The sequence below is a fragment of the Varanus komodoensis genome, unplaced genomic scaffold (genome assembly GCF_004798865.1).
Source record: "Varanus komodoensis strain SLA01 unplaced genomic scaffold, ASM479886v1 scaffold4, whole genome shotgun sequence".
NCBI classification, from domain to species: Eukaryota; Metazoa; Chordata; class Lepidosauria; order Squamata; family Varanidae; genus Varanus; species Varanus komodoensis.
The window spans coordinates 37,555,838-37,700,016 of NW_025335941.1; the positions used below are offsets into that span (position 1 = coordinate 37,555,838).

At 40.7% G+C, this 144,179-nt stretch overlaps 4 protein-coding genes across 15 annotated transcripts; 2 read left to right on the top strand and 2 right to left on the bottom strand.

Moving 5' to 3' along the window:
* Window positions 1–44,089: 44,089 nt before the first annotated feature.
* On the bottom strand, window positions 44,090–60,702 carry CD200R1 (CD200 receptor 1). Of its 2 annotated transcripts, XM_044442689.1 has the most exons (7): window positions 60,408–60,702; window positions 56,917–57,003; window positions 54,605–54,907; window positions 53,131–53,379; window positions 51,843–51,960; window positions 51,366–51,423; window positions 44,090–47,007 (listed from the first exon to the last, which is right to left on the bottom strand). In XM_044442689.1, exons 1-7 carry the CDS (start codon window positions 60,493–60,495, stop codon window positions 46,888–46,890), a joined length of 1,023 nt encoding a protein of 340 aa, XP_044298624.1. In that variant the 5' UTR covers window positions 60,496–60,702; the 3' UTR covers window positions 44,090–46,887. The 2 variants fall into 2 exon arrangements, with proteins under 2 accessions (XP_044298624.1, XP_044298625.1); XM_044442690.1 differs by lacking the exon at window positions 51,843–51,960 and having other exon boundaries at window positions 46,931–47,007.
* Window positions 60,703–71,020: 10,318 nt separating this feature from the next.
* GTPBP8 (GTP binding protein 8 (putative)) lies at window positions 71,021–76,887 on the top strand. 3 transcript variants are annotated; one of them, XM_044442124.1, is made up of 7 exons: window positions 71,021–71,038; window positions 71,640–72,088; window positions 73,159–73,257; window positions 74,754–74,884; window positions 75,316–75,415; window positions 76,391–76,509; window positions 76,640–76,887. In XM_044442124.1, the coding sequence occupies exons 2-7, from the start codon at window positions 71,693–71,695 to the stop codon at window positions 76,719–76,721; spliced, it is 927 nt and encodes a 308-aa protein (XP_044298059.1). In that variant the 5' UTR covers window positions 71,021–71,038; window positions 71,640–71,692; the 3' UTR covers window positions 76,722–76,887. The 3 variants fall into 3 exon arrangements, with proteins under 3 accessions (XP_044298059.1, XP_044298060.1, XP_044298058.1); XM_044442125.1 differs by lacking the exon at window positions 71,021–71,038 and adding an exon at window positions 71,085–71,102; XM_044442123.1 differs by lacking the exon at window positions 71,021–71,038 and having other exon boundaries at window positions 71,129–72,088.
* Window positions 76,888–78,841: 1,954 nt separating this feature from the next.
* On the top strand, window positions 78,842–92,955 carry TAF13 (TATA-box binding protein associated factor 13). Of its 4 annotated transcripts, none has more exons than XM_044441986.1 (5): window positions 78,842–79,069; window positions 81,326–81,404; window positions 83,365–83,462; window positions 83,713–83,900; window positions 92,508–92,955. In XM_044441986.1, the coding sequence occupies exons 1-4, from the start codon at window positions 79,043–79,045 to the stop codon at window positions 83,881–83,883; spliced, it is 375 nt and encodes a 124-aa protein (XP_044297921.1). In that variant the 5' UTR covers window positions 78,842–79,042; the 3' UTR covers window positions 83,884–83,900; window positions 92,508–92,955. The 4 variants fall into 4 exon arrangements, with proteins under 4 accessions (XP_044297921.1, XP_044297920.1, XP_044297917.1 ...); XM_044441985.1 differs by lacking the exon at window positions 92,508–92,955 and adding an exon at window positions 84,828–85,064 and having other exon boundaries at window positions 78,844–79,069; XM_044441982.1 differs by lacking the exon at window positions 92,508–92,955 and adding an exon at window positions 84,501–85,064 and having other exon boundaries at window positions 78,845–79,069.
* NEPRO (nucleolus and neural progenitor protein) lies at window positions 87,120–116,233 on the bottom strand. 6 transcript variants are annotated; one of them, XM_044441977.1, is made up of 11 exons: window positions 116,043–116,233; window positions 108,675–108,717; window positions 107,057–107,208; window positions 94,587–94,741; window positions 93,242–93,318; window positions 92,156–92,287; window positions 91,684–91,761; window positions 91,116–91,462; window positions 90,647–90,708; window positions 89,666–89,922; window positions 87,120–87,720 (listed from the first exon to the last, which is right to left on the bottom strand). In XM_044441977.1, exons 3-11 carry the CDS (start codon window positions 107,061–107,063, stop codon window positions 87,309–87,311), a joined length of 1,527 nt encoding a protein of 508 aa, XP_044297912.1. In that variant the 5' UTR covers window positions 107,064–107,208; window positions 108,675–108,717; window positions 116,043–116,233; the 3' UTR covers window positions 87,120–87,308. The 6 variants fall into 6 exon arrangements, with proteins under 6 accessions (XP_044297912.1, XP_044297913.1, XP_044297915.1 ...); XM_044441978.1 differs by lacking the exon at window positions 108,675–108,717; XM_044441980.1 differs by lacking the exons at window positions 107,057–107,208; window positions 108,675–108,717.
* Between the last annotated feature and the right edge of the window lie 27,946 nt (window positions 116,234–144,179).

The window sequence follows — 144,179 nt, forward strand, 5'->3', positions numbered from 1 at the left end:
GAAGGGTTCTTTTGCTATACCAACATCATTAGCACAGCAGTTTGGTTCTCAGTCATTTCCTGATATAATGTCAGCTGTACACATGACTGCAGAAACAGGTAAGGAAAATAACTCTATTTTTCATTGGGAAATATAATTAATGATCTGTACAGCATGTTTCTACAAAGTGCATTTCAGCCACATGACTTTTTGTTTTAATCTTGGTACAACTATCCTTTCTGACTTTTGCTATTTGGTAAATATGGGAGGCAGAAGGTAAGGGAATTGCAGAATTTCAAGGTATCAAAATGCTATCAAGTCCAGCTCCCTACCGTGCAGGCATCTGGGAGTTAAACGGCTGCCCATTTTATCATGTAGGTCTGTTGAGCCTTGACTACTAAGTCAGGCTGCATTACTAGTTTATTAACAAGAGTTACATACAGTTCCCTGGCAGGGTTCCTCAAACATCGGCCTGCAGGGGCTTTCCACTTCTCCAGGGGAAGAGGAGAGTGAAGGCTGATTTGTATCTAAAGGAACAGATGGTGCACAACTAATTCACTGTGCCTGAATACAATGCATCTGGGGCTGTAAATCTAGGAGGAACTAGTGCAATCATTTGGACCAGGACACAGACAAAGTGTCTATCTCACAACATTCATCCTGGAGAAACAATATGCCGTAATTGCAACAATAGCTTCCTATGTCCTCTTTTTTCTCTGATATATTAAGCAAAAACAAACCATTATACCAGAGAGAGAGAGAGAGAGAGAGAGAGAGAGAGAGAGAGAGAGAGAGAGAGAGAGAGAGGAGCATGTCATTGCTATAAACTGAGGCTGTCCTGAGAAAAGAGGGCCCTAGCCTTTCACAGAGACATCCCGTGTGATAAGTTGGCTGTGCAGTGTCCCCTTGAGAATCCAGATAGCTATTATTTGGATATCCCAATAGCCTGTTAGATGAGATCCCATGTAGGCCTGAGCCATCTCACCACCTGTTTCAAAGAAGCTCTGTCACTACACCTGAATCCTCCAGTTCCTTGTGCTTGGTTAGGAATGCAGGAAGCTGCTTCATACTGAGTCAGACCTTTGGTCCATCTTGCCCAGCCTGTCATACTGGACTGGTAGTGGCTTCTTAAGAGTTTTAGGCAGGGTGTTTTACAGCCACATGTAGAGCTGCCAGGAATTATACCTGAAATCTGCATGCAAAACACATGCTCTACTGTGAAACTATGGCCCCTCCACACCTGCTGCCATGCTGCTTGGCAACTATTACTCTGGCCATGGCAGGAAAGTGACTTCAGGATATGCCAGGTCCATTTGCTGGTCTTTAGAGGTGGTCACAACCTTGCCATCACTTAAGGTTGGAACCCAAGAATACAGCCAAGAATTTGCCCAGCCTTCAGCCCATCAGGAAGAAGAGGATCTTCTGCATCAGGGATTTAGGCAAGAGAGAATTACATCTACCCCTTTTAAAACAAACTCGTTTGCTTCTGTTTAACCATCTTTTTCCAACTACAGTGGCTTGTTTCTTCTCTGTTTTTCAAAGCAAACTGGGTTGGAATACACAGACTATTTTAAGATTTCCATGGTCTACTTTTCAAACACCTAGAAGAGGAAGTGTCAGATGGACACATCCATTTAATGCCATGGCTAGAGGGAACATAGTGCTGTTCCCGTCTTAAATAACTTGTTTTAAAGGCTCGTTTCATTTTCATCTTGTTGCTATTGGCAAGCAGCAAAGTGCAACACTAAAGAAGAATTTGTTCCCGATTGACTTCAAAACCAAAACGGGTCTTGTTTGTTTTTACAAGGTTCTTTATATGGGAATTTTGGTTGCTGCTGTTGTTGTTTTTTGAGAACTAGAATTCAGAGACATACAGTTTGTTTTCTGTCTAGCCACAGCAGTTTTCTGTAGTTACAAAAGCACCCTTCAGCATGTGACCTGATGCTCAGGGCAAGCTCTGTGACCTGTATCTTCGGTTTCCTTGTGTGAAGGCGTCTTTTTCATGTGTTTCTGATATTATGCTGTAATAAGCTCCATGTTTACTTTCTACAAGCATGTATCATTTAGTGGCAAGCTAGTTAGAAACTGAAGAATTATTTAGGTTTTAAAATGTAGAGTGATTTTGCATGTGCTCTGTTTGGGATCCATCCCCATTTTGCAAGCAGCCTTCATTGTTGTAAAACTGCCTAGAGAGCAGTGGTTATTAGGCAGGATAGAAGGTAAATATACAAATAAAATAACCTGTACAGAAATGCTAGCGCACCTTAGACTTTGGGATGAACAGAATTTTATCCCTGGTGCAAAAACTTCAGTGATTGGATATCTTAAACACACACTCATTCATTTGTGAATGTGGGTAATTGCAAGAGCCATTCTATTAAAGGCTTGAAACTTTCTTGTTCATTTTTCCCCCTTATGTGAATCCCACCTCTCCTAAATCCAGATGTAAGAGACATACAGTGCAATATATATTTACTCAGAAATAAAGCCCAATATATTCAGTGGGACTTTGGTAGGTTAGGACTGTTTAAGAATATATTTCAGTTTATTTATCATTTTTTCTACCCTCACCTTTCCAGTAAAAATATTCAATGCAGCTTGCAACAATAATTAAAATATGAAATTATTATTTTTATAATGCATTTTAGTGTATTTTACTAATTGTTGTATAACACCCAGAGAACTTTAGCTTTTGGCAGCATAGAAATGATGATGATGATAATGATGATACTTTATGAATAAAGACAGTATAAAGCAACAGTTAAAAACAAACTATATAATTCAACAGAGAGGATTAAAAAACAACTTTAGCCTGATGCATTTTCTCTTTTTGGTGATTTGCTAGTAGCCACTCTAGTTTGAGTATTGGTTATAATCATATGTGGGGTAAGCAAGGGAGTCAGACTGGGGCTGTCACTGGCCCTGTTCTGAGCTTTTGTGGAAGTATCCAACAGGATGCTTAAACCCTTGCTGAGTCTCCTAAAACATGTCAAATTCACTGAGCAAACTGTCTCTACCATTAGCACAACAGCGATTTAGAGCAACCGAAAACAGGCAGGACTCTGCTTTTACAGAAGAAGGCATTTGGTGGAGTTTGCATAAGGGAGCTCTGGCAAGCAGCCTCAACCTAGAAGCAAGTGAGTCTGTTTATTGCAGGGGTGGGGGGACTGTCTCTAGGAAGTGCTAAATCTCACTTATATAAGCAGTTGGTCTTGCTTGCAGCAAAACTGGCAGGACCCATCACTTGCAGAAAGGAATCAATTGGGGCATATGTGCCCCATGGGATTCTGTCCATTGTACTGGTCTTCCTTAGGCACAGAGCATACAAGTTATACATGCACAAGCTCTGTACTTATGGAATGGACAATACACAGAAGTTGAAGAAGCAGGGTCTGCTGCCAGGCTGGCTTAAAACATTGTGCTGCCTGAAGAGAAGGATGAGTTTGAGTTCCCATTGCACTGAAGAGCCTTCTGAACTGGCTGCCAATTTAATTTCATGTCAACCCTGGTGACTGGCCAGTGTCCTGCACTGCACCTGAGAGCAGCAGGCCAGCTTAGGGGGCACATGGTACACACCAGTCTATGCTCCAGCCCCTCATTGCTACTCCCCACTCCCAGCGTCTTGTTCCTGAGCTAGGGCCAGCCCGGCATCCCTGATCTACTTCAGTGTGGTATACCTGCTTTTAGATATGAAATAATTGCATATGATCAAAATGAGTGCTATATGTCCACTGAGCAATGTAGCCATGAAAATTCACTCACGGCAAAGCTTTTGGGATCGTTTATGTTGATAGTGGAGGGCCATGTAACTAAGAACAAAGAAAGTATATATGAATTCTCAGTGATAAATTTGTTGTTGACCAGAAAATATCTTAAATTGGAGGTACTGATACAAATTCTCAAAGTTTAACAAGCTCACATTACAGACCTTTGAAGGGCTAGTGAAAGGAAAAGATGCTAGCAGAAAACATTAATGAGACCATGTCTCTAATATAGTTCCTGTGCCTTAAAAATGTATCTATACTAAATTAAGGAGACCTTCTTGCCATGGTACTTCAAAATATCCCAGCAAAATCAAAGCTATGCTTCAAACCATTTTCCACTGTTTATTTTTTCAGGAAGTGCTTGCTTTGCAATTGATTGAAGGGCAAACCTTCTCCCTCTTTCATTCTCTCTGGCAACCTATCAGTTAGAAGTGAAGATTCGTAGTACTCAACAGCCAAGAGAGCCAAGCCACAGTATGAAGACTGCCAAGCTAAAAGAAGGATTCATCCCACTGCACTGAATAGGTCATATTAACCAACAATGAACCAGTGGAATTGAAGATTGCCATGGGCTGCAACCTATTATACTCTGGAAAAACTCTTCTTGCCATGATTGAGACAGAACAGCATGCCATTCCATAGGCACTTTTTCTCATGCCATTTTTATTTCCCTTTTTACACCTGAAGTGCTATCATTTCTCTTGGGGAACTGATCTATGAGAAGCAAAGTTCAAATAATTGAGGAGCCATAAGCCATGTGCTTTGATATACTGCCACAGAGCTCTTTCTATAAGACAACTCATGCAGATGGTAGAGGAGCAATATTAAATACATATTGCATGGAATGAAGAATATAAATTGCTGGTGAAGGGAAGATAGTTTGGTGAAGGAAATGAACACTGGATGAATCAAGGACAGTAACTCAGTGCAGGAATAGAAGATAAGGGATTTTGTGTTCTGTTCTATCACTTTAAGAAGCAAGCTATGAGGTCTAGCATGGTCTGGAATAGTTCCACCTTTGCACCAGAATCCTATCTGAGTAGTGTGTCTGCACATTAAATTTCATCAAGTCTCAAACAATATTGGGCCTAGATGGACCAGTAAGCCAAGACTAATTCTCAGTTAAGTTGTACTTTCTTTTTCTTCCAACCAAAGGTTTTTTTGTTTTTGTTTTTTATCCTGTTCTAGTTTTTCTCAGTGAATTTCTAGGTTTGAACTCTGGAAACTGTATTCAATGCAAAGGTTTAGCCCAGAAATGAAAAAAGCAGTAATGGCTATTCAGTCTTTCAAAGGAATGCATGAGGGCAAAGTGTATACTGAGGTGGCGAGGAAACTTACTAGCTCTGCCCATGTCTCCTAGAGGTACCAGTCAGAAAGCACTGTGCAGCAATTCCATCTCTTTAATAGTTTTTCTGAGATAAGAAAAAAGATGAAGAAGCGGCAGGAAAACATAGAATCATAGAAGGACCAACTGTGGAGAACAGTCAGTGTTTGCAATAGCTTTTAAAGGCAACATCTGAAAATAAAATAGAGATTTTCAGAGAAATACCATTCAGCTGGCTATACTGACTCCATGGAAATGGTTTAGCAGTGTAGTCTGAGCAATGCAGAGCACGTGTTGATAAATGCACGTGGAATAAGACTTCACCAGTGTGGCAGGAATACTTTACTCGCCTCAAATAAGCATTTACAGAAAAACCTCTTTTGCCAGCTTGTCGGGTTCCTATTTTACAACTCTGGTTATTTCTACCCACTAATTCTGAGTCAACTGTAGTAGTAGGAATGAAAAGAAGAATCCTGAGGCACTGGTATGGAAAAGAAGTAAAGCTTCTTTATAGATAGAAATTTCTGATTCTGCCTTTTTTAACTTTAGTTTTGGGAAATACCTAAATTAACAGCATTTATATAGTGTAAATTTATAAATTTATTTTGCATTATTGCATTGGGGGAAGTGGTATTAAATCTTTATTCATCCTTTCAAAGTAAGTTATTAGATTATATGCATATAGAAGATATTGCTTGTCATAGTTTTCATATGATATGTATCCTACTCCATAACAGAAATGCACAGTGGTATCACTAATATCCTGAAATTTTACTCAAAGGTCAACGTGCATGCTAGGTCCAGAAAAAGGTGCAGGGGATGTCATCTCCTCTGCCTCTGTGCCTTGTGCCCTGATTTTTATCTAGGCTGCCACTTTGCCAATCTAAATAAAGCAGGGGGTGAGGTGGGGAAGGAGGCTGGAATCGGTGTAATTCTTTGGTCCCAGCCTCCTCCTCTGTCTGCCCCCTTGCATGCCCCTTTCTTCTAAGGTCTATTTATGACAGTGGCACAGTGTTTTCCATGCTGGAAATGAGCAGCAGAGAGGGGCTTGGGATCCTACAGGATCTTAGAGCTAGGACTTCCAGTAATCTTATGCCTGCTAGAAAACAACAGTAGGCCATAGCTTTGCAGCCTTAACATGAAATGCTATGCATGATCACACAGAAAAAAAAGAGTTCTAAAATGCCTATCATTCTAGCATGGCTAGCAGGAGCATTCTGGGTATTGTAGGACTTTCTGTTTTTTAAAGGTGCATAGGACTGCACCCTAAAGAAAGCAGAAGGGGAAGTGCATGAACAGGACAGAACTTTGAGGAAGGAACTTAATCAACACGGTCCAGAAACTCTACTCATTACTGTTTAATTGTTGTGGGGGAAATCTGAAATCTGAACATTGTTCAGAAATTAATTTGTGTAATTGAACTGCACTTACATTTCAGTTTAAATTCCAAAATAAACTTGAAACATCCCTTTGATATTTCATATCTCTGCAGTTCAACCAGACTATAGATAAAACATTGATCTCCAGCATATTTTATTCTTGAAATTTTAACTTGGCCACTTCATTTGGCAAACGAAGAAAGTAAATATACGAGTCAATTAAATTTACACAAATTAAATTCTTCTCTGCTTCTCACACCATAGATGAATTCATATTGGGCCAGCAAACCTGCTTAAGTCGTTTTTTTCTCAATACCTCTAGCAGTTTTTCAATTTTAACCTGGCTCTTCTCCTACTTTAGCTACCATCTATTGATCATCTCTTTCTTTACTTGATTGTCAAAGTTTCTCTTTGTGACAAATTCCAGAGAGGTACCAAAAGTAATTTCTTCCAGCAAAAGCCCTTCACTTAAGGGCCTATGCAAATATGTCTACCAAAACTCAAAAACTCTCTCTCTCGCTCTCTCTTTTTTTAAAGGAGAATGCCACTATGGGAGGAGCCAATGGGAAGTGGAGAAATAGAAAGGAAGATATTTAGCTGCCAGCTGATTCTCTAATTCCAATCTTCTCTTCCAAGCCACAATGTTTTACTATCTCATATATGTTTGGTACACATGGGAAGAGGCGACATAGTGGAAATCTGAAGCAAAGGCCTGGTATGGAAGGAGTTAAACATTCCTCCTTCCACTGCTTCTTCTCTATCTTAAGTCATTCCATCCCCAAATACTTTTCCTTAAAACCAAAGTAATTTGAGCTTTATTATGTTCACTTGTTCATAACATTTAGGTTAGGCTTTCAAGCTATTTGCCAATATGCATTGTTTATGTAAATTTAACACGTGGACATAATTTCCTGAGAAGATCTAATGATTGTATAGCAGATCCATGCTTTTTTCTTTCCATCTTCCTTTCTTGGTTCCTTCTTTTCCATATTATGAATCTTTATCCATCCATTGAGCAGAATGGAAAATGACCAGTCCTGAGCTTGAGAAGTGGAATGGACATTTATTCCCATGTCACCTCTCACCAAACCACATTTGGCACACAAGGCACTGTTAATCCCTGGAAAGAGCCCTTTCAGTCTAAAAAGAAAATGGCCACCAACAGAGTATGGTCCAATAAAAAGCACTACCATATGTAAACTGAGTCTTACACACATATATACACCCAGAGAGAAATATTTATAGAGGGCGTTATGTTACACTCCCTGAATTCCACCTAAAAATACTGAAAAGTCAAATATGTATGTATGAACCATATGAAGAAATACCTCCTTTTATCCGTTCCTGAGTCTCCCAACATTCATGGAATGATCCTAGGTTTCATTAGGAGAAAAATGTCTCCCTAACATTTCACACCATAAATGCTTTTGTACGTCTCGATCACATTTAAGCAAAGCAGTCCCATTTTGTAGCCTTCATAAGGGCAGGGGTCTTAAACTCGCAGCCCGCGGGCCAATTGCCGGGACGAGCGGGGCATGGGGGAGGGGCCCTGCGGCCTTCAAAGCGCCGGCGGCGCCTGGGCCGGCCGCGGGATGAGCGGCCCACCCCCACCGCGGTGGTGGAATACTTGATGTGGCCCAGTCTCACCCAGACTCTACTTCCAGCGGCCCCCAGGTAAGTTGAGTCTGAGACCCCTGATAAGGGATTTGCTACAGCCCCTTGATCATTTCAGTTGCCCCTTTCCTCACCTTTTCCACGGACTTTGACACATCCAAAGGGCTTGTTCAGAGTGGTTTACAACTTGGTACAAAACTGGTGTTCTGATCCAGGAGTACAGAAGCAAACAATGAAGGGAACTGAAATTTATGGAATTTAATGGAAAACAAAACTGTGACTAGCTAAGAATCCTGAGATAGGCTGGGCTGCTTGTAATCTGGATTTATAGCCTATCTTTGCCAACCCACATAGTTGGAGGAGCTTTTAAAAAATAATAATAATTTTACACGAATGGTGGAATGGGAGGAACTCAGCAGAGAAAATGGGGAACAGATATCCTGCACAAGAAGGCAGGCATGCTTTCCACGTTGCCGTGCAGAGTTTTGATTCATGTGTCATGTACTTGTTAATGTTGTTGTGAAATGATTTCACTCTTACCCAGAAGAGTTTCTTTTAAACTCTTATTGAGGGAGGCGGTAATAGATTTGTATTAGAAAAGTCTGTTTCATACACAAAATCTTCGTAACAATTTCTTAATCCCAAACATACAGCAGTTTTAGTCTACCATACATTCCAGTGATGTGAAATATCTTGACAGGGGGAGGGAGGAAAACAAACATGATTTGCAGCCATACCAGAATGTGCCTGAACACCCCCTCATTTAACTTATTTATTTCTGTTTGTATAGCGTGCAATATTTCAAACAGTTCTGTGATTAATTCTATAAGAAATCCAGTTCCTCTGCTAGCTGCTGATTTAGTAACTGAATGAAGTTTGTGCAGCTATACTTTTTTACAGTTCTTAAAAACAAATTTTTAAACAGAAGGACACTGCATAGTTATGCACCCTTCTATTAAATCTTTCTTCACTGTCCCAGATCGCTACTCTGGGAGAAAATGGGAGGGTTGGAGGGTTGAATGTGTGGACAGACTCAGTCTACCATGTTGTCCGGCTGAGCCCGGGGCCATGTGCAGTCATAGTTAAGAATGGGGCCAATACATGTGCAAAATTCTTTTCATTCAACAGTAACTGCTGCCTGCCCCTGTACATTTAGGATTAGAGAACAAGGCAGATTATAAAGCTGATATAATCTTCCTTTTGGGGTTGGGTGTCACTGCTTTCACACTACCTTATGTGTGCAGCTTTGTAATAAATTGGGTTGCATTCTATATTCAAAATTATACCTCATGAAAAAAGATCTTAGACACATTCAAAATTATACCATCCAATCCTTCATTCCAGCCTTTGGTTTCATATCCCCTGGCATGCTGTAAGCCAAGGTTTTGGGAAGCTTGATTGCAGGTCTTTTAATCCAAATCTACATTTGATTTTTAAAATTGAGAAACTTGAGCTGCTTCCCAGGTTGGAATACAAAATGGTAGATCCCTCACTGTATAAGGTACATGTTCTCATCATCTGGCTCCAGATTACTAACACAAATAATACTGTATTATTCTCCTCTTCTCTTTAAGAAGCTGGCCTAATGTTATGAACACACTGAGCTGGAACAAATACTTTTCCTCTTAAAGGTAACTTTGCTCAGCTCTGCCAGTTGGCAGTGAATGAATACTGCTTTCCTGGTGTATTCCTTAGAGGGAGATGAGTGCCTACCACATGCCAACACCAAGATGCGAAAAGTCCCCTCGGCCTTTTGCAAGCACTATGTGGCCGTTGACGGCCAAGAGGAAGGAGATTTGAAGCCATCACCCTTTCCCAGCTCCACTTCTATATATGCAGTGCATGGCAATCTTCTTCATCCAGTCGGGCCCTTTTGTTCAGCGCAGCTTTGCAGTTGCTGCTGCCGTGGTTACAAGCTGACTTCACTGGCTGGGAATTATACCACCGTATGGCCTCTTCTCTCCTGAATCTTACAGGCATTCAAGGGCAATTGCTCTCGAAGTATGAGCTACTGCATTGATTTGGGGCTGGGGGGGGGGGTGAGCTCTAGAATCCTATTGGGGGGGGGTGTTTTTATGAGAAGTGCAACTTCCTTGAAATACATAAGAGGGTACCACAGTCTATAGCTAGCAATTTGAAGTATGGAAAAGCAAAGAGAATCTTTGCAAAGCAGCCAGCACATAAAGCGGGACAATGCAATACTCTAAGTGACTGAACTGAATTGCCTAGTCAGAAAATCTAACTGACTTCAAGTGTGATCAATTTTATTTATTAGGCAGTGACTGAACAGAATACTGCCTGAGCAGTTTTTCTTGTATCTCAGATCTAAAGGGATCTAAGGATGAATGCTTTTGTAAAAATGAAAACAGAAAATTCAGAGAGGGGGTAGACACCCACTGTGGCTCCAGCAAACATCATCATCATCATCATCATCATCATCATCATCATCATCATCATGTGACTAGCCATTCACATATAGATTGAGTGATTATTACTGATCTGCTGCAGTCTGGATTGTCATCCTTTCCTACTCTAGAGTAAAATGAAAAAAGGTATAAACTACTCAACACCTATTGAAAGTAATTTCAGCCCACAAATATGGGGTGTAGGTGAGGAGAAAAATGACAAAGTCATATTGTGCTATCGCTTTACTTTGAACATCTGATGGATCAATTCATATTCCTTTTACTACAGCTTCAGTAAAATCACATGTTGAAATGTGATTCCTGAACTGTACTAATTTGGACGGTTGATGGGGTGGAGGTAGGGAAGTTTTTTCTAGTTGTTGAATATTTTAAAGAAACATCCCTGCATACAGAAACTAACACAGTGATCAGTAAACTAGTCTGATATTTCCATGTAAAGGGATTTAAAAAAAATCAGCATCCATTACTGAAGTGGTACAGTCCAGGTTGGCTCCTACCATGTGAATTTGCCAAATGTGGAGTTCGGCTCTAAAGTGGAGTAGTTTATTCAGGAGAAAACTGTATGTGAATATGTGTAACTGAGATAGTAAAAGTTTTCACTACTTTATTTCATTATATAGTTGTTTTATACAAGGTACAGTAACAATAATTTTCTAACATCTCTCATTGATCTTTCACTTCTGTGTACTTATCTCTTTTCCAACTAGTGATATACCTCCCAGATTTACACATGTTTATTCAAAAAGTAAGTTCCACTAATTTCAATGAGACTTATATAAACAAGCAACTTCAAGCTCTACTTTTGAGCATTTCAAGGTTTGTTCAAATGGTACCCTTCTGACCATCAAATAGGTCATGGCAAATGTAAGACAACTAATGCTGTGCTTAACATTACATTTGGATATGAATGCCAGCCACAGGATTACTGATTTGTCTTTTAATTTCATGTGATTAGAAGAGTCAAGCAGCCTGTCTAATTAGTTGACTGTGATTAATCATGAGATCTTTTCAGTGTCATTTGATTCAATGCACACCCCCCACCTGAGATTAACCTTTATAGGCTAAACACAAAACTGTACAGCACTGCCTTCTGGCTTGACTAGTAATGGACTACAACAGCCGTCTGCAGAATTCTGTCCAATTTAGTTACATCATGCCACAGAAATTTAACTAAGGTTGATTTCAAAACTCAGTGAGTTTCAGCTCTCTTCCCTAGAGGACAGTATATCTTAATTGTATCAGACGCAAGTCATACATTCTAGCAGCTTAGAGCTGGCTGTGTGTCCTATGGCAAGAAACAGTTCATCTTAAACAAGTTGGCCAGTATGCGCTTTAAAAGGAAGGAGCAAATGCAAGAAGCAATTGAGATTGCTCAGAGGGATGAGATATAATACTATATGTAACAACTTGGAAAGGACTATAGTAACTAGGCTACTAAGTAAAGAAGCCCCCAAATGATTTCAATGGAAGCACATTTGTGTTGGATTCAGGCAAAATTAGTACTTCCCACTGATTTGGACTAAAAACCCTTTAAGTTGGTTGGATTGTTAATATGTGCTGCATTGCAGAATTTTGAGAATTACAGTATTTGGAAACCAGTTCTGTATAATATGCACACACTCCATTTATCCCAATTTTATGACCTGATCCTAAAGGTAGGTTTCCTTTCCCCCACCCACCAAAAAGGGAAAAAAAGATTAAGTAAAACAAGAGCAAAAGGGTGAAGGAGAAAAAATCTTACCATATACCTCCTCCATTCAAAATGTTCTTCACTGGACAAGAAAATATTTTGGATATGCTGGGAATGCCTCACCTCAATACCTAATCGGGTCATACTTGTGAGGGATTCCAAAAGAAACATGTTTTGACCATCTTTCATGTGTGATAGAACAATCCCTCTTTTAAAACATGCATGCAAAGAAGTTATCTCGTGGGGCAAGCAACTGGGGGTTGCCATAATCTTTTCTTTGGATTATACTCCCAACCTTCTTCAGGGCTTCCGCATGCTCCTATAACTAGAGAACATTTACAAATTGCTTAACAGTCTGCAACAATTTAAGGAGGTATTAGGATTTGGAAGTGCTACTTTAGACAGCAATAACAGTGTAAGGTTTCTTAGGGTTAGAACAAGATTTAGGGTGCTTCCAGATAAGTCTTTCATGGTGCTATCATCCTCCCCATTCAGACAATGCAGGAAACAAATTATCAAGGAAAAAAAAAACCTGAACAGATGGATACCTTCTGATCATTCTTGCTAGGAGCTTTCTACCTAGTAGCACCTTAATACTTGGCTCTTGAAATAAACAATTGTAGCTAATTTAGCTAACTCATTGTCCTCAGTTATAAAAACACTTATCTTTTGAAGGTCTAATAGTTAAATATTCATTTTCAAGCCAGGATCCAACTTGGACAAACAAGGAAGCAAATCCTCTGTGGTCCTTGTTGTCCAAAGCAGATGTCTTCTATTAAAGAACAAAAAACAAGGAAGCAAGTAGCATTATCTCTCTGGCCACACTTGCTAAGCCAGCCAAGACTCTCCCTCATGAGTAATTATTTCGTATTTGCCTTTAATAAGAAAGAAGCATCAGGGTTTGAGGAGGCATAACCCCTCACCCCTTTTTGATGTGGGCCAGTTTAAGCCTTTCAAGTCATATTGTTTATGAATATATTTATTTTCATCCCACTGTTCAGGCAAAAACTCCCAAAGCAGTTCCTAGAAATTAAAATTCAAACATACTGCTGGTGACAGACCCGGGATATAAAAGAAAATAAATCACCAGTTCTTTCTCTTATTCTTATAATTTTAGACAAAACTGAGTGGCAGAAAAATTGAGATTAATAAGGCCTGACCTTCCCTTACTGATGTTTTTGCTGCAGTAGAGATGATCCAACTCCTTAGCAGCCTTTCAATGTTTGATTGATGACAGTCGCCATTAGAGTATTACTCTCCACTTACTACTGCAGTCCCAGGGCAACAAGCAGTTGAAACTGAGTTCTTGCTGACAAGGGAAGGAAAGCGAGTTCCTTACCGCTGCTTGTTCTCTTGGTGGGACTTGAGGCCAAGCTGGTCTTCCTCTGGGTGTTATTCTTGGGAAGGAGGGAAAACTGAGAGGTTTAGACAATGCAACAACCCATGGTCAAGGGGTTGAGCATGGGTTATCAATGAATCATGCATTGTTGTTGAAAAATGAGACCTGTTCTCCCCTGCAGAAGGAAGGTTCAATTAAGATGCCATGAAGTACTTCCTGACAGTTAGGACCCCTAGGGTATGGAATGGACTTCCATGGGATGTGGTTGAAGCCCCATCAGTGAGGGTGTTCAAGGATAGGCTAGACATGCACATGGTAGGCATGTCATGAGCTGGCTGGAGCTGGGGGGAGGGGTCAGAGTAGATGGCCCAGGAGACCACTTCTGACTCACTCAGTTTCTGTGTTTCTCTGGGTATGTATGAATACAACTCAGATAAAAACAATGGTGAACATAGACAGTTTACAACCTAACAATAAACCATGGTTTTTCTTTGAGGGTTGTTTGTGGTTAACTCTTAGTGGGGTTATCATGTTGTCTGAATCTGGTAAATGAGCAGGCAACAATGATCAGTTGGTATATATACAGAATGTGGCTTTTGAGAAGTCCATTTCCAGTTCTACATAATCTAAAACTGATTCTTCCTAAATCAGAAATAATAGGCAGACATTAATTACCCAGTAAGCTGAAATGACATAAAATGAATAGCTATCCTTTTGCTACTGTACTAGGTTTTAACGTGTGACTGCATCTATCTGGAAAGGTGACTGGAAGGAGGCAGTATTTCTTGTGGTTTCAATTTTCATGCTAAAACAGGTACTTCCTCAGTTAAACAGCCTGCTGCTTCTGTCATAGACAGATGTAGAATTACTTGGTTCTTTTCTGTCCTTCGTTTCCTCCCTCTTAAAAGTCTAAGTGATTCCAATGTAATCAACAGCCATTTTGCCTCTGATGTGGCAAGAACACTCCACCCTATCTGTTGTAACTTTAATGATAGCTAATCTCAATTCCATTTGCACATTTGAATAGTTTCTCTCAAACTACTATGCCAGATGGCGAGAATTCCTGGATCTTAAGCAAATCTATTGTCTGTTTCTTCACAAATTTAAACGAAATGCTGTCATCTCTCCTTGTCCCCATCAGAATTTTAGTGGTTGGGCTCTTTATGTCCATAAAAAGATCAAAAGAATTTCAAATCCCAGGTCTTTTGGCAAGCAAGTGAAGAAGTGTAAAATCCAGTCATCCACCCACATGAACACTGAAAATCACCAACTATAGACTTGCAAAATCTCAAAGTAGTTGTTATTTTGAGAAGTTTTCCAGGAGATATTCGAGCTAAAGCAAGTACTCAGTAAATTATTTGTAATTGATATATTTATTTAGTACAACCATCACAAAATGAGAATTTTTTTGAAGTTGCTATTTAAGCTGCAGATATGCCTTTTACAACAGTGGTTTCCTTTAGAAGTTTTCTTAGGGAGAGTTAAGCTCATTCTGAAACTCAGGCCTAGGGTATGGGGGCGTATATGGCCCTCCCAGGGTCCAAATGTGACTCCTTGGATTTTTCAGAAGGCCACAACACCTTCCTCTGGCCACATCCTTTCCTGCAACCTCCAGTAATTAAATAGTTTCCTGCTCCCCCCGCCCCCAGCTTTTCCCCATTTAGGTCTCAATGACTCTTCTATAGCTTAGTTACTGGTGTCAGAATCCCAGAATCTCAATTTGAGAAGAGGGAATAAAACTCAGGTTCGTGGGAAAGATCAAGCGTCCAGACCATCTAGGCTTTATTGTATTTCCCCAAGGTTCCCGCGGTACTCAGAATAATGCATGCATTACCGGGCAGGCAGAGGTGAACTCTGCTGCCAAGCTTCAACACCATTGCAGGGTATTTTATAGGTACACAGGTACAGGGCAATTGATGACAGAATGCAGAGATTACAATAAGATTCTGAGGTCATCACATACAGAACAGATAAAGGAATGTCAGTCAAGCATACAGTAACAATGAGATTACAATATTTCTAATTGCCTGTATTGACACTTTAGTTCAGTAGCTTGAACCCATCTCCAGGTCTGCTTAGACATGTAAATTCAAGCTACTGAGAAACTATGCATGAGCTCAAGGCTCTTATCTAGACTCTAGACATTCTGAATTGGCCAGGGCACATGGAGCCTCTGGGCTAGGAAGATACTTCCTTGAATTCGAACAATGATTATTTAATCATTGTGAAGGTATACAGTGTAAATTTGGACTAAATGGCCTGTGTACTGTAGCTTACAGCTAAAGGTGAGAGAAAGGAGCGGGGGATGAAGGCCATTTGAAACAGTGACTTAGCCTGGTTGTACAGGATTTGATCCCACAATGCAAAAAGCACACAGAAGTAATGCTTTTCAGACAGGATTTATCCAAATTTCCCCAACACTGGCAGGAAAAGCTTTAAGCTAAAATTCAATGGTATGTGGGGGGATTGATCCTACTTCAACCTTTGGCTCTACCAAGCACTGGAATGTGGCCTCCAAGATTCTTCACCCCTAAACCTTACCAAAGCTAATTTTGTATCTATTGTCATATGAATGCTGAGGAATTGAACTGCTCAATTACTGTAGAAGTATGGGGTATATTGAATAGAAACTATTATATGCAATGCATTAACAAAACTGACAAATTAATGTCCTTTCAATTTGTAATGTAGTGTAGTATTTGTCAGGAGCTGAGATTCTTCCTTCAGACACCAGCTACAATCTGTTTTCCTTGCAAAATGTTATTTATTGCTTCCAAGCAAGAATATATCTCTGAGCATGCACAGAGTGCTTTGTTGAACCCAATCTAGTGATTCCCTCCAAGAACTCTCCTTATGAACAGGCCTGAGTCCCAACCTTCCAGGAAGGATTATCTGAAGGCGAAATTGCCCTCCCTCCATGTGCTACTTGTTCCATTGGGCTTCTCCTCTCTGCTGACACCTTGCCACGGTCAAGCGCGGTGGGAGGGGGGCTGGTCTGTGTCCGGGAATTCCTCTTCACCAGCCCCTCCCACTGGCTGTACATCTTGGCCATTCCCAGGACTTGCCTGGCTAAGGAAGCACTTACTCTTGAGATAATCATCCCCTCCCCCTGTTGCATCCCAGAGCCTTGAGATAACCCATGTACCCCAATCCTACTGACGCATTCCTCATCTTCTGATAATGAACCAGTGCTGGAATGCAGGCAGTAGTTCATGAGAATGCTTGCCCAAACACACCATCCTTCTTCCTCTAAACAGTTTTGGTATGAAAAATGCACTTTATGTTTGACGTGGGTATCCTAAACCGATATTGTGCGATATTGTGATATCATCAGGTATTGTGTAGCTGGGAAAGTAGTCAGTTATTCAAAACATCTGCTAACTTTTTCCAGTAACAACCAGAAGATTAGTGGTGTATTTGTAAAGTTTGCTGATGGTTGCATGCATGGCAAAAACAGGCCTTGTTTTGGTCTGATTAAAGCCATGTGGAAAAAGACAAGTACTGAGTTTAATAAATGAGACACCAGCTAAATAGTTTGAGAACTGTAGCCAATGTATGGGAAAAGAAATAGAAACACAATTTGTAATTTCTAAGAATGTTTGAAAAGGAATCTCATGCATCTCTCATAGCACAGACACATTTCTTTATTCATTTTGCATCCAGCCCTATCCTGTAGACTCAGGAAGACTTATAATATTTTAATATCTCTTTCCCTTTGCCTTAACCCACTTTTATTTTACATTACCTGTACTCCACACTCCTATTTAATTAAAACATGTTATTGTTGATTGTAGTTCTTGTATCCATTTATTTTTAAAATAGCATATTTTTCTTTTAAAAGCCAGACAAAACAAAGAACAAATTCTCAACCAAATTCTCAAGTATACCACTTCTTTTTTTCAAACAAATAACTTTCCATGGGACTCTTTCTTTTTTACTGCTAAGTTAATATGTAGGCCCCCAGTCTGGATTGGGACCACACTGTTCGTAGGTTGGGGAAGTTTAACATTTCCCCTGCCTCTTCCCCAGTAAATTCACCACCCCCTTTATGTGGGGGCTGTTTTTTTCCTTTAGCCTCTCTTTTCCCCATGTGTGTAAGTATACTTGAATTTATAGGGGAAAGTGACTGGGTGGAAAGGCTAAACCCTCCCATATTCACATATAGTGGCTCCAGATTGGGCTGCTGTGCACTTGGAGGTAAAAAATAAAGTGAGACACACTGGAATGCCACATATTTAATGTAATGCAGTTTAGCGTTCAAAGCTTCACTTTCTGGCTTTCCAAGTTCCCATCCTTTGCCATGTTGGTGCGTCATCAGTTCATACCCACTGACTCCTGCCAGATTAGTTTGCCACCACCTAAAATATAGTTCCAAGCAGGCCTAGGAGCATAGCTCAGTGGCACAGTGCATACTTTGTCTGCTGAACAGGTGGAAGGGACAGTCCCCAATAAGTTGGGGAAACCCAAGAGAACCACTGCCAGTCAGTGTTGGCACTGTTGGACCGGATGAGCACGTGGACTGACTTGGTATAAGGTGACTTCCTTTTGTTACTATGTTCTGTTGCCAGCATGCTGTATGTGAATTTTGGAACAAACACAGCAGAATAGCACATCAAAAGCCAGTGATTTTCCTAAATCTTTGGAATTCATGAATTACCTGGATCCTAACATGACCATTAGTTTTTGAAAGCTGAAATGTTTCTAGAAGGATAAGGGACCGAATTGTGTGCTGAAGGAGGTAAAAATGGCATGTAAAGAATGAATAAGCCACACTATAATCTCCTTGCTATTTGGTATCATTTTAGCACATTCCAGACAAGCCAGTAGGCCTTTTATACTTTTGAACTCAATGAAACCCTCTCCTTCTACTAAGCCTCAAGGAGAATATAAACGCAAATTTATTTGGGTAGAAAACACTTATGAAAAAAATAGCTCAGCTGTGACTCACCCAGCTTTCATAACTACAGTTATCACCCTTTCCATGCTGCACTGTTCCCTCACTCCTTATGATTCATGGGTTAGACATTCAGCCACAGGCATTTTTTGCTGAAGTACCAAGACTTTAAAAATATGACCACATACAATTCAAGTTCAGACCACTGATGATTATGAGCTAGAGAGTCTAATCAGTTTTCACTATGGCTTGTACATGTGAAATTGCTCTGAGTTGACAACAGACACCAGCTAAACGGCTTTATTTGGCTGTCTGAAATCCCAATAATTCACCAAGAATGTGAGGAGAAACAGGGAAAAATGTGGATATACAAGTGTGATCAAACGAAGCAAAGTGGTGGGAAAGAGCCCTGTGGCAATAGGAAACCATTGTCTATGAAACTATCAGTACACCAGGAGCAGAGAACCTCTTTCAACCCAAAGGTTGAATTCAATTTCAGAAAAGTTTTTGGAGGTACATTCCAACAGAAGATGGATCCAGAGGCAAAGGGCCGGAATACAAAATCTGTCAACATATTGTAGCTTAAAGCACTTGTTGCTATTGTTGGGAAAATTAAGATAAATCCTGGCAGAAAAGGGTTGCTTATGTGTCTTTGTGTTATAAAATGCCTGCACCCCTTTCTCAGGAAGCCCCCAAAAATTCCAAGCCAGGTTACTGTTTGGCATTTGCCATTACTACTTGGAGAACTGATGGCTTCCTCAGGAAGCTGCCAGGGTTATTGTTTTGCTGATCAGTAAGAACTGATAAGGCTGCCAGGTAACCAGCTTTGCAATCACCCTTATTTGCATGCCAAGACCCACAATAATCCATGTACCTTAGTGATCATTATGTTAATATCCTGCAATCAAATGCCATTCTATTGCGCCCCCTCTGCAGACCTCTCACCTTTTTCTGACCTTATTTCATTATCAACTGCCCAACTGCTGGGCCCATGTGACTCAGAATCTATAAAACACTCTATATGTTCTAAAAGCTTGTAGATGGCGTTGTAAAAGTGCCGGTGATTCAATCTTTCCTGCGAGTCCTGGTAATTCATTCTCACCATTAGTAAAGAGACTCTGACACTATTAACTAAGCAGAGGAAGTTCAAACTTTTTGGAATGGAAAAAATGGCAAAAGCTAGGAAATCACCAATCAGTGGCTGGGAGAATTGGGTGAAACTGTGGGAGGGGCTTGTGGCCATCTGGGACCACCACCCCCCTAACTAAATTGGGGCTCTGAGAGATGGAGCTGGCCTGTGGGCTTGATGTTTTCCTGCTGTAGACTAATGGTGATGTATGACCCTTTCCCTGGGATTATTGGAAAAAGCAGCAGTTTGAGGAAGCATCCATGAAAAGACTTATTTTTTCTATCTTCTCCATATAGCTCAGTTATTCTACCCAAAGGAACCATGGCATGTAGGTTAGCAATCAGCAAAATGGACTATGATATGTACAGTCTCATCTCATTTTATGTTACCAGCATGCTGTATATGAATTTTGGAACAAACACAGCAGAATAGCACATCAAAGGCCAGTGATTTTCCTAAATCTTTGGAATTCATGAATTACCTGGATCCTAACATGACCATTAGTTTTTAGTTTAGTATTCCCATTGCTTTGATTGTTTGGTTATTTTCATTTTTTAAAATCTTCCCCCACCTTTCTATCCCAGAAGTGGAGCCTTCAGAGGAGTCACCTGTGTACAATAAACATTAACAATGCATTAATATATAAAATAAAAAGAGCAGTAGGCAAGAACAAGTGACAAAGAAACAAAGCGCTTAATACAATGTGGGTGTCTTTAGCAATGGTATCAAAGAAAAGCCAAAGGTGATGATATAACATAGGGGCCCAGAGTAGAACAGCACCTCGTTGGCAACCTATATTTTGAAATGCTGTTTTTACTTTTTTCCAGGAGATCAAGAGAAGTCACTGTGTTCCCAAGTCTGGTAGGAAGGCCTTCTTGTGAAGACCCACCCACCTACCTATATTGGAGTAGATCAGAGTGTCAGGACAAAATGAACAGCATGACATGGCTTCTAAAAGCCTGACGCTGTAAGAACCATTTTAGACTTCAGATGTTACAAGTCTTGCCTCCCCTCCCATGTATGCCTTAGAAAAGCTAATGGACCTGTCCTTTGGGGCACACCTTACTGTTTGCGTGTCCTGAAGGTTATCTTTGTATTGTGTTCAACCCTATTGTTTTACCCTAATGTAGCATAGTGTGTATGTGATCTCCCACCTGATCTCCCACCCCACCTTCCCCCAAACTGTGTATGTAACTGATAGGTTGTAAAAGCATCTTGTACAGACACCATCTTTGTGGTTGCTTTGGCAGCTGCCTACATACAGCATGTGTTTCCTGTATGTCTGAATAAAGTGTAAATACTCTTTTATTGCATGCCCCCAGCGGACTCTCAGAGGGGTTGTTTTCCACTCTTGTCAATACATTCCTCCCAGACAATAAAATCATGCAGGCTTGTATAGAAGGCAGTCCTGAATAGGTAGATCCAGGCAGCTGGAGAGAATCATCTCAGCAGCTTTATCAGTTTCACAATTACTTACCAGTGCAAACTTGTATCAATGCTAGAAGCTTTTCCTGAAGCCCTTAGGATGTGTTGGTAGAAGCCATAGGGCCACCAAACCTTTTTGGTTAACTGGTTATTGCCCAATGATTTTGTGTGGGAATGGGGGCTGCTACCCAATGTTTTGAGCATTTTTTCAAAAAAGCAGCAAGGCTATATAGTGCTGGTTCTCCTACTGCCGTCACTCTAATAAGGCCTTGCATTTGATTTTATTTAATTTCCAGAAACTACTGCAACAGGCATTTGGCTACAGGTTCACTGTCCATTTGTCTTTATTCAGGGCACCTGTAGTTAGGTCTCTAGTCATCGTCTTTCCTCCATTGGAAGAGTATCACCCTCTACCCCCTAAAAGGAGTTTGGTGGAAAGACAGCTTTATACAGAGCTACCCTGAGAAGACCAAAGGAACCAGGCAGCCAATATGTTTTCCATCTGCTTCCTCTTTTGGACTGGCCAATGAGGGCCTGGGGTGTGTGTGCATGCCTGTCTGTCTGTCTGTCTGTCTGTCTTGAGCAGGGTTACATGATCCAAAAGCATCTTCTTTACCTGGTTTTTCATTCACTTGACCTTTCTTGCTAAGTTTGGTATGTTATGGACCAATGCTTTCAGGCTAAGTATGATTTTCCCTCCTTGACTGGTATTGGACTGGTATTTAATGTTTTTGTGTACTTGGCAAAGCATGGAGTCTATTGTTAATATTTGTTGTATAAGATTGGCCTCTTGGGGTCATTCAGCTTGGGGGATGGGGGAGTGCAGAACATGAATCCCCTTGGAGCATGCCTGCCTTCTCCACTGAGGTCCAATCCTTATTTCTGAATTAGACCAATCCTGGATAGATACTTAAGGCATCATGAAAATTACAGCATCCCTAAATGTAAAACCCACTTTCAGACATTTATATCTGTTGGGTTCAATTTCCCATTTTCCATGACAAGGTTCGTTAGTTTTACTCTAAGCTTTCAAGTAAATCATGACTAAGCCATCAAAGAGTTTCGAGACATTTAAGGAGTTTGTTTTGCATGCTTTCCACAAAGAGGCTTCCACATATGGTAAGCTGTTTTTGTTCCACAGTCCATTTAGAAATCGCATCAAATTAGATTTTCAGCTACAAGGAAAGGAAAAAAACCGGATGCTTTGCGCAAACTTTTATTTTACACAATAAAAATATATATTTCATAAGGTATCATTGATGACTCATTACTGACATCTTGACTTTTGTGGTGTGTTGCAGCACCAATGAGCAAATTCACAGAAATATGGATAAATCAGTATGCCCAAAATGACAGAAACTAAAAAGAAAAAATTTTTTCTTACAGAACCAAAATATTTACACAGGTGATCAAGTATGTCAATACTTGATCCAAATATTTTCATAACTATGCCCAACTTATGGTAACTTCTATTAGCACATCTTCATTTTCTATCATTTTCATCTTCATGCATTTTTATAATGCTGGAACCTGGTATGAATAGGAGTGGATAGAATACTGGAAGGGGGAACTGGCTGGCACAGAAATAAATTAGAGGAGTGGGATCCAAAATCCAGGAATAAAATCTGAAATCCACAGTTAGACAAAGTCTGCATGAATAGCAACTAAAATACTGCAAAATACTGTGCAGGTTTTTGAGTTCTCCAGAATTCTTCATTAAGATGGTAGTGTAAGAAGGATAAGAATGGACCAGTGGAAGATACAGATAGGTCTTGTTTTATTTTTTAATTTAAATGGGCAGACCTTCTATGATAAGGTTTGCAACATTATAGACTCAGATGTTTCCAGATAAGGTTTTTTCCCCTGTGTGCATCCTGCCTCATTTAGAATTTTACTGGGTGGTGGAGAATAAGCAGCAGCATCTTCAAGTTGTAACCATCCTACATTAACCCACAGGTTGCATCATCTTTTCCCTTACAGCAGAAAAACAACTAAGGGGAAAGATGGAATTGCTCCACAACACCTTATGATTAGTAGCACATATCAATGTTTTCAGGCCACCCCCTTCACCTACACTTTCAGGATTGTGACTGCACTCTGGATGAGTCTCTAGGACAAGTTGTAGTTATCAGTTATTTACCAAAGGTTGATCATCCTGGGACAAATACAACTGACAGTTATTAAGGAAAACATAAAGGTTGCCTGCAGTTCAGTTACATCTCTTGTCCTGATTGAGACAAACAGGAAAAAAAGCAAGCAAGCAAAAGCTTACACATTTTTCCTACAACATTTTTGGTTGTACCAAATAAAGGTTTTGTGTAACCATGGTTTTTCAATTTAATTTTTGGAGGTGGGTTTTTTTTAAGTCAGGATAACTATCTTAGCTTTTTTGAGGGGAAAACTGATATGCAAAAACACCATATTTTGCAAGGATCTTTGTCCCTTTTTCTTTAGCCTCTTATGCATTACATGTTATGTCAACTTGTGTTTTGTTTTATCCTGGAGTTCTGGTCAAGTAGTACTTTCTAAAGAGAAATCTTAAATTGATAACACTATAGGGCAGGTGCATTCTTTCCCCTATTCCACTTGAGCTCATCCCTTACCATGTGGAAAAAATAACTAGTGAAGTGTATTGTACCTTATTTGAACCTGGGATCTTCTTGACTTCATGGTTTGTTCTGGACTGCTCTTTAGAAGGCCAGATCCTGAAGATGAAACTCAAATACTTTGGCCACCTAATGAGAAGGAAGGACTCCCTGGAGAAGAGCCTAATGCTGGGAACAATTGACGGCAAAAGAAGAAGGGGATGGCAGAGAATGAGGTGGCTAGATGGAGTCACTGAAGCAGTCGGCGTGAGCTTAAGTGGACTCTGGGGGATGGTGGAGGACAGGAAGGCCTGGAGGAATGTTGTCCATGGGGTCACGATGGGTTGGACACGACTTTGCGACTAACAACAACAACAACAACAAAAAAGTATGTGCTTGGCAGAGGCACTTCAGGGACAAGGCAACAGCATTTCTTAATTCAACCAGCCACTTTCTTTGCATGGTAAGTGCTGGGCAGCTGGTGAGGGACTGGCTTGTACTCATATTAGGCTGACTTTCTTTTCTTCATAGGAAACAATCGCCACAGAGGGCTTTAGTTGGGCATTGTTGGGGTTTTCTTCCCTGCTATTAAAGTGTCCCACAGTTTACCACACTAGTTTGTCCTAGCTGCTGTGCTTGCCTAATTTTACCTACTTGCCAGTTCTGATTTAATTGTCACTATTAGCAAGAAGCTAAAGTTTAGGAGGCAGCACATCTAATACTTCCACCAGCCCAGGGCATATTTGCATGGACATGCCTGATATCATCTGGGTTACTAATGTCTTACAGCTTTTCCACACAAGGCATTAATTGTGGACTTGCCATTCCCTACTCATGGTTGTTGAGAAATAAAATGTATTTCGAATTTTAAACAGCACTTTCACTTAAGTTTTTAAAAGAGGAAAAATTCAGTATTATTCAGGAAAGCAGAACAAAATGCTTTTTTGAATTATGTACTTATGCTATCCTGCAGCATCACAGTGTCACCTAGAGGTAATATATTAGAAAAGCAGTATAGGAAACACTCCTCATACTGGCTCTCAATTCAGAAACAAAATAAAAGTAGATACAGCAGATTAACAACCTCCTGTAATAAAAGCCTTACTCAATCCTCTTAGAAGGCACTTAGATGTGTCATATTTTAAATTAGGAATTGAGGGACTATATTGTTTGGGTTTAATGAATACTTGGAAGATGGGTGTGAAGAAGGATCTCTCCTACCCAACTGTATTTCATTAAGAAAAGTGTTGTGTGCAGGACACATAATTTGATTTTAAAAGCTGCTCTACTGCATTCTATTTAGGACTCTTTTAGAGTCTGACATCCAGTCAAACACAGGATTCCAAGAAGACCAACAAATATAAAACATTTCGAATATGTGAGATATGAAGCAAAATCTAAAGAGACTGGGCATATTCATCCTGGAAGAATAATGTTCTAGAAATGATGAGGTAATGAGCATTCCTTGCCATACTTTGGATGAGTCAACATTTTCTGCACTGGATTGACCTATGATATTTCTCCAAATGGCACAAGTGCTCTGCAGGTCATTTTGCTTTTCCAAGGACACGTACCTTTTCCTTCTCACTTGGCAAGCATCCTCAATGATTGTGTGGGTAAATGTGGGATCATCAGGAGGTACAGGGCCACACAAGGGAGTGGTGCTATTTGACACAGATGGATTTTCCCCAAGCGGCATGATTCTGGTTTAGACTTTAGCCTGGGAGTGCTGTCAAGTTGTACTAAAGGCTAGACAAATTAGCAGGTTTTCCCTGCACCTCCCAAACCTGCATTAAATATTGGGAGTGCCTCATTGTAGGATATTTTTGCTTTTGTTTTTCCTTTTCAGTTATTTCAGATCTTAGTGATCCATGAAACTGACAGAATGGAATTTTCCTTTCATTCCCATTTTATGGTTTTGATGAATGAATTTCTACTAAATGTCCACCCGCTCATTCAAATTTCAGAAGGTTACCATCATTAGTGTCAGTAAGTAATTATTTAAAAGCTCTGGTTGTGCTTGCCCATCTGTTTTTCTCATAAAGCACAGCAGTCATACTCAGATGCAGGTTTTGCCCACAAGAACGGAGATGCTTCGGACTCTGGCACCAAAAGTTCAAAATATGAGCATACAGATGGTTTGGCTGTTGGGCGTGCATATTTTGACCACAGAATGAAGTCAACTTGGCATAAGTGGATTAAAATATGAAAATACAGATGGCTTTCTGTAAAAACTTAAAATACTGTGAGATGGAGATGTTCTGGCATGAAAATACTGCAGGAATGTAGATGTGGCAAAACTGCATGCTGCTTGTTCATGTAAGTGTGACTTAGAAACTCATTTGTCAAAAGCCTTCTGGATTTCAGAATGATTACCAGATTTTTAAGATCATGTTTCAGAAGTTATAGAACCATTTACATTCTAACAAATTTGGGTTTGGATTGGAACAGTACTAGCCAGTGAGCATCTACCAAACATGTGTCTTCCAAATTCCAACTCATCAATTTGGGATAATTTTTCTTTCTTTCTTTTTTTGTTCTATCTTTTTGATTTGTTTTTGATTGTATAACTTGAAATCAAAGCCAAAACAAAAAAAGGGAAAATAAAATAAAATGTTGCAATTTTCTTATATTGTAACTTAATGAAATATTACTCTTTTAGTTGTCAGAAGAGCACAGAGTATCAATTTATGTTGTCCTTGTGTGCTATTCCAGGCGATGGATAGATAGTTAGGAAAAATGTGCATATTTGTAAATATTACGGTACTTTCCATCAGAAAATTTATCAAAATTTTTGCCTCTTCCCAAATGAAAACAGCCATTGGCCACTGCCAAAATATATCAAGTGTTAGCTGAGTTGCACCTCCAGCAATTAGCTGATTTACTTAAGTCCTTACTGAAAACTGTCACTCTTGCCAAACTGCCACTCTTGCAAAGAAGCTCTTGTTCTGGCTTTCTACCATCATGGGTTGTGCTGTCTGTGTTCAAATGACATAATGAGCAATTGTGGTAAGGAGAAACCCTAGAACAGACCATTGTGTCTTATCATGGTTGACAAAGATCTTCAGCTGTTGGACAGCATATATATATATATATATATATATGCTGACTTAGAACTATGGTTTTATATATATATATATAAAACCATAGTTCTAAGTCACAATAGTCAGCCACTATGACTGGGTACAGACAAAACAGCAGGTAAACCTGTATCATTATCATCATCATCCATTATTGCTGGTTGTTTCTCATGCTGTGCAAACCCAGGCTATGTCTCTTACAGCTTCATACACTATATGACATTCACAGCGGTTCCTTCATGTCAATCACTGGGGCTTTCCATGCATCTGCTTCTGCTAGTGAGAATGTATATATGTATTATGCTCCACCGAGATTTTCCCTAGGCAAAAAAGGCAGATCTAATAAAACATACCACTTTTTGTTGATGGAAACAGAGGCCCTCAGTTTCCAAGGTTGGTAGGCCAGACCTCAGTTCATGAAAGAAAAAACGAACCCCTGATTTCCCTTTCAAGAAAAGTTCATCTTGTTCATATCAGTGAAAAACAGGTTTATGGGAACTCACAGTTTCTCAGCATGTCGCTCTTACAAAAACATAATAAATACTTCAGTCTACATTACACTTATGGTTACCAACACTTAATATAGAAGTGCCATTAATCCCCAGCCACTGGGGCAGGAGTGCTTCTCTGGCAAATGTCTGCTCTCATTACTGGAAGGCCCTCTGAAATTCAGCATGCAGCATGCTAGTCATAAAACAGGAGTCCTCTGGTTTCCCTTTTAAGCACAAGAAAATTATTAGCACCAATTCTTTCCTGGCTAGTGCTGTGAAAACCTCCTTCACATCTGTTTTCCTGCCACCTTTCTTCATATTGAATTTGAATAAGTCCTCTCTAGTTTATTAGGTCACAGCCACATGGGACTGGGCCTCACTGTGAAATGTCTATTGCCTGAAGCACTGCTGAATGGAGCCTGGACGTGTTTTGTTAGCCATTTGCTTAGCAGTATAATCTGATCACAGAGATAACCAGAGAAGCGGGAATGGTTTTATCCTGCAGAGAACAAGAAAGTGACAGTCTGATCAACACATAAATATACCTCTGTGTATCTGTTGTGACAATGCATTTACCTATGAACTCGCAAATAGATGTCCACCATGTAAAAGAGAAGGCAAACTGGCACATGTATGTAAAAGAGCCTTCCAACATGGTGCCTGCCACATGTGCTGGGCTATTTGTTGCTTTTCTATTTCTTTGTCTTTTTTCCCTCCACAGAATATCTATTAAGGACAGAAATACGTAATAGCTGTGCAATGTCTTTTGTGCTAGGAATCATCCATTTGAAAAACGTTTTTCACCAGGAAGTCCCTTCTCTACAGATAGGCTAAGTTATAGCAGGATAAGTTGTGCCATATTTTTAGGAATATAGGCTCAGTTATTACCAATGTTCTAGAAGTCTTAGAAACTCATGCAGGTCTTTTCTGAGCCACTTTGAGTTGTAGATTTTTAATGACTTTTTCTTTAGTTTACAAAATTATGTATTTCTGAATACCCAGAAGTTCCCTAAATATGTAGAAACCGTACCATGTTTTGAGGATACGCGATTTCCATTCCAAATTGACAAACACTGAGACATTCAAGTTTGCTATGGTTTATTTTCCTTAATGTAAACAAGAACTGATTTGCAAGCTGGTTGTAATGCAGGGTATGAAGTTAGCATGAGGTTTCAGATAGGTTGAAAGGAGAATTAGTCTAGGAAAGATATGGATGGAGTAGGCAAGAACTGAGTGTAGGCAAACCTGTAATAGAAACATTTGAAAATGTTTTCCTTTCAGAAATGATACTAGATTAACATATATCCCAAATCTGCCCAAACTACAGATTTGCATTTCAAATTGCAGTCATCTGCTAATTTGCAAGTAAGTGTGAATTCTCCTTAAATTAACTTTATAGTTTTGTAATGTCACACTGGCTAGCAATTAATTATAAAAGTCTAAGAAATACACAGTCATAGGAAACATGGTATTATATTCATTATATATAGTAACCATGTTTTCTGCAATAATAAAAAGAGACTGCATGTTTGTGTGTCAATACCAAAACAATGAAACTCCTGAAACTTGGCATATATATTAATCGGCCATCATTTCTGAGTAGAAAACATTTGCAAATGTTTCTGCAGGTTTGCTCATGTCAAATTCTATATTTCCTAGACTAAAAGGGAAACAGGATCATGAGTAGCTCCCCACATATATTTTTCAATTTTATTTTGCTCTTCTCTACTTTATCTGAAAAGACTCTGAAGACTTGGGGAGAAGATAACCTCACAAAATTTGTTAATTGTATCATATCACTTCACTTTATCATGGCAAGTTACTGCAGCACACAGAAGCCAATAATACAAGAGACAATAAACACATTTCTGAATATTTTGGATATCCTTCCCCACCCCATGTAGAAATTAAAACATACTATATTGATATAAGTACTATCAACAGTTTGTGCCTAATAGTTATCAGTACTTGCCCTTATATTTTCAACTGTAGTTTGATCGGTCCTGGATTTTCCTTCTGATGGGAGGAAACTATAGATCCACAGCAATTCAATCAGTTACAGTAAAGTTAAACATTATATTATTAAATTTGTTTTCAAAAATAAGCAGCTGGCAAAAATTAGGTCAAGAAACCACTCTTTCCCTGCTTACCCAATCTAATGCAAGAAACTATTGCTAAATAAACTTCTGGCCCCATACTAGTAAAAATAAAATACTTGTTACTTATCACCCATACAATACTTGCTGAAAAAGCAAAATCAATTGACACAATTCACTTTTTTAAATTGTGAAGTGTCTTTAATAAAAATGCATACGTGTCAGACACTAGAGTGCCAACAAATCATCTCTACTTGTTTCCGATTTTACAACATGAGCTTATATTAATCCCATAGCACTCCTGTTGATTAAACATAGTGGAGTTCAGCTGTAGTTTATGAGCTTAACATGCTGACAAACCTAAAATCTGGTATGTTTAACAGACACCTAAGATACAAATGCTCTTAAAAGAAAAAAGTGGTGGGGAGCAAATTCCAGCTCTCTTGATTTCAGCGTAAGAGCTGAAGAAGCCATCAGTTCTTACTAAAGGCTGATTCTCACATTAGTTTTGGGTTGTTTTTTGTTTCTTCCTGGCATGATTAACATTCATGTCAGGGAAATCACATATTGCGTGCCATAAGTGATTCCATATGGTGGTCATAGTATGCATGTTGAGAAATGGACACCACAGTTTTTCCACACATCTGGGAGTGGGGAAGGACTAAATATTACAATGGGCTTTGTTTTGGGTTTGTTCCACACATTTTCCCTCAAGGTAGTGCTACTGTTCAGGGGAGAGTGCATTCTTCAAACCAGTTATAAGAAATTTCTGCTCCTTTACCAAACACCATTTATTGTTTCCTCCTGATTCCTCAGAATGTGCCTCATAGAATGTCATCATGCTTTTGCAGCTTTGTTTTTAAAGAATGAGGATAATTAGGTATGGGACTTCTCTACACGAAACTTAACTTCTGTGCTTTATTGAGGCTTCTTCCATTTTCTGATGATGCCATTCTGTACACAAAATCCATATCCTGGTGGCACCTCATCCTCCTTGCCTCTTTCCCCACAAAACAGTTGTTATTAGTGGATATGGATCACCTAGCTGCTTTTCAAAACAGGGGGCACAAACTTCACTTCCATGCTTTTCCTTCCCCGCATAAAATGCCTGCAATCCTTTGAGTTTGTAGGCTATACATATCCTCCCTGGATTGTGTCCTTTGCTTGTATTTATAAACGAGGGACTGTCCTAGTTTATAAATGCCACTGGCTGTCCATCTCACTGAAAGTCATTCCTGAATTCCCCCAGTATCCTTCCAAGGAAGAATTCAGACTAAGGTCTATTCCTTATTCCAAGCAGGCGCCCCAATCCATGTTACTACATGCCATGACTCTAGGCTAAACTCCCCCAACACATGTCATTTGTTAGACATGTGTAGATGAGAACACATGATAGAGATCTTAGAAAGCTTGCTCTCTAGCAAATAATTAATAGTTCAAAATGTAGGAAATGTTAAAAAGAGTTCACCTCACACGATCTCTGCTATCTCAAAAGCAGCGGTGTGAATTGAGTCAGAGTCAGAGAGAGAAATGCAAAGGTTACCCACATTAACTCCCTTTTCTGCTGAAACACACTTTCTCAGTCTTGCATTTTAACATAATACCAATTGACAGTACAAGTAGATGTAGGCCTCCTGTGCTTAAAGCAGTTTAGGCAGAAGACAGAATTTTAGCAAGTGTCTCTTTTCCAGCTGTAGTGATACTGGGGTATAGAATGCTACCCCTACTAAACCTCTGCTTTCTCACCACTGGCTAAAAGCATAGGACCCTGGCCTCTTCTTTAATCAGGTCATCCTAGGCCAGTCAATGCCATCTAGTGGTTCTGTCCTGCAAATCCAACACTTCCTGCTGGACCCAAAGGTTCAGCTCTTAGCAAGGCTGAGACCTCACCCTTTAGTAGTCCAGAGATACTGGAAAGGTTGGTTTGGGAGAATGGGACTTAGTGTGAGATTTAGCTGTGATATGCCATGAAAGGGCAGCTGCCTATCAGAGCAGGCATCTTTCTAAAAGTAGTTCTGTTCTAGACTCAGTTTAGCTGACTCCCAGCAGTCGAGCTCATACTCCAAATGCCAAGCTCCAAACCAACTTTCATTTAAAAATGGGGCTGCTGGGGGCATTATTAGCTGTGTAAGGAGCTAGTATTATGAAAACCGTATTAGGCAAAGCCTCAAAGCTAAGAGTCCTGATTATAACCAACATATTCACAGTCATCTGACTGTAAACTAACCGATATTGCCACTGGCAGGACATTTTGTTTTTGCCAATGTTCCTCAGAAATGAAAGAAAAAGTTAAGTTTTTATATAATATGCATACTTTTTAACCTAGCAAACCTCAGACTAACAAACATTTCTTTCCAAAAGGACTCTGTCAGATTCCATGAACAGACCTTATCAAAGTTTAACTAGCAAGACACTCACCAAATCTAGTGGGTGGTCCAGCTCCCAACCCCACAGCTCCATATCCTTCTATCTCCACCTCAGGGTTTGTCTGGCAGATGATTTAACAAATCAGTTTGTTTTTTCAATCTCCAGGTTGTGACTTTACATTTATACATAACAACAATCCATTGTTTAAACAACCTAGAGGTCTGAACAAACCATGGTTTCTGCGTACTTCATGGTTAACTTCATGGTTTGTCAATGGTTTGGCTAGGTTTGCATATCATGTCTACTCAGACGTCAATAACCTATGATTTATTTAGCCCACAAGTAGTCATTAGGTAACCAGGTCAATATATAGGTTTATATTAACAAAGAGGCAGTGAAGCTACTTTGTAGGTAATTCACCTGTTCCTCTAGAACAACAATGCATGTTTCCACTGGTGAGCCAAAGTGGGGATCATTTATGTGCATTCTCTGCTAGTGAAAGATACAAGGAGAGACAACATAGCAGCAGATAGAAATGGGCTTATATTACATGTTCAGCTCATTTGGGATAATCCCCACAAAGTCTGCCAGGATTCTCTAGTGGGTGCCTCCAAGAATACACTCAATGAATCTGCCATCTGTCCAAGTAAGGCATTTCTCATTTTCTGAGGCCTAAACTTACAGATGTTCTCCCTTCTGATGAAGCAAACCATAGCTGGAATTTCACTTTGTCATTCTTACAGGTGTATTTCTGACTGAATTGGCTCTTTAAAGGAAAATAAATATTCTTCTTCTGAAACTGTAAATTCCTTTCTTGGTCCTCTCCATGCTGGGAATAGCTGTGCCTATTGAATTTGGCTCTGGACATGGTGCAGATGTGGGAAAGTCACTGTTCCCACCAGTTCTCTATATTTGGAAAAGTACATGAAAAATTCACAAAATTACCTACCTTACATGCAACATGCTGTTTCCCACAGTTGCCAACAGATGCCTAAGAGAAACCTACAAGCAGGATAATGTGCCAAACATTGCTCTGATTTAAACAATGATCAGGAAATGATTTTCTTACAACAAAATGTTGTTGTTGTTGTTAGTTGCAAAGTTGTGTCCGACTCATCGTGACCCCATGGACAACATTCCTCCAGGCCTTCCTGTCCTCCACCATCTCCCAGAGTCCACTTAAGCTCACACCAACTGCTTCAGTGACTCCATCTAGCCACCTCATTCTCTGCCATCCCCTTCTTCTTTTGCCATCTATTGTTCCCAGGCTCTTCTCCAGGGAGTCCTGAAAGTATTTGAGTTTCATCTTCAGCATCTGACCTTGTAAAGAGCAGTCAGGGTTGATCTCCTCTAAGACTGACTGGTCTGATCACCTTGCAGTCCAAGGGACTCGCAGGAGTCTCCTCCAGCACCACAGTTCAAAGGCCTCAATCCTTTGGCGCTCAGCCTTCCTTATGGTCCAGCTTTCACAGCCATACATTGCAACTGGGAAAACCATAGCCTTGACTATATCACTTTTGTCGGCAAGGTGATGTCTCTGCTTTTTAGTATGCTGTCTAGATTTGCCATAGCTTTCCTTCCCAGAAGCAAGCGTCTTTTAATTTCTTGTCTGTAGTCCCCGTCTATTACAGCAAAATAGTATGTGATAAACATAAGCATGACATAGGAGTGAACTGAAATCCCACATACGGAGTTTGTGAATTGCTGTGGATCTAAGCTAGACACCCACCACCAGCTTCAAGTTCTCCTGGTTAAAAACACTGATTGATTTTCTTTTTCTTTCTCCAAATTATCATCCCTTCATACTTGTTAAGTATCAATACCTTGGTCATTTCCATAATGGGAGTAAAGTTAATGCTAAAACTGCAAAATGTTCTTATGCAAATTTACAAGATTTTGGTGAATCTCAGGGACTGTCCAGCTTAAATCCATTCTTCCCCAATACCAAGCAAAAGTATATACTCACAATTTCTTCTTAAATATAATTTAACAAAGGATATGCAATGATCCATATTGGGGCTTTTCTACACAAGGCATTTATTGTGCATTCATCATTCCCATGGTTGTATATATGCTCTTTAGCTGATATCATGACTCTCTATTTTCACTTTTGTGTCTAACCAGTATTTTCAGTTAGGGTTGTTTTTGTTTTTTTTAACAGGGAAAATGCATTATTTAATTATAAAAGTGAAAGAAAGTGCAACTTCCTCTTGCATATTTTCACTATTCCACTATACTATATTTCCACCTAGAGGTTAAGTAGTGGAAAAGCAAGAAAGAAAATTTCCATTTTGTAGTGTCCATATCTAAAATCTGTGATGAAGTCAAAAGTTGATACAGCAGATTAACAACCAGTTGACAGCTACATGTAGACAAGCTCTAGGACACATATGGAAATTATTCCTAACATTACTCTATGTTAAGCCCTTGGAACTCATGTTAAAAGGTTTGTGTGACTGATAGAAGAAAGGAAGAAAAACAAAGAACTCATTGATTATAGATGAAGATATTGAAAACTTATGGTCAAAAAGTATGGAAAGAAACCTATCTTATAAGTGTTATTAAATTACCTAGTATTTTACAAATCTGGTTTATTTTAATTTTAAATGTGATTGTACATTAGGAATTAGCTGAATGCCTTGAATTAAAAGCGACAGAAGATTCTGTCCTTGGGGGTGCTGGAAGATCTACTTGTCATCATGATTTAGGAAGTGTCCAGAGAGCTGTTTGGTTTGATTTGGTTTGGTTTGGTTTTTGCCCACTTCTTTTATTTTCACATGGAGGACGTACTGCTTGTGACATATCCATGATCCATTGTTGATTTCTTCATTCCTGGATTTTATTCTGAGTTTAAAACCATCAATAATTCGCTTTGATTGAAAACATACTATATTTTCTCTTCCTAGTCATCTCTATCCCTATGAAAACCCTTTCCTTCCTTCCTTCTGTCCATCCTTCCTTCCTTTTTCTCTTTCTCCTCCCCTTTAAAAGGGTTTCCAGCTACTTTACATTTCAAAGACCCACATCTCATCCCTCTATTTTATTGTAGCGTGAATATGGATCAATTGTGCAATTGCAAAATTGTGCAAATGCTGTTTTTGTTAAGAAACCAAAGGTGAGTTTGTAATTATTGCGGGGTACGGGGAGCTATACAGTATGTCTTGGGAAAACATACATAGATTATTTTGGGGATGGAACAACAGTTATTTGCCATGCAGGATAGCCATGTGTCCTCATTTTGAATGACTCCTCTATTTCTATGTTATTCAAACTGTGTTCCCCAGAATCCCAGGGTTCTATGAGAATTATTCAGGGGGTTACTCTTATTATTATAGTGCAACTGTAAGATCTTCATCCTTTGTTTCATTTAAAACAGTGAAGTCTATGACAAGGTAAGGTCTTCATTTTACTTAAAGCTTTTACACACTTAACCTTAAAGCAGAATTTTTTTTTTAAGCCAAAGTAATTTCATTCAAGTGGATTCAGGTTGCAAGGAACAGCAAACACATGGGTTTAATGCAGGAATAAAATGGATGCAGAACCAGAAATGTGCTTGCAACTGTGATCAGTAACACCGAATTTTGACTTTATGTGTGGCAAAAAAGCACATTCAGGTCATTAAAATTAAGTATAATTTTTCATATTATTTATTAGTGATGGTATGTTAAAATTCAATATGTATTCAGTAAGTTTATTTGTTTAAACCTCTGTGCTGCTGGGCTGGTTGATCGAAAGGTCGCTGGTTCGAATCTGCACAACGGGGTGAGTTCCCATTGCTCCATCTCAGCTCCTGCCAACCTTGCAGTTCGAAAGCATGCAAATGCAAGTAGATAAAAAGGTACCACTTCGGTGGGCAGGTAACAGCGTTCCGTGCACTTCAGTGTTTAGTCATGCCAGCCACATGACCACAGAGACTGTCTGCGGACAAACGCTGGCTCCCTCTGCTAGGAAAGGGAGATGAGCACCGCCCCCTAGTCAGGCATGACTGGACTTAATGTCAAGGGGAAACCTTTACCTTTACCTTTTACCTTTATAATGCCTATTAACCAAGACAGTTACTTACAGTTACTATTACTTAGTAACTAAGTAATAAATAGGTTCTTTAATGTACTTTTCAAAAGTTTCTGTTTACATTATATGAAAAGCAGTATTGCAACATTAATTGTAACTTTTTTTCCAATAAAAGGTATTACATGAACTTTATTTATTAATGGGTTCCACTGATTTTTCACATTAAGAAGAGTTCCTCAGATATCTCAAGTTTAAAGACCACTGCTCTGTTTGAAGACTATTTGAATATCTGCCTTGTCAAATTCTAGTTTAACCAGGAATAATTGTAAGAGTTACTTACATATCAACATTTAGCACCTGAATAGGAGGACAAAAGATAGCTTGGTCAAAATCTTGATGGTGATATGTGCTGTGTTTCTATTTAAATTTTAGAAATTATTAATAAATTTGCATCTGAACATACATGCTAGCATATGGAAATTTTAGACAAATTGCTGTCCTCTTTTGTTACCACTCTATAGTGTGACAACAGTGTGACTACTGACACATACTAAGGACTTCCTTACATAAGACTTTTAACCAGCTACTTTAGTGAGATTTCTGCTTACCAACTCTTAGCAGGACTAAGATTGCTTGGTTATGCACCTCCCCCCTTGGAGGGGCGGTTTTCTGCCTTTCTATATGTTTCATTACACATGCACAAGGTGACTCTACTACATAGCAAATTTATGAAGACACCCAAGCTTCACATTCTGGTTCATTCCACCATTTTCAGATAACACTTCATTTTCTTCTCACTGAAAAAGGCACAAAAATGCTTAGAAAGCTCAAGAGAGGACCTGTAGAAGGATGTTTTGTAAGGCACCCACCAACTACTGTAAGTAGTTATACTCGCACAATAAATGCCTTGTGTAGAGATGCCCTTAGGACTGTTTACCTAAGTCTTGGATTCACAGCATTACAGACAAATTGATCAGATTCAGCCTCCTGAATAGAAGCTCCAGTTTTCTGGTCAAGAGTGGACAACTCAGAGAAGTTCAAAATAGTTTTAGATGTCTGAAAATTAAAACTGGGGAGCTGAAACTAAATGTATTTAGTGATGAAAAGACAAAAAGCAAATTATAATTTCAAAAATGTATTCTCAATTCTATAAACAGTGTTGATAATTCTACTTTTTGCCCACAGAGATGGAGTATTAAGGCAACCAAATAAACCCAAGATCAGATGGTCTAAAATTCAGTCATTTCAAGTACAGATATTTTTAAGTCAGTTAAAACTGTTGTCCCAACCTTAGTATGTTCATTTTGTTTGAATTAAGTTTCACTTTATTTGTTCTTGTCCGGTTCCTTAGTTATCCCATGAACTGGTCCGGGAACGAAATTTTAAAGGAAATGAAAGGAATTTGATAGAAACAAAAAATAAAGTGGGTTCACTTATCCATACTCTTACACTCCAACTCCCCAGAAAGCTTCTCCTAGCAGTTTCACTGGGACCATGAGCTACCTGGTCTCCCCTGTGGCCTACCAGTGCACTAATGCCTCTTCTGGTCTCTTCCCACCAGCAAAATGTTCATCTCCCTCCCTAGGCAAAGAAGGCTTTCTTCTGTTATCTCAAGATAACAGGGGTTGCTTTAACTCATCACGCTTTTGTGGTTGCTCTTAGATGCCTTCCCTCCCACACAACTACCTGGCAGTGGTGACTGCAGCTGCTCTGATGGCAGTGAATGGGTGAAATGAAACTAGGGAAATACCTCCCCCTCCAGCATCTGGAACACAGAAGAAGAAAGAGCTCTCTTCTGCTTCTTGCTACTGGAGTAAGCAGCAAAGTAAATGGACAGTAGGGATGCTCAGGAGGTGTTTAAGGCTTGTGTTGAGTGCACGGGTGGGAGGGACACAGGATAAGACTGTCAATGACTATTGTTCATTTGGCTATATACTTTCTCCAAGGTCAAAGGAAGCGTGTTTCTGACCACTCACTAAGGAAAAGGAATAGGATTCCCTTCTGCCCTGTTTGTGAGCTTCCCAGGAGATCTGGTTGGCCAGGGTGCTGGACTAGATAGACTTTGGTCAACTCTAACAGGGCTTTTCATACGTTCTTGCAGGGAGTCAGAGAGGTGGGGGCAAACACCTCCCATATCACATTTGCTTTTTCTGAGCTTTTTCAGGGAGGAAAAAGCTTAGATGAAAACTTTTTTTTTAATTATTATTCTCTGGAAAAAAAAACTCTCAGGAAAATAAAGTGCTTAATGGGACATGCTAAAGAAATGTCTCCCATTGGAAATCACACCTTCTGTACTGTTGCTGTAGCTATTATCTCCTACTTACAAACTAGCTCCATCAATAAACCAGGAAGATGATCCAGCTCTTAGGGATAAAAAGGACTGAACACCTAGGAGCAATTGTGTCAAGTGCACAGAACATTGGAGCCACTACAGAAGAAGATTGCTATATTATATTACTAATCCTTGTGCCATGTGTACAGACTGGTGAAACTAGAGGTGCTTCCAGAAAGAAGGTTCCCAGTGCGACAAATTAGAAGGCATTGTGCAGCTAATCTGCCTTTTCCTCCTTTACAGATGTTTTTCAGTTTAAAAAAATGATGGAAGCAGTAGGAAAACACTGGAGGGTTATGAGTGGAAGGCAATGATATTGTATACCCCATAAAATTCCATGAATTAGGCAGGGTGATGGTGAGATAAAAGCCACATCTGAAAGCACTCCAAATTGCTTTAAACCTGATAATCTCACATCCCCAGAACTGGTCTTCCACATTCATGCCAGGAAAACAGCATATTCAGCCTCAAGAATCTCAGCGACAAAACCTTGTCTTCATGTCCAAGCACTTTTCATTCAAACAACTGCAATTTCCAAATGCTCAGTCTACAGTCTTACAGAAGGACTTAGAAAACAAGCCTGCCATGATTTCACAGTCTTTGGACAGACTGTCTAAGTGATCATGTTTGGAATGGAAACCTGAAGCAGGGCAAGGGAAAGCATTTGACGCTGCCTGGATTACATTTCTTTTCATCCCTCGCCAGAACACAATGAATTCAGACTGCTACCATTAGAAATGATTCAACAAGCACATGACACACTCTAGTCTAGGTGACTTGATGTTTGCAACCTTAATGAAGTAAGGGTGCAATCCTTTGCAAATTTAGGAAGAAATAAGGTCTACAATATCTAACATGCCCCAACCAACTATGTGGACCTTTTTTCTCTCTAAACTTATTATTTATTTATTTATTTATTTATTTAGGGGACTTCTATGCCGCCCCATTTGCCGAAGCCTCGGGGTGGCTCACAAACCATAAATAAATAGAATTCAATAAAACAGTATAAATTAACAATATAAATTAAGTCGCCCTGGCCAAAGAATAAAATGAATAAATAATATTAACAATTAAAATAACATTTGAATAAAAAGGTCTATAATTAGTGGCCATCTCTGGATCCAGTGACGCTTTCTTCAGGACTGGTTGGACTACCACCTCCTTTAAAGGGGCAGGTACCCGACCTTTCCTCAGAGAAGCATTAACCACTTCCAAGATCCAGATCCCAATCCCGTGCTTGGTGTTGTTTATTAACCAAGATGGGCAAGGGTCCAATAGGCAAGTGGTGGGACATACTCATCCAAACACCTTGTCCACATCATCAGGCCGCAATAACTGAAATTCATCCATTAATTTTGGACCAGACGGCGACATTGGTATCTCCCCAGAAGCCTCTGAATCACTAGTAGAGTCTAGCTCGTGACAAATCTGAGCAATTTTCTCCCTGAAATGCTTGGCAAAGTTGTCACAGCGGGCCTTCGAGGGTGGAACCAGATCTTTCTTAGGGCCAGGATGGACCAGCCCTTGTACCACCCGAAAAAGCTCCGCCGGATGGCATTTTGAGGAGGCAATGGAAACGGAGAAGAATTTCTTTTTCACCACCCTCACCGCCACAGCATAGGCCCGATAATGGGCTCTTAAGTGTGTTCGGTCATATTCATCCCATGATCTCCTCCACCTACACTCTAGCTGTCTCCCGGCCTGCTACATCACCCGCAATTCAGATGTATACCAAGGGGAAGAGTGGGCTCTGCCTGGCGGGAGAGGACGCTTAGGAGTGATCGTGTCAACAACCCTAGTCATCTCCCCATTCCATAGTTTGACCAGAGCCTCGACAGGAGCACCAGTCTTGTCAGCTGGAAACTCCCCCAGGGCCTTCAGGAATCCGTCCGGATCCATCTGGCTCCGGGGGTGGACCCACACAATTGGGTCTGCACCCTTACAGAGGGAGAGGCTGCTCTCGAGTACAAACCTCACGAGGAAGTGATCTGACCATGACAGGGGTGTCAGACATAAATTACTCATCCTCAGACCACCCTCTTCCTGCCCCGTCAAGAAAACCAGGTCCAGGGTGTGTCCATGTTCATGGGTCGGGCCTGTGACATGTTGAGACAGCCCCATGGCTGTCATGGAGGCCATGAAGTCCTGAGCCGCCCCGGTCAGACCAGTCTCGGCATGGAAATTGACCAACATCCTGGGGGTCCTCAACACCAGGTCCGAAACGATCTCCGTCAGCTCAGGCAGGGAGACTGTTGGGCAGAAGGGTGCACAGTACACCAACAGAATCCCCAATCTGTCTCGATCACCCAACACCAAGTAGAGGCACTCCAGCCCTGGTCTCAAAGGGACTGGAAGTCCCGTGAGGGAGATGGAGGCTCGGTAAACCAAAGCGACCCCCCTCCCCTCCCCTCCAGGGGTGGACGGTGCTGAACCAGATACCCGGGCGGGCACATTTGAGAGAGGGCAACATCCGTCCCCTCTCCCGCCCAGGGCTCTGTTATGCAAGCCAGGTCGGCCCCCTCATCCACAATCAAGTCATGGATGAGGGAAGATTTATTGTGGACCGAACTGGCATTAAGCAGCAGCACTGTCAGGCCTGAGGGGCGGTTGACAAGACTACCTGGAACCCTCTGGCTGGGGGTAAAACCAGAAGGAGGGACAGGTGTCAGCCATCTATCCCTCCTTCTTCTATGCGGACATGTTAAGCCCCCACCACTGTAACGTCCATTGCCCCTGACCACCCCAGTGGCGGAGCCCACGCACTCCCCAGGAAACTCAAACGTCGACATGGCCAGGGACAACTCCATAAAAACAAAATTAAAATACAATAAAACTTTAAAACAGTAAAAACTCCCCGTCTACCCCCCCCGATACAAAATTCCACCCACCGACCTAGCTCCCCACCAGTCCAGCCCCGCACAGCCACAAACGGGCACAAATGGTGGCGACCGCCCTTTGGCCGCCGGCCACAGGCCGCATTTGGCAGGTTAACTTGCACAGGATTACACCTTCAGTGGGGTTAAAGGCATCTGCATTCAAGCTGAAAGGTGGAATGGAATAAGCAGACACACACATGTAACTGGTTCACATGCAACCGCCCAGTTTCAGGAGCAAGCATGCTGCCTGTGGCACCGTAGTTGCTTCCACTTTCACTCAACGACATAACATTTCCCCTCAAACTGGACCTTCTAGAATGTTTAGGGGTTAAACATGTCAGAGTTAACCCAACAAGAAACCACCTATTAAGTCTGGGTTTGGGCATCATGATAACCCATGTCTAGGGTGATTGTAGGTTGTTAATTGAAAGTGGAAGCAACAACCATAATGGAATCAGTGCACTTGCTTACTCCCATTCAGCCTGAGTGAGCAAGGGTTGTCAGCGAAGTGTGAACTGGCTGAGTGTTTGCTCATCCCTACAGCTCTCAAAGGCCCAGAATTTCACTGTAATGCTAATTAACGTGCCTTAATGAGCAGGACTGGGGGTGTAATTACACACTACATTTATAGCCATCTAATTGCTTCTGCACTGAATATTGACGGGGTGATTTAGGGCAGATAAGCTGCATGGGTATGTGCATAAATGTTTCTCCACCCTTTCCTCTTCCACTGCTTTCTACTCTAAATTACCTCTACCATTTGTTTACCCTTAGCTCCCTGTGAACAAAACACATTCTTGAAAACCTTGTGGGGGTGGTGGAAGTTGCACCTGGTTCAATTTATAGGAAAAAACAACAACAATCAAAATACAAATTTTGACAGACAAGGTGGAAAGACTAAGAGGGCTAAAAGAGTCCATGTATTTTTTATGCATTTATTGTTGCATTGATACTCCTCTTCCAAGGAGACCAAGGTAATATACATTATCTTCTTTCTCTCCATTTTATCCCCACAGCAACCCTTTGAGGTAGGCTAGGGTTAGGGCTAAGGTTCTTATGTATGCATCATTCTCAAATTAGTTATCCCCCCATAGCAAAACTCAGATTTTAGCTAAGCCTATGTGCTAAAAATATCCAAAACCTGAATCATAAACAGCTTTTTAAATATTCCCACATGTGGCTTTCCCTGAGTCAGCTGAGTAATGTGGCCTTAGTCAGGCCAAATATGATGACAATGCTGAGGAAAATACAGCTTCGTTCTTTTGGTCCATCAAAAATACATTTGTGAGGATGTAATCTCTAACTCACTGACTAAATGCAATCTGCATATAGGACATTTTGCCCACCTAAACTCCCTGCTGTTACTTCAGTCTGAAATTACTGTTCTTCATTTCCTGTTCTAAAATAGTTGAGGTGCTTACCAGTTTAAACAACAGCTGTGTCCAGCCACAAATATGGCTACTTTTCAGAGGTGAATGAAGTCATGTAGCAGTGCTAGAACAGCAGGAGGGCTCTTGTGGAATGGAATACACTGAATATATGTGAGGCAGAATTATTCTAGAATTCTCATATTTCTATTAAGTTCAATTTATTCAGGAAAATTCGTCATTGGAGATCTGTGAAGTGCTATTTTTCTGCTTGTTTTTGTTAAAATGTGGGGAAAGTTTTAAACAAAGTATTGCTGTCTGCCACAATGGGAACATCTGAAGATAGATGCATTGCAATAAGTGATAGTAGAATGTGCTCCCCAGAGAGGTTCGCTTGGCACCGAATTTATATTCTTTACCTTTTTATTCACCCAACATTTTAAGGTTCAAATAATTTTAATCTGGTTTTATTATATTTTCAATCGCATTTTATTATTGTATTTTTATTGTTTGTGCATTTATTGTTAATTTATATTGTAAGCCTTCCTGGGACAATTGGATTGTGTAGGATGGGATAAAAATATTCAATAAATAAATAAATAAATAAATTGCCATATACATATTCAGGCTAGTAGGAGGAAAGGGAGGCGTGACTTCCCCTCCTCCTTGGGCTGTTTTGTTTTTTTGCAGGGGGTGGTGGTACAAATTCCCCACTGTTGGTTTCTGTGGTTTGAAACTAATGCCACTAACTGAGAATGCTGATCATCTACTCTTCTGGAGCCCCCTTTCCTGACCTCTCCAATGGCAACTGTTCCAACAAAGAATCGACTGCAGCAATTTCATGGCAGAAATGTCTTCCTACCCTCAGAGGGCAAGATCTGGAATATCGTATGGCTCACTGGATGCTCTTTCAGGGATCAAAGGACCAGATTTAAGGGTCACTTCAGACATAGATATTACAATCAGAACTTCTGTTATGTGTCCATGCGTATATTATTTGCCCTAAGAACAAACACTGGGCTTCCATTGTTTCATGTCCAAGCTGACCTATGATTTTCTTCTTTACTTTCTGTGTATTCCCTTAATGTTTACCTTCAATTAGGGATCTGCTACTGTCACCCCCTATACCAGACTGGACATTCAGTGGGGCAGTCCGGTCTCTAAAATGTCAAGCCCATTCCTCTGCTTTGCTGTATACATACTTATTTTTCATTATACCAGAGTTTTATGATATTGTGCTGTGGACCCAGCCCTTCTCTAAGATCTGTCTCCGATAATGCCTCCAAATGGGGACAGGAAGAGACTCAGGTTATCACACTATTAGAATACTGCCTTGATGAGGACTTGGAACTGTAACAGTGTGGAGGCTCACTCTGCCAGATAATTATCCATCATCTACTTCCATTGCCACCATGAAATACAAAATCTTATTTACCTATTGCCATTATGTATGGGTGTCAGACAAAAAATCATTCATAAGATAGATACCAATATCTATCTGTTCTCTTTTTTTCTCTTAAGCAAAGAAATGTTTCCATGCATATCTATAGAGTTCCATGAGTATGCGAAAAAGAGCCAAGTCAAGTTGTCCAGGGATGGTGTGATTTCACAACATTGGGCCACTTCATTTGCTGTTGGATGAAATAATAAGCCCCATAAAAGTACAGCTAATAATTTCTCAAGTTTTCTTCACCAGACCACGTCTGAATCATTTCTACCAGAGGCATCCTGTGTGAGTTTTAAAAAACAAAAATATTCTGCATTTCTCTACTTCATTTCCCCTAATGTGTATAAATCCTTGTGTCCCTGTTCAGCTAAGGTCACACACCACAGTTGGCAAAATGCATTTATTTATTTATTTATTTATTTACTTACTTATTTATTTACTGGTTGAGTATTTGATTTCTAACCCACCCCATTAGCCACACAGCTCCTGGGCAGGTCACAACATTAAAACAATGTATAGTGATTTTGCAACAGCAAGGGTTTATAAACAAGTTCCAAAGCTGGGTTTTTAAGTAGTCTTATACACTCCTGCTTCCAAGAACTAGATGGAAACTTTAACTTATTAAAGTAGCAACACCAATTATTGTCCATCACAGGACCCACATATCCAGAGAATATGAGTATTCCTAAGAGTCAAAATACACTCTATGCTAATCATATGTAACATGGCTGAGGCATGTTTCCCACAAGGGTCAGTAAGTTTGGCCTCAATTTGTATGCGATCACCATGTTTTGACAGAGGTGAGTTAAGACTCCCCCTTATCCACCACTGGGGAGTGGTTTTTTGGGGGTTGGTGCCAACTGAGATCTTTAAAGACCCTCTTTTGGGTACAAAGGAGCAAATTGTGTGCTTGTGGGAAGAACATGGTTGTTCCAATCTGAATTGGGGCCATATGAAGTAAAAATAAAGACAAACCTCAGCTTTGCACTACATAGTGTAATGTGGTTCTAACCAGCACAGTCAAAGAAATGGCCATTTAGCAATAACCAATATCACTGCTCCTGAAAGCAGTGTTGAGTCTGTAGTTTAGTCTCCTTAGTTTTGTCTCCCAAGGTACCCTATATTCCTCATATTTCCCGCTTAAGTCAACTTACCCTGGGTAAACAATTCTGTTACTTTGTTGTACTTGACATTCAGCAGTTTAAGTGCCATCAGAGGAAACAGTGGTCTGAGGACAAACACTGTGATCCCTTTTAATTCTTTCAAATATTTCACTGGAAAGATTATTCAAATATAATTACACATTCTATATGATGGTGAGATCAAGATGTCCATGAGGATTCCCTAAGAATTAGAAATATCTGAAGACCAAGAACTGCAGATTTTTCAGGAAAAGCGGGCAAAGTATCTCCTACAATGTGATGGCACACAAAGTTGAAATGACATCTAGTAGCTTGTGACAATTTTGAGGATCTTACGAATCACCACTTACAAACATTCACGTCAGGGAATGTCTCCCTCTCTCTGGCTTTTGGCAGCTGCCAGCTGCTGCTACTAGCATCTGCCCCAGGCTCTCCTCTTCATCTTTTTTCTGGTCTAGCACTCCAAGCAGGGTCAGGCAACTGGTTACAGCCACCATCTAAATTTCCAACAATGCCACTGGCCTAATGATACTCTGGCAAACTCTGGGAAGTTAAAGGGTGGCTAGAAGACCTAACAGCCCAGCACAGCTTAGAGCATTGCCATGATGAACATAACACACAGAGACGTGCTTGAAAGAGGAGAAGGTCCACCAGAGGGCATTTTGTCCATAGCCTCCTCAGACCTGGAACTGGCTATGATTCATATCATTGCCCTAACTGAATCACTTCATTTTTTTCTTTGGATTCCAGGGCCCACTGTCATGAAACCTTTGCCTCAGGCAGCAGACTTGGAAGATCAGCAGATTGTATTCTCTGCCCCAGTCTGCTGTCCAGACGGCTGCCTTCGGCAACCATGCTTAACTGCATTTCTCTGCCCGCTGTTCGCTTCTTCCCAACACAGGGTGCTGCTGCATTTGTTGCAGAAGGAAAATGGGACTCTCCAAAGCACCTGCCTTTCAGTGGTTTAGTGCCTTTCTCTGAGGTACCCTGAAATTACCCTCTTATTCCAGGGAGCTCAGAACAGGATAAGGGTCCCATCCGCATGATTTTGTCCTTACAAGAAACCTCTTTGGTACATTAGAGTCTGAAAGAGAGCACAAGGGTCAAGGTCAGCCAGCCAACTCATGGCTAAGCAGTGATTTGAGCCTAAATCTTACCACTCCAGATCTGATAATCTGTTAACAGCACAATTTTCCCTCTCCCTTTCCCTGTCTGCCTTACCTTCCCTAAACCATAGAGTATAATCTGGAATTTAGGAATTAGTGATTATTCTGCAGTGGGTGGTCCCATTGCTTATCTTACACTCAGGTCTGGCAGCCACAACTAAATCAGTTCTTGCACTTCCTGATAGAATACCTTAAAATGCTGTCAACACATCTGGTAAATAATGAAACTCTCTTCTGTTTCAATAACCTTCTTTCAGAGTTGCTAGTCTGAAAACACTTCTCAGTTCAGCCTGTACTTCATGGTGCCCTGCCTGTATTAGGCAGAATGGCAGTAGCAGTATTTGTTTGTTGCATTTATATCCCACCTTTTCCTCCAAATAGCCCAAGACAGTGTACGTGACCCTCCTTCTCTTCAGCATGTTATGCTCACAAAAATGCTGCGAGGCAGGTTAGACTGAGAGTCAATGACTGGTCCACAGTCATCTAGTGAGCTTCACAGTGGCACTCTGGCCACTACATCCCACTGCTCTTTTAGTTTTTGAACGAGCTTTTCTCATGGCTTTTAAAACAGCACCCAAAATGGCAAGGCTGAGAAAATAGCAGCTGGGTATCCTCAGTCCAAGTCGGAAAAAGAAGGTTCATGATGCAGAAGAACATACTAAGGCTCAGTCATATATGACTCATATCACAGTTCCTGGAAAATTCTGTGGAGCATGCAGAAAACTGCAGACTTGCTCTGTTGTGTCCCTTCTCACTCAGACAATCAACTCTGGCTTTTCAGCTAATGACTGTGGTGAGACATTGTCAGGCATCAGGCAGTAGAACATGTGACAAGGTTAGAGAAGGCCCATTGTTATCCATGTTCAGTGAGATAGTCACTTTAAAGTAATATCATTCATCTTTCACTGTTATGGCTTGTTTTTCACCTCCATGTTCCCACGCAAGATGCAAGTCTGGTGGTGTTTCAGGTTGAAGGCAAGAACCCTGGTGGAAAGCATTCACCCCTCTGTGAGAAGTCATGTGCTTTGTCATAGATTATATTTTCCACTTGCACAAAGGTGGCATACGGCTCTACCTCCTCCTCCTATAAAACAAAGGCATAACCTTTGAGAAGGAAAGATTGGTCATCTTCTGAATAAATTGTTCAACAATAAGTAAATTAAGTGGAAGAAGCATCCACAGTCCCTTTCATGATATGTACTTGGGAGATGTTTCAATTTACCCTTACAAGAAATCATGTGATAAGGCTGCTTTTAAGTTACAGGATTTTTACAAAATGGAACACACTGGTATATCAAATTAAAGTATTTCATATAATTAGCTTTTGAATCACTTTTTAAAATAACATATAGGTGGCATTCAGACCTGTGTATCTACACATTTTGACACAATTTAGAAATGAAATCAGAGTGATTCTTGGCTCCCAGCTTCTAGTCACAAACAAATGCCTATATTTCTAATCTCATGAAATTAAAGATGCACTGAAGAGTTGTCAAGAATGAGGTGTTTCTTTTCTGCTTTGTAGATGAAGTTTTTAATCTCCTACTCTAGGCAGACTATATTAACCTGTGTACAGGTTCCTCAGATGACTTTGAAATCCTTCAATTTCATTTCCGTGTTTTCACAGCACCCCTGCCTTTTTTTTGGTATTGGAAGAATGAGCATCATTTAATTGTGATTTCCACTAGTGTGTTTGCACTATTCCACTGTAGCACAATGCCACATAGCAAATACCAGGAAAGGACAGGTTCTTTGTGAAGTGCTTTGATCTCAATTCTGTTATTAAAGCAAAAGTAGATATCATGATCAACAGCCTTACATAGAAAATATCATCTTTTAAAGCTGATGATTAAAGTTTTTACTGTTGTTGTTTCTAATGTTTTAATGATGGTTTATCATTTTCATGTTTTTTATGTAGCTGTTCTTCTCATTCTGTTGTATAATGGCTTGTTGTTGTTGTTGTTTTCATTTGCTTATGGAAAGGCAGTGCAAAAATACTGTAACTAAATATATACATGCATACATACTCTTTTTTGCTTTTCCATGTGCTGACATCCTGTATGGTGTCCCAATGCTTTGCAGTTGTTGTTGTTGTTGTTGTTAGTCGCGAAGTCATGTCCAGCCCATCGTGACCCCATGGACAACCTTCCTCCAGGCCTTCCTGTCCTCCACCATCCCCCAGAGTCCACTTAAGCTCACACTGACTGCTTCAGTGACTCCATCTAGCCACCTCATTCTCTGCTGTCCCCTTCTTCTTTTGCCATCTGTTGTTCCCAGCATTAGGCTCTTCTCCAGGGAGTCCTTCCTTCTCATTAGGTGACCAAAGTATTTGAGTTTCATCTTCAGGATCTGGCCTTCTAAAGAGCAGTCAGGGTTGACCTCCTCTAGGACTGACCGGTTGGATCACCTTGTGGTCCAAGGAACTCACAGGAGTCTCCTCCAGCACCACAGTTCAAAGCCCCCAATTCTTCAGCGCTCAGACTTCCTTATGGTCCAACTTTCACAGCCATACATTGCAACTGGGAAAACCATAGCCTTGACTATACGCACTTTTGTCGGCAGGGTGATATCTCTGCTTGTTAGTATGCTGTCTAGATTTGCCATAGCTTTCCTCCCAAGGAGCAAGCGTCTTTTAATTTCTTGGCTGCAGTCCCTGTCTGCAGTGATCTTGGAGCCCAGGAAAATAAAATCTGTCACTACCTCCATTTCTTCCCCATCTATTTGCCAGAAAGTGAGAGGACCAGATGCCATGATCTTCGTTTTCTTAACATTAAGAAAATGTTAAAAAGTTTCAAGCCAACTTCTGCACTTTCCTCCTTCACCCGCATCAAGAGGCTCTTTAGATTCTCTTCACTTTCTGCCAATAGAAAGGTATCATCTGCATATCTGAGGTTGTTGATATTTCTCCCAGCAATCTTAATTCCAACTGGTGATTCATCTAGCCCCGCCTTTCTCATGATGTGTTCTGCATATAAGTTAAATAGGCAGGGCAACAGTATACAGCCTTGCCGAACTCCTTTCTCAATTTTGAACCAATCAGTGGTTCCGTGTCCAGTTCTCACTGTTGCTTCTTGACCCGCATATAGGTTTCTCAAGAGACAAATAAGATGGTCTGCTACTCCCATCTCTTTAAGAACTTGCCACAATTTGTTGTGATCCACACAATCAAAGGCTTTAGCATAGTCAATGAAGCAGAAGTAGATGTTATTCTGGAACTCCCTAGCTTTCTCCATGATCCAGCGTATGTTGGCAATTTGATCTCTAGTTCCTCTCCCTCTTTGAAATCCTGCCTGTACTTCTGGTAGTTCTCGGTCCACATACTGCTGGAGCCTAGCTTGTAGGATTTTGAGCATCACTTTGCTAACATGTGGAATGAGTGCAATGGTGCAGTAGTTTGAACATTCCTTGGCATTGCCCTTCTTTGGGATGGGAATGTAAACTGACCTTTTCCAATCCTGTGGCCAGTGTTGAGTTTTCCAAATTTGCTGGCATATTGAGTGTAGCACTTTTACTGCATTGTCTTTTAAGATTTTGAATAGCTCAGCTGGAATACTGTCACCTCCACTAGCTTTGTTGTTGCCCAGACTTCCTAAGGCCCATTTGACTTCACATTCCAGGATGTCTGACTCGAGGTCAGTGACCACCCCATCATGGTTATCAGGGACAGTAAGCTCTTTCTTGTATAGTTCTTCTGTGCAATCTTGCCACCTCTTCTTAATCTCTCCTGCCTCTGTTAGGTCCCTGCCATTTTGGTCCTTTATCATGCCCATCTTTGCATGAAATGTTCCCTTCATATCTCCAATTTTCTTGAAGAGATCTTTGGTCCTCCCTATTCTATTGTTTTCTTCTATTTCTTTGCACTGTTCATTTAAGAAGGCATTCTTATCTCTTCTAGCTATTCTCTGGAATTCTGCATTCAGTTGGGTGTATCTTTCTCTTTCTCCCTTGCCTTTTGCTTCTCTTCTTTCCTCAGCTATTTGTAAAGCCTCCTCAGACAGCCATTTTGCTTTCTTGAATTTCTTTTTCTTTGGGATGGTTTTAGTTGCTACCTCTTGTACAATGTCGCGAACCTCCGTCCAGAGTTCTTCAGGCACTCTATCATTTCTAATTCCTTAAATCTATTTGTCACCTCTACCGTATATTCATCAGGGATATGATTTAGGTCATACCTGAGTGGCCTAGTGCTTTTCCCTACTTTCTTCAATTTAAGCCTAAATTTTGCAACAAGCAGCTCATGATCTGAGCCATAGTCAGCTCCTAGTCTAGTTTTTACTGACTGTATAGAGCTTCCCCATCTTTGGCTGCAGAGCACATAGTCAATATGATTTCTGTGTTGACCGTCTGGTGATGTCCATGTGTAGAGTCGTCTCTTGGGTTGTTGGAAAAGAGTGTTTGCTATGACCATTGTATTCTCTTGACAAAATCTACCAGCCTGTGCCCTGCTTCGTTTTGTACTCCAAGGCCAAACTTGCCTGTTATTCCAGTTATCTTTTGGCTTCCTACTTTAGCATTCCAATCCCCCATGATGATAAGGACATCATTTTTGGGTGTTAATTCTAGAAGGTGCTGTAGGCCTTCATAGAACTGGTCAACTTCAGCCTCTTCAGCACCAGTGGTTGGGCACAGGCTTGAACCACTGTGATGTTGAATGGTTTGTCTTGGATTCAAACTGAGATCATTCTGCCATTTTGGAGATTGTATCTCAGTACTGCTTTTCCCACTCTTTTATTGACTATGAAGGCTACTCCATTTCTTCTGAGGGATTCTTGCCTGCAGTAGTATACCTGATGGTCATCTGCATTAACTTCACCCATTCCTGTCCATTTTAGTTCGCTGATTCCTAAGATGTCAATGTTCAGTCTTGTCATCAATTGTTTGACCATATCCAGCTTGCTTTGATTCATGGATCTTACATTTCAGGTTCCTATGGAGTATAGATCTTTGCAGCATCGGATTTTCCTTTCACCACCAGATACATCTGCAACTGAGTGTCCTTTTGGCTTTGACCCAGTCGCTTCATTCTTTCTGGCGCTACTAGTACTAGCCCTCCGCTCTTCCCCAGTAGCATATTGGACACCTTCTGACCTGAGGAGCTCATCTTCCGGCGTCATATCTGGGTTTTTCATGGCAAAGATACTGGAGTGGTTTGCCATTTCCTTCTCCAGTGGATCACATTTTGTCAGAGCTCTCTGCTATGATCTGTCCATTTTGGGTGGCCCTGCACGGCATAGCTCATAGCTTCATTGAGCTACGCAAGCCCCTTCGCCACGACAAGGCAGTGATCCATGAAGGAGGCTTTGCAGTAGACAGTATGATTGTAAGCAACCTTAGCATAGTTAGCAGCCAACAGATGGCTACAGAAGTGTGTCCTTTTTAATGCAAAAAGGAGGAGGAAGAAAAGCAAAGCAAAGCAGGTATGAGAGCAGAGATCCTTGATCTTACCTGAATGATTTCTCCTGAAATAGCTTCAGGGCTTTCAGATATGGTGGCTTCTGGTTGTCTGATGTAACAGGGGAAGGAAAGAGGATTCAATCAAATCCCATCATCTAGAGATGTAATTTCATTTGTAATTTTAAATCTAGTGGGCTTTTATATCAAGTTATTCACTAAAGCCTCCTTTCGAATCTTACAATCTGATAGCATCAGATGTACAGGTTCCAGTGCTGATATGAAGAGATAATTCATCCTTTCACCCAGGGTGCAGGGGCCTAACCTTGGCTCCAGTAGGAGCACTGCTTTGCCAGAACTGTGTTTCTGATTTTGCTTGGCACAATAAGAGCCCCTTTCCATCCCCAGAAGCAAAACTGCTGCATTAAGAAGATACTGTTGTTTCTCCGTAGTGCACTGAGCCTTAATAGCATCTGATCAGTTGTACAGAGCTGTGAAACTTGGCTTATGTTAGGACTTTGCCATACATACCTTCCATGGAAGAGCTTCCAGGAGTAGATGAAAAGTAAAAGGACAAGTATTCCCAAGAGCCCTGTGAGGCTGCTATACAGAATTTTCATTGTATAATTTCTTTCTCCAGTGTATTTGCCTGAGGATTCGTAAAGTGCCAGAAATGCCAGTTAGGAGAGATTTTGATAACTGTAGACTATCATCTTGCACTTGCTTATGGGGGAACAACTACACTGAACTCAACAGGGCTTACTTCTGAGAAGATATATATTGTTCTGCACTGTTGATGGATTTTATTGATAAACAAGTCAACAAAAGATAGGTTAGAATAGATTCGGGAGTACTCCTGTGCAAGCCCTCTTCCCTGATGAAAAAGAACATTTAGATTTTGCCTTCAGCTCTGTACACAAAGCTAGGGGGTATTTTGCTATTCATTGTGAAATGATTATGGATTTCCTTTTAGCTACAAGCAGCACTTGGAACCACTAAAGGTCCTTTGGCATGAGGCTTCCTTGTAAACTATACACCCCTTTCCTTTACTCACTAGCAAGGGCTATTCCCAGCAGAATCTTTCCCTTTTTGGTAGTTCTCTGAAAATTATTTCCAGAGGAATGGATCTAAGGAATATTAGAAAAGCTGCATCAGCAGCATATGGCAGCATTCCAACAACCTACCCAAGGATCTTTAAAACTGATATACATGTCCAGTGTTAACCTAAAATTTCCCATGCAGATTTTTCCATAGGAATATTTCTAAAACTCTATGGCATGATACAAGATCTGGTCCTTAGACAGAAAAAGAAACTCCCATATGAGTTTGGAAGAGATTTCATTCTTTATATATATCTAGTCCAAACATAAAATAGTTGCCCCCAACCCAAGATTCATGCAGCACATCACCAGTAGAATCATCTGTATCCATTGCAAAATAAGCATGACTACTGATTGATTGCATTTTGTTTTTTGCACTTTTCTAGATCAATATCCTTCTGAAGCAGCATGCATTAAGAACATTAATAAAAAAAATACTAAAAGCCTTTGCTGGTCAGTTTTTGAGCTTAAAAAAAGTATTCAACATAACTTACAGAAAATAGTTAAAAAACAAGGTGGAACATATGTAGCATTTGATCTAAATCAGTGGCACATAAACAAAGGATGTACTATAGAGACAGCAACATAAAGTCAAGCCATTCATCAAGATTTAATATAGGCTGTAAATGTGGGGGGGGGGGGGAGAGGCAGGTCTCCAGCTGACAGCAACCTGCATGCAAATAAGTTGTCACAGAGAAGAGAACTCTAATTAGTGTTACCAAATGAGATCTTTAATACACGGGATTCATTCCAAGCAGGATGGAATATGGAGCAAGAGACTTCATCCTCTGAAGTACTGGTATAATGGTATCTACTGGTAACTGTATACATGTCATTAAGAAATGTTTCCTCCACATTAGCAGAATGTCCTGGTGGGTCCCATGAGATTGTTGCAGCTGGTTTACTTGCAGCTGCTTTGCACACAGCAGTCTTGTTGATGCTATGAGTCAGAGATACCTTAGGAGGCACTGAAAGGAAATTTTAAAAGAGGAGAAAAGTCAGTTAAATTTACCTGTTGCACTGGGATGCATTTTGAGGATATAAATAAAGTTAGGAATAAAGGTGACCTTTAAAAGGTAAGTAAACACATTACCTTGCCTGCCAGCATTTGAAAATACGGAGCGTATACTCAACCTCCTCGGTTACCCTTCACCACTTGAACTAGAACCACCTAGTCATTAAGTCACGTGTTGAAATATACACATTCATTCAGAATGCTGAGTTGATTTCACCCCACAACCATCCAGAGCCCCTCTTGGAAGAAGGGTGGCCTTATTGGTACCCATCCCTAGAAATGCCTGAGAACTGGGGAGCCCAGGAGAGGTCCCAGTGTGAAATGATAGTGTGAAAACCAGGGCCAGCCCTGTTCTACAGGGCACAGCAGTCACCTTGGGACAGGCAGCAAGGTTGGAGGAAAGGCCTGTGTGCCATGAGGCCTGCTCTGTTCCGCCTAAGTTAGCCCTCTGCTTTTGGGAGCAGTGGAGGATACCCTGCCAGTCCAGCAGCTTCTGCACATACAAAGAAAGGGAGAGGGGGTGCCAATGGCAACCTCTGTTCCACCTGACAAAGACCTTCCAAACACCCAAGTTCTGTGAAACAAATGCTGCTGCTAGTGGAGGGGCTCCCAAATAGGTACCGTCCTGAGGTGCCACTGAATAGCAATAATGACAACCCCATGAAAAATAATTTACAGCATCAATATTTTAGTTTGGTTGAAGGGTATAGGGTTAGGATGGAAAAGGCTTGGGGGTTCCATCGCTGTCATGCAAACACACACACTATGTTTGGAGGCTACCTTTTCAAAAGCCTATCACTCGAGTCTCCTGGCTTCCTAAAGTTCTTCTATGAAAAGCATTTCCTTTAAGGAGATGTATTCTCTTAGCTTGGCACCTATTCCCCAAATCAAGGAACAGTGCCTTTTACAGTATAGTGTTCCCTTTTAATGTAGTAAAGAATGTAGTACAGAGGAACCTTGGCGATCGCCTTAGGGCTCCTGATCTAGATTCAGGCCCTATTGTGTAGGCTTTTCAATTCTGGATTAGGGTGTCTGCATCTATTCTAGAGTTAAAATGGGATGAGAGGGTAGAGATGCAGCTCTGGTTTGCATGGTGATGTGTGTGTCATGATGCTGAGTTTAGGTAATGTGTGAAGTGAATGATTCAATGATATGCAATAGTACATGGATTTTCTTACCTAATATGGATAGAAAAGTTTCATAGCTGAAAGTTCCATTGATGGTCACAACAGAACATTTATATGTTCCCTCACTGAAGAGCTGTGGTGATTGTATACGAAGATCAGGTCGTTGATCTGGTCTTGACAACCAGTTCATGTTCTCCGTGCAGTTTCTTTCAGTTGTATCATTCTTACTCATGTATGATATATGGCAATTTGTTCCATTCTTTAATTCTATATTCCATACAATGAGGTCATAACTTTCTGGAGGACAGTTCAATACAGCTTCAGTACCAATTACTGCACATATATGTGATTTATCTGGAATGACAGAGAAAGAAATCAGTTGCTACAGGTAGGAGCATGTTCCATGCAAAAGAGGGTATTTTTAAAAGTAGCAGCTTCCTAGCCATGCAGCTTTAAACATTTCCTGTTACAATCCAAAATGATTCGTAGAAAATATGATTACTACCAGATTATGAAGAAATCACCACAAAATTATTTATTTATTTTATTAAAAGCTTTTGTATGCCATCAGGCTTGTGAAAGTGTCATTGCCTAACATTTCCAAGGAACAGTTGCACAATATTTTTCTTCAGAAGCTAAGATGCCTCAGAACTGTGTAAACAATGCTGATAACCTCTGCTACATTTCTGGTGAGATTACATTTGCATCTCAAAAGTGCAGTATGACAGCAGTGGTAAAAAAGGCATACCACCTATATTTTGGACGCAAATTAGGGGAGCAGGACAAGAGTTGGCCCCCTCATTATTGTTGCATTACATGTGTAACTTATCTGCATCATTGGCTAAACCGGAAGAAAAAGTTCATGCCTTTTGCAGTCCCAATGGTATGGAAGGGACCCACCAATCATAGTAGTGACTGCTATTTTTGCATGGTTACCCCAACAGAAAAAGGGATCTCAAGAAAGAAGAAGTGGAACATGGAATATCCAAACATTCTATCCTCACTGTGTCCTGTACCCCATGGTGAGGACTTGCCAATTCCCGATCCACCAGAATCTTACTCTCTAGACTCAGATGATGATAAAGACAATGAGCTTGTCAGTATTTCATGCAAAAAGCATGAAAATGTTACACAAAAAGCCAATAAATGAATGGAAAGTTATGTTATTGGTATCAATAAAAGATAAATTTATAATGATTGGTGTGGCACCATTCTCATTGCTATATCTTATTTTGCAGAAAAGTTATGGAGCAATCCCGCATCCCCCTCATTATTTTGAATTATTTTGATGCACTTTTGACCTGCAGCTGTGTCTTTGAAACTGGAGCCAATTAATACTCAGGACTTAATTTTCCTTTATTAGTGACCCAATTCTGGTAACATTTTGTTACTTTCATTTCCAAGACTTTCTCCTTGTAGACCAGTGATATAGGTATTATGTGTAGAGAGAGTTATAGCTGCAGATATTGATTTTTGTTATGCAACTTCATATTGCTGTAAGTGGCAGACCATGGTTAGTTTTTTAAATGCATGTGGGGGTGACAATAAAATGCCTGGCATTATGAACCAAAATTCAGTTTAAAAAATAAATAAATATTCATATTCACCAACAATAAAGAAAAGTACTAAACAAACTAAACAAAATCAAATATTTTGTTATATTATAACTTATAAAATATTATTAAAATCCCTCTAAAGAGTACATTAAGAAGCAGCAAATGAATAGGTGCCTAAGAGAGTAAAACTTTCTTCATCTGGTACCTTGAAATCAAACAGAGGCCAAGATTCCAGCCCACATTCCCCATCTGAAGTATCAAGGCCAGTCAGACTGACAACAGAATCTTACTTCAACCCCTTCAACCTAGGGAAGCAGGCTAGGTTAGCCATGCAGGGCAAGGTGCATCGTCCACACAGGTCTATTCTCTAATACCTCATCATCACCCCTGCCATATTCCCCACCAGCTGCGGCCTGAGGCAGCCACTTCACTGTGCCTTATGGAAGCCAGCTCTGCCTCCGAAGGCAAGGGTCCTAGGGCAGAGCCTCTGAAACTCAGCTTAAGACAGGTTACTATGAACTTGAAGAGGAGAAAGGGGTGAACCTTGCACATTTATTCATTTTTTTCTGAATCCACTGTACATGATATGATATAGGAAGTGTGTTCCCATACCAGGTACTAGGTACATATATACAATTTTAATCCAATTTATATATGGTAGCCATTAGTTTCTCTGAGCCCTAGTTCTACCTGTTTGCAAAACATTAAAGATCCCATTCTGTGCTGCATGAAGGAAAGACCTGGACGGATGTGAACAGCACTTTTATCTGTTCTGCTGTATTAATAAATAGGCTTGTGAAATCTTACCTTCTGCCAGCTGAGATGTAGCCTTATCCCCCACCAGTGGTGTGACTGCATTGTTATTCTGAATGGCCTTTCTTGATAGGGATGACCCTAAGAAGAATCATAACACAAAAGCATACAGTGAGGACCACTACATTTACAACTTGTTGTTTTCATCACTAAAGTTCAAGTCAGTGCTAAGAAAAGTGCTTGAACACGGGCATAAGACCCAAGTATATATTAAACGAGGCACAGAGTCCAGATGTATTAATGAAAATGACTCTGCATACCTATCCCCAACAGAAGACTCAAATGCTGGAGCAGCTTCCAACTTTGTTCAAATAACTTTTTTGGAAATGCATTATTTTGTGGTTGTGTGTAGTAATATGGAGCCAGCATGGCACAGCAGGTTGTATGGGGTTCCCAGTGTGTCACCCATGGGGACCTTCAGTGACGTCTGTTAAGTTCTCCATTCTTTGTCCTCCTCAAAAATGTATTTTTAATTAAAAACTTGAAAAATGTTAGGCACCAGGTTATCTTTCCTACCAGCCACTGCAGCGGGCAGAAAGAGAAGGAAAGGCTCCTTCCTGGCCCCATCCCATCTTCGTCCATCTATATATACCTTTCCTGATTGCTTGTGCTCTGTCAAACCCTCTTTGCTCACTCTTTCTTCTCCATCCCTAGCTTTCTCCTTTCTCCCCATTCTAGCCCCACAGCTGGTTCTTTCTCTCCCTCTCATCCCTTTATCTTGCTGTTTCTTGCCCGTCCTAATCTCTAGCCTTGTTCTTACCCTCTTCTCTAGCTCTTTGCCTTACCATATTCCCCTTATTATCAATCTTTAGGTCATGCTCCTTCTCTCATCCCTACTTCTTTTGACTAGCTAGGCCCCATGGAGCCATTTTGTGGTGGTTTCCACAGCAGTATCTCAAATTCCTAAATGTGCTTGGTCCAAAAAGAAGACTAGGGCCTCTTGGGGAGGGCTGTTGGATTAAAACTGGGAGGAGGGGCAGCATCCCCACTCAGCCATGAAGCCATGAGCTGAGATGAGTCTGTCATCATCTCTGAGTCTAACCTACCTTGCAAAGTTGTTGTGAAGATAATACAGATAGATGAGAACAATGCATGCCACCCAGAGCTCCTTAGAGTAAGGATGGGATATAAATATAACAAATCAACAAATAAATGTGATTCATAAAGACTCCACCAGTGTCTCTGAAATTATCATGAACAATAAACTACACATTACAAGTAAATAAACAAAATGTACCCTTTATTGGCTTACAATGCCATTTGAGGATGAGGCATTCGGGCAGAGAAACAGTGATACGTATATATATGTGAAAGTGCTTAATGAGAGCAAACGTACATTTGAAACCCCATGAGAGGGAAACCTGTACAGAAGGTGATTTGAAACAAAGAAGTAGTGAATAGGGGAAAGTTTAGTCATCTCTGCTTCCCACTGTTTTTCAACTACTAGTCACAGCTTTTCTGGAAAAAAATTAAAAAGAGCTACTGGGCTATTGTTACTTGAGTTTACATGTAATGAGTAGTTTGACCTAAGAAGTCTAACTGAAAAGATAAAGCCAGTTTCATTTCTTGTCAGAACAAATTGGGTAATCCAGCTCCATACATGGCATATGTACATGACATACATGAATTTTACCTACTAGCATAAGCCCAAGGTAATTTTTTCATTCACTTATGAATGTTTGGACTCATACCAATATTGTACCTCACCATCTCCTTGGGAAATACATTTTAAGCAGTTTCCCAAAATGTTGGCTTATTGGCTCAACACAACTTAGAGTACCATAGAAATCATGCCTTATTTAGCAACCCTCCATTAGTGTTTGGTTGCCATTTTCTTCCCCTTGAAGTGGTCGGTCAAAATTTAATTATGCCTCCCCATCACAGAGAGCTGAAAAAGGTGGAATAAGAACATTCAGAAAAACCTGGATTTGTTCTGCCATTGTGCTATCAATAACTTTCTTTTAAAAGGGTTGCTTAGAAAGTGGTTTGACACTATAAATCTGTTCCTAGACAGTGATGGTGTTTTTGACAAGACATCTGATCACCACCTCTTTATAGAAGAAGAAGAAGGAAGGGAGTGGGGAGTAGGCAAGTGACCTGTACAGAATCAGACCAAAACAACTCAACAACAACTCTTCCAGCCTTTTGCAACTTTCTCTACTAGCCATGATACATAATGATCACATGTGATACTTCAATTGGTTCAAAATAGAGCTGCCAGGCTGCTGACGGGGACTGGGCGTTATGTTCACATGACTCCAGTCCTCCGTCAGCTTCACTGGCTTCCCATTGAAGTCCGGGCCCAATTCAAGGTGTTGGTGATGACCTATAAAGCTCTAAATGGCCTGGGTCCTGGTTACCTGAAGGAGCGCTTACGTCCATACATGCCCGGCCGCCCCTTGAGATCTGTGGGAGAGGCCCTTCTCCGGGAACCCTCCGTGAAGGAAATTAGGAGGGTGAGTACTTGGAGGAGGGCTTTCTCTGCGGTGGCGCCCAATCTATGGAATGCACTCCCCAGAGAGGTCCGCCTGGTGCTGTCGTTATTTGTTTTTCGGCGCCAGGCAAAGACCTTTTTATTCAAATGTCATTTTAATTGTTAATAGTATTTATTCATTTTATTCTTTGGCCAGGGCGACTTAATTTATACTGTTAATTTATATTATTGTATGGAAGTTTATTTATGGATGTGAGCCGCCCCGAGGCTTTGGCGAATGGGGCGGCATAGAAGTCTCCTAAATAAATAAATAAATAAAATAATAAATGTGGTGGCCATTCTAAATCAGTCATTTGGAATTACTGAGAATTGCAATTGCTGGCTGAAGTTGTGCAAACAAAAGCAAAAGGCATTAACCACAGAATCATGTGTGGTATGTAGGATCCTAAGAAATAGTTTTAAAAGAAAGAAAGAGAGATTCTACCTTCTGTATGGAAGGTGAAAAGCTTGAAAACACTTTCCCTAAAAGCTGCATAGAAGCTTTGCTTCAGTAAAGGTTGCTGGGGAGACTGAAATGCAAGAAGACCGTGATCCTCAGCCTTCTTACCTTCAGTCTGTTTTCCTGGCATTTATGAATTACTAGTCCATGTCCCCTATCCCTTCAGCATGAAGAATCCTGTCTCTCCAAAATTCCACATGATACAAAACCCACTTTCTGAAATTGGAACAATTCTGAATTCTGACATATATTTGTATAAATAAAGCAAGCCCCACTACAGTAGGAATTTAGAAACTGGCCAACTCCCAGCTGCTATAATCCTTTTTTCTCTGTGTTGAAAAAACTCTGGTACACTAAATACATGTTCCGTATCCAAATACATCTAAGCTATAGGCCTAAAAGATTATAGGCAGATGGTGAAGGTGAGGTCCACATGTCACCTGTTCTCAACAACCTTTGCAACATATCTTTTCATGGGAATGAAACTGAAAGGCACAGGTGTTACAAGAAAGGCAACATAAGACAACATCTTGCACAAAAAGTTGGACTTACCCGTTGTTACCATGGCCACTGTGATAGTAAGCAAGCTACAGGCACCCCAGTTCTTCATAACAAAATTAACACCAGATTTTGCTTCCATGGCTCACAGAATTCTCTTACCACCACATCCATTCTCTTGTACGTCTATCCACAGTTACAGAGAGCACCATCCTGTGAATGTTTCATTCCAATGGGCATTCCTGCTTTCTTCTCCACTTCATTAGCTTTCTATAGCAGTTCTGGTCTGTTCCTCGCTGATTAACTCTTTTGGGTTAGGGTGGTTCTTTCTTTTGCGCTGTCACTGTTGGGGCTTCCTGTGCTTTCTGTCAAAAATGATAATTGAGGAAACATATCGAGCTTCTTTTATTATTGGTTCTCTCAACAAAACTGCTAGCTTTGCAAAGATAAGCCCCGGCAGAGAAGAAAAGAATATAAATAGAACTGGTTCACTGAGTCCAGGCTTAGTGTTAAAGGGGAGTTTATTTCACAGGTGAATGTTACTTAATGCATAAAGGTATGCATTTCATAAAAAAAAAGAATATATTTATAGCCTGAAATCTGTGGTGATTCCAATAGTTTTCTCTTTTTATGCCTCTTACATCATTTTGCATGAAGCAAAAAACCATAGCTAAACTACAATTGATTTGACTGGCACTAGCACTAAAGAGGGGCATTCTGAGGAGAGAGGTAAGCAGGACACCACCAGCAGCATTCACATTGCTTTTAGTGGGCGTTCAACATTTAGAACTTGTTCACACAGAGGAAAACATTGATTTCAGTTCCAATGAAATGACTCAATGTTATGATAAATGGTAGATGTTATAAAATGTTTAAGGTGCAATTACACTAGGCATTTTATCAGAATTGTACTGCCTGACTCACCAGTGTGTCACATGATACTCATCCTAACCTGTTTACCTGGCTCTATTTCTGTGAAAATATCTCGGATTTCTTCAGACCTACGAGACCATGGCTTCCTTATGTGTTGTGGTTCCTTATGGCTTCCCATATACGAGTGTTCCTAGCTTGAGGTACTGTTGTGGGACCTGGAGGACTGGTTTCAATTGGGGATAGGCTGTGGTGGGAGGCAGATGAAGTGTCATATTTTGGCTTTAGCAAATGTCAGCAACACAGAGATCCTCCAGCTATTTTCCAGCCTCCCTTGCCCTCCCCACAATGGCTTTTGTCTCTTTGTCTTACAAATGCCCCCTCACTTCTCCTTTGAAAAATAACATCTCGAGGGTCCTTTTAAGCTTTCTCAATTGTCACCTTTGTCCTCTTGCTCAAAAAATAACTAGCTGACATAGAAACATAAAAACATAGAAACAGAGCAAGTCAGAAGGGGTGTCTCAGGACATCTAGTCTGACCCATAGCTCCAGCCAGCCCCGCTCATGACTACTCAGAAGTAAACCAGATTATCTTCATTGGCTGACAAATCATATTGACTTCAATGGAGCTATCTCATGGGAAAACATGCAGGTGAGGGAACTGCATTTCTTGCTCTGGGTAGAGGGGAATGAGGCTGCTGGTCCCATGAGGGCTGGAGTGGGTGGGTGGGGGGACAGGAGCAAGCAGCAGCATACTTTCTCCTACTACATCATATTTTGTAAGGGACTAAGAGATTTCAATTATTATTATTCCCCTCTTTAAATCTCCCTTTGGATAGTTAATTGAGCTAAAAATGAACACAAAAATCAAGAAAGCTTAAAGGGCCATTTCCCTGCACACCTCTCTTTTCTAAAAACTCTGACTTCTCTGCAGTTGCACCCCAATAGTGATAAATGTGTTTTGCATAAATACTGCGGCAGTGTTCTCTTATAAATGGAAGGAACTCTGGTGTAGGCCTTTCCTGGACATTAGTTTTACAGTGCTTGCTATAATATACTATGTTATACCTAATGCATCTGGTTATTGCCTGTTCCCAAGATCTTTAAGTAAATTTTTATATGATGAGACAGTGATCATTTTATCTCAAAGGAGTAAGTATGCAAAGCACTAGCCAGACCTTCACTTGTTAACTGCTTATAATACTTATATTCAGAAAGATAATATAGTTAGTATCAAGTGTACATGGAGGACGGCAGACCACCCTGGCTGCAGCAAAAGTGTTAGTTGCTGCTTTTACCGTAGAATGCCAATTTCAACAGCAGTTTGGCTCTTTGCAACTAAGAGCTAATCCCAAGCTATATGTCAAGTTTTTTCTTGCTTACATGTGCTTCTTCTTCAGTTACTGGTCTATCTTTTTACAAGTCCACAGTGGCCTAGAAGAAAGGGAATAGTAAATATCCTTTGGATAATGGCTGACATTTTTATATGCATGCACAATAAAATGTAAGTGAAACTACATCTTTAAAATTTAAAATGTTACATCTGTTGGTATTTTTAAACTAAACATTCACATAAATCTAATGGTGAACCTAATGTAAGAAACATTACAGTTTTTAGAAATAGCTTGATTGAGAATATGTAGCGAAGAGCATAAACTTCCTCCTCAGTTCTCCCACTCACTCCCTGCCCCAACCACGGTTCAACTGCATTTTCTTTCTGCTGTTCCAGTGTCCTAACTGTTGCACTCCTGGTCAGAGAAAATACTGCAATATCACTGGGGTCAGTGGTGCCCCTCCAAGGCACTGCAAGGTCCATTCACCCTACCCAGCCATTTCCAACACTGCCTTCCCAAGTTCTCACATCCCCAAAATTCTTCCTACACATTCCACCGCAGTGCCATGCACAGCAGCTCCCTGGTCTTAGCCATGAGTCTCCATGATCAGAGGAAGCATATTCTCTAAATATCATGAGCCAGGGAAGAACCAAAGAACCTAGCAGAAAGCCCTGGATGTAAGCTTCCCAGAGGCAGTTAGCTGTACCCTGTCTGGAATAGAATGCAGAGCTATATAGAAATGTTCCAAGGCAAGGTGAGGCCTGATCTCTGGTCCAATCTATTCATTTGGCCCCAAAAATCCATTTTACAGAAGGCAAACTACTGAGACTGTGAAGGAAACAATTGCCCAAAGATGCACCGTACATGTCAGGAGTGGCTTGGAAATTCTGAGACCATGTCTACACAAAGCATATATTGTGCGCTCATCATTTCCTATTCACATGTTTTTTCGACATTTTCATGACCCAGTTTGCATCTGGCTAATCAGTATTTTCAGAGAGCTTTATTAGAGCAAATAAACTGTGACATTTAATCATGAAAACCAAAGAAAGCATGCTTTTGTCTTATATGTGCTATCTCTTGCTTACACTCACATACACACTTGCCCTCCATTCTCTCCCTCCATTTCAGTACATGGAGTTGAGAAGGTTTGAACTACTTCTTTTCTGTGCACTGACAGCCCCTTGCACTTCCAGCCAAGGAGCACTGACCCTAAACAATATCTAAACAATAACGCATTAACCTTTAATGCAAATTGATTGAAAGGCTCCCTGCCATACTTCCAAAATGGCAGATTGAATTGTTTATTTATGACATTTATATACTGCCCCAATAGCCCAAAGAGCTCTCTGGGCAGTTTACAAGCATTAAAACCCCAAATGCAATACTAAAATACCCAATTAAAACACAAAGCATGAAAAACAACTCTAAAAATTACAATCAGCAATAACTCCATATAAGTCCACAATGTAGCAGCATCAGTACAATATTAAGATACAAATGTGTTTTAAAAATTAAACTATTAATTCTTAAATGTCTCGTGAATAAATATGTTTTCACCTGGCACCAAAAGGATAATAAAGATGTCGGGCATATCTCCCTGGAGAGCACATTCAAAGGCAGGGTGCCACCACTGAGAAGGTCCTTCTGCTCTTTACCACCCCCTTACTTCTTTAGGGGAGATTCCCTGAGAAGGACCTCTGCAGCTGATCTTAATGTTGGTAGAGGTCAGCACAGTGAATAAAAGAAGCAACTGGGTATTACTAGGAACCATCAAAGTGCCTCTTGCACATACTGGAACGCCCACAAAAGCCTTAGCCTATTGGAATGCGGATCGCACAGTCATATTCTCAGAGATGTCTTCATCTCTTACTGTGAAACGACAAGGTCAGGATCTACACAACTTCTGCATGGAAAGTAGATGACTAGCAGACATAAAGCAGATGCAAGAAAAATGCTGACTACATGATGGCCACAAATTTAACTTTCCACTTCAGTCACGCTGTAAGCGTAGAACTACTACATGCACACACTCTTGGGAATTGGGTTTCTCCCTCATTCTTTTCAAACAACAGTCTTTTTGCCCTTTATTTCTGATATACAGCTAGCAAACTATAGCACCTGAAGATAAGCCTCTGTGCATGAACAGAGAGATTTGCTGAACCCAAACTATTTTTGAGATCCCTCCTTTGCAGTACACCTGGACTCCACCCCTCCTGGATCCATGCAGGGCCTTCAACTGGGTAGCCCTTCTCTCCCGACACCATGTCCTGTGGTCAGGGACCCAACCAGGCTTCTCCTGTTCCTCTCTCCTGATCCCTCTCGGATCTGCCTGAGCACCTGCAAACAGTGGTCTTAAGATAACTTCACCCTCCTCCACCATATCTGTGTCCAGTCCTCATCTGAAGGGTCGGTGCCACCCTGGCCTTGGAAAGCACGGCAGGAATAACTGCCTCTTTCATCCCCAACACACATTCCCACCCCTCAAACCTCCAGGAAAGGCAGATCTTGATAATCCTGGTTTTCTTACCCCATTGGAGGCAAAGACAACCACCTCTCCAGGTGGTTGCAGATGCTATAGGTAGCTTTTGTGTTAATGTGGAGGTTGCGAATCTTGTTTGTACCCTGCAACTGTTTCTGGGTATCATTCGTACCTGCAAGGTAGCAGATGTGGTTTGAATGATACTATCCCTACACCCAAGGAAGGAAATGTCAGCCTTTAATTTAAAAAAAAAAAATCCCAGTACCAGCACAGGATACTGAATGGTTTTAATTTGAAGTTGACAGCAAGGAATTTAAGATGCAGAAATTGTGTCTGTGAAATTCTACTGACTAGTCTAAATCTTGTGCAGATGGATCCTAGCCTGGACTGAAAGTTTGTGGCATAACAGTTACCACAACATCCTGTGCTATGTAGGCACATTCGAAAGATTGATTTGTGTTGCTTATTCTGAGAAACACCCACATGGATGAAAGCCTCAGAGAGAATTTCTTCAGGTGTGACACCTAAGAAAGGCTTTTAAAAGGAGTCTAAGCTCCTTATCTATTTCTGGATTGCTTCTTTATTTCATTCTTTCTTTCTTTTTCAGAACTTTGATTTCCATATTTGCAGTGTCATCCTTATGACTTCAGCTCCATAATTAGAAGCTGTTGTGAAGAGTTATAAAAGGCCAAACTGACTTAGTGACAATATTTATCGTACCCAGACATTTCCACATGCATGGCTCAGCAGATAGTTTCTGTTCTCAAAATGCTACCATCCATCTGCAAGACAGTTGTTTATTATAGCTCCTAAGCAAAAAGGCTTATTTCAGCGTCTTTTAATTAGACTCTTGCTCTTCTTAACATGTACCCTACATAAAAAGAACCTGTCTACTCATAGCACCCATTTGTCCTATTTACAGTCTTCCATTCAAAGGGCTGTCTAGTTTGAGTGCAATTAAAAATAACCATAGAGAGGCAAAGGAGCAGGGACCTTGAAGGTACCATCAACAGTTAGCACCAACTCAGCAAACTAGGCAAGCTGGCAGATCCCAGTCTTCCCCACTAGGATAGGATGCATTGTATTTCTAGTTAAATTATAGCCTTTATTTGGAATTATGTCATACACACACACATAAATAATATGCAAATTCATGTGCATGTTTGTCCTCTCTTTTGTTGATGCACTTCTTTTGAAGATTTTGAAGCTCTTTAAGCAGTCATAATACAATCTGCGGAGGCTGGGATAGCAAAAGTGGAACAGAGAGAACAGGAAGGCATAACAGTTTGCAGCAGTCATAAACTCACCAGATTGAGAATGCCACCACATGCATTGATGAAGTACCTATGGAGGAAGCTGCATGCATGGACTACCTGATTATCATTGTGCTTTCCCCCATTTGAACCAGAAAGACTGACCAAATATGTACATGACTAGACTCTCGTAAAAGGCAAAGCAAACTTTGTACTGTATGTGCAGTGAGAGACAGGCAAACATTCTAAAGTTCCCCCACCTCCCAAGTACACATCTTCCTTCTTAAAAAGAAAGAAAGAGTGGATCTCTTTTGCATGGAGCACTCAGCAGCTCCTGCATGGCACAATTCTCATTCTACATCAAAAATTAGCAAAGTTTGGATAGGCCATCTTCAGAAGGAAAGGATCAGCTGTATCCAACATGCCCAAAGAAGGGTGACCAATGCCATTTGCACAAAACTAGTTCTCTGTATTGGTCGTATAAGCACACCAATTTAATTCAAAGCTCTATACAAATATGATCTTATATTCCACAATTTTATATAATTCTCCAAAAAACAGACCTCTCCATCCAACATTTGGATAACCCCCACATCCTTGTTCTCAATCACAAACTTCTATTTGTACACTGCCTGGAAAATGGTAACATGCATACACATGTGAGAGTGAGAAATGAGCATAAATGGGATAACAACATGATCAGCAGAAACCTTGGTGTGTAAAAGCACCTCAAAATGGGAAAAACACGGTGACTGCACATGTGTGTTGTGGGACAGGGAGAGAGAAGAAGCAGAGAGAGGCAAGCAAAACCATTAGCTCTTGCTTTGTGGGAGGGAGGTATCCTCCATTCTGGTCAACCTCCCACTGTTGGGAAAATTTGGATAAATCCTGTCTGAAAAGCATTACTCCTGTGTGCCTTTGCATTGTGGGATCAAATCCTGTCTTTCTTCTGAAAACCAAGCTGTCACTGTTTAAAATGGCATTCTCCCCCTCCTTTCTCTCACTAGCTGTAGGCTACAGTACACAGGCCATTTTAGCCCAAATATACAGTGTAAATAGTCATTGCTGGAATTCAGTTTACAATAATCTTTTGATAGCGCAGAGGGCTTCATGTGCCCTGATCATGCAGAATGTTTAGAGTCGAGATAAGGGTCTGAGCTTATCATGAATAGTTTCTAGTAGCTTGAATTTGCATGTCTGAGCAGACCTGGAGATGGGTTCAAGTTACTCAACTAAAGTGTCAATACAGACAATTAGAAATATTGTAATCTCATTGTTACAGTGTGATTGACTGACATTTCTTTATCTGTTCTGTATGTGATGACCTCAGAATCTTATTGTAATCTCTGCATTCGGTCATCAATTGCCCTGTACCTGTGTACCTATAAATGCCCTGTAATAGTATTGGAGCTTTGCAGCAGAGTTCATCTCTGCCTGCCCGGTAATGCATGCATTATCATGAGTGTACCGCGGGAACCTTGAGGGTAAAACAATAAAGCCTCAGATGGTCTGGACGCTTGGTCTTTCCCACAAACCCTAGTTTTATTCCCTCTTCTCAAATTGAGATTCCGGGATTCTGACACCACATGAGAAGGATGACCGTTTTAGAGTTGGATCAGTCCAGCTTCTTCAAAGATTCTTCAAGGATTTCTCTTACCATATGAAAGTGACATTTTGTTGTGGGGTGGAGGTAAGACACTCATAATGACAATTCCATTCCCAGTTCTGCATGATTACAGCATTTTTACAGTTTTATTGCCACCTATTGGTAGAAGCTAGAAGTGAGTTACTTCTGCATTCCTTGTTTCCAGATGCAAAGGTGGCATATCTGTAATTGACAGAGGCAAATATAATCAAGAATGATGAAAGCTTTACAATTATTCTAAGAAAGCAAATATAATTGATTCTTGCAGAGGAGTTGTACCATGCTGGAAATTGCCATATGTAGACCATAATCTGTAGCAGTTCTGCATGATGGCAGTAAAGAAATACGTATACGCTTGCTGCAGCTGGTTGTGATGCTCCAGGACAAGGAGGGCTTCTCTACATGAGGCTTTCAATCTGCCCTTATGATCCCTCGTGGACATTTGTGCAGCCTTTCCCCAGGCCATCATCTTCTAGGACCTCTCCTGAGTTTCCCAGCCATTTTCATCATGCTGCTGCTGCTGCTGCTGTTTTAGTGTGAGGAAAACCTAGTGTTTTCCTAGGGGATGCCATTATTCATTATGGAAGCCTCAAGTATTTTGCAGTTCTGCTCTCTGCCACACCTTGTGTTGTATAATGGAACTTACCAGAACATATGGAAAGATAGAGAAAAAAAAACCCAGAAGAATAAAACTTTTGCGAATGACATTATATTTTTCCCTGAAAATGGAAGAAGCAGGTTCTTCTTGGCAAAGTGGCAGATTGTATGCTCCATATTGAGTAGTCCAGACACATAAACCCTCTTTGGATGTGTGCCTGCTTGTGTGTGGGGGGGGGGAAGGGGTACATTAGATAAAGGAATGAAGTCATGTGTGGAAGCCGTGTCCCCATGTTCCCAGCTTCTGTGTAGACCTTTGTGCACTGAGCGTTAATATCTGAAAAGGGGTTTGTGAACATGTTCAGGTCAACATACTTACAGAATTTCCATGATCAAAAATCCTGCCTTATCAGGATTTGCAACCACAGTAACTACCAGAGTGGAGTTTAGTTCTTGCAAACACTGGATGGGTGGTGATTGTAGGCTCGGTACACTGAAAAGGGGAAATCAGTAAATCTAAGGGGAAATCAGTAAATCTAACTCTAAACCGGAGCTTCAAAGTCATCTTTGCCATGACCATCATTGGTTCTAGGAAATGCTCTTGGCACATGATCAGGAGCAAATCAGTCCCTTATTTAAAGAGTGCATGTTCCAGGAGGATTGAGCAGAGGCACTGAAAATTAGTTATACAACTACTCCTGTGGGACACTGTTTCATACTAAGTCAAGGGGCCCAACATTGGGAGGACTAGGACAAAGTGCCAGAGCTTTTCTACCATGTTGTCTGGATTAGTGTTCTCAATGACACCTCTTCTGATCCTAAGGGCAGAGTCTTAGCCCCAGTCCCTTTCCTGTACTACAGTTCAGCTCCAAACGTCTGTGGCACAAGATAAACAGGCAGACAAGCTCTGTGATGCAGCTTTTCAAATAGAAAATATTGATTGTGTGAATGCAGTGCATATTTTTTTGGCTTTTTCTTGATACCCAAAGCCAGCAGAAATTTTGTAACTCATCCAGATTAGGATGGAGTGCCCCTGAAAAGATGTCCTGCCATCTGAAGCAGGGAGATGTCCACCACTGCTGCCAATCACACACAGCATGCAAGGTCAGATGAACAGTCTGTGTGACGTAGTAAGGTGCCCCTGGGGATGGCCTGCCTGCACTGACTCTAGGGGGAGCTTCCATGGCCACCTGTGATAGTTTGTAGAAGGCCCCTTCAAAGTGTGGTATTCCGGGTTTGGTGCCTCTGATCTCTCGTTTTGGAGACTTCCCCAGTGAGAGCAGGTGGGCAGGCTCTCCTTCAGTCTGTTGCTCTGGAAGGACCCCTGAATAAAAGAGGTGTATGAGGTTGCTTTGTTTGGCTCTGCGGCAGCTGCCCACCAACCTGATCTCTTGCTTTGGAAGACAAAGCTATGACCCTCCTCTACAGCATCCTGTTTTCTTGCTGCTCTTCAGCTGCGGTGTTTGCTGCAGTGGGGGAGTGTGTGTGGCAGTGTTCACACAGGCATAATCTACTACCCCTCCCAATTCACTCCCTGAGCAGGGGATGAAGGGAAATTTGGGATTACTTAAGATTTTCTGGAAACCTTCAGTTTAGAAATATGGCAGGTTCCCATTTCCAGCATGCAAAAATTTAGCATGGGCCAGGATAAGTGGCTATCTTGATGCTGAGATAGGCTGATTTCCACATACACAGGCAATGATTTAATTTTTAAAAAATATGCGCACACATTTTGCATGTTTAATAAAGAAATAGAACGATAGTAAAATTAACCATGGTAAATATAGCAAATCAATTGGTAGAGGCTGCCCCCTATTCCACTGAAAGAAAGTTCTCTGATTACTTTTCTACATGCAGCTTTTATCATGTGCTGAACATTCCCTTACTCATGGTTGTTTATGCATTCTTTAAATGATATTGTGACCCTCCAACTTTGCTTCTGTGTTCAGTCAATGCTTTCAGCAGGCATTTTTATAACAAGGAAAATGTGACAATTGATTATCAAAGCAAAAGAAAGTACAGCTTCCTCTTGCTATTTATGCTTTCCCACTATACCACACTGCCACCCAGCAGTTATGTAGCAGAAAAGCAGGAAAGAAAATACATCTTGCTTAGTGCTACGATCTCGGTTCTGCAAAGAAACAAAAGACGTTCAGGTGCAGTAACAGCCTTCGTAGAAAAGCTCATAGAGTAGGGACAGCAACAGCGTCCTCCCGCCTTTGTCACCCAGCGACTAGCAGAGAGACAGGCCTCTGATACTGGAGGCAGCATCAGGAAAAGTAGTCATTGATATAAGCCCACCGTTATTATCCATAAACGGAGTTTTTGACAGCTCTGCACGTTGCCTTCGCATTGCATTAAGTGTCGCAGTGGTACCTGAGCTCGAGGTTGACTCTTTTTGTATCTCTATGGTCTTCTTGAAGTAGAAAGCGCTAGAGCGATACTTCAGATTCCGGGTCAAAGAGGCAGAGTGTCTCCCTTGAATTTCCGAAGCCGAGAAGAGTGTGAGTCTAACAGCCACTGATTTAGCCTTACGGCTGTGATAGGACACGGGGATCGCACTTTCGAGTTTGTTTATTTATTTAATTTATTTAGGAAGCTTCTATGCCGCCCCATTCGCCGAAGCCTCGGGGCGGACTCACGCGAGTTCGCGTCTCCGCGGTCGGGTGGCACTGCGGGCTCCTTTCTCCGTTTGCTTATTGCCTTTTCTGGCTTGGAAACTTGCAGATTTGTGGGTCTGAGGCTGAAAAGAAATAATTATTCCTGACTTTTCTAGTGATGCCGCTTCTCCGTTGGTGAAGCTGTTAACGTTGTTCCTTGCTCTCTCCCATATTATGTCTCACCTGCCCCCATTCGCTAAACTGCGATCTTATATATGCGCTTAGCGGAGAGTACAACCCCATGAATAGCGGGGCTTACTTTTGAGTGGGGCTTAGTTTACAGTAGACAAGATATAGGCTTGCACAATGTTCTGTTTGGCATAGATACTGAAAGCCTTGATACAAAGCAGTATTTGAATGCGATGAGGGATGCATTTGTGATGGCTTTTCTTAATAGTTGCTGCACTAACCTTCATAACCTTTTCCTCTTTTTTCTTTTAATCAGCACTCTGAAAAAGAAAACCCTAAACTGAAGATCTTATTTTTAAAAAGTAAAGAATGAAGGTATTGAATTGTCTGTTTAAAAATTACCTAGCCTTTGAAAAAACATGGGCAAAGATGTTCCGGTTACCAAAATCAAGGACAGTTCCAGTAATTAGTTGTCCACAGTGTAGACATCTTGTGACAAAAAGCAGAACCCCGATCAAATACGCTTCATTTTCAGAAGTTCTACAGTTAGAAAAAAAGCAGTTTACTGGAATCACATTCCCTCTTGAAGATCTGGCAAGGTTTATAGCCCCTGATGTGGATACTTTGTGCTTTCGAATGTTCTCTCCTAGCCATGAAGACATCAGCAGGGCAGAGAGGTTGTTCATTCCATCACGCACACATCTCATTGATTATTTCACTTCTGCTGTCAGGATGGATCATGTTCCACAACAGTCACAGCCAGAGGTGAGCTTCATAAAAGGGCAGTTTTTCCTAAAAGCAGCTCTTGGCATTTGGGGTGTTTATGAGGAAGGAAGGCCACATATTGCCAACAATACATTGTTTGTAATGTCAAGGGAACTGTGAGACTTTGAAACATATTGAATTTATGATGCACTCCAATGAGACTGCCTGTAATCCTTCCTGCCAGGCAGTCTATATCGGGCAGAAAAGGGTGGTGGCAAAGGTTATCGTCACATTCTTTGATTCATGCAAAGCAATTAGATGACTGATTTCAGCCATATAAGTGTTCAGCACTGGTGCAAGAGGGAGAAACTGTGAGATACTGCTAGAAAACTTTGTAAGCCAGCAGAGCCTTTCCTCCCTCTTCTCTTCTGACCTTAGGGCTACAGCTGGCATGGTTCTCTTTGCATTGGCTGCAGGAGTGGGAGGAGGGCACTCTAAGGTCAAAGTCTTAGGAAGTCAAAATCAAAGGACGTAGGAAAATAAGCACCATTGGTATTTGTGGAATTTACTGGTGGACATTAGCCCATGAAATTTCAGAACTGGGATGTAAAGCTGCAATCCTTTGGTGTTTAAAGCTGATCTGTAAATTAGACTCTTTGAGTAAATGCATGCAGTGTTATACAGTGCTCATAATTCATTCACAAAGCAGAATTTAACTTCAGAGTTTCAAGTCCTCCAATGTTGTGTTACAGACGTTGCAAATTCATGAAACCTATCAAAATGATAAAAAGTTGAAATATATCTTATTCTTCTAAGGGAGGTTTCAGTCAACTTGCCTGTTTGTTACTGGAAATTCCATACAACATCTGAAAGCTCTTCATTTCCAAAAGGCACAGAGGGCCTGTTAGTTATGACATTTTGCAGACTTTGGGAGTTGTATAATGGTACAGAGAAAGGAATTCCAGCAGGAATTCCATAAGCTCTCAAGACATGTATTAATTGCTGGACCTGGGTCCATCTTGTACAGTCAGACTGTGTAGAGGTTAGAGTGACAACAGAGAGTGAAGGCTTGCACCTTTTCATTTGGGTAAGCAACTGAAATGTTAAGTAATTGTAACTTCCTTTCTTAGGTTTGCTTTATAGGACAAAGTAATGTTGGAAAATCCTCCTTAATAAAAGCCTTGTTTTCATTGGCCCCCAATGTTGAAGTCAAAGTTTCAAAAACTCCGGTAAGTGCCATTTAAAAACTTATTAAATTTTGTTTGTATTTTTATTTATTTAAAACATTTCCATACCATTCCCTTAGCCAGTTGAGTCTCTAGACAGTTTGCAAGTACTTAAAAATTAATAGAGGCAAACTGAAAGTTAATTCTATTCTGCTTTGTTTAGTATAAATTGTTGTTAGCTGATACAAACAATTTAGCTTAGGGAATACTAGGAAACTAACAACAACAAAAACTTATAATGTAGCAACATTTTCAAAGAACTGTCCAGACATTACAATATTAGACATTTCTTGTCTACAAACTCACAATCTCATAAACATAGTAAAAAAGAAATGGGGAGGGAAGAGGAAAGCAACAATATGCATTTTCTGGTTTTTTTCCTACAACTAAATTTGCATTAAATTATGGGAAGCAAAAAAACAGTGCTATGGGAATATATGTTCGGCAGAATAATGTGGCTGCTATAGCATCTGTGGGCCAGATTGCTCAAATTTTAAGCTCATTCAAGTCTGTTGCACATTTCTCAAGCACTGCTACCCTTCAGTCACTGTTCAAAAACATAACATATGACCATAAGTAACTTTTACATTGGGTACATACAGTTTCTTTACATACTCACACTTAACCCATTCAGGGCACTTTTCCAGATTGAGTTAGGTCTAATACTAAATCTGAAAGAATAGGAAAGCTATCTGACATAATTTCATGTTTAGGATATCAAAGATAAATGTCTGGAATTTGTCCTGAAACACACAGTATGCTTTTATGAATAAAAATATACAAGTTATAAGCACAGTTAGATCATAGTGCCCATAACCCTCCATACTTGGAAATTAGAGCGCAGGAGCACAGAGACTAAGCTCACTGCTGAATTTCTCCTGCTCTCCAAAACTGCTAGACGGTTGGTTTTGACCATCTAACTGGGGCCATCTAGCACTTTGGAGAGGAAGGGAAGGAGGCTGAGGCCTCACCAGGATATGTCATATTCTAGGAGCACGAGTTCCCACCCCACCCCCTGGAATGCCCCTCCCATATTTCTTCCCTTTTGAATTCACTCCATGCCACCCATGAGCGGCGAGAGACAGATGCAAGTACAGGTCCCCAGATTCAGTGTCAGAGCTTTTTAGGATCTCAGAACTGAGTACTGAAATGATTCTGTGGCCTTCAAGGCATTGTGTGGGCCCACAGAATAGCTCTGCCTGTGTCACAAATAATCTGAATTACAACTCCTCCAAAAGCAGGTGTCAGACAAAAAAATGGAATCAGAAAGTGCTGAGGTTTGACATTTCAGAGTGAACAGTAAAAAAAAAACACGCCCCAACACCCTCCCCCATGGTTAACCTTTAAATTATAGAAAGTGCCACCTTTCTATCAAAATCTTGGTTCTCAGCAATGTTATGTTTACTGCCTGTTCATTAAAAAATGTACTTAAGAGGGGCCACTAATCTCATGATCTTCAGATACTCACCTGCCTCCAACCTCTTGATTTTTTTCTCCAGGGTCATACTAAGAAAATGAATTTCTTCCAAGTGGGAACATTCTTTACTTTGGTGGATATGCCAGGCTATGGTTACAAAGCACCCAAAGATTTTGCAGAGATGGTGGAGCCTTACTTATATCAGCGTCAGACGTACGTTGCAGTTTAAGTTAAGTCCTTTCCCTCAAGATTGAGCAATATTTCAGTAGATCAGTGAAATATCTCACAGGATTCGTGTGCTAGGATTCATGAAGTAGTTGATAGATGCAACATCTATTTAAATTTTTACCAGCTATTTGTAGATGCTTTTTACAGATAATCTTTCAGCATTCTTTATAGGATGCATTGACCTATACGACCACATTCCCCCGTAATTAGGTTGTTTATAACAGAGTAACATGGTCATCTTTGTCATGCTGGTAAGTGTCAGGAAGATTTTGTAACATACCTATATAATGTATGGTAGAATGATTAGTAATATAAACTCTTGAGCTAAATTTAAGATTAGGAAATGAAGACACATTCTCTTGCCAGTTAATTCAGCTGTGTCTGTTTTTCTGTTCTTATGTTTCTATTTTCATTAGTTTGAAACAAACATTCTTATTAGTGGATGGTGTAAAAGGGATTCAAGAAATGGACAACATTGCTGTTAATATGTTGGAAGAATTTGGGATCCCTTATGTTGTGAGTTTTATTTATTTTAAACATTTCTATACTATGCCTATAGCCAGTCAGTTCTCTGCATGGTTTGCAAACTGTTAGCATATAACACAAAACTCAATGTTACAATAAGATAAAGCCAGGAACAATTTTACCATCATGATCAATAACAACAAAGTATACAACCAATAACAATAAAGAATGGAAAATGAAACCAGTAACAACAAAGAAGCAAATAAATATTAAATACTTATTTAATTGTCTTTGTTTAAAAATACAAAAAGTAAAATGTTCAGCATATTGAACTACTTGGCTAAAGGGTATATAGCAAGAATTAGAAAGCATAAACATGATCCAGTTATAGGTGAACATCTTTCTCCTTTTAATTTCAATTGAAGACTTAAGGGTCTTATGCCCACTTTTTTCTAAGGCCACTTTAGTAATGGTATGAAAAATGACAATTTGGAAACAATCAGACTTGTCTAGAAGATCATGTTTGGTAAGATAAATGCACATTAAATAAGTAACTATTTCAATACCAAAAGATATCATGTGCTTCTCTTATGCTACCATTGACATCCAAAGGCTGTACTGATTTCCTTTTCCAACATGTAGTATTTGATTTCTGTTATAATACTGGTGATTCTAGCTTTCAATTAATGTAATGTTTTGGTCAATATATTTGCAGAAATAAATATAAAAATATAAAACAAAATGTATCAGAGAAATCCTACAATCCCAAATGACTTGCCTAACTTTGACATCTACCTTCTTTCTCCACCATAACCTAAACATTCACCTGAGTAAAACTGAACAGAATTAACAAGAAATGGAGAACTTTATTCTTGCCCTGTATTTGAATACTTCCATTACTTCATCCAATATGTGACATTCTGAGAAATAATATATCCCTGCTTTATGGATTGACAAATGTGAAAATGGTATAAATGTTTGATAAATACCACAGATATTCCCCCATTTTTTTTTTTTTTTTTGCAGATTGTATTAACCAAAATTGACAAAGCACCAAAAGGTGTGATGGCAAAAAACGTGCTACAGATTCAGGACTTCATAAAGAATAAAACACAAGGGTGCTTTCCTCAACTTTTTCCTGTCAGGTAAAACCTTAAAAGGGGTGTTAAGAAAGGGTTGTAAGCAGATGTAGCGACTGTCAGCATAATGGGCAAATACAATAATTACGTTTTCTTCATGCTAACCCTCCTCCCATTTCTGTCTTTGTTTCCCCAGTTCTTTGTATTATTCTGGAATCCATGTTCTTAGATGCTTTATAGCACATGTTACTGGATATCTTACCGTAACCACTGGATGATATTTCAAGCTCAGAATCATCACAGCTGATCTCCATGTTGTAAATTGTTCTTCTGCTTAAAGAGATAAAGTATTTCTTGCTTTGCATACTTCTTTAGTTTTTTCTAAATAATTTGGATGCAATAAATGCTAATTCAATGAATTAAACAGCTTCAGTTTTAGTGTTATGTTACAGTGCATGTGTTTTGATTGGCTCTGAGCTACAACAGTTTCAAGAACAGTAAATGTTCCTTTCCAGCCCATATTTTTAGATACATACACTTAAATAACAACAGAGGCTGTATCTGTGGAAGGATGACTGCAGAGTTGGCTTAACCTTGAGGTGCAAGCACCACTTGGCAATTGATAGCTATAATTGTTTAAGCATCTGTGTGGCTTCAGTTCCTCACACGTTATATGGTCTAAGTTGTAAAAACCTTCAAGCTGCCCACTTATTCTCCCAGCACCATCAATACATAGGTGTGCTAACACACATTGCAGTATGTGAGGAAAAGCCTTTAATGTAAAATAAAGCAAATGCTGACAAAGGATGCATTTGGAGAAAGTAGCTTGGCCCAAACCTTCCTCCATTTCAAATTCAAACCACTAGAGGCACAGTTGTCTTCCATGGAATGGAGCTGATTTGCTGGTTTAGGTTGGTACAGCAGCCGCAATCCTACCTAGATAGTGACACTCAGACCTCAGTGTTCCAAGTCCTGTTAAGCTTCTGGATGGGTCATTGCACTGTCTGTATGCTGGACTGTCCTTAAAGAAACTTCAGTTATTACAAAATATGGCAGCTAGGGTACTAGCCAGTATTGTGGTTATGAACATATTTTGCCAGTTTTTGCACCACCTATACCAGCTTCCAGTTCATTTACTGGTCCACTTCAAGTTGCTTGTGTTAGTATACAAAGTCTCTCACAGCTTGAAGTCACAACATACACAGGGCCACTTCTTGCAATATATTCCTGCCCATGCTCTGAAACTGTAATTTGAGGCTGTGTTCTAAATGGCCCACACTGTTTTTAGCTGCTTGGTTATTTTTTTTTTTTTTAAAGCTGGATTTCTGTAGCTCTTTTTAAAATTCTGTTTTTTTTTAAAAATTTTCCTTACTTTGGTATTATTATCCACAGAAGTTGTGTTCTAGGTTGATTCATATATTGAATGCCTGTTTAAATCCTAACAGAGAATACATGGCAGAGGCTGCTATGTCCGTGAGATTATTTCATGCTTCTTCTCCATACCTGTAAATGCCAGAAAATGCTAAGACAGCCTTTTAGAGGTTTGGTTTACAAATGAGGAAAGTATCAGAGAGACTTAACAGTGTGCTTAACTTCAGTGTGGTGGCTGTAATAGACCTATGCAGTTAGATCATTGGGACTCTTAATTGCTAACAGGCTTATGGTACCAGTGTGTTAGTCCTTGTGCCACAAGACTGTTTAGGGGCTTGTTTACAACTTTGTGGATTGAGCAGGAAGGAATCAAACAGGAAGTGATAGTTCTAAAGTATCATCAGTTTCCAAAAGTAACAACAGCTCATTTGAGCTCCTTTAAAGTTACTGCTTATCAGCCAGCAAAGGTAAACAGTATTTATTGACATCAAGTGAGAGCAGTTCTTAGTAACACAGTGCATCTGTTCATCCTTAAGTGGCCACAACATTAGATTTTCAACGTTCCTTGGAATTGACCAGGGGGTGGCTGTTAATGTGCTTTAGCTTTATCTCGTAGGATCCTTGTTTGCTTTTGCCCCACTTGTTTTTACCTGCCTTTTCTTCCAAGGAGGTGCCTGTGACCCTCTCTATTTTATCATCACAAAATAGATTAGACCGAGAGTCCGTGGCTCGCCCAAAGTTCACCTCGCGAGCTGAGCGAGGTCTAGAACTCTGCCCTCCTCAGTCCCAGTCCAACACTCTAACTGCTGGTTCCCCAGTGATTTTTGATTGAATAAAAGCGGGCTTCCCCAACCTGGTGCTCTCCAGACGTGATAAATCACAACTCCAGGTGCCACCACCCCGGCAACTGTAGGGCGCCAAATTAAGCAAGGGGGTGTTCAAAGGTAATCCATTTGAAAACTGAGGGCAAAAGAGTATTTCAGATGATCCTACAGCGCATGCTCAACGGTTCGTGGGTCTTCCTCTTTTCCTACGTGATCAAGCAATGGGAAACTGGAAAAGGGCAGTAAGGGCAAAATCAGCTTCACCTGTCTTGTGGGAGCATGCGCTTGAGTATTTTCTGTCGACCAATGGCGTTGTATGAGGCTGCCTGGCGGAAGAAGTGTCCGTATCCGGCGGGAGTTGTGGAGCTGGGAAGCCGGTGGTCGCCGCCGCTGCTCTCGTGATCATGGCAGACGAAGAGGAGGACCCGCCTGTGAGTGAATCCGGAGGTCGGCTAGTGAGGAGGGCCGGGGCCGCCGTAGGGAGCCGCGTGTTGCAGCTGCCGGGCGCGGCAAGCAAAAGGCTGCTCCTCCCCGCTTTCAAGCGCCCTTTGGGATGCTGGAGGAGATACTCTCTGTCCTCGGAGCGCCCAGGTTTGGGTGCTGGAGGGGAAGAACGGGTTGGGGAGCAAGCTAACGTCTGTCGAGACTGACTGTAATTCTGTATTCATTTATAATTTGGATTACTCTTTAAAGACATACCCTGCTCTCCTTTCTATCGTTATTATTTATATAGTCCTGTGAATGTGCATGATGTTTTATAGGAAGGGTGGGCAGTTTGTGGCACTTTGGCGTGCAGCTACTTTTCCAATGGTAAGGGATGAGAGGTGTAGGCCAAAATATCTGGAAAGCTACAAGTGGCCCTTCCTGCTTGCAAAATAGACGCTCCTTCCTTGCTTGCAATATAAAGTCCATAATGGGTACCACACATAGGGTTTGAATGCCAATTATTAGCTCTGCAAATAGTGGTGATAGAGCAGTTCTTTGGCATATTTAGTCTTTATAAGTTTCATTGAAGGTCTGATACTAGGCTTTCAAAACAGGTCCAGAGCTGAGCCCTAAGTCAAATTAAGCCCATCTGAGGAGGAACACAGTAGGGGGCAGGGATGAGAATAGGATGCCCTGGAGTTTGTAGAGGAAGGGTAGAAATTATGTTAAGGGCTGCCATGCATTGTGACTGCCCTTAAGCTAAATTTAGAAGGTTATGGGCATCCCAAGGAAGGCAGGGGGAGTGCAGAGGCTAGAGTGACTTCTGCATTTCCCTTGCCCTCCAAAACATTTAGACGTCTGATTATGGCTGTCTAAATGTTTTCTCCCTCCTTGTGAGGAAGCATCCTGAGACATCAACAGGATTTTCCAGAAGATGGCAGTGCTTTGTTCATTCCTCTCTGACCTCCGCCCCCTATGCAAGACCTGAAGATGTCTATATTCCCAGCCCAGTCTGCACAGGAAGAGCTGCACTGGCTGTGACAGTCACAGGAGAGCCCTCCAGATCAGAGCTGGGACTCCAACATATCCTGCAGCCTCCCAGACTATGTTGTGCATCCATACAATTGCACTCATTGTAGGAATGAAGGGATTGTCTTATTTCTCCCTCTACCAATCATTTGGATTATAAGGAGTATGGCAAGTTTAGGAGTGTTTAGAATATTCCAGTCTTGTCATACCTGCCTTCTTAAATATATGCTAATCTAAGAAGTAGCTCACTGAACCTGACTAAATGGCTATCTAAGTAGCAATTTGTGCCCATAGAAGCAAGATTCACCATTCCATCCTGCATTTTTCCCTATAAAGGCTTTCCTTCTTTCTCGCTGGAGTGCACTGGAAGAGGAGAAAAGGAGGCAGGATAAATCATACCCTAGCCTCACCAATTTCTTCTCCACAAACACCAGAATACCCACCTGTCCTCCTCTCCAAAGTCAGTTTTAACAATCTCAAAAAGACAGCCGGCTGTGACGGGAGAATATATCTCAAACTCCCCTTCCAAGGTCAAAGCTTTGTCTCCAACCTCAGAAAGGGAATCTAAACAATTCCCCTTCAGCTGTTCAGACAACATCTAGAGGAATGAAGATGCTTTCTTAGTGTGCCAACAGTTTTCATTCCAAGTATTCCACCAAATAATTCTACATAAAGTGTGGTTTAATTGTTTTTCTTCAAATAGTTCAGGTCAACTACTATTGGGACAAAGGATTAACCTCTTAACATGGAGCATTTTAAAAACTTGTCTACTGAATAAAACAAAAACAAACATGCAAGATAAGATCCCACTTTGATTTTCCACTACAAGCTGGACATTCCAAAACAAACTGATTTTTTTTCCAGTGAAAATGACCATATGTTAATTTGTGTAGGAGCATATCTGGAAAATCCACATCACTGAGCTGTATACTGTGTTGATGTTTTCACCAAGATTACCATCCTTGGTCATTCATTGCCTGCTGTAGCTTCATTAGTGTTTATGTGAAGTTGGGGTGGGGGGATGGATGGATAAATAAAGCCCTACTGTATGCCACTTTAAGTTGAAACACATTTGCCATTTTGATGCTCTTTGGAAGTATTTGCTATCTTTTTTTGTTTTAACCACTCCAAATAATTTGATAGTACAGTATCAGTAAAGGCCACTTCACTGCTTAGTTCAGTCTTGCTTTGCATTCCTCTTTCATGCTTATATGGCTTTTGTTTTCCTTTAGTTTGAAGAAGATACTGAAGAAGCTGGAGGAGGACCAGATGGTGGACAGGGCAAAAGGAAGAGGCTGTTTTCCAAAGAATGTAAGTTTATGTCAGTATTATAGCTAGGGGTGGACCTTAAAGCCAAAGTCCATGGCTCTTCACTTCAAGGGACCATGGAATGATCACTTAGAAAGTACAATGAGGATGGAAGTAGAAGCAAACTCTATTGTAGTGATTTTTTATATTTTTAAACCTTTTTGACGATAAAAAGAAATTATCAGTGTGGTGAACAGTAGGGGAAAATGGTCAACATATAATTTGTTTGTATACAAACATATATAAATACACGTGTTTAAATATAAAAATATTTAAAGTTAGGTTATACCAATAGAAACATAGCTGGTGAGGAAAAAATGTTTAAATAAACATATCCTCAGCAGACACCATAGTACTATGATGTTTGATCATGTGCTGTTCTACACTTTAGAGTTGTTGTTTTAACTATTTGGCAAATGGTTTTGCTGTTGTAACATCAGGAATGTAGATGCAGTTGCAAAAGAGGCAGGAAGGAGACAAATGTTGTGTCCTTCCCTACCGAAGTAAGGCATATGGTCATCTAAGGAGCTTCCCATAAGACCATTAAATCCAGGGTCTAACACTACATAGTGGTGCCATTGCTTGGAGTTGATCCGTAGCTGTCTTCGATGCAGAAGGTCCTGTGCTTTCCCCAGAATGTACAGGAAAGAATCCTGCCTGAAACCCTGATAAGCTGCTTCCAGTTAGTGTCAGTTCTCTTGGGCTAGGGGTGCCAATGGCCTCAGTGTAAGTGAGCTTCCTATATTCTGAAAGGTTCCAAGTTCATTCACTGGTATCTCTACATAATGCTGGGAAAGGCTCCAGTATGACATTCTAGAAAGCCCTTGCCAGTCCATGTAGTGTAGGCAGTACTGAGCTGGATGGGCCAATCCTGTATTCCAGTGCTTCTGTGGTGGTGCAGGTGCACACATTTCCTTGAGGGCTCCCGTCTTGTAGGTGGAGCAAGAAATACTGTATTCTAGGAGAATGTTGGGTCCACACCTGTTATGATTTCCTAGAGGTTCCACAACTAGTCAGAAGAAGTTTTGGCTGTCTCTGCAGGCCCTCAGAAATTACTGGGGACTTGGGGAAGGGAAGGGGATCCTCCTCTTCTATCATTGATGACCAGCTAGGGGGCATTTGCCTCATTGATTTCAACGGGTCTTCTCTAATGAGGATTATTGAAATTAATGGGATAATTATGTCAAGACTACCTTAAGTTACTTTGATTTCAGCATGTCTGCTCTAAGCATAAGTGTGGCTACAACCCTTGATGCCCTTCAGTTGTGTTCTAAATACTACAGTTTTATTGTAAAATACCATCTCTTCAAAGACTTGGTATTTTCAAGGAAATGTCATTTAATACTCCAGGGTAGATAATGCTCATGCACACTGAAGTTTAGATGATCATAGCAGCACGAGTTTCCACAAGTGTAACTTGAAGGAAAAGACCTTCTTCTGGTCTCTGTTCATTTAGGCTCTAGAATCAGGCAGATAGCTTCCACTAGAGCAGCTTTCCCCACCCTTGTGCCTTCACAGGCATTTGGACTGCAACTCCCAGAATTCCCATTCAGCAGGGCCATTGGGAATTCTGGGTGTTGTCCTCCAAACATGTCAGGAAGGCACAAGGCTGGGGAAGCCTGCAATAGAGTAACACATTCTTTTTGCAATAGCTGGCATAAAGGTTCCACTAAAACTAATTGTGTTATTAAGTATATACTTATGGTTATTGGAGGCTGATGTGTTTGATGTTGTTTCAGCTTAAGGATCCTAATATGTACTTTCCAAATGAAGAATATTTATCTGAATATTTCTTAAAATTAGTCTAAAAGCTTGCATAACTGCAGGACTCTGCTTGCTTGAAGAGTTTGGGAGAATGCCACTGCTTAGTGACAGTTACAAGACTGTCAGTGAACAGCTCGTGAATCTTCCAGAGTGCTTGCAATTCTTATCCCACTAAAGTTGTTTTTTAATTATTACACAGTGAGATGTATGATGTATGGATTTGGAGATGACCAGAACCCTTATACAGAATCAGTTGATATTCTTGAAGACCTAGTCATAGAATTCATCACAGAAATGGTAAGTTCTGCGATATGCTTACACTTCAAAACTTTCACAGGCCTATGCCCTCCAGATACTGACAGGAGTGAACTTCTGAGGAGGAGGGGCAAATTGATCAGACACTTTGCCTAAGCAGAGCCAGCATGAATAATAACTTACTATTATAGTTCTTCTTATCCTGACCTGTGTTAGAAATATCATATATAAAAAGGAATGATTATTAACATTTTTGTTCTGCCTTGAGTCAAATTGATTTTTTCCCTGTTAGACTCACAAAGCAATGTCTATTGGACGGCAAGGTCGAGTACAGGTTGAAGATATTGTCTTCTTGATCCGTAAAGATCCACGGAAGTTTGCTCGTGTAAAAGACTTGTTAACAATGAATGAAGAACTGAAACGGGCAAGGAAGGCATTTGATGAAGCAAACTATGGTTCTTGAGGCCTTTTGAAATGCAGGTAAATGGCACATGCAGGAAGACAAACTGATTTTTTTATTTTGCCCTTTCCCTGAAAGTCAGGAAATATATCTATTCTTCTGGATAGTATGGCCTCAAAGTACCTTGTGCAGATGTCACTTGATTCCTACTTTAAAAATGCAACACTGTATTTAACAAATAAATTTAGAAGGGAGGGAATACTCAAATCCATCTGCAATTTATGACAATTTTTAAGTCAGTGGTGCCTCTTTTGGTTTGAAACATATAGCTAACCAGAATACCAAACAAGAAGCACATTACTTGGTTTTTTTGTGTGTCAAGTCAGGCTTTCCACTTTGGATTCAGCATTAGAACATTTTGTCAGTATTGTTTTGGGACATTTTAGGCCCTAATCAGTTGCAGTGTATCTGAAACATGGAGAGCACCAGGTGCATTCACAACTGCCCTCTCAAGTAGCAGTGGTACAAAACTTCATCTTAGTGGGTACAGGTGCACCCAAATGCATAGAAGCATTTTTATGGTGTGTCCAGTATTTACTAATTGGACTGCAAATCACTGTTGTTTGAGAGGGTAGATACACATGTGTACCTTTAACAATGGTGGTTATTTTCCTCTTTAGATGATGATGCAGTGCTGCCCTGTGGTTACTTTCAGAGTCTGTGAGTGATGGGAAGCATATTGGTATGCATAGCTCTAGGGTAAAGAGAAAACTCTTTTAGGAAAGTCAAGTTTTGATTTCTGTAGAATTTGCTTGAGATAATTTTTTGACAGGGAATTCTGTTTTTGTTTGTATTTTTCTTCAGTGGCATATATTAAAATGTACTCAATGGCCCTAATGTATTTCCTATTGTAAGTTATAACCTTAAGGTTTTTTAATTCACAAATTTAAGAGTTCTGTTCTCTGGGTTTGTATTATTTGGCTGTTTCATCTTTTTTCCCTGTTTAGTTTCTTAGCAGCTGTCAAGAGGTTCTAGTTCTCCCTTCAATCCACCCCAACAATGATCCCCTTCTATGCCAAGAAACCTGCTATTAAGGTTTCAGTACTGTTAATCTATACCCTGTTTTGCTGAACTATGTTGTAACGAACAAGTTCCTTGTATGCTTAATATTTGTATTTGTTTTTATGAGGAGCTTGATTTTCAATAAAAATGGGAGCAATTCATAATTGCTCCATTTGTTTGAATTTGTTTATAATAGATTTTTATTAAAATTTTAAACTAACACTAAAAACATCAATCATCAAATACATCAGATGTACTGGGTCAGCCCCCCCCACTCATATTTTTTAACATTCCATAGTCATATTTAAATCCATTTATGATAGCTTAAAAACATATTTAAATCTAAGCCAGGTCCCGTTTCTCTAGCCAATAATAAAAAGAGTCCCAAGTTTGATAGAAGTCAGTATCTTCTTTCTCCTTCAGTGATAAAGTCAATCTATCCATTTCTGCACAGTCCAAAATCTTTTTTAAAATCAGTTCATCGGTGGGTAGTTCCTCACTTTTCCAGTGCTGAGCGAATACAATCCTTGCCGTGGTGATGACATGCAACATCAAATTTCTTGTTTGCTACTGTCTTCCGGTATGATGCCTAATAAAAAAACTTCAGGTTTAAAAGCTAGGGGTTTTTGTAACATTTCCTCGAGCCATTTATGTATTTTAATCCAGTATTTTTTCACATTGTCGCAAGTCTACTACATATGATAAAAAGTACCCAATTTATGTTTACATTTCCAACATCTGTTTGACATATTTGGAAACATCTCAGCTAATCGATTTAGCGACAGATACCATCTATAAAACATTTTATATAAGTTTTCTTTATATTTGTTTGAATTTGTTTTTGAAGGAGCATACTGGACAAACATGTGAATACATAAGGAACTTGAACTCTTTGCTCAATACATTTTGCCAAACTATGCTGCTTCTGCAGTGATGATCTACAGAAAGACTTCAGTTGGCCGCTGCATCTTATATTGCCTCTGCTTGTTTTAAAATAAAATACAGTTTAAGCATTACTTATGCATCTTCTTGAACTTTTTTGAGCAGTTGCTTGACCAAGAGAACTGTTTCATGGGTCAAGTTCCCTACAATAATTTGAACCATGTATTGGAAAAAGCCATGTAACAATGTTGTGAGAAATTCATATATTTGATACACAACAGCCCATTACTGCGATTTCCCACTGCATGTACATATAAGGAGTCAAGTTAGCTAGTTTCTTTATATCTAGAAGCAATAATGAGAGGAAGTCTGCACTGAATAGGGCTCAAACACCAACCTGGTTCAACACTACCTGCAATTCAGTGAAATGACTGGTTACAGGTAGCACTTGTTTCTTGGAGGCGTCACCAATAAAGCAAACAATATTTGTGCATTTTTTCTTAAAAATACAGTGGTGAAAGTGATGTGTGACAGGTTCCAACCTGTTTTGGTGTTGCCACTATTGTAAAGTAAATGCAATATTGCCTAATGTAGGAATAACTGCTGTGAACATAACTTGGGAGTTGCAGCAATATTGGGTGTACTGGTACATTTTATATTTTTTTGCAAGAAACATAACACCTCTTGAAGCTAGTTATGGTTGTAGTTGGGCTCAACGCTGATTCTTAAACTCAGCAGCCATACCAGAAGCCTCCTGGTTTATGGAACAGCTGGTTATGTACTGTGACACCCATTCTTAAGGGACACCACAACAAATCTCACAAGGCCAGAGGCTTTACAGAACCATTGATGCTTCCCCAGTATACCTTCCCTCCCACCCCCCCCCCAAAAAACTGCAGCAGTTCCATGACCTGGTTCCCCCTTCTGCCTGCTTTCTGAGATGTACAAGCAGAGGTAGTTAAACTGTCCAATACTGACCTTGGCTAGCATAGTTTCATTTCTATTTCAAACATTTACCATACTTCACAAAATATTACTAGACTATAAGAAAAAAAAAAAACTAAAGGTAGTGAAGGTTGTAGCATTATGCTCCAATGCAAAAGGCTCTTGTTCAGAATTCCAATGATCCTCATTTCCCAGATAGTCTGTCCAGTTCCCTCACCTTGCCAACTTTTCCTTTCCTTCCACAGCCAGGTTACTATATTCCTGCTTGCTAGGACTTCTGAATCCTACCAAAACCTCCCTCTTGGATAGAGATGATGCTACTCTGGCTATGTAAATCTCTACACTCAAGTAAGAGGTTTACTATTAGGACAGGAGAAAATGAAGCAGAATGGAAAGTGGTCTGGCCTTGGTGTGTTCAACTTATACTTTGTATTTGCCTAGCAAATAGTATTAGAAGATAATTAAAATATCTTTTCAAAACACCGTAAGAACATTTTGTAAAAGCACACTGAAATTTTGCTGTACAGTAGGTACCTGCCCCACATTCCCCTTGTATAATAGAAATTTAGTAAATAAACACAATTTAATGGAATGAAGCATTAGAGACCTATTACTTTAAAAATATCATCAATATCATCACTATTTTCTGTAGCACCTTTCTGTCTATGGGACAGGCTTCTTTCCTTCACAAGGTGAGAAGCATTACCACGGGCTTGTTCTTCAACAGTTTCATTAGAATGACTGTTTTCAGTAGTCCACACCTGAGATGAATCGTTAGACCACTGACCAAGGGAACATGAAAGGCTGTTCTCAAGGAGAAGAGTGTCTGTCTCGGGTGGTGGGATGCAAAATAAGGATCTCTTTAAATTACATCTTCGCTTCTTTGAAAGTTTGATTCGCCTTCGTAGATGGGACTGAACTCGAAGTATTTGACTTGGTCTCCATTTGCAACTTGTGAGTTGAAGGTATTTACAGAGGGTAGCTTTCACACAGCCAAGTTTCCTACGCAAACTGTAAGGGAAAAGGAACATTTAGCATTTATTGGTTGCAAGTGTAGTCTGCCTTTTCCTCCAAGGAGCCCAAGCCAGCCAATATGATCCTCTTTATTTTATCCTCACAACAACCATGTCTGGTAGGTTAAGCAGTGTGTCTATCACCCTGTGATCTCCTTGGACACTTGAACCTAGGTTTCCCTAGTCCCTAATTAACACTCTGACACATGGGTCAAGAAATGTAGGGGTGTGAGGTCAAATTTCTCCCCACCAGCCAAAAGATGTGATGTCAGGTTCAGGCTACATTAAAGAATCAAGATACCATTTTTCCTTCTTGTTAGAAGCACACAACTATGCCTTCTCCCAACACAGAGAAAAGGACACTTTGCATCCCCATAACCTCCAGTTTAAGATCAGAAGCAGCAGCAAAGGTTTGCTTTCCACAGGGATTCCCCCAGAGGGCAGAGCTTGGCACTTAACCTTCCACACAAACCCAGGAGGCTGGATTGAGGGGTACCACTGGCCAATTCTGCATCCCTGCTTTCACTACAACACCAAAACAATTGCTTTGTCAGAACAATTATTTTTAATCAAGTAAAGTTCTCCATGTAACCAAAGCTCTTTTGCACAATATGGTACTAGTAAGCCTGCAAAAGCCTTCTCTATTCCAAAAATTAGAAATAAATTGCAAATGAGGCTTAACCCCAAGCCTCTTGTCTTTTCGTCCTTCACACTTTTTGTTTTTGACATCCAGATCAAGTATTCTTCCTAACTTCTCCCTTAGGAAAAATGAACACAACTCAAACATAGTAAAACTTATTTAGTACTTATAAAGTATCTAAAATTTTCAAGCAGCTACACCTTCACCAATGAATAAAACTATGTCAGTTTTCCTTTTGCCAGGATGTTCCTTCCACAAGGCATCAAGTGCACCCGCCCCCATTCCATTGATCCTCTGACCAGCAGTAGAGACCTGTTCCCCAAATAAAATAATGTCTCCAGTTACCAACTGGTCACATGCTTAATTAGTATATAAATAAATCAGGCTTCTCCAATCTAGTACCTCTGCAGGTGTTACTGAACTCCAACTCCTATTAGCTCCAGCCAATATGACCCAAGAGCGCAACCTTATCAGTGGTGGCTTCCTAATTATGGCATGATCTTCCCACCAAGGGCCACTGTGGCACCAGCATTGTCACCTTCTTGGTTTGTGTTTAAGACCGTTGGGAGACTGTTTTCTCCTTTTTCATTTCCAACTCCCAAAACGACAGTCTTTGCAAAATTGCTCGTTATTACCAATTTACAGCGACAGCCACTGGAGGACTAGCCTCTAAGCATGAACAGAGTGATTTGTTGAACCCAAGCTAGTAACTATTTCCAAAAGCCCTCCTTTTCAGGAACACTGGTCTCCACCCCTCTGGGATGGTCTCGCTGGAGTAGGGCCAGCCTCTAAAATCTACGCCAGCCCTCTAGGGCAGTCTTCTGTCCTGCATCATGTGATCAGGGACTGGAGAGCTCATCTTCCTCCTCTCCTTTGTCCCATCCCTGTACCAAACACTGTCTCTGCTCATGGTCTGACTGCATACCTGGAGGCAATGGCCTTCAGACAACCCCATGCTCCTCTGTACTCTCTGTTCCTACACTCCCCATTTCTCAGCTATCACTATCCTCACCCAAAAAGCCGATGAAACCATGACCTTGGAAAACAGGCCCAGAACAACCACTACCTTCTATGCCCAGGGTGCCAGGCTTTAAAAAGGGCTAGTTTTATTGAAGTTTTAGTTGTTTAAACAGTTTTAAATTATGTATATTGGAATTTTATGCTGCATTTTATTGTATTTTTGCTGTCAGACCATTTTAAGTATTGAACCTATGTGTAAGAATTGTTGTGAACTGCCCATAAAGCTTCAGTTATTGGGCAATATAGAAATGACAAAAGTTAACAGTGATAATAGTATACAGACCTGCAACCTTGGGCTTCTACATGCTGTAGCCTCTTACTTTTCAAAAGTTTCATTCCCAAGAAAAAGGCCTCTGATCCAAGTCTGTTGCTTTTGCACCAGAGAATGGTTGTTTTGAGTGTGTCAGATAGTTCTCTAAAGGAGCTTGCTTCTTGAAGTTTAGGCACAAATGATCTAAGATGCTGAGCTTTCAGTGATTTGGAAGAAAGAGATTTGGGTGTCCTTTTTGATCCAGAAGGATTTTCTCTAGATTTAGTATTCTGAAATTAAACAAAAAGCAAGGAAATTTGTATTGGAAAACACCAACAAGGTAAAATTTGTCTTCAGCATAGAAGTCTCAAGTTCTTAAAGATTAATTTGTAGCATCCTTGGTTAGAAGGACTCTAGAAACAGAGAATACATGGGTGGTCAACCCATGGATGACTGTAAAGTTCTAGGGTGGTTTGTTAACATGGCAGTTAACTAGGTTCATATGACAATGTAACCCATACTAGTTAACAGTATCTATGCTAAACTCCCTCAGCACACAACCAGCAAGGGAAATATGCCTGTGTAGATTATTTCCTTTCTGTGATCATTGGAAGAGGCACGTAAATCTGAACATATGCCATTATGAATAAAGATTAATGCCACAGCAGTATTTTCTGATCAGACACATAAAACACAGAAACATCATGTACTGAATCCAGAGTTTGCTCCTGCTGAGAGTTCTGCTCAGGACAGGGAGGTGAGTGAAGCATTTCTGATGCGTTCATCTTCCTACACAGCCCTAAGCATGATATTCCACATGGTTCCAGAAAGTTTCCAAAAATTAGGATTGGGAGGCTGCAGGAGAAATGGACAAAAACTGCTTTCGCCTTCATTCCACCATCTGCTGGATAAAAAGCCTTAGCTATGGTCAGAAAGAGCCCTTCCATTTGCAGAAGGCAAACTCTGGATCCAAGCCAGTAACTTCAAGGTGCACGAAAACAAAATATAACAAACCTCCTGCATTGCAGGGCTAGGGTGTCTACACAAGGTCTTGATATCAAACTCCTTTTCAAGATCTAGAAAAAAAAAATACCAGACATTTTACAAATAGGAAAAGCAAGCTTGTCTACAGACCTATGCACAGTTATTTGGAACAAAACCATCCTGAGATCAAAGCATCTCTTCTTAAATTCACTTTATCTGGGATAAGTATCTGGAAAATATGTAATATTCTACTGCAATATGGCTACCAGTTATTTCTAAATAATCTGTAATGTCCAGGGTGCCTGACAGTAAGCATGTTGGATGATGAAATGCTCCCTTCCTCCCTTCACCCCTTGTCTAATGCATACTGGCAGAAAGACTAGGAGAAAAGATCTGTATGCACCTCCCATATCCCCACATGAGAAGGTAGGCAAACAGCTGAGCCCAAAGAGACAAAGCTTGGTTTCCCACAATCTGCCCCTCATTTCACCCAAGTTACCTAGGTTAGTTCTGTTGACCAGAACTGGCTTTCCGATATCGGTATTGTTCTGGGCACGTCTCATCTTCTTCATGACTCTTTTAGGAACTGCTGTACTCAATGATCCAGGTTTGCTTCCTGAGAACAATCTATTCAACCATCCAGTTCCAGCCTTTTTCATTACAAGTGCTTTAGGCATTTTCTTCTTAATCTCTGAATAAGGGGCTCCCAGAAATTCATTTATTACAGAAGGAAAAGCAAATCCTTCAATATAAGGCCTTGGCTGCATATTTGAAACCTCCTGAAGCAATTCAAACAGACTTTTATATAACGAGCCAAGGCTTTTCAATACACCTTTAAAAAGAATCCTAAGACAATAGAAAAGATGGAAGATTAGATATTGTGTAACAAATACTTTTCCAAGAGCTGTTTGCTTCTCTGCTAAAACCTCCTCAAATTTATTTCCTCAAATAATAATTACCTTAATCTCTTGCAATATGAACTAACTAGTCTTCTCACATATGAAATCCTGGCATTAAAATAGCAAGAAAATAATACAACAATAAAAATGTTTTACAGGTATACATACCATAATCGGCTCAGCAATCCCACAACCAGAGTATTCAATAGTATGTACTCCTGTAAACACAGATGTTTAACAGACAAACTGAGGAGCAAGTCAATTAAGTCTAAACAACAAATGTCCACGGCTTAGAAACCCATATTAAACACCCATTTCAGTCTTTCCCAGTCTGGTGCCCTTATTACATTTTGGGCTTCAGCTCTCATCAGCCCAAGCCAGCATGTAATGGGCATGTTTCTATTGAGAATTCTATGCTACTTTAAGAACACAAAAATAAAAATATGTATTATTTCAGCTAACTTATGAAGCAGAAAACTGACATACATTGGGATACTATACTTGGTAACTATACAAGACTTGTCATCAAAGCTATCTTCCTTAATAAGCCTTCAGAATATCTCCTATGATTCTGTATCTCTCTATTGGAACTCCATGAAGCACCATATTATATTTCAAACTCTTTGTTCTGAAAGGATACAGAAATCCTGTACAACAACATTCAAGTAAACGCAGCACAAGTTTGCAGCCACCCAGTATCTTCACCAGTACCACTTCTATTACAGGTTGGCTGGGAACCAAGCATTCTTCAGCGTTTTCAGAGTTATGTTTCCTATTTAAAATAAATCAAAAGAAAAAAGAGTATGCGCCTATGTTTTGGCATCCTACCACATTTAATACTGGTATGTCCTGGATGGCAGAATGCCTAGCAGCAAAATTACAAGCAGAATTTATTGCCTTGAACTGTTCCTGTAATAAAAAATGAAGTATTCCATTATCTGTTAACTCAAGTTTGCCTTAAGAGTCTGATTTTGGATTTGATATTCCTTCAGAACAGTTTAAAATCTTGCAACTTCCCTGCTATTAAAGACTGTGTATGCTGGTCCCTGGAAAGGAAAAGAAGAGAGGCTCAAGACCAGGCAACTGATGCCTAAAAAGATCAGCTGGCTTGACAGAGGTTACTGAAGGGATATTTTTGTTTGTTTGTTTGCTATTTAGAAGTATTTCAGTATTTTTAAAATTGTTTTATATGCTGCCTTTCCTTCATGGAGGTGCACATGCTCTTCACCTATTTCAGCATAACAACAATCCCATTACTTAGGTTAGGCTGAGAGTCAGTGGCAAAGTGGGAACTAGAACTGGGTCTTTTGAGTTTCTGTTCAAAACTCTAACTACTGCATCATACTGTAAACTGCCTTGGGTACAAAGTAAATATTATATGAATGGTTGTTGATTTTTTGTTAATCACATAAGACAATAAAAGGTTAATGGACAAAATAATATAGTACTCTCTGTTGGCTGATTTTCATTTAAGCAAGATTTTGAATCAGATAAATCACTTCATTCTTCGTTGAAAAGTTCAACATAGTGTGAAGGCTTCCACTGCCTCAGACTAGAAAAGAGACATTTTGATGAAAAACTGTTGAGTTTTAGTTGCCTTAAGTTTCAGGGATTCCAATAGGATCAAAGTTAGCTAAAGCACTATAACCAGCAACTCAGAAAAGCTGAAGATGTAAGCAAAAGGTTCACACAAACATGGTGAAACGTTCTGACTAATGTTACTTACACTGGGCCCGCCTGAACAAGATCTTGGATTGCCTTCTCCAAATTCATTATTTTGAAACGCTTCAAGCACTGTTCTACCTGAAAGAGTGTGGGGGGGGAGGGGGGAGGAATATAAGTGTAATGTTTCATAGATCAAATTCTAACCCAGGCATCCCTCATTTTAAACATTTACTATATGCATGCAAATTTTTGTATGACAAAGCAACCAGTATAACTAAAATGAACATTAGCTTCTGGATATTTCCCTTTCCTCTATTACTCATAAAACACCAAGCACTCTGATGGGATGAGGATGATGAGAACAGCCCAGTATCCTACTGCCTCTCCACCCCATGGTTCCCCAAGAATAAAAGTGAGACAACACAGCAACTATGGCAGAGAGTAGCACTTTACTTCCCCCACACCCCATAGGAGGAAATGCCAGCCATTTGTTGAGGAACAGTCAATCTTTGCCCCTTGGGTCCTTGACTGCAGCCTGTCCCATGGAACTCAAGGAGAGACAAAGAAAATCAACTTGCTCCTTCCTGCATAGCCCAGCCCCTCCATTCACACCATCAGCTGGCAATATATGTGTGAATGTATTGTATATATTGTATGCATTCAGACACAAAAACATTTATATTCCCTTTAAAATCTATCCTAGTCAACAGAGTGAGGTGAAAGTGAAAGTCTCCTATCAATTACAAAAGAGTGCTTGCGCAGCCGCAAGGCCCTTGGACCTCCTTGGGCCCTGAAACCATCTCTACCTACATGCTTGCGATAACATTAAAACACTACATAGCATACTAATATAACCTTTCAATACTACAGGTGAACCAGGGCTATAATCCAGAACAAACTTGAACATTAACAACAAGGAAATGAATCCATGCTTGCTTCTAAGTAAATGAGTGTAGCTTTTGGGTGACATTATAACATACAAGGTAATTGTATGTTAATGTCTACAGACTCACAACTCACAAATAAATTGTTTCTTCCAATATTGAGAATTGAAGTACAGCTTTGCATAATACTTCATATACTACTTGAACTTCAACATGGCAAGTAAATATGGACAGTGTAGAAGACATATTAGGCAAAGCACCAAACTGTGGCTTTGTTGTCATTATATTGTTTTCTTTTTGCAAATAGAAATATCAATTTACCAAAAACACACTTCTTGAGATGAGACAAGGGACAGTATCCAGTTTCTGAACCATGAAGAGAACAAAAAAATCACAAAATTTTTACATCCATTGAGTTAAAATTCTGAATACCACTCAATGTGAAGTACCCATCTTCATCCCACCAAACTGACAACTACTCCCATATGAAAAAATATATATTGGAAAAACCCTTCTTCCAACCTGTTTGAGAGACCGATATGGCCTATGATGGTTCATCTGGTAATGGAAACTATACATAATTGAATGCAGTAGGCTCTGTTCTGCAACCATAGCTTCATTTCTTAGAAGGTGGTAGACAGAATGACACCCCTTACTAACAGCTGAAAAGCACCTCACTGGAAAAGATAAATGAAGAAATTATTGATATAAAGCGATACAACAATGCATGTAACAAAGTCTTATTAGAAGATACATCCAGCTTCTCAAACTCCAAAACCCCCAGGAACAGCGTGACAAGGATGAATCGTTTCAATCATTTGCCCTCCAGTAACAAAACTTCATAGCATGTACATCTATGAGGCACACAGGGTTTGTGATGCCTCAGTGCAGGAGCAATGTCACTCCTTACAGCCACAACTGGTAAAAGTACCATTACAGGTAAGCTGCAGTGCAATTCAATGCCCTTCACACTTGACGATGCAAGTCTCCAAACTTGCATGGTGCAAGGCACAGCAGCAGTGTTCTCTTCTGCCCAAAACCCTGCATTTCATCTAGATCAGACCTGGGCATTGTACGGCCCACGGGCCACATCCGGCCTGATGGCTGACCCTGACTGGCCTGCATGAGGTCATTGGCAAATTAAAAGTCAATGCAAATATATATCGTCATAATATAGATGCAAGCAATACAACTGCACTGCTTTTATTTTGAAGGATCTGCTGAATTGAATTGAATTTATTGCTTTTCATGTAATGTTAATAATATTTTTGCGAATATTCATTAAATAGTGCTGTTCTGTGCTCCACATTTTCACTGTATCATTGTAATGTTGCATTTACTTTTTTATAGAGATATATACTGAGCAGAGCTGTAAGTGTATTGGTCCGGCCCTTAACAACTGTCAAAGTTTCTCATGTGGCCCCATAGGAAAATTAATTGCCCACCCCTAATCTAGATAGATTTTGGGACCATGAAGATGAAGCACCATGGAAGGGGAAGGAAGGAAGGAAGGAAGGAAGGAAGTAGGGCTGCCATGTGACTGTAGCAAAAGCCATCACCTTCTGCCTTTTCTCCACCCCATTCCACAGCATGCCCATTTTCCTCCTGTCCAAGGTCAATTTCCCACTTTGGCAAACCAGCCAGCATGTTACTTCACTTAGAGCAGACCCATTTAAATGAGTGAGACTTAAATTGGTCACAACTCACTCCAGTTCCGTTCATTTCAATGAGTCTACCCAAATTAGAAAAAACATTAGATACTACCCGTTATTGCCCATGAGACTTTATCTGCATCCAGCTCATTATTTTTAATGCGAGAGAAGCACATGCTCTCTCGCATGTAACAGTGAACCAGCCAAAGGCATCTTTGCATGCGTTCTGACACGAAAATAAGTTCCATTACAATAGTGAAACTTACTTTTGAGCAGACACGCCCGAGACCCCATTGAGAGAAGCACTCAACTTTCATTAGTAGTATTATTATTAATAACAATTACTTTAGCTGGGTCGTTCCTGTACCTCCCGTAAACCTATTAAGGGGCAGCACTATGCATGCTTAGATAGGAAAGCACAGTTAGCTGGGCCTTTTTTTTCTGCCGCTGTCGAAGCATACATAGAATAGTGCACTAAAACACGTTTCCAAGACTGCACCAAGTGCAACTCCTGTGCCAGGCAGGCATACGCGGGCAAGTGGCGCGCGATCCTAACGTCGAGCACAGGCGTTTCATTTCGGTGGCCGCGCTCTCCTCACCCGCAGGATGTTGAGCCGGCACTCCTACAGCCGCAATGCACGCGGGCGCCGGAACGTCCACCCGGTTCCACACCGCCTCCTGCGCTCCGGGGGCCGCCATCTTTTCTGGAAGGCGGGGCCTGCTCTGGACTAAACCAAATCACAGGGAGGAAGGAATCGAAGGACGCAACTAAGCGACCACGGGGGGGGGAGGGGGTGGAAAAAGAGAAGCACTGTTCGGTTGCCTCGCACGATTTTTTTGGGGAAGTGGGTGGAGCGTGTGGTTTCCTCACCTTAGGAGAGCAGCGAAAGCTGCCGTGCTTTGACGGCTTCGTAGGGCTGTCTTGTATTGGTATTAGTATTAGTTACGCACATGTTGGTTCATTGCACAGTAATTGTTTACATAGTGCTTTCCAACCAGTACAAATGTCACTTCATGCTTTCGGGAGATTGGAGCGATCTGTTTCAAAATTCTCACGGACGTCCTACTGCCAAGGCTGGAGAGGGATCCCGGGATATTAAGGGCTATCAGTCTCTTTCTGCTATGACGCAGAAGCCCTCCTTTCTTTCATCAAGCAAAATCACAGCAATTAAGAACTGGCCTTGCTATACAAACTCAGATGCCTCTAATATCAAATAAAGTATAATGTATAGCAGTGTGTTTCTTTCATGTTTTTCTTTGCAGGATTAGCCTGCATCAAAATAGTTCTTTGCTTACACTCGGGATGTGATAGCTTCTTTAATAAAAGGAAATTTGCTAAAAAGTGAGATGGAACGAACCAAGTTTGTAGTGTATAGGCTCTGATCCTGCAAATACTTAATACAAATAGAGCTCGCCCCGCCCCGCTCCCGGTTTTATAGGTATAAAACAAGACCTATACTTTGTTTTATTTGTGCCAAGCAAACCGCCCATGGCTTGCCTTTCGCACTGTTTTTACAATTGCATGTATTTCCACAACTATTTGAATTAGAATGCTTGTTTTTAAAGAAGCATGGAAGAAAAATCCTGCAGTTCAGTAGCATGCTGGCTCTGCCGCCTTTTCCCTATATGCCAGGGGAAATGCTAGCATTGAGCAGGTAAAGCTCTTATCACTACGTAGATCTCCATGTATTCATTATATCTCCAATGGAAGAAAAAGCACCGATCTCATATTCTCTGTGATTGTAAGAGACAAACTGGATTACCTCTGTGATAGACTAGAAATCAGAGCCACAGAAAAACTATAGTTCCTTGCACCCTTCAGATGAAGTGCAGTGAATGCACTAAGAATCATTGCAATAGCCTTTAGCCCTTTAAGGAAAAGCAACCATATTTTTTTCTGCACAGCTGCACCTGAAGGAATTATACCAGGAACATATGAAAAGATTCCAAGAAGGCTGGGATTTTTATTCTGTTATAAGGCACTTGTCTGAAAAAAATGGTAGGAGGAAAAACTTCAGCAAGTACAATTATTTATTCAATGGACCTCACTAAGATTTCACTTGCAGAGTTCCTGAGATACTATGAGCAACCCATAAGTGAGGAACAAGCATGGGCTATCTGTTTCCAGTCTTGTTGCAAAATGAAACAGATAGTAATGCAAGGAGTGGATTCTGTGTTACACATGATAATCTTAGATGTTGACAATCTCTACATCCATTCAGATGGGAGTGTATCCTTCACCCTGGGGCATAACTTTGGTAAGAATTAACACAGAAGCTGACTGAACTATTATTTCATGTTTGCAGTTACAGGTGTTTGTATTTTTGTCTTTCCTTCAATAAGTTCACACATCTCTTAAGGTATTCTTAGTATTTTAACTGTTCACATGTTTATATAGTAGCAGATTTTATTAACTTTCTGACTAAATAACCAGTGATTTAGGTTATGATTCTTCTAGAAGTTTAAGAAATGAAGTGTGTAACAGATGAAACAGATCACTACAAATGTGGGACTCTGATGCAGTAACTAAAGATTATGGATGCTTATCACATTACACAGTATTAACTGTGACATTATAGTGAATTCAATTTTTAATTTTTCCTTCCGCAAACCTGAAGAAGGCAATACAAAGTTCCAGTTAATTTCCTGCTGGGACATTGTTAAAACAAAGTAAAATGATAGTTTGTAGTTTGATTAGGCTAACATTTCTAGGACTAATATAATGTAATAGTTTTGTTTTGAATGCAACCCTTTATCCCAGCTAGTAATTTATTATGCCACTATTGGGCTTCATTCAGTGAGTTGTCCTTGTCTGCAGCGATCATGGCAATGAATACTACCAAGAACAGCAGAGAAGCAAGAAGAATCAGTATCTAGAAGCTCAATTCTCACATCTGTTTCATCTTGATAAAAGTATTTAAAACATATCCCATCCTACAATCAATCAGGATCTCTAGATGACTTACAGTTGCAGTAGACTTCCACTTGTCCATAAGTAGCAGGATTTGGGGGATATTATAAACAATGCTAGGTGCTTCTAGATGCTATGGGGCAATAGAAAATGATTTATACCATTGGTCAGTTCTGCTTATTCATATTGTCCTGTATTTTGATCAGGTCCTTTCTCCTACTCTCTTCCCTTTCTCGTTGCCTTTTCAACAAGCAAGCTGTAATCTCTCCCAGATGGAAGCCAATACTACTACTACTACTACATTTCTTGTATACCCTGCTTTTCCTCTTGCAAGATCATGGAAGCTAAGCAGGGTCAGGCCTGATTAGACTCTGGATGGGAGACTCGTGTTGTGTACTGAAGAGAGGGGTTGGACCTGATGGTCTTCTAGGCCCCTTTCCACTGCATCATTCTAAGAAACTCAAGGTTCTACTCCTCTACATTTCATTCTCACAACAATTCTTCTGGGAGGTAGCTTAGGCTGACAGTCTGTAACTGTAACTGGCCCAAAGTCACCCATGAAATCAAAGGCTTCATAACTGAGTGGCGACTAGAACTCAGATCTCCTTTCATGCCTTACATTTCTCATGCCTTAGTTTACTTATATCCACACACCTAGCTTTAGGGGTATTTTGTAGTTAACGCTAGTAGATATCCCTTTTTGTCAACATGTATAGTGTTCACTAATATACTAAGTCAATCTGAACTACTTCTAAACTGGCTCTAGCTTGCATTTATTCCTTCTAATACTAAATGGTGTGTGACCAAACTATCTTTATAATAAGACAGTTGCAAGTCACACTAGATTTTCTAATGCTTTTATCAAGAAAACGTGAGCGTATACTTTGAACATACAACTAATACTGAAGACTATAAGAACTAACAAATTATTGTTCTTCCAGATAATCAGATAAATCAACAACCAAGTGATTCCTTGGAAGATAAGGTAAAATTTTGCTATTTAATATGGCCTCCAGTATAGATTTTTATATCTAACATTGTAAACCTATCCATGGTATAGTTACCTAACTTGGACCACATTAATGAAGGAATACACAAACTATAATGTTCTTAGCACAGTTTGTATAATACTAATACTGGATTAAGATGAGTAACTTGAAAAAGCTTCTGTAAGATCCCACCCAGATTGCATTGAGTGGGAGAAACCAATTAGAGCACCTACATGCTTGAATGAATAGAATTGCTGCTATCCAGAATTTTGTTCACATAGGTCTTTGTTAGTGTGACTTCAGTGGTCCATCAAAGTTTGGATAACAGGGTTCCAATCCTCTGTTGCCTTCTCTAAGAGGCCCTAAAGGCCAAGGACAAACCGGAAACCTAACAAAGAATGTCATTGACTGCAATTCTGTGTACACTAGAGGACATGAGTCTGATCCCTCCAGAAGGACTTGGCATGTATACATGAATGCAGGATTGGATCCACAAGAATGTGGCAAGGTGGAGTTTGCTTTGAGGGTATTTTCTCCATTTGCATACAATGATAAAATGGTTGTCTACTTTCAAAGCAATATAATTGTATTTAACTATTGTGGAGATACGTAGTAGTAGATTGGAATCTGTTCGATTTTGGGATGATTTGCAGTAGACTTCCAATTGTCTAAGTAGCAGCAATGAAAAGGCTTCTCCTGGGAGTGGATTGTTTAAAGCAGCTGTTCACAAATTCAACAGCACCTTGTTGCTAAAGTCTTAGTACATGTCTGCCTATCAGTTCAGCTTTTTCACACTTGAGCTCTCACTAGTGGCCTGAAGGTTACTAGTAGAAACAAAGTAGATTCCACAGGCTAGAAGTCTATCAATTGCTTGGTTTGAATAAGAGAGAGATTAATATGACTCTAAGATACTGCTGTTGGTCCTGGAGGGCAACCAATAAAATATGTATTAGAAAACTCACTTTGGTCCCCAGTCCCCTCATCTTAAAGCCGTTTGCCAACAAGCAATCACTAGTAGAGATGGGTTTAAGATTTGGAAATCACTTTTCTTGCTTTTTAAACTGAAGTTTTACTTGAGTCAGCAATATATAGTATTCTAAAATTGGTTTAAAGTAAACAACTTGAAACCAGTTTCTCTCACTAATGGAGGTCAACTGTATGCAATTTTACATAAGGGTGGGCAAGGATGGAGTCAAGTGTGATCAGAAAGAATATCTTAAGAGTTCTGTATGGAGCTGGTCATCTAAGTAATTGCTTTTTAGTGCTCACAATTAGCCTGTTCTTGAAATTAAGATGGTCTCCCTGGGCTTCCTTTATAGTTGACAGAATTTTTGGGAAAGTTGATCTATAAAGCTCTGGACTGGGGAATTGAGAGTCATATGGAGAGAGAGCTGAGTGAGTCCCTGGAGAAGCTAATCTCTTTTATGCTAAAGCTGAACCCTGAGACAACCAAAGCAGCAGTCACATTCCAAGATGTCATCAAGGTTTTGTTTCTTCTACCTTTCTTTGCATCATTTGGGGTTCATTAATAAGAGCATGGGAAGCTGTCTTGTATACTGAATCAGCCATATCAGACTTGATGGACCAGTGGTCTGACTGGCTGGGATCAGCTGATCACTGGGGAAAAGACATCACTGTGGCTTCTTTCCCTGCCAGTTGCGCCCCATGTGCTTTCTCCAATTACACTCTCAGCACATGTCCAAACCCTACAAGGTACATGGCAAAAGCAGCCCCCTAGAACCTTAGAATAGGGTGCAGTTCCTGGGATGGTTTCAAAGCCATCCCCACTGCACACCTTGCCAGGTTTGGGCCACATGGGATGCTACATGCTCAAGGGTAAGTAGGAAAAACATGAGGTGTGTGACCAGCCTGCAGGGGACAAAAAAAAAAAGAAGCCACTGTAGTTTTGTTTTTCCCCAGGTGATTATCTGAATTCAGCCACTAACTGACTGCAGTTCTCAAAGGTCTTGGGTAGAAATTTTTATAGCTGTGCCTGCAAATTTTTGGGATAAAGCCTGAGATTCTTTGTGTGCAAAGCAAGTTCTCTACCACTGAGCCATGGCCTCTGTCCAATGGTGCTGAAATTTTCATGCATTCTGAGGATGGAGTAAAAATGTACTTGTTTGTCTTTTACATCTTCACTGCAAAATCTGACTACAGCAGGATAAATGCAAACAGGGCAGCTATGGTAGGTTTTGCCAAGGATCGAAATACTCATCTATGAGCTGAGGTAGGTAGAGAAAATTGCTACTACTTCAATGTCATGCACATCTACATAGGAGTTCTGTCCAGTGAATTCATTGGGACTTATTTCTAGGTTAGTGTGTTTTAAGATCTCAAAATAAAAAGACTTGAGTGCATTTCAGAGTTCAACTAAGGAAAACATGTGCTTAATTACAGTGCTAATTCTTAATTTAAGGATCTATGTATATACCACCCTTTAAGATTCTCAATGTGATTTATTATCAGTGAACAAAAATAACTATGAAACAACTAAGAGGACAGTAAACACTGGCAGTTTAAAACAGCAACAGCCCGTAACCGAACAAAAGGCTTGAGGGAAATCAAAATACTGAAACCTGTGGCATCCCACTTATGCATATCAATCTGGCCACCGTGCCATAAGAACTGGCTTCATCTACTCTGCTCACACTGCTTTTGATGGAAAACTGTTGGTCCATTACTGCTGTCATCACTACTTGGACAGGTCTGAAAAGGTTTTTCTAGATGAGACTTTTATTGTGCTCTTGCCTTTTCTCACTCATGGTAACTTTATGGCTGCTTCAGATGACATGGTGAATACTCAAATTCGCTTCTGCTTTTAGAGAGCGGTTTTGGGAAGAGGAGGTAGGAACTGCAACATGGAAAATCACAGAGGGAGGCATCTCAAAAAAAGCTCAAGTGCTCAGCAGGAGGATGCCACCTAAAGGTTATGAAGCAGGAAGAAAAATAACTTTATAGAGCTGCAGTCTTAATTCTGTGATGCAGCCAGAAACATTGGGTTAGACAGCCTCACTTAGTAAGTCATACATGGTTGAGGGGAAGGTGAAGTCCTGCTTTTAGTGATGTCTTCAAAGAATCATAGTATTCAATCTTGTATCTAGTTTTATATTGCTGAGTATGGGTCCTTCAGACTGGATGTATTTCAAATCTTTGAGGCATAATATCTTCATCTCAGGTATATGCATCTCAGGTGGCTTTTTTTAAAGACATAAGCCTAATAAACAAGGTTTTTCTAGATGGACCAGTCCTCGTGCTTCCAATCTAAAGCACTGCACAGCCGTTAAATTTGTTCTACCTTGATTTTTTTCCCCAAAAAGAAAAGATGGAAGAGGTGGCAAAAGAACACAGAATGGAGGGAGCGTTGTCTGGAAACACCTGCACCCCTACCAGAAAAGTTTAGTGCAAGAGGTGGGGCTAGGGCACAATAAAAGCCTCATCTGAAGACCCCTGTACCTGTAACTTTATTGCAAGCCAGCACTGGAAGGCAATAAGCATGAGAAACTAAACAAATACACAGCCTGCAGCCTCCTTTCTTTGGTCATTGCCCCTAGGATGCATGGAGGCTATTGACTTCTTTTTGAAAAACTACTTCTAGAATTTGAATACATTTGGAAAGTGTTTTCTAGTCCAATACAAATCTTATATATAGAATGCTGTCTCTTCATTTTAGATCTGTGAGAATCGCTTCCTCAAACCATCTGAAGCTGCCAGTCATTACACAATGGTCTGTAAAGTGCTCTTTGCTGAGTATGTTGAGCTTCATAAACTCACAGTCACTATACGGAGTTGCAAAGAGGTATGCTGGAAGAGTGCACAGGTGTGCCCAATTTTTTTTCATTTCCCCTATCTCATTATCTTCACTTTCCCATAAAACTTGAAAAACCTGGTAGGAAAAATAAATTGCACAGGAGGCTGGGGGCCAGAATGTATAATGCAGAGGTCCTCAAACTTTAACAGGGGGCCTGTTGAAAGGCGAGGGTGCCTGTGAGCTGGAGGCAGGCAGGCGTGCACGCAGCAAGGCAGCGGCTTGCTCTCTGTGATTGTTTTCTCCGAGTGAGCGAGCCGCCATCTTGCCGAGTGGGCAAGGCAGGTGGCGACAGCGGGCACAGGGAGTCCAAAACCTCTGGGGGGGGGGGGGGGGCAGATAAATGGCGGATCTGGCCCACAGGCCATAGTTTGAGGACCCATGGTATAATGGCTTTAGAGAAGGAGCAAATCAGTGACAAAGGCATTTTTTTTATATCTTTCAGTATTTGGGAACAATGGACATGAAAGGCTGCACTCCAATACAGAAGGCAAATGACTTGGTATGAGTAGCTCTCTGACTTTAAAAAAATCTACTATGAAAGAAGTACTTTTGTACCCTCTTCTCTATGTACAAAGATGCCATCTTACTCACCAGCATCTGCAATATACAAGCTTTTGGGCTAAGCATAATTCTAATGTTAGTGTACATCCTTACCAATGTAAGTTAACCAGACTTCTCTACTCTCATATGTACTCCCCATTCCAAATGGGCAGTCAGGAGTTATGGGGCAGAAATTACAATCCAGGCACATGCTTACTCAGAAGTAAATTCCAGTGTGTTCAATGGGATTTTCTCCTACACTAGTGTGCATAGGTTTGCAGCCTATGTTTACCTTGTAGGAGAAAGCACTGAAGACTTTGTTTTTTTAGGAATATTCAAGCAAAGCACACTTAAGGTGAGACAGAACACACAGCATTCACCAGCTGATCAGAACAATTTGTGCAGACCCCTATACTTTCTAGCTAGAAAACTCATCTCTGGCCCACACCTCTTCATCTCAAACTGCCATCTTATTTGTTTAGCTGTTGCTTTGTCCCATTTCCTTCCACTGGGTACCTTATTTCAAATGCTGGAGGTAGCTTCCAACTATCAGGATGCTGCATTCTGTCACTAGCTCCCATGAAACCCTGGTCAGCAACCTTGTTCACTAGCTAGTGATCATCTCAACAGAAGACTGGCCAATCACTATCCAGAATACTATGCCAAATTGTGCTTCCTCTGATCCCCTTCAGGAAAGCCTTCCAGGAACTTGGTCAAAAGTAGAACATTCTGCAAAACACCCCACATTCATACAAACTGCTGATGTTATTGCTAGTTCATGATTACGTTCAGGAGCTTTTAATACTATCCTGATCAAGAAGGGTAAGGGGAAAGCACCCATAAGATAGAGCTGATTCATGATTTCACACCTCATTGCTTATAAGCAACATTTCACGTCTGACTTAACCTATCAGAGCCTCTTTTCTTCTGCATAACACCACACTTTCTAATGGCTGTTACTGAGGTCAATATTCAGCTTTAATACTAGTGCATTGTCAGTTCAGATGTCTCTACCTTACACTGACTAGCTTTTAAGCATATTTTTGTATCAACTTCAGTGTTGAATAACCTGGTCTGTTTGAAGTATTAAAATCTAAAGATTCTTAATCCACAAGAATTTCAGTGTAGTATCAGTGTGCTTTAGTAAATGCAAACTGATATCCCTGCAGACCAAGCTTTTCTACACAGGGATGTTAATCTGCTATATCTATTTTCATTTTCATTGTATAATTGAGCTCTGAGCACGACAAAATGAATGTTCCTTCCTGCTTTTCCACTATATAACCTCCAGGTGGTGCTGTGTTCTAGCCAAATTGTGTTAATATACAAGTAAAAGTCTTCTTTCCATTTTACAATTAAATACTGCATTCTCCCTGTTTTAAACAAAGCTCACCAAAAGTATTTTTTAGACATAATGGTGAAATGGGAGTGTCACAATGGCAAAAATTCCATGAACAATTGTGACTAGGGAACGAGGTGTGTATAATAAATGCCTCATGTATGAAAGTCTGCCCTTGGGCTTTCCTTTTTTCAGGCTGGCTTGTGGCAGCGTGTGCTTGGTGACTTGCAGAAGGGTGTAAGACTGCGTAAGGCTATGGAGCAACCGAGGATTCCCCCAGAGAAGGGTGCTCACACGTCTTACAGTAAAGTCGTGGATGATATCCGGAACAAACGCTACACCCTCAACAAAGTAAGAATGCTTATCAACATTCAGAGCAGTACATCTGAAATGTGGCTAGTACCTGAAGAATTGCTTGTCCAAATTCAAAGAACAAGATCTGTACAAGCTTGGCATTAATGTCTGAAATTTCCCAAACCATAGTAACTCCTGCTCAAAGTAGTATACACCTTTGTTTGCCTGCTGTATTTTGGGTTAGCTGTGATGGCTCAGGAATTCTACTGGGCTCTAAAAAGGAAGTGTGTGTGTTAATATCTTACCTGAAGAGAAACCGGAGTATGTTAAAATCTTACTGTCCACAAACAAATGAGCTCCTTTAATCTCTAGGAATGGATCACACAGTTGAATATTAAGAGTGGAAGAAGCTTCTAAATTCTAGGGTGGGGTTTTGGAGTGTGCTGCTCCTGTAAGTGAAATAATTCTTTTAAATGACTTCAGAGGGAACTGGACCAAGTTCTCATCCTTCATACAGTTCCCTTTGAGAGAAACCACTTGGTCACCAGCTACCCCACCCAAATTGTGTAAAGGGGTTTGAATCTCAAACTCAAAGGCTTGGAGAGCTGGGTTCTTACTTTCATGCTATCTAGTCACTCCCCGTTTGTCAGGTATCAGCACGAAAATTAAAAGAGAGACCCTTCCAGGAGCCCAGCCTTCATGATCAGCTCATGACGGAGGTGAAAAATCCACCAAAGCTTCGGTCCACCTTTATAGAAAAGAGTCGCAACAAATACAAAGGTATGCCTCAGGTGTTAACTGAGATTACTGTAACTTGATGGTTCAAAATCCTTATAATCTATGAGTGAAGTAGAAAGACAAACTATAAGGATCCTGCTTACACATAAGACTGAGGCTGGGCATACTTCTACTGAACTCTTGGCCCTGGTCACATTTTAGGATACAAACGAGAGAGGAACAAAGGGGGACAGTCTTACTATAAGAGCCTAACTATTACACGTAGCTACTGTATGTAACATCTGGTGGTAGCACCACTCTCATGGCCAGAATGATGTGAGGTTGGAGGAGGTGGTATTTGAAGAAGCAACAGTTTAGAAAGATTTATTCAAAGGATTGATTAACACATGCATGCTCATCAGCTGAAAATTACAATGTCAGTAAGGACTGGCATGCAGAGATTCCCACAGAACAGTCATGCTTAGCTCTCAAACTAAATGTATTCTTTTCTTTTGTCAGTGAATCACAAGGAAAAAATGGTAGCATTTGCTTAAGAGGACTTAGGTGGAAGAAGGAAAGAATGTGTGTGCTGACAAAATAGAGGTTACTGTTTATAAGTTCCAAAAATATAAGAGAAGCTAGTCTGGGAGTACATTAGGCAAAGTGAAGTAGCTGTTAAGAGGCCAATGCTGGTGGGTAAGGTACAATATGCTGAATGGAAGTTTTATCACCTGCCCACCTGCCATGAGCTAACCTGGCACTCTTCAGTGCAGTAGAGGTTACTGTCATTGTTGTTGAAACAGAATCCAAAAGCCTGTCTGGTTTTCTGTTTGCAGAATTGATGGCTACCATTTTTCTGTTGCTTAAGGCAGCAAAAATCTTGGGACAGTCCTAAACAAAGATAAGAGAAATGTAAGGACAGTTTAGATGGGGTGGGGGGAATTCATAAAAACTGAACCAGGCATGTTATTTTCTTTTGTATGACTTAGCAACAGTGTACAATGCAGTTTCCTACTTTTGGTATGTGTTCTATACAGTATATGTGTATTCCCCCCCCCCAGAAAACTTTCAGAAGTTGTCTTTGAATTCTCTCTGTGGTGGTATCTTCTGTGACCAAACTGTCAATTCAGTAGATTTCTTGAAAGCTAAAAAACCACGACTGAATTACGTCCAGTCAGACCAAGAACTTAAGGTAACCCTCCCTCCCTCTTTCCCTCCCTCCTCATAGAACTATTAGATTCTAGATAGTGAAATTTCAGACAACCCAGGAAGAGAACCCATTATTTATTGTTAGGTTATTCATAATTAATGACTCATACTTAAACCATAGTTCAGAGTCACATACAGCAACTACAGACAAATGAATGACAACCATCAATGAACCTCCAGAAGAGCCTCACTGTGGTTGGTCCATTTCTATGGAACTCTCTGCAAAACGATGAAGTTTGGGAAGAGTATGTATGACAAGAATCTGGAAATACAATGCTCACTGCCCGTTCTCTATCCATATAAGTCAACATGCTAAATTAAAAATGTGAATTTTCAGCCCTATTCTTATTAGGGCAAACTCAAGTTGGCTCTCATTATTTCGAGTCTGGAAGCAAATATGGGAGTCGCATCTTAAGATCCAGCCTCCTGTGTTTACAGGAAAATAGTACTGTTCTAATAGTAGTTTAAGTTTCTATAATTTAAGGGCATGACCTTACCCAGATGATCATCAGCCTCTGAGCCTACAGTTGAGCATTAACTAATGCAATGGAGAGGAACCCCTTCTGCATAGCAGCTCCTCCCTGCTGCTTCTGCACTGTTTTTATTAGATAGCCAGTTTTGGCCATTGAGCTGGAGCGCTTTGGAAACAAAACTGCAGGGGACACAGGATTTGGCATACTTTGACCACTGTAGCCTCCTCCCTTTCCTGCCACTCCAGAAAGCCCCCTTGACTTCTTCCCTGAGATCAGGTTCCTAAGTTTGGAGAGGCAGCTGCCATGACACTCTCTGTGCTGGCTGCTCTGGGGAAAAGCAGATCAGAACATGGATCCCCAGTTCTGAAATTAGATCTCTGCCTTTGAGCTCAGATCCAGGAATCAGAAGTATCCTGTGGTCACTGTCGAGGGGCCTTAAGATCACTTCCCAAGTTTTTCAAACTAAAGTCAAGTTTGCCATTCTATGATATCTACCAAATATCAGAAGATGGACTTCAGTTTTACTTAGGAAAAGCTAGAGTAGATATTATCTTAATAGCCTTGTTTAATTCCTAGCTATTATCAGCTTATAATCAGAAGACATCTACAGGAAGATCAATGCAAACCATTGCTGATTTGATGAGAACAAGATATTCAGAAATGCAAGATTCCTACCAAAGGTGCAGTTGTAGCATATCTTCAAGGGCCCAGGTACTTTCTACTATGAAGAAACACATGCTGGTTGGTTAAAATGTTTATGAAAAGCAGACACAAGTGTATCAGTAGAGCTGTTGTTCATTAATTATGTTTCTTTTGGGGCAATTACTCTGTATGGTTAACATTTGTTCTCATACCCGAACCCTTGTGCATTGTGTTGATAAATGAAGGCAACTATAAGAGGGGAAAGCACTTACGTGGACCAAAACAGAGGAACAATATCTTATGTCCAATATGTTGAAGGATTTTTCTTCAACATATATGGAGAATAGTAAAAGTAAATAACACCTGTTTGATGTTAAGTTAGATACAGAGTTGAGCATAACACCTTCAATGATTTACAATCAGAATTAAAATATGCTACAATGAAACAATAGAGGAGCATCTGGAGGACCAAGAATAATAGGTCAAATAGGTCCATAGCCAGCTTCTTTCAACGTGGCTTGTACATGTGGAAATGCAATTCATGAAGTGAATATTTCATACATGATACTGAAAACAGTCTTTGGTTTGGCACATATCACTTGTGAGGTTAACTTCTGGTTTTTCTATCTCAGTGTTGTTCTACAATGCAGGATTCCCCCCCCCCCCCAATTATAGCTTCAAGTGAGAATAATGTGAGCCTCACAACTTGTATTGAGAAAATGCTGAAATGTTGTGTCTTGCTGAAAGTAAGATGACCCAGTAGAATCCAATTAATGGAAAGTTAATTTCACTCACTTCCAGAATTTCTGCTTGATGACTATGCGCTTGTGCACATGGGAACAAAATTTCTTCCAGCATTTGCAATTTGATTGGCACTCATGATATGGAAGTTACCCTTCAGTCTTTTATAGTGGATTGATTTTACAGCTATAAAATTATAACACAAACTTTAGCTATCTTCTATATTTAATATAAAAATACTAAGACCTCTATGAATTTTACATCATTCTACTGTAAAGAAATACTCTGATTCTTTTTCCCCTTACAGATTTGCTTTCATTGTCATAACCAGTACTTTATATGGCCATACATGTGTCATCTCTGTAGCAGGTAACTGACTTTAGGGCTTTTGATAAGAAAAATACTGTAAACAACCAGACATATCAAATCTTACACCTAGGATCAGTCTGTATGGGTTGAATCTAATGCTGTCTGGTCATAGCAGAACCCAAACCACTGCCAGAATGGATTCCCCTTTCCTGTCTGCTTTAGAGGACGGAAGTGTCTTTGTAGCAGGTTTGGGATAAACACAGGATTATGCATCAGGAGGGTGGGCAAGGAATGGACTCCTGTAATATTGGATATAACCTCATGATTGCATTTTCTGAAATGCAGGGATCTTTTGATCATCCTGGGGACAAATATTCACATGTATTCTATCCTGCAAATAGTTTAAAACAACAATAACTTCAAAACATGGGACATCCCAAGTCAAGAAACCAACTAGCTGTCTGTCTTGCACTGGTCCTGTGAGGGTTTTTTTACATGATGCATTTATTTGATGCTTTTGATTTCTTACTCAGAGTTGTTTATGGGCTTATCAGACAATGTCATGATTCTCGAGTTCTGCTTCTGTTTTTTTGGAGCACTTTCCAGGTTTTTTTTTTTAAATGGTGAAAATACCCTATTAAATTGGCACTCTGTTACCTTCTATATTTGTAGAATTCTATTTCAGGGCTGCTCCACCTAGAGGCTGGGTAACAGAAAAGTAGGGACTCTTTCTTTGCATTGTCCTACCCTCCAAGGGCATTTTAAATTAATCAGGTACGAGAGAAAACAAATACAAATACCAGTCTTGTAAAGTTACTTTACTTTAAAGGAGGGAGTGGGGTTTATTTTGCTACCAGTTACAATCTCTATTTTTTAATAGAAATCAACTGATTTTTTTTTAGTGTAATCTGCAGGAACTGCTGTATCAAAGTAAGTTCTCTTAAAATAATTCTCATGTGTTTTATCGAATTGCTTGACCCTTAAGAGGTCCTGTCTTCTTACCCTTTAAACATAACATTTTGTTTAATGAGCTAATATTTTACTTGTGGTTTTGCTTTTGTTTTGAAAGCACGTGTCAACTGGATTGCTTGATGACAATCTCATTTCCAACTGATATTTGAAAGACTTAAAAATAGTAGTTGTTCAAATTCCTTATTTATTTATTGAAAGTTTTTATAGACCATTCCATAGCAAACACTCTTGAAACATTTCTGAACTCACCCTTTCAGGCTTCATGCTTATTTGAGAATGTTTGTGCTCTATTTCATTTTGTTCAATTTCCTATGTATGCTTTAAAATCTATAAACAAACTGCACACTCTTGTTCTGGTCTGTGTATACTTGAGCCAATTATTGTAGAAGTGCCCCCTCACACATTCTTCCACGTTCCATAAAGGACTGTGTAAATAGGACCTTTCTACATCATTCTAGAACTGATTAAAGCATTCTGTCAATAGCTTAAATGCCATGCTATTCTTGTATAGATGACTATGCCGGTAAGGCCCTGTGTACGTCTTCCACTTGACTCCTTTGAAGTAGTGCAGCTGGACAAAGAAGATGATCTGGCCCTGCTGGACCAGAAAGCCACACAGCTGGTGTATGAAATAGACCACTGGGATTCTTCAAAGTAAGAATAACAGTAGAAGCAACTGTATTAATACATGCATGTTCTTTCTCCTACACCCCTCTAGCTACTTACCAACAGTTCCTCAACAGATCATGATAGAAACTGGTCTTTAAGAAAAGGACAGCTTGATTCTGAAAATATCCTTTTCACAAGTTGCAAGGTATTCCCTGCCTTCTATATGAGGATGCTTATCTTATAATCTGATTCCTCTGTATCGTTAGGGGAATTATATTAGGGACTCTCAGTTTTGCTGTGCAATTCTGTGAAAGGGCCAACACTTAACACATCTTTGGGAGCAAGTAATGCTACACCTTCATATTTCAGAGTGATGAGTTCTGACTGCATGAAGAACACATGTGACAAAAGTCCTACTGGGAGAAAGATGTATCAGTGTGCCACCTTGAGACATGTAGACCAATGCAGTTTTAAAAAGGATGCGCGTGGGTTCTTCATGAGCAATTGAGTGCCAGATGTTGTAACTAGCATTACAAATGTTGAATCGTTCTCTAGTTTGCACTTTCTGAGCCAGGCAGGCTACTTATGTATTATCTTTAAGCATTTATATATTCACACGCCACTTTGCAGAATATCAATTTAAAATGGCAACTGTTACACATGCAGTGCCTTTGAGGGAGAAGGAATTGAGGCTTCTTGGCATGTTTGAAAGTAGTCTGAATTTGCCTTGTCACTTCCAGATCACCTCTTGTGCTTGAACCCCAGTGCTTATCGCCACCCCTTGCCAGTCGCACAAAGAGCATGATGGATTGGCCTTCTATGGAAATCTGTACTAAATGTGAGCAACGTCTTTTGGAGATCCTTTCCCACCAGCCTCCTTGAGGAAAAAATCCTTATGAACTGAATTGGAATATGGAATTGGAAATGTCTCCCCTCAGATGTAAAGTATTACAAATATAAATCATTGACCTTAAAGGCATAAAGAAAAGAACCTTTGCTTGTTTTATTCCTCCTCATCTTTAGTTCTGAAGGTCCGGATACTGTTGATTTGGCAAGCTGCACTTTAAAAAACAAAAATACATCTCACTGTCTTCATGGCATAAATGCAGAAGCATTTTTACGAGCCATGCTTTTCATATCCAGTCCTTTCATATATCAAGACCAAACATCCAAGACATGGCATTCAGGTTCACCTGATAATGACATCCAAGAGTTTGAAATAATAGGCACTGGTTTGCAATCCCAAGGAGAATGGAGTTTTATCATGGCACTAAAATGTCACATTCACTCTTCTCCTAAACATTCCAAAAATCATTCATGGAAGCCAGTAGACATACATCCTCTACAGAATTTTAGCATATTTTGCAGTGCCTGTTACTTGTCTTTCCTAATATGCTGGATCAGTTGCTGCTAACCTCCAGAATTGAGACTAGGCAAGCTGTTCTTCATCCTGGGGTGTTAAACATAAGATTTTTTCCTATTTTTCTGAGTGGAAGCAATTTTTACTTTCTGCAGAGATGGAGTCAGATAAACAGAGCATTTCAGTGAAACATGTAAAATGGCCAAAAGTTTTAAAAGCTACAGAGTGCTATTGTATTGTATGAGAGTAGAAGAGCTCACGAACCTGATTTTTCATCTGCATATTGCCATATGTATGAGCCATGGTGAACATCTCCCCTCTGCTTGGGGTGGGGCAAATCTCTATGCAGTTGCTAGGGGTCTCCACGAAAAAGATACCCTGTTTATATATGCATATTATTCTATTTATGTTAAGGGATTTATAGTTTACACTTCAACAAATCCCTGGTGGTAGTATATAAGCAGAGCTGGTCATTTAATATTCAAGTAAAATGCAAAGTAAAGGATTCATCCACAGAGCAGAGCTCTACATTTTTTCCTTTTCTCATCAAAACCTGCAATGTATTTGTCTCTAACTACTGCACCATTTATTCTGTGATACTAGAAAATACACCCTTTTCCCCCTTCATCCAAAGCTAGGCACAATTCTAGAATACTGATGGCTAAAGATTTGAGCGGTGCATCCAGATACTAATACTTATTCGGATACTGAATATGTCTGTCTTCATAGGGTAACTGGTGAGCTACTTGGAAAAGCTATATTCTGTAATCTATTTTAAGAGGATGTTTCACACAGCAATACTGCTCTGCATAATGCCATGGTGGAAAAGCATGAATGTATGTGAGGTCTGATAGTCTAGTAAGGCTTTTTGTAGCTATGAAACACAGAAACAGAACAAGTCAGAAGAGGTCTCCCAGGCCATCTAGTCTGACCCCTGGCTCTAGCTGGTTCTGCTCACGACATGTCTACCATGTGCATGTCTAGCCTATCCTTGAACACCCTCACCGATGGGGCCTCAACCACCTCCCGTGGAAGCCCATTCCACACCTTCGGGGTCCTAACTGTCAGGAAGTAGTTCCTGGCATCCAAATTGAACTTTGGTTCCTTGAGCTTGGCTCCGTTGGAGCGCATCCTGCCCTCCTCTGCAGGGGAGAACAGGTCTCTACCCATCTCCGTGTGACATCCCATCACCTATATGTCGCCAGCAGATCCCCTTGGAGTCTCTTCTCCAGGCTGAAAAGAGCCAGTTCCTTCGTAGAATTTTAAAATGCAAATATAGCTGTGTTTTGCATAATGATTCAAAATTCCCCTTATATCCAAGCCTTTTTCCTGCAAGAAACCCAAGGTGGCTTACATAATCCCCCTCCCTCTCCATTTTATCCTCTCAACAACCTTGTGAGGTAGGTTAGGCTGAGCTTCATGGCTAGTAGGGACTGTAACCCAAATCTCCTGCATCCCAGTCACACACACCAGTCCCAATGCCACTCTGACATATTAAGACAATATTTTGCCTTAAGTCAATTCAAAGGCACAAAATAGCATAAGGTTTTGGTGGGATGGCAAGGAAAAAAATCCTAACTATGTTGCAGTCATGAAACTTGCATTGTCTGAGTCTTCAAATATGAGAGGAGCATCAGACCTTAAAAATTGAGTTACTCTAATTTGAATGTCTGCCTCCTCCTACATTTCATCTTAAGATCAGACCATGCAGACTTCATAACTTCAGTATCAAGTCAGTTGTTTGTTTCTACTTTTCATACATCTTGCCTAACTAAGAGTGTAATGCTATGCATGTTTAGTCAGAAAAGCAAGTCTTACAGCTCCCAGCATTCCTTAGCCAGTTTTTCTGCCTAAACATGGATAGACTTGTGCTCGAAGAGATCTTGAGAGCTTGTACACTTTTTGTGTTGGAGCTGACCTAATGAAAGTTCTACCCCAACATAATCTTGAAGTGATTAAGCAATGCTTCCTTAAGTGTTACGGATATTCAAGTGTCATCTGAGAAAACCACTCCTGCCCAATGAGAGGCTTTCCACAAGAGGGCAGCAAACGCTGTAATATTCATGTCTGCCTGCGATGTGGTCCTCCATCGGGTTGCATCAGTCTCATAAGCCTTGCTCTTGGCAAGCCCCTGTAGAGCTGCAGCTGGAGCTCTTGAATCACAGCAAAGTTTATCCAGGTATTATAAAGTAGATGTACTTGCTACAAAATAGTGGATTTTAAAATGGAGGTATTGAAGGCTGATTTCTCTTCTACGGATGACTGTAATTAGAATGTTGCATGAAGAATAAATAGGCCAGTATTCAATACTTATGGACTACCTAAGTTGTATAGATTTTAATGGTGAAGAACAGGCCATTTCTTGAGCTTCTTTTGAGGTATGGAGAGTGACCCCTAGAACTCCATTAAATGGAGTTTCGCTCAGTTTTTCTGAAGGTAAACCTCCAAATAAATTGTGTCACTTTATAAAACAGTTTTGACCATGGAACTACACTGGTGTGTGTTTGCCTTGTGTGTGACACCTACCGCTTAGCCTTATTTTCAATGTCAAGCCTTTGTCACAAAATGTGTGAAATAATATACTTGTGTGGACACATGACTCAGATGGTCCCTAAAGCATTTCACGTGCGAGGAGGGTGTGAGGAACCCCTGTTCTCAGCCAACATTGAAAGGACTTTCGGTCATTGTGCAAGTTGAAGGTCAGCCCTGCCAGCTCAGCTCTGATAAGACCTTGTAGGTGAACATGGAGGGTCTTAACTGGAAAGTGTGCATTTCAAGCATTTGTTTCCTGCCATGTATATGTGCAAAATTAAATCAAACTTCCCTATTGATAAAAGGATAGCAATCCTTGTTTTGGTGTCTTGACAGTCTTTATCTTCTTATCCCATTCCTGCCCTCTGCTAGGATGAGGTAGGCAGACATTTTGTTAATTTGAGAAATTGTCCTACACACCATTACAAAATGGCTGAGAAGTGTAACAGAAAATACATAACTTCCCTAAAAGACTGATGTGGCAAGGCAGAAATGGGTTCTGAGCTTCAACACAGGAAACAACTCCTTTGGAGCAGGAATTTTCAGCAGCAACAGAAACCTGGTTACCTGCAACACCAGCCGCTGGCAAGAAAAGTTGATAGGAGGGGCAATGTGACCTGGTGGGTACCAAACAAGGTGTCTAGTAGAGAATTGGTGTCTTCAGGTGTCATCTTGCCTGCCGCTCTTGCTCTAGGTGGAGAAACCCCTAATCTCCCTCCAGCTTTGTATAATCAACTTTCATGAGCAAGATAAGCACATGTATTACCAAAAATAGAAGACAAAAAAGACACTTATTTCTACAAAATGTGAATATGGAAGTTATATTGAGAGGTGAAAATCTAGAAAAAATACTCTAAAAAGAAATACAGATGACTCACCATAATGGTCGTACTGACCAAGAAGCCTGTGTGCCTGGTTGCACTGCCTTCCAAGTTGAGGGGCAGCTTCAGAGCCCCTGCTCCTCTTACGGTGTCTTGTCTTTTCAACTGGATTTAAACAGGCAGCCCTTTAAACAGAGGATGTCCACAAATAGAAGACTCTTCTCTGTAAAATAGGATACATGACAAGCCTAGAAAAACAAAGCAATGGAATCGCTATCTCAGAAGACGTTCTTGGTAAGAATGTATAGTTTGAATGCTTGGGGAAATTATCCTATCCTGACAGTTTCAAAGGAAAAATAGATATTGGTTTAGGCTGCAACAAATGGCAACTATCTATATATTGCTGTGTAAAGTGATCGTTTGCAAAGAATTGTTGATTTCCAGATTGGCACCAGAGAATCATGCCATACTGATGCCCACAAGGCTTTTCTTAGATGAGGTACTTAGTGTGCTATTAATTACTGTATCTAATTTTGGTTTTTCCACACTATTGAGATAGGTGCTCCACATAAAGAACCATTTTCTGCTGCACAACTTCTAGAAATATGGGAGGAAATAGAGCACTATTTCCCCCCTTTTGTGCTTCAATAGCTCATTTTCCCATGTTTAAAAAAATAGAAAAGTGGTATGAAAAACCAAAATAAAACTGGTGGATCGCGTCATCTAAAGAGCTTATAAAATTATTAATAAGGTCTCACAAGTGCTTAATAAATTCCTCATGTAGAAAAGCTCTGCCTTCATGTAATGAATAGTCAGTACAGTATTGAATAATATTTTCCATATTAACCTCGGAGCAGTGCTATGACTGAAAGCATGCAGAGAATTCCCAATATTGTATGAAATTAAGAGTGTAATCTTATGCAAATTTAGCATTGCTGGGTGGGGAATGCAAGGGTTTTAGGATTTTTTTTCTGTCTAAAACCTTCATAGGATTGCTTTTTAAATGTTCTTCAAGAAATATGAAACAGTCGATTTTCCTGGCAAGTCTCTTAAGTTGCTGCTTGGGCTGAGGGAAGAAATTGCCTACTTTGAAGTCATTGTGTGGACTTTAACAATTAAGCCTCATGTTTGTTCACAGCTCCTGATTTTGTGGCCCTATATATTTCGTAACTCAAAACAAGCATCTTTGAGGGTGCACAGTAAACACAAATATGGGGCAGGAAGAGAAACCACTGAATGGTCTAAGTGTTCGAACATGAGTCCCTTTTCTTCCAGAAATAAGTATCTTGTGTACATGCAAACCTGAAATGTCTCGTTTCACCACTCCCCTTGAAATACAGTACACGGATGGCTAGAAGTTCTGTAGCAAATCTTCTCGGGGCACATTCTGGTCTGATCTCATTACTGCCTATAACTACTTAGATCATATTTCTCACGGAATGACAGCAGGCTCTTTTGTTCTCTAGAGTTTTTATGAGACAATATATGTCAAACTAATCTTTGGAGATAAATCAAACACACAGCCACGGTTGTTAAAAGCTGTGAGTGGCTTCCTCCTCCTGCCGTTAATTGTGGCCAGTTATAAAAGAAGGGGAAGAATATAGAGATGAAGAGTAAGGGAGTGGGCAGATCCCCTCCACCCCACAAAGTGTTTTCTTGGGTTCCATCACCCATAGCATTCCAAGACTGCCATAGCAAAAGCCTGTTTTGCATGCAGATGCTTCTAAGAGCAAGACTTACAGATTTATTTAGGCTGTAATCTTGTATGTACTTACTTGGGACTGAGTTATGCTGAATTTAAGGAGGCTTGTATCTCAAGAACGTTCATAAAATTGTGCTGCTAATTTTCATTCTAAAAACGATCACTTGTGTGAGCCTGCCCACCTATTAAGGTCACCTCTGACACTTCTGCATGTCCAAACACTCCAGAAATAAGCTTGCTTGGGAGATGGCCTATGCAGTAGCTGTACCTACGACCTGGAATCCCCTTCGTTTTTGGAAAGCTTTTGTGCTCTAAAATGTGATCTTATTGAACTTTTTTTTAAAAAGCTGGTTCTGGTTTCTGAACACTATTGCTGTTGCATTCTATTACTCTTGGACAACACAACAAACAATGCTGATGTAAGTAGGGAAAGCTACCTGGCATGCAGAGTAGCTGTAACAAGGAATGTGGCTTGTTTTGGTCACCAAGATCGTGTGAACTAGTAACAGGTAAGAAGCAGAATAACCCTCTCCCCAGCCCGAGCCACTTTTTCTTAAGGTGAAGCTGTTCCATGACAGGTACATGTGGAAACACTCCGTGTGAGTGAACTATGTAGTAAGGGCCAAATTATACATAATATGGGTATCTGTGATCAAATCTGATGACTCTTTAATACTGAGTAGTAGCTACAGTGTTATGAGTGTGAGAACTAGAATTGGTGTTGTGAGGAGTAGAAGATTAACCTTCTACCTTGTGCCGCTCTTTGATTCCCCCAAACTGCTAAAGGAAAGGGGCTAAACTTCTTCCAGTGTTACTGTCCCAGTCCAGTCCTTTTTCCCCACTACCATCATATACACATGTCTGGTGATTTTAAGGGATGTGTGAGAGTTTAAGTTGGGAGAACTAATCACAGGCCTCCCATGTAACATGTTAGGTTCTTAGATTCTCTGCCAATGCATGTCTTGGATTGTTTATCACTTGGCCACTATCAAGCTATATCACTCTGATGTCTTAAATACAATACATTTCTCACCACATTCATTATGTGTTAACCTTTTCTTCCACCCACCCACCACAATCCTTGTCCTCATTTTCCCTCTGCCAAAGCTCAAACTGTAAACTCCTTTGGATAAAAAGCTATTCGTTATGCTTCTGTAACCCATAAATTGTCACATTCTTTGATGAGACTATCTAAACAATGATATCATAGGCTGGGTTGCATTTCTGTGGATCTTTCAGTATAAACCACATTTCTGTGAACATTGTCTAACCTCACAGATATAGTTGTGGCTTCAAATCATGCTTCTATTTCTATTCTAACATTTGAAATTGTTACATTGGAGCCTGGATGAAGTAGATTTATCTTCTTTTTCCAAGGTTGCTAAGCATTTCTGAAAATGTGCCCCATAATAAATATTCCTTGGGAGTTTTTGAATTCTGGGCAGAATGTCTGTTACTGCATTCGCCAGAGTTTTTCAGTGAATCTTTTGTTTGAATAACATTTGCTCAGGTGTTGGAAAGGGAATGAATCTCAGTTCTTTCTTTCCCAATGCTCACACACCTCCAGAACTTGCCTGTTTTTTTAATGCCTCTCGATATTTTCAGGATATAAATTATTGCTCCAGTAAACAGACATGTTCTTTGCATACAACTTAGTCAACATAAACTTTATTTGAGTGTTAATAGGTCTTTCTGAAACAACTATTAAAGGTCATTCTTGGTCCTCCCACTAAAAGTGTGGTTGTAAAGTTAGTTCTGAAGAATAATGACACAACTCTTAAGTAATGTCCCTTGCTGGATAATCTGATAGTAAGAGTAGTCAGCTTTCTAACATTCTGGAGTTGGTTTGACTTACCCCCGTATTTCTGCTATGAAAGAGGGAAAAAGCCCTGCACTCTCCAGTTTCTTCACACTACATATAATCTCCTACAGTAGAAGCACAGAACTTCCAGCCCCCAGGGCAGCTGAGTTTGGCTTATCCAGCTTTTTGGCTCCCCCCTCCCCCCCATGTTCCTTAGAAGGTATCCACACACTGCTATCTCCAATCCAAGGCCAAGGGTAAGTAGAAGTTCTTCTGTTGGTAAGTACCAGCAGCAGATATACCACTATTAACTCTGATTTGACATAGCAGGGGATGAGGGGCTGGCAAGCATTGGGACTTGCCTACACCAGAGAGAGCAGCTGCTTTCCCCTACGTGTGTGTGAGTCCCGATGCCCTTCATTCAGAGATGGCAACAGGGAGTCTGTGCTAGGGAGTGTGGCAGATTGGAGGCAGTTGATGGGATGAGGGGCAGCAGAGAGTTGTACGCCTCAGTCCAGCATAAAGGATTTAACCAAGGGGCATGGTGTCAGGAGATGAAGCCATGCCCTCATCTGGCCTGTAATGGTGGGCAGTTCAGTGGCCTACCCTCTAGCAGTTCTGTACCCCTCCTGTGCACCTTTGTCATGTTCTCCCATAAGTCACTTTTCTAAAGTGAAAAGTCCCAGAACTTTCCTAGTAGGGAAAATTGATCTAGTGCAGGGATAAACAGAAGGTATGTCAGGCTCTGAGGAGTGATTTACAGTAAATTAGCAAGGATTCCTGAACCTCAGTTGTTTACTAGCAACAAAATTCCCCCTTCCCTTTCAAAAACATATGGCTGAAATGAAGAAAATTTGCAAGTTGCTAGGAGTGGATTTTTGTGTGGAGAGATGGTGAACTCAGTTCAGTTCTAGTGCTCTTGGGATCAAACCTATGAAATTCAAAAGCCCTGTTCAGTTGTTATACTGTATTGTGTTGCAGTAGTTACTGGGGAAGATGGGTGGCAGAATGCTGTTGCACTCATGTCTGCTTATTCGTTTTTCATGTACGCTTGGTCGGCCACTGTCTGAACAGAATGCTGGGCTAGATGGACCCTTGGTCTGACACAGGGCGATGGCGGCAGTTCTCCTCTTCGTTACATTTTATGTCACCAAGTAGGTGAATCTCTCTGGGAGGTTTTCAACAGTGCATAAAAGCAATGTAATAAAATGCAATGAAAATGCTATAGAAACTGATACAACAGCTTAAAAATACAGTGAAGAATAACCCTCCAAATGAGAAACACCTGGGATGGGTAATCCCCTCAAGCACCTGGATAGCTTTAAAAGCCTTGGCATGAAGGGCCATCTTAACCTGGTACTGAAAAGATGCCAAGGTTGGAGCAAGGTGGGCCACAGTGGAGAGGTCAGTCCGTAGATGGGAAGAAAGCCCTTCTTCTTGCTGCCACCTTCCTTCAGAGTTGGTACTCAGAGGAAGGCTCTGGATGTTGGATGGGCAAACTGCAGTTGAGAGAAATGCTCCATCAAGCATGGTAGTCCCAAGCCACATAAGGCCTTATAAGTAAAAAAACAGCACCTTAAATTGTGTGCAGAACACATGGGCAGAAAAATGCAAACTGGCTGGTTTTATATATTCAGACCTACAGGCTCCAGTTATTAATCCAGCTGCTGCATTCTGTATGAGATGCAACTTCTAAACAGTCTTCAAATGCAGTCCCATGTAGAGGGCTTGCAGTGTAGATTACGGAAACCAGGCTATCCCTGTCCGGATGGATTACAACTCTCAGTAACATCACAACATGCATCTTAACCACAGTCCCAGAAGAATGCTGGGAAGTTGCGATATCCAACATCTGCATCTTTTGATATCTGTGCTGCCTTGGATTTTCCTTATAATAAGAAGGGAGCAGCAAGGAGAAGTATGGGAGGATTTCAAGAATATGTTTGGGTAATAAAGAACACCCATAAAAGCTTGTGAAGAAGGCAAGCCATAGCACTTTTATAGCCACATCTGGAAGCACTCTTCATAGGATTACTTTTCTGTCCCCCCCCCCACCCCTTTTCATGCTTGCTTTATCTGTTAAACCATACCTTCCATAATCCCTGACCATTTGCCATACTGGCTAGATCTACAAAACATCTGGAGGGCATTGGCTCTATGTCAGAATTGTCATCCTGATACTTAAATATGTGGCATAGGCCTTACTGAAAGAGAAGTTTAAATCCATTTTCCTTCCAGGATAGGTATAGAAGTAATTCTGCAAGGAGAATTTTTCTTATTTATTTCTGCAAGAAGAATTTTTAGTGGGTTTTGTTGGGGAAATCCAGAACAAATCCTGGTAGAAAAAGGTTGCTTATATGTGCCTCTGTTTTATAAAATCAAACCTGCACCCTTTTCTCCCCTGTGTTATAAAATCAAACCTGTGTCCCTGTTCTAAGAAGCAGAATTTCAAGCCAGGATATTGTTTAGCATTGCTGTTCCTTTAAGAAGATGGAATTCATAGCTGGAATGAGAAGCTGCTGTAGGCTAATAATATCAGTGGAAAAATACAGGTGTTCCCATCAGCTGCAGAGAGTTGAGACAAGGTATCTATTTGTTTCTGAATGGACCCATTTAATCATCTAGTTCCACAGAGACAAGCATCTGTGCAATGTAGTTGTCAAACCAGTTTTCCTGAATGGTTCCTCAATCAGACACATTTGCATGTTTAAACAGATACAGAGGCTGATCCAAACTGCAAGGAATCTGCTGAATTATGTCAATAAAGCAATCATTAATATTTTCCATACTATTGTTACCAGTATTTCTGATCTGTTTAGAACATTTATATCATGCCTAAAGACATCAAGATGCTATTGTACTAACATTATCTGGAAACTTTACACTCTGTATTGGTGTATGTGACTAGCAGGTTACAAAAGTGTCCGTATATGGACTGTGATTTTGTAATTGTATTTGTCTCTACCGGGGGTGGGGGGCATGCTGTTGTTAGTTACTGCGGGAACTGGGGCACTGATTCAATAAAGCTGCAGAGGTTCAGGTGTGTAGATCTTTTGCATGAGTCTGAGTGTTCATCCCTCACAAATTGAAAACCAAGATTGTCAGTTTGCAGCATGAAATGATGCAAAGGCCTCACTTCATGCCACGTTCCCAGTCCCAATGGTTCCCCCATATCTGATCCTTTTTTAAAAAAAAAAAGATAATTGTATCTGCATAGCTTGCTATTTCACTGTCACCCTAGTATCTAAAACAGGAATGTGGGAAAGTAAGTCAATGTAGGATTCAAACTCCCATCAACCATAGGGATAATGGAAGTTGTAGTCCAACAACTTCTGAAAGACTATGGGGTCCTCCCTGCTGATACAGTAAATTAAAAATGAAAGAGGTAAACAAAAATGCATATATTTCATGGAGTGTGTGTTTGCAGAGATGAGGTAATCTTAGAAAGTGACTGTCTTTAAAGCTCAAGTTAATTAAAAGTTCAGCTGGATAAAAGCACTGAGATTATGCTTCCATTTCTCCTTGTCTCTTACAAGGTCAAAAGCCCATTAAATTCTATTTATACAGATCATTTTCAAAATGGTGTTTACATTGTTGGGGGGTGGGGGGGCGGATGGAAAAATGAAATCTCTCTCCGGAAGTGTCTGGCAGGGGATGAAAAAGATTCCACTTTGGAAAAGGAGCAGTGCAGGACACATGGGAGGGCTCACCTAAATTACAACCACCCCACAGCCTCTTACGACCCTGGGATGGAAACTTCTCAGTACAAACAGTCCAGCAGATGGACATTTGTTAAATCTGCAATTGCAACAGAAGAACTATGCGCTGGAGCCTGTGTCTGTTTTGCCTTCAATGGCCTCTCATTCTTCCAAGTACAGTGCTTTTCTTATTTTCCACTAATCTCCATGTAAGGCTAGGATTCCATGAAGGGGAGACACCAATTAATTAGTGGCAGATGATTCTTGGAGAGCTTTGGCCCTTGCTGGAAGTTTCTTCTGCATAAAATTCCAGATAGACATGGTCTTGTTCATTCCAAGATACAGACAAGGCACTTGGATTTTGTCAACCAGCAGCTGAAGTTGGTTGACAGGAAAATCATGTTTGCTAGAGCAGAGAGAAGTGTATATGTGTATGTATATTAGTCTGTTGTGAGCTGAGATAATTAGGTGGTGGGAAACAACATGGGCCAAAGTCCTGGGGCTGATCGTTAATCCTTAGGGAGAAATTTTAATATTGCATAATGTTATACAAATGGTCTGAAAGACAAAATAGTTCTTTAGAACTGTAGACTTATTATTTACAAAAAAGAATGCTATGGCCAGAGGGCTTGCTTTCAGTACACATGCTGAGGGGAACAATACTTGTAGGACAGCTAGAGAAACTTTGCAGGCATTTTTCTAGACCAGATTTCTCCAGGCAAATCCTTTTCTCACCAGCTGAAATTAAAACAAGCTCAGAAGTGTTAAACCTACCCTAATTTGTAGGGTAACTTAGACAGGGATGACATAATTCCAGCTTATTTGAGGAGGCAGAGGCCACCTGGAACAAGGCAGGTGTGTCTATGAGTGTAGATGCTTTCCTGATGGAGGAGGCAGAGGAAACATGTACCCAATAAGGAATCACATAGACTCTTTAACAAACCTTTGTCTCTTTCCACACCTGAATCCTTTTGCAGCACCATTACTTTTCCTGCAGTCATGTGAAGAAGAGTTAAAAGGTACAATCCACTCAGCATTTAATAGAATGTGACAGAATCTTGGTTTTCAATTTGCGAGGAGGAAATAAAAATTTGGGTTTGTGGGAAACATCAAACGTTCAAAGCTGCAGTGCCTCAGGAGGTGGGAGGACTTGCAGTAGCCCTAAGTGGAGGATTATGATTAGGGGTCTGCTCCAGGGGTTTATGGGGAAAGGCAGCTGAAATTCAAATAATTTCAGAAGTTAATTAAAAGCATTCTGCTTGCCAATTCTGATATTTGTCTTCCTTCTTGTTGAGCACAGCACTGATGGATAGTTTATTTTTCATAGCCACTCTTGGTTGTCTCTTCTTTTCTGTCTCTGTTGTAGAACTTTAGTTACTGTTTTCTTTGCTTCCTTGGAATAAAGTGAAGGGAACTATTTAAAAAGGTAATTAACAGATTATTACTAAAATATGACTACTGTGCTTAATAAAAGAACCTGCCAACTGAAAACATTTAATTAAAGGCACAGTATTCCCATAAAGAATCAATAGTGCTTTTTTTGACCATACAGATAGGCCAGCACTATAAATGAAAGGCATTATAAATGAAATTTGAAAAGTTATGGGGAAAAAAATAAAAACCATTGGAATGAACATAGTATTCAGCTATATTATTTAGATTCTCTATCAGTTCAGTGTACCAAGGATGGCCATTCCAGAGTAAAGGGCTGGTGCAGAAGGAAGTCTGGAATCCTAACACTGTAGTTGAAATATGGTTTACTCTGCTTGGTAATGATAACCCCCACTGCAGCACAAATCAGAAAAGATGCAATATTTGTGATGCAGGCTGACTTTCAATAGAGGAACTACCCAGCAGCTTTCCTGGTAGTTCACACCCACTTGTCTGCGCTGTCTGTCTCACCAGATTTTTCTCACCATTGCCCAGAATATTCTGAGCCTGAATGCCAGCAACACCTGTATGTGAGTAGTGCCAGATCTGATGAAGTCTGATCAAAAGAGAAGCTATTACTTGCTGACAGAAAAGCTCTCTTACATTTCTGCAGGACTGCATTTACACCAGCCCATAATGGAAGGAAAAGAAGAGAGAAGTTTAACCAGTATAGCGAGTGAAATTCTTATGATTTCATGTGGTCTTCCTCAACCAGGTACACCCTCCCACACACACACAGATGTCTTGAATTGCATCTCCCACAATTCCTGGCCATACTGGCTGGGCCTGATGGGAATTGTAGGGCGAAAATCTAGTAGGTACCAGATTGCATAAGGTTGACTTATGATGCGCAGTTACCACTGGGTTTGTGTGTGCACTCTGTTGGCTCTTCCAGAACTAAGGAAGAAAGGTTTGCCCATTCTGTTTCAAGAACTGTTGCTGTTATATTTCAACACAAACTGTATCCTCACTATTCCCCTGTTTCGATCATGTACCCAACCCTACATTTAGTTTTCACTTAATGCGGACCAAACTTTGCAGTCCTCAAAGCACTTGGGAGCATATCACATGGTGGCAGGTGAGGAAGCAGAAACATAAAAAAGCTTAAACCAAGTGTTCATTTCTGCATAGCAGGGATTCTACTATGTGAGAGGTATTTCCAGATAAGCCTTATATTAGAATCAATCTACCCTCATTTAAAGATTTTTAATACATCGCATCTTTTTCCAAACATAATACTCTTTCAGTGGATGTTCCTATCACTCCTGTCTTTCTCTTTACCAGAAAAAAAATCCACTAAAGAGGGTACACATTTCCCTGTCATGGATAATACAGGAGCCCTCCATCTAGAAGCACCTAGGTGGCTATTCTGGAATTGCTGCCCTTTGTACATTCACTTTTTATTGGATATCTACATGATATCATCATACAATTACTCTTTTAGTTTTCTCCTTGCTGCTTTTGTTTCTTTGGGAAGAATGTAGTTGTTAGTAGAATGGAACCGCAGTATAATTTTTGTACATACATATTGGTGGTTCTGATTTTTTTAAGCCTTTCAACATGCCCTTCACTCTAGCACATCTTCACTGTTATCTTTTCCAGTGGCATCTTTTATCAGCACCTTTGTTTTATGCTAAAATGTCTTTCTAGTGTATTAATGCAAATAAAAATTACTGGGAGATATTTTTTATTCATTTTAACTAGGCTGTCTTTTCTAGTCTTTCTGGTTGGTGTCATTTTACCTCTGTTCATTTTTATCTCCTGCCTAATTGTCTAAAAAACGTTCTTGAAGGATTATGCAATAGCAGCTTATTTTTTAATAAGCAAATAATTGGTGTATAATAATGAAGACGAATGTTTTCTTCTCTGCCCACACAGCTGTGCCACACCCGTCCGTCTGAATGGAAATGAATGTGTCCATGCACAAAAATAATCAAAAGTCAATCGCAAATTCCCATGCAGGTTACAGTGGAAGGATAATGATTAGATCGCACTGCTTCTAGACTGACAGTTCCTAGTGTCACCAACCCAACTGTGCAGCTATTCCACCTTTCCCTCTTTAACAGATTCCAATGGCTTCTAACACCACCAATCAAAAGTCACTGTGTAGCGAATCCATTCCTTCCCCTTTCCACAGTCATAAAAAGTAGTAGTGATGGGGAAACAATGGAGGCTTATAAGTGAAAGTTGTCAATCTGTAGACCCTGATCAAATTTTGTGAATGTGGCAGTGAAAGCCTAGTCTGGAAGTGCCCTTAATTTTTTAGCAGAAGGAACCCCAGTTTGGATTGTCTTAAGATCAGAGCCAGGACATGCTCTGTTTGTTTTCAGCACAGAAGTTTCATAATCCCAAGCACGATGGTGGCTTCCCAGATAAAAGCAAATCCCAGTTTAATTTTGACGCAGCCCATTAACTAAGCTGACCTTCTTCTCTTTTGTCTTGCGCCACCCAATGTAGCTCCTTTTTTATCCCCTCCGTGGCCTCGGGAAGGCCCTGGCCCGCCCTCCAGACTGTTCTGCTGCACTCCTGCGGCTCCCTGATGTTGCAGCCACCCTAGCTACTCCTTGGCACATGGAAGGCGGCCAGGTGTAAAAAGAATGTTGGCTGCACACTACCAATGTCTTAACTCAGATGTAAAGGGGAATAATAAATAGGATGGGGGAGGCACCCTCTGTGGAGAGCACACTTGTTAACTGAAGGGCAATACACACACGCAGTGGAGGAAGGGGAGAAGAGGCTGAAAACAGAAGCGTCAACAGCAGGAGCTATTGGGAGCGAGGGGGTCCTTCTGTAGGATCCATCAATTATACGGCTGGGTTTTTGTTGTGTTTTGTCTTGTGGGATCTGAACTGAAGCTCAGCTGATGAGGGCAAATTGGAGGGGGAGGTGAATAAGGGATTTTACCCAATCCAGTGACTCTGAATGGGAGTTTCAAGCTAAATTGAGGGGCCTGAAGCAGTGCAAGTTTGGAAAAAAGGAATTCTGGGACTTACAAGGGAAATGGCAGGGTGGGGGCTGGCAGCGCCCAGAGGGTGGGGAGGAAGAGTAAGGACCTGGGGGAAGGGGGGGGGGGCAAACAGCACAATAATGGGAAAGGGGAGGCCAGGCTCTGGAGCTCTGGTTTCAGACAATGATTCCCATGTGGTTCTCTTTATCTCTTGCCATTCAGGAGTCAATAGAAGGGAGCGGGTTTTTTATTTCAACTTTAAGCATGCAATGCCCCCCTGCCTTTACCCAATACTCACACATCCCTTCCCCTCCCCCCAACTCAATAAAAAGGGTGGCAATGTAGATTCTTAACCACACTAAAAAAAGAAGCTTGAAAGAACTTAGAGAGCAGTTCAGTCATCAAGTGTTTCATTTGGTCTGAAATTATCTGGGTTCAATGTGATCAGATGGGGCTGAACTTAAGGGTGGCAATGTTATTTTGCCACCACCAAACACCATCCTTCTCCTCCCCATCCTACACAGACGTGACCTTACAGCACTTTTCCTACTATATAATTCCACCTGCTGCACAAACTGACTGTCTTCCTGCAACAATCCTGCATTAAGGTAGCAGAGGTGCTGCGAGACTTTAATAAGCCTCTCAAATTGGCCAGATCAAAACTGGTGCATTTGTCCTTCACTGCTTATGCAGGTTTAAGGAACATGGAAGTGAACAATTCTGCTGGAGCCTGATGCCTGGCAATCTCTGAGAAATAAAGCTGGAATTATTAACTTAAAAAAATATACCTTTTTGTATATGCAGTGAAACCACATATATTTGCCCTTAGGAGATAGCTCAGTGATTTTTTAAAAAATCCACAGATTTTTCTTTCATTCACTACTATCTTCTAACAGCTAATGATGAAAATGTAACCTTGTTGCAGGATGTAACCGAATTTGCATTAAAAGGCAGTTATTAAAAATACTCACAATATTATAATATCACCTGCCATTGGAGGTGTGGCTAGTTATAAAAGATATGTTACCTTATCCCACTGACTGAGCACAAGACTGACATACGTAGGTTATAAGCCTCAACACAGAAAACAGCTTCTTTGAATACACCATGTTAGCACCAACTGAAACCTATTTCAAAGAAGGTCAATGCATTTTTTCTCACTTCACTCCCTGCCAACCTACCAACTCCCATCATCCCTCACTCTGGATCACTACCGATTCTTTTTCTCATCCAACCCAACCTTTCACACCAGCCCTACATGTGCATTGATGCACATACACACTTCTATCCATACGACATCTCTCTCCCTCTCTCTTTCATCCGCCACATAATGGTTTTGATAGCTCTAGCTAAGAGATATATTTGGCTAGCTGTGGTTGTCACTGATTTATTTATTTATTTATTTATTTAAAAAATTTCTAGGCCACCCCATTTGCCGGAGCCTCGGGGTAGCTTACAAATAAATAAATTAAAATACATAAATAGCAATATAAAATACACGTAACTGTATAAAATAAGTCACCCTGGCCAAAAAACTTTAAAATAAAAATAACATTAACAATTAAAATGACACTTGAATAAAAAGGTCTTCGCCTGGCGCCGAAAAACAAATAACAACGGCACCAGGCGGACCTCTCTGGGGAGTGCATTCCATAGATTGGGCGCCACTGCAGAGAAAGCCCTCCTCCGAGTACCTATCCTCCTAATTTCCTTCATGGAAGGTTCCCGGAGAAGGGCCTCTCCCGCTGATCTCAGGGGGCGGGCGGGCATATATGGACGTAAGCACTCCTTCAGGTAGTCAGGACCCAAGCCGTTTAGGGCTTTATAAGTGATCACCAACACCTTGAATTGGGCCCGGACTTCAATGGGAAGCCAGTGAAGCTGACGGAGGACTGGAGTCATGTGAGCATAACGCCCAGTCCCCATCAACAGCCTGGCAGCTCTATTCTGAACCAACTGAAGTATCTGGACCATCTTCAAGGGTAGCCCCACGTAGAGCGTGTTGCAGAAGTCAAGTCGGGAAGTCACCAACGCATGTGCCACTGTCGCCAGGCAGTCGTACTCCATCTCAATAAGTCATTGATCTCAATAAGTCATTGCAGAAATATTGTCCTGAATGGGGGCGAGGATGGTCAGGCCCAGGAGCCAAATCCAGCCCTCTTAGTGTCCCAATCCAGTCCTCTGGGATTCTCCAAAAGGCTCTTTCCCTGGAGCCTTTTGCCTACATAGAATCCCATCTAGCAAATGCTCTCCTAACATCCAGCAGCATTTGCATCAAAAAATATTACACTGAGCAACTTATTCTATAAATCTATTACTACCTAACTTCCATTGCTTTTTCTAGCCCTTACAAAAATATATTGACACAGCAATAAATTCCACTATTCAGCTGTGTGGAAAAAGAACGTACTCTAGCCAGAGCTAAGTACTATTAATGCCCATTTGCTAATGAAAAAAATGCCTTCTATATTTACTGAGAAGTCAGTCCCACTGATTTCAGTTTGTTTACTCAGCAATATATGTACATAGAAGTGCAACCATGTTATCGGGTGCATCTGAACTCCCACATCACAATCCTATGTCTACTCACAATGAAGTCCCATTGAATTTCTTGGGACTTACTCCCTTGCAGTGTGCGGATGATTGCAGCCTTCAGCTAAGTGAAATAGTAAGTCATTTGTTTTATAGAAAAATGCTGTTCCTGCTGCCAAGTGAAGAATGAGCTAGGGTAAGTTCTATTACTTTATTCTATGAGCTATGTTTAAATGCTCACTAGTATGTTTTGCTTAAAACTAGCTGCAGTCATTAGAAAGGTTTCACCACCACAACATGGGAAGGAGAACATTATTAATTGCATGCTGCTTTTATTCCCTTGCTAATTCTCTCTTCAGTACCTCCAGGGTAAATCAGAGAGAAAAAGAATCATCACACTAAAATTAGTTATAGTGCATAAGATTCATGCTAAACAGCTACTCCACTGTAATGCACTGTCCATTTTTGTCAGCTACATACAGTTGTAGCTTTGCACAAGCTCACAATTAGTGAAATATCGGTGGAGCTGTTGGCAGAGCACATGGCTTGCATGCAGAAGGTTCCAGGTTCTATCCCCGTATCTCCAGGTATGGCAAGAAAACTCCTTCCTGAAAATCTCTTAGAGCTGCTGCCAATCAGTGTCAGCAAAACCAGGCTGCGTGGACCAATGGCCTGATCCAGTATGAGACATCTTACTATGTCCCAGTTGTCCCAAAGGCCAAAAACCTCTGAACATTAAAACTATTATTCTGGTACTAGCTTTAGAATTCTTGGACTAGTGTTATAGCATGATACAATCACATATTGTAAGACTGCAGACTGATGAAAAAACGTTGATCAAACTCACTGGAAAAACATTTTTCTAAAAACAAAATGTTGCAGTTTGAGGGCTAGGACAAAGTGAAATCCACCGATCTAACATTATTTCAAGGTTGGAAATGAGGATGGTTTTTGAGGATGGAACTATAAATGGAACCCCAACACAAGGTGCCTAGACCATCAATAATAAATTAATAAGAACTTTGCATTCATTCTGCATTTAAAACATTTGGAAAAGCCCTGAAATTTGCTCATAGCAAATCCAGGGCTAGTGCTCCCAAGAGGTGAGATGAATGGTCCAGCCTCTAGTGACAGAACAGGAGCATGGGGAGCTGCATATGCCTCTGCCCCCTCTCAGGTGTACACACCACCCCCTCCACAGGTGCTCCAGGAAACCTCCAGCCAGCCACTCTTGCAGTGGCACCGGTCCTCTGTTTTGCTATGAGGCTCTCAAACAACTATCGAATCCTCTTAGCATGAGGCAGGAGATGGATGGGCTCCTGTTCTTCAGAGAACCAGCCAGGCCCAGTGCTTGGCTCAAGTCGAAGGTACCAAAGGGTGGATGGCTACTCTGAAGAGGTGTCCCAGAAAATCTCCTGCAGCACAGGAGATCAGGGACTCCTCTACAGCCAGGCAATGCTGGGCTTTGAGGGATTTGGGTCTACAATGGCAATGCATTGTAATGGTGACGGTAGGTAGCTAGATAGTGAATAACAGTGGCAGTAATGGGTAGGAGAGCTCAAACTGGTGGCAAGGTGGGGATGTGCTAACAGCAAGGGATGGAGAACAGTGGCGTGTACTGGCAACAGCAAGAGGCAGGAGGGCTTGCATTGGTGCTCTGGAGGGGCTCCACCACAGCCCTGAGATCTGCCTGGTTAGGCCATCACCATCAAGCCTTGAGGAAACACACGGTGATGAGAATTTGTGCCTCACATGTAGGCTTGCCATCTTTCGGGGCATCCCCTGGAACTTTGCTTTTAAGAGCATCTGTTCTGCAGCAATTAGGATATGATTCTGTCTAGCGCCATGCAATGAAAAGCCTTTTCTGCTTATTGATGCTGATCAAATTGATATTCATGTCATTGGAATAGCCAAGCCAGGTTTTTTCCTGGCCTGTTGGAACCCTGCTCAGACAGGCTGCATAGGATCATGAACAAGCTGGGCTGAAAGAAAATAGCAGCCCACAACATGTTGAATTCCTGGCTAGATTTGGGACAAAAATGGACATGCCCGCCCAGGGGTGTGTTTTTGTCCACCACCTGTGCTGGTACATGCTGGACTCCTTTTGCTACCAAACCTGGTGGGTATGGCTTATTTGAGGTAGAAACAACCCTCCAATAACCCTCATCAAACAAACCATGCTCCTTGAGTTCAGACTAGACAATAAGCCACACCCAGGCAGGTTATTAGTCAGATGGTGCCTGGTAGGTGTCAAGCTGCAGTGATTGTATGCCAGTTTCAGAATTAACTAGAGCTGGGCAGTTTTGTGTTGAAAGTATGCTTCAATTGAGTTTTTAACAAGGGATTTGGGGGAGGGGAGGTTCTAATTCCTCCTGACTGGGGAAGTCAAACAGAATGAATGTTTGCAGTGTTCCTTCTAATAAAGAGTAACTGAGAAACTTACAACTTCCTACATAATCAAAAATTGTTTTTTTATCCTACCAAATGAAGCTTTTGTTCTCTGACATTAGTGTGGCAACAACTTTTATATCAAGCAGTATTTGCTTGGGATACAAAAGATATCATTGTTATGAACTGAAAGAATTACAGTTAGTTAAGGAAGAACAAAGGACAATCATAGGTTAAGGGTAACCACAACCTGGATCTGTGGAAAATATAAGCTACTTGGGTGAATTGCAGGAAAAACTCCACGACTGAAAAATGAGGAATGCAAAGAAATGCCAAATGCAAAGAAAATTAGTTTAAGGAGTGTTCATACATCACTCTCTCAAAAAGGACAAATGCTAGCAGTCATGTGAGAGAAACTGTTACTGTAATCAGCCTCAAACTTGTGGGATCTGTATCTTCAGTCCACTGTAATTTATTACCTCAAATGCTATTACAACAGATGGCTGTTGAAGAACATTGAAAGTCTGTCCCAAAGGCATCAATATTAACAGGAGCTGAAAAGAGAATTTCTCCCTAGTAGATTAAATTCATCCTCTCTGGGCCCCCTTCATTCCCTCCTGTTCTTGGCACTAGTCCATACACAGAAACAAAACCTGATGTATGATAGGGACACACATGTTAGTTACACTCTTGCCTTGAGAAAAAAGCACAATGGGTTGCCTGCACATTTCACACCACGTCACGTGCTAATAGCACTGGCAAATTGACATTGCTGCTGTGGGAACATTTCACGCTAAATAATATCTTCCATACCCTTCTCCCACTCTCCTAAACGTTGCCGGCTGTCTTTGCAGTCAGCAATCCCAGGCAATTAGTTACCCAACCCTATCCCAAAAGCAGAGAGAATGAGGGACCTTGACCCCATCAGTGATATATTTATAATCAGGGATAAAAGTCTTTCACCCTATCCTGTTTAAAGAAACCTCTAGCATCTTGTGATGGTGAGGGGCTGCATGTGATGGGATTCAGAAAAGAGGTGATTCCTTCTGTTCTAGATTACTGAGAAGGAGTTAATTAAAGTGGCCATTTTGCCTTTTCATGCCTTGACACCCCGGTCAACTTCCCCACCTCCAGCATTTTGGAAGCCATGTGACTTGTGTGTCATCCTCCTCCCCCTTCCCCCAGCAAGCACGCTGTGAAATAAATGCTCTGTCTTCTTGCCCAATCTCCAGGGAGAAACTCCGCAACTCAACAACTGTGAAAATGTATTCTTTCTTCTGTCCACCGCTGTCAACCATTTATTGCACAGAAGTGCAGCAAATACAATGAACCCTGAGACAGAGAAAGTTCCATTACCTCAACTGTTGCTTGTTGCCTGGCCTAACCTACTTTATAGGGTTGTTGTAAGGATAAAAAATAGAGACGAAGACTCTGTAAGCCATCTTGGGTTCCACAAGAGGAAAAAAGGGCCGGATATAACTGTAATGTTGTAATAATAATAATAATAGTAACAATTATAATTTATTTTTGTCTCTGCACCATCAAACAGATGAAACTCTGGTCAGTTCACAATAATTGAATTGCCCAGTCACATGTGTTCTATACGTCTTTAGCTATTGCACAGCTGGAGGAAATTCAGGAAATGAAAATTTCCCTATCATTTTATCTCCATATTAGGGAAAGCTTGTCTTTCCCCCTCTCTGTAATGCAATTGATAAAAGGAACGAATCCTTGAAGAAAATGTGATGAACCTGAGTACTCCTCAATATTTGCCATGTACATATGAAAACTGCTGTGTTTCCAGAGGTTCAGCTTCTAGTGCTGTCAGTCAAAAGACAATGTACAGCACTTCTGTCTTTCTTTCCTTAGTGTATTTTGTGTGAAAAGGCAGAAGAAATGGTGGGAAAACAGGCGATGCTTATAAGTGAAAGACAAGATTGGGCACATTTACATGTTACAGTAACCCACTTCGGCAATTAGTCACAATGGATTGGTTGTTGTACCTCCCGCAGAGGATGCCCATCCTCTTTCTGCAGGCAAGGATCACTCACAGCTTTGGTTTCTCTTGACAACTCATATTTTGACAGTTGTCAGAACAAACTAACAACAAAAATGAATGTTTTTGTAGCTTCTCTGGGTCAGTGCCCATGAGAGGTGCCTGCTACACTTTAGAAGACACACTCATAGACATTGTGAAGGTGAGCAGACCATTCTGAGTCCATGAAAGTATGCAATTGTGTAAATCTATTTTTAAATAAAATTTTCCAATTTGGTGCACGATTTTTAAGGGGGTGATGAATTAATGACAGTTGTCATGAGCTGTCAGATTGGTGATCCCAAAGTACTGCTTGGGCACTTCAGTGGGAGTTGGCAGTGGTGGTGACCTGGTTGGGTTTGGCAAGAGTGGCAAGCAGTTTATCCTGTTCTAACCAAGTGGTTCACTAGGTAGGCCACCCGGGCTAGGTCACCCAGGTTCTAACAACAAAACATCTCATCACAACTTCTGTTGGGAATGAGGGTGACAGTTGTCCTTTGTGTGGACTCACAAGTCATGCTGATCTGGACTCCCAAGTCAGAATTAAGGAGAAGAGGTGGAGGAGGCTTGGGAATGTGGAGCTCCAGACGTTATTTATTTATTTATCTGAAACATTTCTATGCTGCCCCATCGCAACAAAGCCTCGGGGCGGCTCACAACACATAAATACAGAAGTAATAAAATAAATAAGTACTAAATTATACAATAAATAACACCCCCCAGTGCATTCTCAGCTAATAATAAAAAAACCCTAGTTAATAAATAACATCTTTGAGATGAATGAAGTGGAGGTGCTTATCTCAAGGCCATTCTCCTCAAGCGCTCAGGCAGACTCTGAGAATAAGCAGGAGGCCCAGGTGTTGAGTGGGGACATGAGGGAGGAGCTCTCAGAGTCAGATGAACTGGTACAATTCTTTTTTTTTTTTGAATAAGCTTTATTTTTAATAAACCCTCTGTGAAAGATATTAGGAGACAGAGCACCTGGAGGAGGGCCTTCTCTGCAGTGGCATCCCGTCTATGGAATGCACTCCCCAGAGAGGTCCGCCTGGCGCCGTCGTTATTTGTTTTTCGGCGTCAGGTTAAGACCTTTTTATTTAATCAATATTTTAGTAAGTTTTAATATTGAATTTTATCATCATATTTTAATTGCAGCCAGAGTGAGTCATTAATTAATCTATGTTATGTTAGATATTTGTATTTTATTTGTGTAAGCCATCCTGAGGCTTTTGCAAAGGACGGCATACAAATATCCTAAATACATAAATAAACCTAACAAAAAATAAACTAAAAACAACATCAATCATCGAGAACATTGGACCTGCTGGGTCAGCCCCCCACATTTTTTCTTTTTGTGTTAAACTATGTTATTGTTGTTAGTCGCCAAGTCGTGTCCCCATGGGCAACATTCCTCCAGGCCTTCCTGTCTTCCACTATCCCCCGGAGTCCACTTAAGCTCACACCAACTGCTTCAGTGACTCCATCTAGCCATCTCATTCTCTGCTGTCCCTTCTTCTTTTGCCATCTCTTGTTCCCAGCATTAGGCTATTCTCCAGGGAGTCCTTCAAACATATTTAAATCTATGCATAGTCCTGCTTCTCAAGCCAATGATTAAAAAAATCCCAAGTTTGATACAAGTCTCTATCTTCTTTCTCCTTCAGAGACAAAGTCAATCTGTCCATTTCTGCACAGCCCAAGATCTTTTTTAGAATCAGTTCGTCGGTAGACGGCTCTTCATTCTTCCAATGCTGGGCAAATGCAATCCTCACCGCTGTAGTTACATGTAGAGTCAAATACATTGCTTGTTTGTTAAGATCATCAGGTATAATGCCTAATAAGAAACCTTCAGGTTTAAATGTTAGGGATTTTTGTAACATTTCCTCAAGCCATTTGTGTATTTTAATCCAATACTTTTTTGCCTTATCACAGGTCTACCACATATGATAAAAAGTAAACTGGTACAATTCTTGACTCCATGATGCCACATCAGAAGAGGAGGACCAGCCAACTAGAAGACAGCATAGAGAAAAAAGGTACACTTGCTTCCAAATGGCCCTTCAGAAGGGATAGGGTCCAGGCACACTCCACAGAAGGGTTTCTGGAAGTAGTTGTTTAGACTGGGTTCAGGAAACTGCTCTGTGCATGCTCAGAGATACATATTGTGGTGACTGCTTTTATTGCATATTGTTTGGTGAATAAATAGATTTTTGCCAAGAAATGCCTTGAATATGTGAAGGGAGGAAAACTCAGCACATGACAGCTACAATAACCCTTACAACCAGGTATGAGTAGTCAGGTGGCTTGTTGCCCTCAAACAAACCACCTTGCAAGAAAAAGTCTGGGTTTACATGACACGGTCACTTAGTGTGCCCTATGAAGGGTATCATATCATGCAAATGCAGCCACTGGGAGCATTTCCATATGGTGGTAACCCACACTGGCAATAAGCAACAAAACCCATGGAAAGCCCAACAGATTATCAGGCTCATCATGCACTGCCACTCCCCTTTCCTTCTTGTTCCTCCTGTGGGTATCGCAGGAGACACCATGGAAAAAAATGTGGACTATTGTACTGGGCACACACAGACATACACCCCAGCCTAAAAGCACGCATTTCCAATCTGACCAACACCCTCCACACACTACTTTTTAAAGAGACTCAGAGTTCTGACAACTAGTTGTCAAAGTTCTCAAAACTCATTTTCCTTTGAAAACAGGTGATGTACATATTTGCATTTCCCAATTCACTTAGAGGGTTGGCACAAAGTGCAAAATGTGCAACCTGGTAGGAACTAATTGAGGGAGGGGATTTTGAGGATCTTGCTGTGAAAGGGGGTTACATTTTTAAAAATCACAGCTAAATACCTCACGCCTTTAATTTTTCTTGACAGATTGCTTTCTGACAGCTGTCAAGAAAAACCAGAGTAGGGCATTTGGCACCTCTTTTAGGTAATGTTCAGGATTTGTAACCTACTGCCATTTATTAACATGTTCCAAAGAAGAAAAGATGCAAACAGTCTCTTGCTGGAAACACAGTTTACAAGTAACTATGGTGATATGAATGCTGGATAATGGGAATTCCAGGACATACAGAATTATCAAATGGAACGTGACAATTGAAATAAGTTGACAATGCATCATGAAACCCACTCTCTTCTCATGGCCAGACTATTTCCTTTTGAGGTCTGAACTTTCAGCTTCCTTTTCCCTCTGCAGGGGTGGGAGACCCATTAAGTTGGTCTACTCCCAGAGATGAATGGATCCCGTGAGTTTCCAGAAGACTCTGGGGATTTTCCAGCTGGCATGGTAGGCACTTCTGTCAAATCCCAGGTCTCCCCGTGGAATACAGAGAAGACCCAGGCAGTTCACATGATTGTCCCCAGGCACCCTCTCCCTGTTTCCTGGTATACATATGAGCTGTGGGCACTAAAGCAAGAGGGAAAGAGCTCAGGTGGAGGAAAACTTGGGCCAAATTCAATCAAACACGACTTAGTGTTCACTACTGAGCCTATTCCATGGTGTTGAAGGTGACTAAAAGACTCTTCTATTCCACCAGCACCGCATCCTCAGAATGCCATTCAGCACAGTTTTTCCAGGTGGTTCAGGGCCTTTTACATTCTGGCTGCAAAACAGATATTATTGAACACTCGGCAGCCTGCTGTGATGATTTTGTGCAACATTTCAAGGGCATTTCTACACAGCTGGCCAGTTCCTGATGGTGACACTGTGGCACTGTCACTGCATGCCATGGCAATTGTGCCATGAAGTCTTGCTTTTCAACATCTACATGATGTACCTCATACATTTCAACATCTACATTAAACTGCTGGATGAGGTCACCAGAGGTATGGGCTGAGGTGTCACCAGTACACTGATGACAACCAGCTCTACCTCGCCTTTTCATCTGATCCAGGTGTGGCAGTGGCTGTCCTGGACTGGTGCCTGAATTCAGTAATGGGCTTGATGAGGGCCAATAAACTAAAGTTGAATCCAGACAAGACAGAGGCACTGTTGGTGGGCAGTCCCACACTCCAACTGGGAAATTTTCAACTTACCCTGGATGGGGTTGTACTCACCCTAAAGGATAAGGTTCATAGCTTAGGAGCTTGGGCCCCAACTCTTTATGGTCCCCCAGGTGGGCACAGTGGCCAGAAGTGCCTTTCTTCAGCTTTGGCTGATTTTGCAGCTACATTCCTACTTGGATGAGCAGAGCCTTGGCTCGCACTGGTAAGCTCTCACCTGGATTACTGCCATGGACTCTATGTAAGTCTACCTTTGAAAATGGTCCAGACATTACAACTAATACAGACCAGGACGGTGTGGCTGCTTATGAGAATTGGCCATCAAGAACAAATCATGCCAGTCTTCCACCAGCTGCACTGGCTCCCTGTTCCAGTCCAGGCCCATTTAAAGGGTTGTCTTTGACATACATAGCCCTAAACAGCTTGAGACCAGGGTACCTGAGGAAATGCCTTTCTCCATATATGCCTGTCTGCCCACTTAAATCTTCCTCTGAAGTCCTCCTCCAAATACTCTTCCCAGTGAGATTAAGAGGGAAAGAGCTAGGAGGGGGGAATTCTCTGTTGTGCTGCCCAGACTTCGGAAATCACTCCCGAGGGAATATGGCTGACACCAACTTTGCTTTCTTTCAGGCACCAGGTAAAACTATTTTGTTCTAACAAGCATTTGGTTAATTTAGATTGTATTTTGTTGCTGATTATTTACTTAGCTTTTGCTAATTTCAATTCAATTGGTTGTATTTGGTTTGTCTTGTGTATGGTTCTATAAAATCTTTTATCATGTGGGATAAATTTTAATGTTTTATTAATTAAATGTTTTGATCTGTGTTATTGACTGTATTTTTACCTGTTGGTTCGGCATTTATAAACCACTCAGAGAACTCTTGGGTTATGGAGCAGCACAGAAGTAAAATGAAACAAATAAAAAGTTGGTTCCTTCCAAATGGCCATAGAAATACATGTAATTTCTAAATGGTCATTAGAATTCATTAATGTTTAATCCAGAAAGCTGGGTGAATTTAGCAACTGTCCCAAATTAACTGAGCAATTGTCTTCCTGATCTGAATAGCCCTTGAGAAATTGTGGGATCCTGCACCTGGTTTACAACGTTCAGCATAAAGATTTTCAAATAGTCTGTCTTGGAATGGCTCCATGAATAAAAGTTTAAATAAAAGACATCTTAGCAACCAAATACATTCCAATAGGCATTTCAGAAAATGATTGGAGTACCTTCTCTAAGCAAAAAGCCTGTTCGGGGTTTTTTAGTTTAAGAAAAAAAAGATGCCTTAAGGGGGGCGGCCATTTTTGTGGGAACCTGGTGGAGGAAGAAAGGGTTAAAAGAAAGGGTTAAACCCCCTAGCTCCCCATCAGTGGTGATTCTAATGAAAATCCCTCCTCCTGTGACTACAAGTATTTTTTTAAAGCTTGACTCCAAATAACACATTTAGTATCAAGTCTAATTTGCCTCTTAAACAGCTTTAAATGGGACTGAACAAACCCTGGAGCATAGGCCTGTCCTGTTATTGCCCACTACCTATTTGATGCTTAATGCTCTAAATACAAATTGCTGGGATGCAAGCGAAGTGCATAAGAGAGTTAACTTCATGCTCTGCTTATGAGCTTCTTGGAAGCACATGGCTGGCTTCTGATGGAAACACTGACACGGGGCTAAAATGGCTTGACTCCGATACAGGAAGACTTCTGCTGCATTCTTCTGATACCACAGGAAAGTAAATAAATTACACAATTAAAGACTCCAGTGAGCCCAGGGTACCCTTGTGCAGAGCAAGATCCATCTCTATAAGATTAGCTGTTCTGATGCTGCCACCTTCCTTACAGTCACCCTTGAGACTGGGTATCTCTGTAGCATCCCTCCATGAGATGTGTAACAAACCCCTGTTCTCTGGCTGAAGCTCAACAGTGCCCCTAGAGCATTTGGTAAGGTAGCATCAAATTGGGACACCTGAATAGGCTCATCACACCTTCGTTCTTGACAATACACAGCCAAAAATGCATTCTGTGTCTTTTTCAGGGATGCATTTCGACTTCTTAGGAAGCTAATTTCCTGATTGGCAGCGAGGGAGATGTTTGCACTGGAGTCCATCAGAAGGAAAAGTAATCCCCCTTCTTGGTATGTAACAATGTGATCAGAACATTCAGTGATGCAGAGATATGGAGGAATGACTGGACCTCAGAGGAGACTGCCGCATCTAGGAATGATTTATTGCTCTGGGTTTGACTTCATCCATTCAGGAGGCGTACTTAGGCCTCAAGCAGACATGGCACTGGACACCAGCATCCCTTGTACTGCTGTGTTTTAAATTACACCAGCCATACATCCTTAAATTGGGTCAGGTTACAATGCTGGTAAGTGGGGTTGATAGTTGAAGCCTATTCCTCACAGCATTTTCCTAGTTAAAATTGCTCATACACACCCAAGGTTGGTATTTCTTTGATGGCTGAACACCGACAGCAGAGACAAGCTAACTGTTTCTACCCTCCCTTGTTCCACCTCCACCAGCGGTTGCAATGGTAGCAACCCCCCAATGATTTTAAATGCCCCCAGTCCCTAGAAGCTGTCCATCTCTGATTTACAGGAACCTTAATGAAACCTATAGGTGATGATGCAGCATGCAGGGAAAATACAAATATAAGCTTTTGTGTGAGGTGAGGATGGCAGTAAAGGAAATAGTGTGGGGGGTAAACCCTATAATCTTTTAGATTATAAAGAAATCTAAGCATCTGATTTCTTCAAGTGCACTTATAGGGCTGGAAGCTTTTCCTTATATAGGAAAGCTCAGTGAATTCCTACCAACAGAAGATATTGGGCCCATATCTGCAAAATTTTTACAAAAATCCAAATTAAATGAAATACCATGCCATCTTATAGGCTTTTTGCCATTTAAAAATTAAACAGAATAACATAAAGGGGGATGCTGATTGTATGCAAAATAAACTCACAAGATTGCTGCAAATGCTCACATGGAATTACTGGTCAATCATCATACCCTTTGAAAGATGCTGCTAGGAAAAACCCCAGTATCAAAGCACATGCAGATCTGCAATAGTTTGGTATTGCTGCATAAGCAATGGTATAAGGAATTTCTCTTCATCCCCTCTAAAAGTTGACCTATATTATTTTTCCTGCTTTCCCTTGGTGGGTGTGTTGTAGAGTGGAGGGAAACATGCAAGTTCAAGGAGAGAAATTTTATCTAGCCAGGTAGCTTAAGAGGAGGCATTTGTAACAAAAGTTCCTTGCAAGGGTGGCCTCAAATGAGAAAACTGTGAGGCTTTAAAGTACTTCTATTTCAGTAGGTTAATTTCTTGGAGTCTCCTGTACCAAGAGTTCTCACAATTGAGCACAATATGCACACACACATGTGTATGGATGTGTGTAGATGGGGGCAGGGGCAGCCGTTAAAAAGCCTTGCTGAGAAAGGTATTTCTTGTGGAAGAAAAAAGGCAGGCCCCTTACTCCCTACTGAGACCATTTCTCCTGCTTTGCTAGAGCTGTCAGGCATGAATCCCAGTAGCATTCCGTAACTAATTGACAGTAATGGGGGCCATTGGGAGTCTAAGAATACATGGCATTACCCAGCATGCACTGCAGCAAGGAGGAGGGAGGGGGCTCAGAGGGCAGCTGTAGGGGAAATAAAGAATGTCTTTTAAACTCCCTTCTTTCCAGTTTTGTTACAGAGATTGGGGGTGAGAGGAGGGCTAAGAGGCAACATTAATTTCAGAGAAATAAAGTTTCCCAGAAACAAGAAACAACACATGATGCACACTTCTTGTCTGTTGTCTTTAGCATCTCACAATGGGACCCTGGCACCCCTAAGAAAGAAACAGGTGGAATTTCCATTTAAAGTTAGTGAAATCCAAAGAAAACATCTCCAGCAGGTCTTCCTCACCTCACCCTCCTCGATTTAGTACAGACTATAATACATGGAGTTCTGCTCACACTCCTGTTGCGCTTCATTTTCTAACTACAGACTGCACTGGTTGAAAATCCCCTCCATGTGAAGGCCTTTTTCTCTAGGCATTTAAAAAAGGGTCTCAAAACTCAGATGCTGAATTAGCTGGCAGTGGGGGTGAAGAGGGGTGACAGACAGAGCCCGTCAGGTTCCCTTGCTGTTTATACTAGCTATGTCAGTGGACTGTTTCAACTAGATGTTGATTTCCTGAAGATTCATTTTATTCCCAGTAACTGTGTGTGGAAAATTCCTCAAATTAAGACTATCTTTTGAGATAATTTACTCATGCACAGTAAGATCTTAATCTGGACAGAAAAATGGTCTGCCACTTGCAGCATGCCCTAACCAGTCTTTTCTTAACCTACATAAGATTACACCTTAGAAGTGTGTTTTTATTAAAATGGAAATATGCCTGCCTCTTTCATAATTTCTAATCATTTCCTGTGTTATGGTGCCTTGTCTGTCAATGTCCTACAAAGAGGGACAGCTAATTCCCATGAATTGCAAGATTATTTCCTCAAGAGCCAAAACTACCACAGAATAGACTCTGAATTAGTCACACAACAAACTGGCATTTTTATCCATAATTGCAAGGATAGCAAAAATAGGCCTGTATTTACCAAATGATCATTCATTATATCCAAATCTATCCTGACAAAATGAACCGGAAGTACACCTGGCATTCTATTGATGCAAACCAATTATATATAAGTAGTGGCAAAAATAGGCAAAGAGTTCAGCATGGGAGTGAGCAACCAAACTCCATATATTTCCATGCTACTTAACAGTTGGGCAACTAGGATACAGGAACATATATACAGTTGACTGTATACTTTATGAGAATAGGTATAGAATTTTTACAAATATGCATGAACAGAGATAATCAATGTGTTGTTTGTATTTTTAATCCACCCATAACAAAAGTTCCCCGAAAGACTGCTGCACAGCTGATGGCCAAATTCTTACAAACTGGAAAGGAGGTGGTTGAAACTGCCTTATTGGTCAACCTTCAGGCTGCAGGTAAGGATCATGTTATTGAATGCCCTTCCATGTTAGTAAATATTCCCTCTATGTAGAAAACTAGATGTCAGAAAGAGTTTTGTATTTTCAGGGATCTATCTTACCACCTCAGATAACTCAATCGTATCAACTAAGGCATGGTATGCAGACTAAGTGCCACAATCCAGGGGATGATGCACACTAGGGCTTTCCCTCCATTGCTGCAGCTTCTGGCTCACTTCTGCAACATACAACATGTTTGCCTATATATTGTCTTCATGCATGTTCTGTATGTATATTTGATATTTTTCGGACCACTTTTTTGAACTAATTGCTCTTTCCAAACAATACTGGTTTGGTACACTAACTAAGCAGTATTGTAACTAGTATTGGATGAAGTAGCTTCAGTGCTGTGGAACCTGTTTTGCCAAAAAAAAAAAAAAATTACCTTCACCTTCAAGTCTTTAATAATTACCTGCTTCACATCTTATGCTGGAGCAAGTGAGAGTTTCCCATGCATACACCACTTCTGTTTTCTTTCCAGGCTGCAAAAAGCCCAGGGACCCATTTCTATGTTGTTGCTATGACATGTGAACCCAGAACTCTGGGTTAATGATTTTGAACCAGAGTCTGAACCCATGATTTGTTGCTGGGTTAAAACTATGGGTTGTAGA

Excerpts from the sequence above, each read along its gene's own strand:
- NEPRO (XM_044441976.1), bottom strand. The coding sequence starts at position 96,415 with ATGGCGGCCCCCGGAGCGCAGGAGGCGGTGTGGAACCGGGTGGACGTT. Across the intron at positions 92,288-93,241 it reads CTTGTTCAGGCGGGCCCAGT|GAAACATAACTCTGAAAACG; the intron begins GTAAGTAACATT and ends TATTTTAAATAG. Across the intron at positions 90,709-91,115 it reads GGTCAACAGAACTAACCTAG|ATCTTGAAAAGGAGTTTGAT; the intron begins GTAACTTGGGTG and ends TTTTTTTTCTAG.
- TAF13 (XM_044441986.1), top strand. The coding sequence starts at position 79,043 with ATGGCAGACGAAGAGGAGGACCCGCCT. Across the intron at positions 81,405-83,364 it reads GAGGCTGTTTTCCAAAGAAT|TGAGATGTATGATGTATGGA; the intron begins GTAAGTTTATGT and ends ATTATTACACAG. Across the intron at positions 83,463-83,712 it reads TAGAATTCATCACAGAAATG|ACTCACAAAGCAATGTCTAT; the intron begins GTAAGTTCTGCG and ends TTTCCCTGTTAG.
- GTPBP8 (XM_044442124.1), top strand. The coding sequence starts at position 71,693 with ATGAAGGTATTGAATTGTCTGTTTAAAAATTACCTAGCCTTTGAAAAA. Across the intron at positions 74,885-75,315 it reads TACTTATATCAGCGTCAGAC|TTTGAAACAAACATTCTTAT; the intron begins GTACGTTGCAGT and ends TATTTTCATTAG. Across the intron at positions 75,416-76,390 it reads AATTTGGGATCCCTTATGTT|ATTGTATTAACCAAAATTGA; the intron begins GTGAGTTTTATT and ends TTTTTTTTGCAG.
- CD200R1 (XM_044442689.1), bottom strand. The coding sequence starts at position 60,495 with ATGGAAGCAAAATCTGGTGTTAATTTTGTTATGAAGAACTGGGGTGCC. Across the intron at positions 51,961-53,130 it reads TGTATTAAAGATCTCATTTG|GCAAATACACTGGAGAAAGA; the intron begins GTAACACTAATT and ends ACGAATCCTCAG. Across the intron at positions 51,424-51,842 it reads TGGAAGCTCTTCCATGGAAG|ACAACCAGAAGCCACCATAT; the intron begins GTATGTATGGCA and ends CTGTTACATCAG.